The following is a 112,190-nucleotide window of genomic DNA, read 5'->3' as shown; positions in this document are numbered from 1 at the left end:
ATTCCAATAGTATGAGACTTTATATTACTTGCAGGCTAAAAAATTTAATCTGCCAATTATTAGAAAAGCTGGTAAAAGGCATGAAACCTTTGAGACAAAGATGAAGGACTTTACTACTCATGGCACATCAAGTCACACAAACATCACCAGGTACACTTAATCTCCTGGACACCAGTTCTCATGTGGGTGGGCCTGTATAGATACTTAAATATGCCATGGTTGTATTGTAGGGGTGGTTGTGTTGTTGTGGGTCATTTATAATAGGAAGTAAGTATGTCTGTCCCTTGTTCTGTAGGGAAATGTTATCTCTACCTTCCGAGATTTTTGCTATGCAAAATCCCCAAGAAGATAATATGGAACAGAGTCAACTAGTGTTTCTACTTGAAAGATGCACAGAAATGCAAGAAACCAATGGAGAATTGTTTCCAAAGACTAGGTTAGATGACCAGCATTTGTGAAAACTGATTTGCTAACAGCAGGGACTCAACCTGAGTGTGATGCTGGTGGTATCCTCAACAGACCAGTTCTGCAGCACAATGGCCAGCACTGGCCCTGGCTGCGATTCTTCAAACATGATTACTGGACTCACCTGGAGTTTGTTGGCTCCAGCCCATATTTTCTGGTTGGTTTCTTTCACTCACAATTATTAACCCTGATTAATACACTAAAAAAAAGTGATAACTTATTACTGGAGAATGCCTATACACACCTATTTCTTGTCCTTTACTTTGGTTATTTAATTTGGCCTCCTAGATGTTGGGCAAATCATCTGCCTCCCGCTTACCAAAGCCAAAAGTAAAATCACTCCAGGTTCAATCCTAAAGAAAAAGGTTCTTTATCACCCAGAAAGCTACTTTGATTATGTTCTGTTTTATATTTCATGTTAATTAAATATCATGTTGTATTCCCTCATAATTTAAATAATCACAATCAGAGTGGGAAGAGGGCTTACATATCATTTTCTCATTATTGCTCCATTTAAAAAATGGAGACAATCTCACATGGCATGTAGGATACTATTTTTACTATTTCTCTTTAAAACATCGTATTTGTTATATTTATAAAAAGCAAAAATATAATACAAAGCAATTTTCAGATATTACATGTTTTCAACATATTCTTCACTTTCATAAGGATAGTGTGCTGGGGCCGGCACTGTAACACAGAGGGTTAACGCCCTGACCTAAAGCACTGGCATCCCATATGGGTGCTGGTTCTAGTCCTGGCTGCTCCTCTTCCAATCTAGCTCTCTGCTGTGGCCTGGGAAAGCAGTGGAAGATGGCCCAGTCCTTGGACCCCTGCACCCACATGGGAGACCTAGAAGAATCTCCTGGCTCCAGACTTCAGATCTGCCAACGCTGGCCACTGCAGCCATCTGGGGAGTGAACCAGCAGATGAAAGACCTCTCTCTTTCTCTCTCTGCATCTCTGTAACTCTTTCAAATAAATAAATAAATCTTTTTTTAAAAAAAAGAATAGATGTTAAAGATGTGGGAAAATGTTCACCAGACATTAAGAGGAAAAATTAGCTTATTAGAGGATATGTATATTCAAATTCTAATTTGGAAAAATAAACGCATGAGTGATTTATTGAACACTGTGTGTGTGTGTGTGTGTGTGAGTCCCAAATACAGCACAATTTATTACTTGTACTCCTCATGCTGTATGTTAAATCTTAAGTCTTGTTCACCATATGTGTTTACTAGCTTGTATCTAGGATCTTCATTTTAGAAATATTTTAGTTTTATAATAAATGTTCAGTTATTTGTCTTCCAAGACTGGTTGGGTAATTGGTTAAATGGTATCTGGAGGTAAAAGAAGAGGAATGGGACACCACTTAGGCTATCACCAGGTCTTTGGAGGGCCTAGTCATGCTTTCCCAAATTGTTTACTGTCCTCTATGTTGCCTATACCTCCCTCCCCTGCCTTAGGAAAAGGATATGTAACTTCTAGATCTTACTGGTTTTTGGAGTACTCACTTTTTGTTCTTGTGATGCCCCTGTGCACATAATAAATGTGTACACTTTTTCTCCTGTTAATCTGCTATCCTAAATTTATTTCATAGAGTTGGTTATTGACGCATTAGAGCATAGAGGGAAATTTACTTCATCTACAGTCTCTTTAAGGCCCTCTGCTCTCCATAGCATCTTGGACACAGTGGTCTGTGTTCAAAATGGGCCTTGTAGAAAGATTAATGCTGGCCTGTTAGTTACACTGGTGTGTTAGTAAGAGAGCACATGTATTTCTCTTATAACTTAAAGATTTGCAATTATAGAAGTAACAGATGTTCATTGCAAACTATTAAAAAATTTAAAATAACACCATTAGAAAAATAATGAAAACAGGACAAAGCAAACACAACGTATTATATCATCCCTTATCAGCCAAGAGTTTATGGAATTTAAATCATTCTCTAGGCAATGAGATGATGCTGGAGTAAGTTATTTACATTGCAATAGCTTCCTTGGGCTAAATCAATATAGATTTTAATCAGGCTATTATCAGGTTTTAATGAAATATCTGCTGATAGATGTGTTTTGTCTCTTTTGTCTAGCCTGTACTGCAAAGATCTCTTTTCAGTTCTGACTTCAGGACTGAAGGGGTAACCCAATGCTGAGGAGTGAAGGACACCACTGTCTGGGACCATAACCTTGGATGTCTGCATGCTAAATGGCCTGTAAATCATACACAGACTTTGATTCCCCCACTATCACTTCCTCCTCTCCATACACAACTTCTTACTACTGTATGAGTGAATGAGTTTATGGGCAACTCAAGGATGTTTCTTTCCATCTCAGCCTTTACTATTATTTGATACTTGATGCTGATTATTTATTGGGTATTCATAGGGTGCTGGTCACTATGCAAAGCACTCTGGTATCCAGGTCAGTGAACATTCACAAACTCTCCATGATGTAGTATTGGTATTCCTATTGTACTGTTGAAGAAACAAAAATTCAAAGAAATTAATCTAATAGCTCAAAGTTCATGCAATTGTAAAGTGGCGGAAGTAAGATTTGAACCCAGGTCTGTCTGACTTCAAAGTTTCTCCTCTTACGCAATAAATAAAAAGCCTTGCTTTCTGCCAAAATGGCTCATATTCAGGGTCCTAAGAACCTAAGTATAAAGGAAAATTTCAAAGATCCTGTCAAATATCATCCACTGAAAGGTTCTACCCAGGAACATAAAATTTAATTTCCATGGGATCAGTTATGGCTGCTTGGTTGAGTGCAGATGTCTATTGAATTTTTGTGTAAGCAATTTGGTAGACAGCTTCTGGTTCTCAGAAGTGTCTTTAACTTATGGGATTTCAAGTAAAAGAACTTCATTTTGGAATTTATACCACCTGAATATCTTTGACTCTGACTTGTGTTTTTAACCCCTTCCTTTTTCAACTGAATGCTAAGAAGCAAGGATGCGTGTGTGTGTGTATACAATCACAGTTGTCAGTTCCCTTCTTAGACTTGGAAAGCAGCACAAGGAAATAAGAAGCTTCTTGTCTGAAGAGGTAATTCCTAGTCTCTTTTCCCCTTGTACAGAATCTGGATGGCATGAAAACAGATCATTGGAAATAAGTTTAGAAAGCTATATTGATTTACATAGTAAAGAAGCAAGACAGAAAAAGGACAAGAAAACAAACAAAACATGTAGGGGCTGTATTGAAGAGACACTGGTAAAACTTGGGGTAGGGGAAAAACAAAACAAACATCTTGAGGCAACTGCCATTTATAAGATACCAAAAATAAGAACGAACGTTTTCAATATTCCATAAACACTTTCTTCAACATTTTTATATGAAAACAAACATTTCTATTATAGTTTGGATGCTGAATGAATATTTCCTTCAATGCAAAGTAGGCTGAGACAATTATAAGGTAGCAAGACATGACTCATGCCTGGTCTTTCTTCTAAAACGAATCCTCCTGCCTGAATTCCTGATCTCTTCCTGTCCTTCCTGGTTCAAGATCTTACTCTCTTCATTATCTCTATCCACATTTCAGAGCCTCCAATCTCCCTTTTTCTACCAGGCCCATCCCTCTGCTTCTCAGCCTGGAGGAAGAGGTTATCAGGGCCTCATGTGCCTCTCACTGCCAATCTAGGTCTCACCTTCCTTCAGGAGAACTATTTCTTTCCCAACAATCACTCTTCAACTCCCTGGAACTTGTCTGCTAGGCCCACTCCTCTTCTGAGAACGTGCATGCCAAGCCCAGGGAACTGTAAATGGCAACTCTGAATTACCTTTTTTCAGACTTTGTTCTTGCAGCATGTGGCTCTGTTCATCGTTCCCTCTTCTTGAGCTTCTCTCCTCCCAGAGTTCAGAGCTCCAGCTCTCATCGTGGCTGCAGTTTGCTCCCCTATAAAATGGGAAGATAATAATATCATCTGTTTTGCAGGGTTGTGTGGGCTCAATGAGCGGATGCAAGCAGATCACTAAGCTCAGGGCCTACATATGTAAGGGCCAGTAAGTCTGCAGCTATCATCAGTACTACCCACCTGCACTTGTGCCTGCCTCACCCCTAAGATCATCCTTCCATGGACCCTCTTTCTTCTACTGTACAGCATAGGTAGACATTTGCTCAAGTTCAGTCCTGGGTCCCCAAGCACTGTCCTTGAGGCTTTTATTTTCAGGACCAGCAGGCATCTTCATTGTATTCTTCTGCATTCATTTCAAATATATCACCATCTCACTATCCAACCTACACCATTGCTTGATATTATTGTATTATTTTCATTTTTAGCAACAACTGAACCACTCCCTCTGTAGTCAAGAAGGTTCAAAAACCTCCATGTATTGGTTCCTGTCCTAGACATGGTGCTAGACACTGTATGGATGTGGTTTGATTTAAACTTCTGAGTTCTATCGCATTTACTCACCAGGAAATGGAAGCTTAAAGAAATTTACTAACCTACCTTTGAGCTACAATTCTTCCAACCCAACGTATGCACTTTTTGTACCTATCCACTTAGTCAGCTTTCACAAGTCCACTTATTCCTTTATCATATGTGACAGATGCCCATTTGCTGCTATGTGGCATTTGAGCTGCACTATAATTCTAATCTGTATTGTCATGTGTTTTATGGATTTGCAGTCTTCTGCCTTCCATTTATTTTTTGCACCAATTCTATAAACACACTCCTTTATCTTCTGGACCAATTTCCATCTTTCTTATCTCACAGTTGTTATGGGAACTAACTGACATCATGCCTGGAAAAGTAATGTGCCATCAGTAAAGGTAAAACCTAATTAAACTAACCACTGGTAAGTTAATGAAGTTTCCAGATAACAATGGAAAAGACACAAGACTAGACTGCAGAACAGTGACTGCTGTGACCTGGGTAAGTATTTGACAGCAAACCAAACTGGCACCATATTGAGTCTAGCTCTTCCTCTTAGAAGGAAGTTGACCACCTGTCAGTCTCACTGATGCCATAATCTAGTCATTAAGTCTAAATGATATCACCAGCCTTTCTAATAAGGTGGGAGAGCCCACAAGATGCCTAACTGGCTATTCCTAAAGAACAGTAAAAGAATATTGCAACGTAATGTCCCACCCCCAGTTCTCTGATGATGTATAAAAGTATAAATCCTTGCTTCTCCAACTGTTCTGTGTGGAAGAAATAGGATAAGCTTTGCTACAACTAAGCCTGAACCACTCATCCCCCTGGTCTTAAATCCTATATTTAAGTTGCTTTAAGAAACTTTTATTCACCTATCTTCTTTTTTGTATATTTATTGGAGGGAAGGAGGGAGAGAGAGACAAAGAGAGAAAGAGAGAGAGAGAGAAATGCTTTCATCTACTAGTTCATTCCCCAAATGCCTACAATGGTACACTGTCCCCTGGCTGGAACCAAAGCTGGGAGCTGGAAACTCAATCCAAGATTTCCCGTGGGAGTAACAGGGACTTGTGTACTTAAGGCATCATCACTGCCTCCCAGGGTCTGCATTAATAGGAAGCTGGAGTCAGGAGCAGGAGTTGGGTATCAACCCAGGCAACACTGAACATCATTCTCCTCTTTCATTTTTCATGGAGTTTCCTTTATTTTTGAGTCTCAGAATTCCTTTTCATTTGGGCAGCATTACATGATCCACACCACCAACACTATGCTTGACAGCAAGTCACCATCATTTTCAAGATCTCAGGTTGCTTTCCTGTACAGTAAGGGAGCTGAACTAGACTTATATCTCTAGTAATTTTTGACCTTAAAACTTGAAGATTCTGCTTGTTTAAATGCACCTTATTTTGCACTTCAAGAAATGGTAAAGATTTTTCTGATAAACAAATATAAAGTCAGGTAAAGACAATCTCTATAACCTCTTAAGAGCTTTCCCTTCTCTTTTGGGATGGGAGCTGTTTTTCTTTGTGTTTACTCAAGTCCCTGAAACATGAGTAATATATTATGATAGATAAATTATGATAGTAGAATCTGACAATGCATCAAGGAAACAGAACAAATCACTGAATAAAATGAGAGATTCATGATTGTTATCCCTTGGAGTATGAAGAATCCTACCTTCTAAGAGACGGGTATGAAATTATGGGGTTTCATTCAAGGTCTATTTCGCACCTACTTGTAAGTGGAAAAAATGTTGCTATGGACTGAACTGCATCCTCCCACCCCTACTCCCAACCCCACCCCTAAATTCATAGGTGGAAGCTCTAACTCCCCAAATGACTGTATTTGGAGCTAAGACTTTTAGAAGTTAATTAAGGGTAAATGAGGTCTTACAGGTGAGGCCTTAATTCAGTAAGATTGGTAGCCACCCCTCCCCCCTTCCCTCCATGTAAGAACATAGTGAGAAATCAGCAGTCTACAATCCAGGAAGAGAACCCTCACCAGAAAGGGTTGAATCAGCCAGAACTTTCATCTTGCATGTCTCAGATTCCATAACTGGGAAATAAATTTATGTTGTTTAAACCACGTGGTCTATGGCATTTTCTTTCTTTCTTTTTTTTTTTTAAGGGCAGCCTGAATAAACTAAGACATAAGTGGTACCAACATTAGAAGCTAAAGTGTCAAGTCCAGTGACATTTTAAAAAGCAGGGGCCGGCACTGTTATTCGGCAGTTTAAGCTGTTGTTTAAGACACCAACATTCATCTTGAAGTCCCGACTGCTCTGCTTCTGATCTAGCTCCCTGACTGTACAACCTGGGAAGACAGCAGCGGAGGGCCCAAGGAGTTGGACCCCTGCCACCCATGTGGGAGACTGGGATGGAGTTGCTGGCTCCTGCCTTCAGCATGGTCCAGACCTGGCTGCTGCGGCCATTTGAGGAGTACAGCAGATGGAAGATCTCTCTTTCACTCTCTCTCTCTCTCTCTCTCTCTGCCTCTCCCTCCTCCACCCCCACTCTGTCACTTCACTTTTCAAATAAATAAATCTTTTATTAAAAAAACCACTAACCCTGAGAAAAGAGGCCTAAGAAGTTGAAATACTTGAGACCAAATAGCTCAGTTGGTGGTGAAACCAGGGCTAGAAGCTTAAGCAATGCTTAAGCATCTCCAAAAGAAAAGCCAGCTAGGAAAAGCCAATTTCCAACTCCCCATTCTCCCATTCTGCAGTCACTCCTCTCTCAACCAAGCTTCAGAAAAGTGCCTGGGGGCTGGCGCTGTGGCACAATAGGTTAATCCTCCACCTGCAGCGAGGGCATCCCATATGGACAAGGGTTCTAGTCTCAGCTGCTCCTCTTCCAATCTAGCTCTCTGATATGGCCTGAGAAAGCAGTAGAAGATGGCCCAAGTCCTTGGGCCCTTGCACCCACGTGGGAGACCAGGAAGAAGCACCTGGCTCCTGGCTTTGGATGGTCACAGCTCTGGCTGTTGCAGCCATCTGGGGACTGAACCAACGGAAGGGATGTGGGGCATGAGCGTGGCCATGGCATGGCCAGGCCAGGCCCGGGGGCTCCGCATGCGCAGCTGCTCCAGGGTGCCCCCGCCCGAGCTGCGCGGAACGAAGCCACGCGGAGCCAAGTAAGATGGCGCCCAGAGGAAGTAAGATGGGCGGAATCCAAAGTTGTTTACCACTAAAACTAACTGGCTGCGCAACATCAGGGGAGGTAACAAAACTAGTAACAAGTGTATAGACATAGGGCTAGTCCTATAGAAATCCCCCCATAAGGTGATTTTTTAAGTGATTGGTTGGTCCTTAGCCCTGCCCCAATGACTCTGCAGTTTTGTGTTATAAAAGGTACTATTATGCAAAAGGTAAATGAGTCCTTGCTAGACTTGGCTCCCCGCTGCGTCTGATTGTCTCCGGGACCAGGAGGCTGGGGAAACGGGCATGCGGCGCGCACTTACCTTTCCTCGGACCCAGTCCATCCTTGTACGGGTGGACTAAGACCCAACAAAGGGAGACCCTTTTCTCTGTCTCTCACTGTCTATAACTCTACTTCTCAAATAAATAAATAAAAATCTTAGAAAAGAAAAAGAAATGTGCCTGATCCTTTTGTGGTTCACCAATGTGAAGACTTGGCTTGCATACCTTTGTGTGAGATGTGTGTTCCTCCCACCTTGTATGACCTCTGCACTGTACACCCATTTGATGTGAGAAAAAAGGCAGGCAGGAAAGTGTCTATGTTCCACAAAGCAGCAGCAGCAGCATCCATAAAATGTTTGCAAATTAACAGAAACTGTCCTGCCAACTGAAATAGCTTTTGGTATTAGATCAGAGTTCAAATCTTAGCTCCTTCCACTTTCTAGGCAGGTAATTGGAGACAAATTACTTCTCTGAATCTCACTCATGGAATAAACAATGCCTTTTCAATATAGGGCTGTCAGTGGAAAGAACGGGGCCATCAAAGTAGGAGGTACCTTTCTCTGAAGGGAGGAGAGAACTTCCATTTTGACTATGGCCCTGTCGGAATAGGATCGAAGTTGTCAAACCCTAAAGGCTTCCATAGCCTCCGCAACTCATGGCTAGAGCCTAGGGAGATTACTGACGCCATAAACAAGAGTGTTAAATTGTTAAAGCAACATCAGGAGTCACTGTGTACTTATGTCCCATGTGAGATCTGTCCCTAATAGGTTGTCCAAGGTGAAGTAATGATATAGCTAGTACTGAAACAGTATTTTTACACTTTGTGGTTATGTGTGGGTGCAAACTGATGAAATCTTTACTTAGTATATACTGAAGCGATCTTCTGTATATAAAGATAATTGAAAATGAAAAAAAAAAAAAACCCTTGGTGTTAAATTGGAAATTACATAGAAAAGTAATCAATCTTTTTAAAAAAATATCATGTAGGATCTCTGTCATTAATATGATGTACACTGTTATTTAATGCTATAACTAGTACTCCAACAGTATTTTTTCACTTTGTGTTGCTATGTAAGGGCAAACTGTTGAAATCTTTATATATGCTAAACTGATTTTCTGTATATAAAGAGAATTGAAAATGAATCTTGATGGGAATGGAAGGGGAGAGCGAGTGGGAAAGGGGAGGGTTGCGGGTGGGGGGGAAGTTGGGGGGAAGCCTTTGTAATTCATAAGCTGTACTTTGGAAATTTATATTCATTAAATAAAAAAAATATATAGGGCTGTGACAGATAAAGCAAGATTGCACGGATTGAGTGCCCGCCCAGTGTCAGGACTGGAGGGAAAATACTGCGTGTGATCAGAGTAACATCCAGGGGATACCATCATGCGTTGTTATTTCCCAAGTATATGGAAAAGATGCAGAACCGAGGTGTTTCTCGGGGTACACACCTAGTTAAGAAAATAAATCTCAGAATGGAGGTTCTATGTGAGGTATAAACGGAATTTTCACCCAACCTCTATGCAGTGCCAGTTTCACGGCCAAATCCAGCTGCATCACATGGCTTGTCGGTCCCGAGGTGCGGGTGAACTGGGTGGCTGGAGCAAAGGGGAAGTGCTGGTGGTCTCAGGCTGGGGAGAAGGCGAGCAGGGTTTCGGTGGTAAGTCGCACCCAACTGTTTCACTTCGTCCTAGGCCATCCGCAGGGACCTGCCGCCACCTTCGAGCTTCCAGGGCAGCCTGCAGGGGGCCGTCGCCGCGGAGGAGGGGGCGGAGGCAGAGGCGGAGGCGGCACCCTGGGGCCGGGGAGGCCGGGACCAGCGCACAGACAATTCCGTTTTCCTGAGGCGGCTGCAGCACGGACGGCTGCCGCGGGCGCGGGGTGGGCCGGCCTGCGCGTGGGTTTGGAGGGAGCTGTCTGCTCCGGCACTGGAGCGTCCGGCCGCGGAGGGAGGAAGAGGAGGACTACCGGGAGGAGGTAGAGGCGGAGGAGAGCCACGCACCGAGCTCGCGCGAGCAGGACTGGCCCCTTTCACAGACCGCCGCGGAGAGGGGGAGGAGGCTCCGCCGAGGCCAGCGAGCGGGCGCCTCTCCTCGCCGGGTGCCGGTTCCATCCCGGGGCAGTGCCTTCCAGCAAACGCTGCAGCGGCCAGACGGATGCCAGGGCCACACGGCCGGCGCGCGGGTAGCCGCCGTCCCACGCGGGCTCCGGGCGCCCGGGGCTGCTGGTGAGTCGGCGCGTGCGTGCGTCCTGGGGAGCGCGCGCCGGCCGCGTGTGCCGGGGGCCCGCGGGCGGGGTCGGGTCCCGGGCTTGCCGGGTGGGGGTTGTTGCGCTTCGCGGCCCGCTGGCCTCCTCCTGAGCCCGCGCTGCCTGTGCGCCCCCGTGGCCGGCCCCGAGGGTCCTGCTTCACCTCTCGCGGAAGGCGGGAAGCCGCGGCTCCTGGTGGCGACGGGGACTCGGACCGTGACCTGTACGTGGGTGCGCGTGAGTTCCTGGCTCGCGCTAGGGTCGCAGCCTGGGCGATGAGGGCGACCTTCGGAGACCACCGCACTGTCTGGCGGTGCGTGGGGTGGAGGCGGGAGGGGCGGGGCTGGAAAACTGTTTTCTTTTTAACCCCTGCGAGGCGTGTCCCGGTGATACTACTTTTATACGGGTAACAAGCCCTTTTCCCTCACCCTGACTGTGGGAGCCTGCCTCCAAAGTCCCCGTTAAAATGCACAAAGAAATGGCATGTCACCGAAATTCTCCAGAACTCTCTCAAACAACCCACGCGGCCACTAGTCAAACGCCTAAGGTGCGTAAATGACTCAGAAGACAAAACTGAGCTAGAGTCCTGGAAAAAAAAAATCTCAGGTGTTGGGGGGTGGGGGCGGGGTGGCCTGCGTCCCGGAAATGCGTGTTGGGTGGGAAATACAGCTAAGGTCTTTCAGTTAGTCCCCGGAGCGCGCTGCTTTCCAAACGTGCTAATCGCTGAGAAGGAAATCAAGTCTTAGGTAGTAAACGTTTCCAAAACTATAATGGCTGTCACTAGGCCCTTCAAGGTCAGTAAACACAGATTTGTTCCAGCAGATAAATTACACCTGTGTGGTTGATTTCTTGTTGCAGTGTTTGCGAGGTGGTTTTCCGTGGTGGTTTTACCCAGAAATCAAGCCATTCTGGTGTGGACCATCCTCTCACCTACCTCCCCCCCACCCCCCCGCAACTGTTTCCATTGGCAATCTTACGTTTTCAGCACGAGTGCTACATTGAACTTGTAAAATATATCCCGCAGCTGGATTATAGTGGACATTTTGTAGCTCCACTATAAATACCAGTGTTTATTTTTAACACAAGTTGATGTCTGAGCAAGGCTCTCCTTGTTTACCGTTTGCTCCGGGAGCATCTTCATGCAAAGGCATGCCATGTTATTAGAATCAGCCTGGAAAATGAATTGGTTGCTTACTTTTTTGTTCGGGCACACATACTGCAAGTTGGCTGCTTTGGAATTTGTTTTTGAGTGGATGTTGGCTGTACTTATCTGCTGGTTCTTGGTAATTTTTTTTTTTTATTTGACAGGTAGAGTTATAGACAGTGAGAGAGAGACAGACAGAAAGGTCTTCCTTCCGTTGGTTCACTCCCCTAATGGCTGCTAGGGCCGGTGCTGCACCGATCCGAAGGCAGGAGCCAGGTACTTCCTCCTGGTCTCCCATGCGGGTGCAGGGACCCAAGCACTTGGGCCATCCTCCATTGCACTCCCTGGCCACAGCGGAGAGCTGGCCTGGAAGAGGAGCAACCGGGACAGAATCCGGTGCCCCGGTGCCCCGACCGGGACTAGAACCCCCGGGGTGCCGGCAACGCAGGCAGAGGATTAGCCTAGTGAGCCACGGCGCTGGCCTGGTTCTTGGTAATTTTAAGCAGCAGCTTATTAAAGCCTTTCACAAAGGAAGTGCCACTTAAATTGTACTGCAGAGACGCTAAGTCCTTTACCCTTATCTTAATCTTCAAGGTCAGTTTCTTGCCTACTTTTGCCCTGGTTCCTAGGGTTCTTATTGCCTGGGCTCTTGGAGGGAGTAGTGAGAGGGCCTGTTTCCTGGGGCTGTCCTCAGCAAGGACATTTGCTCCTGGAGGGGCCGGCATCTCAGGTTGGTTCCTGAGACAGGCTGATACAGTGCTTCCTTAGAGTTGCCTCTTCTGCTTTTCAGGACAGAGGACATGAAAACTACCTCGGTTTCCTCAGATCCCTACCTGCGGGACTCTTAGACCTATTTACAGCAACAGTCAGGGGGAGATTGCATTTTACACAGAAGAGAAGTCTGATAATTCATATCAGAGGCAGAAGAAATGTGAGAGGGAGTCATGGAGATGCTTCCCAGGAGGTGCCCAGTGCTTTCCTGGCAGAATTAAACATTTTCATTAATCTGAACTTGTGATTCTTTCTAACATTAGCATTATTTTTCTTGACCCTATAAGATTTACGGGTGTCTTTATTGGAACTACGAGAAATGGTTCATGGTTTTCCCTGAAAATATTAGAGCCGATTTCCTATCCCTTTGGGCTAATAGATTGCAGCTATTCATTAAGTATTTGTTAAACGAGTTACAAATTCTAGAATGTCTTCCAACCTAACTACATCAGCTGTTTCGGTATTAATTTTTTTTTAGTTATGACTTTGTATGAATTACCAAGCATTGTATCTAATTGAAGCCCAGTAGATGTATTCAGCTAAGAAGACCAACTTCAACTGACAGAACAATGATGATCTCTCTACAACAAAACAGAAAACACTGCCCTGGTACCCATTGACTTGCAGATTCCAGCCATGTGAACCTGTGAACTGTGCAGTTAGATGTGTGAGTTTACATTCAGAAGTCCTGAGTGGGCATCAGAATGTTCAACTCAGGAATAATCTGGATGGAGCTGCATCTGGATGTGGCTTTTGTCAAATTATTTGCATTTCAAAGCAAATCAGCTGGACTTCTAGTACAATCCTGCAACTTCTCTTGCTGAGTGGAGAGTCCAGCAAGGCAGCTGGCAGGTTGCTCAGTCTTCAAAGCACATATTGTTTGATTCTCTTTCAAATTTTAAATGAAATCCATGTTATTTTTGTCCAGTGATGGAGCTGGCTTAGAGACCTTAATTCAGAGTGCTGGTTACTTAGTAACTTGTGCTTATTAAAAGCAGTCCCTTGACATAAGCACCTGTGTTTCGCTTTGTTCTAGTTAACCTTTCAAGGTACTCTTTTGGAAATGGGTGTATTGTTTGGTCTGGAATATTAAGGGTGTTAGTCTTCCTTTTTTTTGTTTTAGTTTTGACTTTCCATCTCAATCATTAACAGTTCTTGTGATTCAGGATCTAAATTCAGGGTGAAAGATTAGAGAGCTAACTGAAATATACCTAGATAGTAACATTGCATTGTTTAAGAATAATGTAGATGTTCTCTTTGATATTCTTCCCTTTATGTCTTTCCTGTGTGGCTTTCACAGGAAAAAACAACTAAACTCAAACTTACTTTCTCCTGCTACACACTGAAAACATGGGCAAAGTGTCTGTGAATCAGGATGCCGACAACACCCTCCTTGGGTTCAATTAATTTGCTTGAGTGGCACATGGAACTCAAGGAAACAGTTTTCCTGGTTTACTATTAAGGATATACAAAGGAGATGGTTGGAGAGTTGCACAGGGCTAGGTATGGAGGAAGGTGTAGAGCTTCCATGCCCTCACTGGGCTTGCCACCTTCCAGGAACCTCCAGTTGTCGAGCTTTTGGGAAGTGCTCTAGACCCCGTCCTTTGGGGTTTTATGGCACTTAATCGCAGATCTAATACAGATAGACTGGTTGGTCTGTCTGTCCCAGTTCTTCAGAATTCCTTGCTTACTGGTACTGGACAGCGCTTCTCCTAAAATAAGTCTTATCCTGCCTACTGGCTTCGACAGTCTGCCCCAGACCTGGCTATTGTGGCCATTTGGGTAGTGAACCAGCACATGGAAGATAACTGTCCCTCTCTCTCCTTCTCCCTGTTTCTCTGTCACTCTGCCTTTTAAACAAACCAGTTTTAAAATAAATGATAGTTTTATTATCTATCATCATACAGATTAGGTCACAGAATTCCTGTGTGGCCTACCCCAGGATAGAAAAGTGGGGGAGATTAGAGCTTCTGTTACTTGCTTTAGAGAGGGAGTTACAAGATAGGAACCATGGTTGAAAACCAGAATACATGGATCATAGTTGTTGTTGTTTTTTTTTTCCAAACATTTACTTATTCATTTGAAAGTCAGAGCCACAGAGAGGTAGAATTAGAGTCAGAGTCAGAGCCAGAGCCAGAGTCAGAGAGAGAGGTCTTCCATCTGCTGGTTCACTCCCCAAATGGCAGCAATGGCCAGGGCTGAGCCAGGCCAAGCCAGGAGCTTCCTCCAGGTCTCCCACGTGGGTTCAGGGGCCGAAAGACTTAGGCCATCTTCTGCTACTTTCCCAGGTGATTTGCAGGCGGCTGGATCAGAAGTGGAGCAGCCAGGACTTCAGTCAGTATACAGATGGGATGCCAGCACTGCAAACGATGACTTTACCCACTATGTCACAGTGCCGACCCCTGGATTATAGTATTCTACCCTCTCTAATCAAGCTTCTTTCATTGTAAATAAGAATTAATTGAAATTCTCAAATATTTTCTTTTTTAAGAAAATTTACTTATTTGAAAGACAGAGGGAGAGAAATAGAAACATACAGACAGCTCCTATCCTAGAGCAGCTAGACCCCAGGTCAGGCCAAAGCCATTGCTGAGAATTCAGTCTGGGTCTCTCACATGGGTGGCAGGGACCCAACTGCTTGAGTAACCATCTGCTGCTTCCCAGGGTGTGCATTAGCAGGAAGCTGGAATTGGGAGTGGAGCTGGGACTTGAAACCAGGCACTCTGATATTGGATGTGGACATCTCAGGTGTTATCTTAACAGCTACACTAAACACCTGCCCTTATTATTTTTTTTTTCTACTGGGCCATGTCCAAAACTAAATACATAAAATAAAAAGCCACTTATCACCATTCTGAAGTAACACAAACACTGTTACTCTCCGCATAATGAAATGACATTCATAGCAAGTGTTTATTTGAACACTTGAATGAGAGTTAAAGGCATATTCTTCCATGTCGTATTAAAGCTCTTGAAAGCTGAGGGGTGGACTTTTATTTGATGTGCTAGCCAATTGTAGGTTCCTGGTAAGGAAGTACGTGTTGAAAGTATCCTTTTGAAAGCACACTTTGGCCGTTGGGTGGGGAACAGATGAGGAGAAGGAGGAGGTGGAGGTGATAATCTTATCAGGTGGTGACAGCCTGACAAACACTTCTGAGACCGAGGAGGGAAATGCCAGGCAGTCAGACCCCAGGATTTTATGTGGGTGAGGAGGACAGTGCAGCACAAGTGTGGTCATGGACATATTACCAACACATGCAGACATCTCCAGTCGATCACAGCATGCCGTCCTGCTGAGCTCTGGAATAACCACAGAACCTTGCAGACATTTGACAGATACTTGTCAATGAATGTTAGTTGTTAAATGTGCCGTATGCTAGCCACTGTACTCAGTTTTAAATTGTTATATCAAGACTGATGGCGTGGTTGGTTGGGAGCATGGTTTCTTTCTGCTGCTTATTAATTGTGTGTCCTTGGGCAAGTCACTTCTCTGAGCATGTTTCCTCATCTTTCAATTAGGCTGTTAGTTTAAGGCCTTGGGAAGGGTTAAATGAATAATAGGAATAAATAGAAAGCACTCGGAAAAGTCTATGTCAGTAGGTGTTTGATGTGTGTTTGTTGCTATTAATTCATAAAACAACCTTAACGAAGTAGGTACCATTTGGCATTAAGTTGAGATTAAAAATTGAGGTACAAAGAGGTTAGGTAAGTTGCTCAGCGTCAAGACTGATAGAGCTGGGAGTCAGACCCAGATGGCCTGACTCCAGTGCCTGCTTTCCTAACCTGTGTGTATCCTTCTCTCCTTCACTACATGCCAGGTGTGGAGGTGCTGATTGGAGTTAGAGATGTGTGAACTGGTCCTCATGCAGCTTCAAGACTCCAGTCATCTCCAATGCAGATTTGCCATTTCCAGTATAGAATTAGCACCCACGGGGCTAGTGCGCCACACCGCACTAGGTTAATCGTTCGTCTGTGGCGCCGGCATCCCATATGGGCACCAGGTTCCAGTCCCGGCTGCTCCTCTTCTAGTCCAGCTCTCCGCTGTGGCCCAGGAAGGCAGTGGAGGATGGCCCAAGTGCTTGGGCCCTGCATCCACATGGGAGACCAGGAGGAAGCACCTGGCTCCTGGCTTCGGATTGGCGCAGCTCCGGCTGTAGCGACCACTTGGGGAGTGAACCAATGGAAGGAAGACCTTTCTCTCTCTCTCTCTCTCACTGTCTAACTCTGCCTGTCAATAAATAAGATCTTAAAAAAAAGAAAAGAATTAGCACCCAGGTTATTGCACAAAATTTTTGCTCTTTTCCTGTGGTGTTCTGGTATTTTATAAATAATGTTTGACATTAAGCTCTTTTTAAAAAAAAATAATTTATTTACATATTTGAAAGAGTTACAGACAGACAGAGATCTTCCATGTGCTGTTTCATTCCCCACATGAACACAATTGCTAGGGCTGGGCCAAGCTGAAGCCAGAAGCCAGGAGCTTCATTTTTCTCAGGCTGTTAACAAGGAGCTGGATAGGAAGTAAAGTAGCTGGGACTCTCTCTGGTGCTCATATGGGATGCTGGTGTCACAGGTGGCAGCTTTACCTGCTACACCACAACGCCAGCCCTGACTTTAAGTTCAAATTATTTTCACATATTCTTTAAAATGGATTATTATGATTTTATTTTTTGCCCAACTCAATTGAGATATAGAACACATACATCTCTTATACAGTAATTCTTTGTTGGAGGTCAAGGGGAGGTTATGCCTCAGTAAGATAATGTATCAGATTCTGGGACAGGTATCAGGATTCCAAAAAATTACTATGTCATCCACCTCTCTCCATGGTCTTTGAGTCACATATATCTGCTATGTGTGAGATATCGTGGTGGGATGATTACATTCCTAACCACTTTTTATTCGTGGTGTTCAGAGTATTTTCTAGATAATGGCAAGGTAAGTTTTAGCTGTTCTTTGACCTGTTGAAGTAATTATATCTAATTATAAGTGACCAGATTTTAAATATAGGTGGAAAAACTGTTGTGGCAATGAAGAATAGAAAATTCCTCCAGATTTTTAGGCTAGAATCTGCCATCACTGACTTCAAATTGTCTGCATTACTGCATTAATTCTTATAGTTCTTTGTTCTCATAACTTTTAAAGAACCTATAAGCAGTATTTTTTTTCTAAGTAGTTGAAAGTTTTTCTTAGTCTTCTATAAAGTTCATGGATAAACCGTGAATTATGTAGTTTAAGAAAATTTTTAAATCTGATCTTAAAAAATATATTCTTTGATTTACCCTTTTGTGTCAATTATGCATTTCTTAATTTCACTGAAGTTCAATTCACTTGAAAGAAGCTATTTTTAGGGGCAGGTGTTTAGTCTAGAGGTTGACACCCACAGTCCATGTGGTAGTATCTGGGTTTAATTTCTGGCTTCAGCTCCCAACTCATCTTCCTGCTAGTGCAGACCCCGCAAGGCAGGTGATGGCCCAAGAAATTGAGTTCTTGCCATCCACGTGTGAGACCTGAATTGAGTTTCTGGTTAAGGTTTCTGCACTCACCCAGACAAAGCCGCTGCAAGTATGTGGGGAGTGACCCAGTAGATGGCGGGGGGAGGCAGCAATAGGGGGCTCTCTTGCTCTCTCTCATAAATAAATTTCTAATTTTTTAAAAAGAATCTTTATAAATTTCATGATTTAAACCTTTGTTAAGGGTGATAAAATTTAGGTTTGATAGAGTTGTCATTTTGTTCTGTTTTTAACTTTTTTCTATACTTGTTTCTCAATGGCATTCCAGTAAGTGAACCAACCACTCAGCAAAAGTTCATACAGGAAGTAACTGGTAAAGGATTTGTCACCAATTATTAATTTTGATTGTTATACTTGATGATTTTTATGGGTGAATTTGGAAACAGGTCACTGATGACTCATTTTTAACCCTTTGTCACTCCAGGTGGCTTGAAAAAGTACCTTCCTATTTTGTATTTGCCTGTGGTTCAGAGAGAAGTCCCCATGTGGGTTTCCTGTGAGAGTGCTACATTTATTTAAAAGTCAGTGGTTGGGCCAACAGTGCACCTTAAATTAAAAGCAGAAGGAAAACTGCAGTCAGTATGGTGATTGTGTCTAAATTCAGCTCATCTAAAGACCTTGTGATTTCATTTCTCCTGTCTGGAAACGCGCATGCCACAGAAGTCTATGCTGCAGTCTTCCAGTGGATTCTCTCTAGCCCTTTTTTCTACTCTTTTTTTGTCCTTGAAATGTTGATTTATAAATCGTTCCACAAGATAAGTTCTCTTTAACAGTAGGAGGAAATGAACATAGTACGTGGATTGTATTAGAAAAGGGAAGGCCTGGAATAAACCCTTCTTAGATTAGAGTTTCTGTTTAACACAGTAGAGAAACTGTTACAGAATTCATACAGCACTTAAGCAAAAGAAGTAAACAAAATTAAAATAACTTGGAATCACTGGCAGGTATGGAACTTTGTTTTTCCAATTAACAACAATTTCAGGAAATTAAAATACAGATATGAAAATAAAAGTAACTAACCATTATGTTTTCATGGTATATACTGTCACTCTCTCTCTCTCTGTTTTTTTTTTTTTTTTTAAGATTTATTTATTTATTTGAAAAGGCAGAGTTACAGAGGGAGAGAGAGAAGAGAAGCAGAGAGAGAGATCTTCCATTCACTGGTTCACTCCCCAGTTGACTGCAATGGCCGGAGCTGAGCCTATCTGAAGCCTGGAGCTTCTTCTGGGTCTCCCACATGGGTGCAGGGGCCCAATCACTTGGGTCGTTTTCCACTGCTCTCCCAGGAGCATTAACAGGAAGCTGGATCCAAAGTGGAACAGCCGGGACCTGATTTGGGGCCCACATGGGATGTCGGCACCGCGGAAGGCGGTTTAACCTGCTGCACCACAGGACTGGCCCTGTCACTTTTCTTTTTTCAAGTATATTGTTGAAAGATCTACAAAGGTAACTTGGGCAGTAATTCTCAAATTAGGCTCAAAGAAATAAAATATGTTCTCCATCCCACCCCATAGATTAGTATTCAGAAAGCTTGTGTTGAGCCTGGAAGCCTTATTATTATTTTTAAAAATATTTATTTATTTATTTATTTATTTATTTATTTTTTAGACAGGCAGAGTTAGACAATGAGAGAGAGACAGAGACAGAGAGAAAGGCCTTCCTTTTTCATTGGTTCATCCCCCAAATGGCCGCCACGGCCAGCCCGCTGTGCTGATCCGAAGTCAGGAGCCAGGTGCTTCCTCCTGGTCTCCCATGCGGGTGCAGGGCCCAAGGACTTGGGTCATCCTCTATTGCCTTCCCGGGCTACAGCAGAGGGCTGCACTGGAAGAGGAGCAACTGGGACAGAATCCGGCACCTCAACGGGGACTAGAACCCGGGGTGCCAGCGCCGCAGGCGGAGGATTAGCCAAGTGAGCTGTGGCACTGGCAAAAATATTTATTTATTTGAAAGACAGAGACACAGAGAGAGAAGGAGGGAGGGAGAGAGACAGGGAGGGAGGGGGAGAGAGAAAAAAGTGAAAGATCTTTCACTTTGCTGGTTCACTTCTCAAATGGCCTCAATGGCCAGAGCTAGGTCAGGCCAAAGCCAGGAGCTAGGAGCGTTTTCCAGGTTTCCCACATGGGTACAGGGGCCCCAGACTTAGTCCATCCTCTGCTGCTTTCCCAGGCATTTTATCAGGGAGATGGATCAGAAGTGGAGCAGCCAGGATGTGAACCAGCACGCTTATGGGATGCCAGCGCTGCAGGGTAGAAACCTGGGGGCCAAGGGTTTATGTGGTAGGTTTGCCTGCTCTGTATGCAGTCAGTAAGTTGGTCTTTCCTGGAGCTGCATGTTATGGTGTGTAACGCTAAGGCTACCCAGCTCAGCCATCGACCAGATCAGCCCTTCTGGATTTAGAAAGCTCTTGAATAAGTGTTACAATTACCACTACCATGTAATACTGTGAGGTGAGCAGGGCACAGTTACTCTCACTTAAACCATAGAATTAGTAGAGTAATTTATCAGAATTCACATGTGTAGAAATTGGTAGGCCTGGAATTCGAATAAATAATAATCTACTCAAAGCTTCTAGGTCTAAGAAAAGGTATAATTTGCCTGATTATAAAGTGATGCAGGGGCCGGCGCTGTGGCTCACTTGGTTAATCCTCCACCTGCAGCGCCGGCATCCCATATGGGCACCGGGTTCTAGTCCCAGTTGCTCCTCTGCTGTGGCCCGAGAAGGCAGTGGAGGATGGCCCAGGTCCTTGGGCCCTGCACCCGCATGGGAGACCAGGAGGAAGCACCTGGCTCCTGGATTTAGATTGGCGCAGCTCCGGCCGTGGCAGCCATTTGGGGGATGAACCAATGGAAGGAAGATCTTTCTGTCTTTCTCTCTCTCACTGTCTATAACTCTACCTGTCAAATAAATAAATAAAAATCTTTAAAAAAAATAAAGTGATGCAAACTGGGGTAGGCATTGTGGAGTGGGATAAGCTGCCCCTTGGGAAGCCCACATTTCATGTCAGAGGACCAGTTTGAATCCTGGCTCCTCCACTTCTGATTCCAGCTTCCTGCTAACGCATTTTGGGAAGCAGCAGATCACAACTGAAGTGCTTAGGCCCCTGCCGCCCCCGTGGGAGACCCAGCTTGAATGCTAGGCTCTTGACTTTAACCTGATCCAGCTATGGCTGTTGTGGACATTTGGGAAATGATCCAATGGACAGAAGATGGATCTCTCTCTCTCTCTCTCATTAGCAGGAAAGTGGATTGGAAGTGGAGTAGCTGGGACTCTGAACTGGCACTTAGATATGGGATGTGGGTGTCCCAAGAGAAAACTTGACCTACTGTGCCACAGTGCCCACTGCTTTTTAATTAAATTCTGCTTTTTAATTACTAGTGAATTTAAAGTTTTTACATTAGCTCTTTTATATTTCTCTTATGATTTGTTTCATGGAATTTGTCCACTTTTATTTGATTTGTTATCTATTATTGTTCTGCAAATGCTTTAAAGATAATGGATGCCATCATTAATGTATTTCCTCCCTCCCTTTTTTTCTTTTACTTGCTGAAAATATTTTGAAGGGTACTATTGGAACATTAAACTTTGTCATTTTAAAATAACTTCAGACTTCCAAAAGATGGTGGGTACAGTACAGCAGGTTCCTCTACATCCTTTACCCAGATTCCCCAGTGTTAGCAACATAATCATAGTAGTTGTCAAAATCAGGAAATTAGGCCGGCGCCGCGGCTCACTAGGCTAATCCTCCGCCTTGCGGCGCCGGCACAGTGGGTTTTAGTCCCGGTCAGGGCACCGATCCTGTCCCGGTTGCCCCTCTTCCAGGCCAGCTCTCTGCTGTGGCTAGGGAGTGCAGTGGAGGATGGCCCAAGTGCTTGGGCCCTGCACCCCATGGGAGACCAGGAGGAAGCACCTGGCTCCTGCCATCGGATCAGCGCGGTGCGCCTGCTGCAGCGCGCTACCGCGGCGGCCATTGGAGGGTGAACCAACGGCAAAAGGAAGACCTTTCTCTCTGTCTCTCTCTCACTGTCCACTCTGCCTGTCAAAAAAAAAAAAAAATCAGGAAATTAATGTTGATACAGTACTATTGTATCATCTACAATCTTTTTTAAAAAAGATTTATTTATTTATTTGAAAGAGTTACACAGAGAGAGAAGGAGAGGCAGAGAGAGAGAGGTCTTCTGTCTGCTAGTTCATTCCCCCCCATGGCCACTGATCTGAAGCCAGGAGCCAGGAGTTTCTTTCGGGTCTCCCATGTGGGTGCAGGGGCTCAAGGGCTTGGGCCATCTTCTACTGCTTTTCCAGGCCATAGTGGAGAGCTGGATCAGAAGTGGAGCAGCTGGGTCTCCAACTGGTGCTCATATGGGATGCCAGCACTGCAGGTGTCGGCTTAACCCGCTACACCACAGTGCCAGCTCCTCTTCTACAACCTTAACAAAAGTCTCTGGTCAAGGATCCCATCCAGGGTCACAATTATGTTTCCTTGTGTCACTTGCATGTCTGTTAGTGTGTACCGTTTCCTCAGTCTTTCTGTCTTATGGTCTTGACTCTTTTTGGGAACACTGGCTGGGTATTTTATACAAAAATCTCATGACTTGCATTTGTCCGATGCTTCTTCATGAATGTATAATAAAGGGTGTGACCTAGTCTAGTGATGGTAAAAAATACCTTATCTGAAGAACAGATGCTTAAGCCAACATTGGCAACCTGGGTAGGAAGTAAAGTGTGAGCTGAGGGTGAGGGTCATTCACACCGACTTTTCACACTGCATCTCTGCAGCTGGGAAGACGCCAGTAGGTGCAAGAGATGGTGTGAAAGGAGGCAGCAGCATCAGATCCAGACCTGTGGAGGCTGTTAGGGATATACAGTAGACCCCTGCCCCTTTCCACTGTTTCAACCTGTGGGGTTTCAGTTACCTGTGGTCTACAAGAAGGAAGAGCTCAGTCCAGCAAGGTACTTCGAGAGAGAGACAGAGAGCATTCACGTTACTTTTATTACAGTACATGTTTATAATTGCTCTAGTTTATTTAGTTATTGTTGTTAATATCTTCTTGTGCCTAATTTATAAGTTAAACTTTATCAAAGGTATGCATGGTGGGGGCGGGGGGGGGACACAGCATCCATAGAATCTGGTGCTATCCAAGGTTTCAGGAATCCTACTTGGGGGTAGGGTTGTGACGTAATGAGAACTGCTATATATTACTAACAATACTGGAAAGCCATTACAGTGATTTAAGCAAAGAAATAATAGGATCTGAATCAGAATTTTAAAAGTCACCAACCTTTTCTAAAAGTCACCAACCTTTTCTACGTAGAGTTAATAAAAGAGGGGCAAGATTGAAACAAATAGACCAACAGAAGGCTGTTCCTGCAGTACAGACAGAAAAGAGCGGCTTCCTGAAATGATGGTGAGAAGATGGAGATGTGAGGAATTCTGGAGAATGAGTCCTAATCTGTAGGTGTAAGTGGTGAGATGGAATTGAGTTGAAAGAGGGGCAAATTCAGGATTCTGCTAGGGTTTATGTAGTTGATTGAATGTTGGTACCACTCATAAAAATGGAAGACATTTCTTTCCCTTCTGCCGGTGAACTCCGAAGTGTCACCGTCTCCACCTCCCTCAGGTGCTGATGCTTGTGACATCTTTGCTTACTCCATGCTCTCATATCTCAGTGTGTCCACATAGATCTTACTTTGTATGACTTCTCAGAATCTCCCCTAGTGTCCATCTATTCTTCTCTGTTTCCTTTGGTCCTCATCGGATCAAATCTGGGCTAACTCATTCTACAGTTGCACACCCGCTTCCTCTCTGGGCTGCCAGCTTCTCTCCGCTCTTACTTTTTTCCGTCTCTGCCACACTGTTTCAGTTTAATAAATGTGTACTAAACGCCCCGTTTATGAAGATCACTTTTTTGGTCGGAGTTGAAAATTAAGTTGGAAGTTAAACATATTTAAAGAAACTTGGATGTCAATTCCCAATTTTAATTGGAAGCAGAAGGGAAAAAGGTCATTTTGCTTAGTTGTTAAAAAAAAGACTTTATCCTTTTCTCCTTGCATAAGAATAAATTACCTGAAGATTAAAGATATTTATCCAAAAATTCTTGACCATAAAATACGAGAAGGAAAGAGTAGTAGACATATTTAAAATTTTTTATGGTCAGTAAGTTTGGAGATATTTTAACAAATGTTGAGCGACATAGATACAGTAAAAAAAGAAAACTATTGGATAGGTTAATTTTTTTCATTTTTATGTAAAAAGAAAACAATTTTAATAAAGAATTTGAGCTAAATATGTGTAGAAAGAATGATGGAAATAGGAAAATCACTGTTTTTAAACAATAAAAATAGTTTTAGGCAAAAATCATCTTTGGTTGCTAAAATTAGTAGCCAGTGATATGTTTGCATAGTCTCAAAATAACTCCCTTCACGGTGTTTTTTAATTCCAAAAGGAGAAATGTTATCTTCTCAGGGGAGGAATCTGACAGGCCTACCTTAAACAAATGAGAAAGTTAATGTCACCAGTAGTTGGAAGAATCAGTGATGTGTGTGTCTCCTGATGCATGGGACAATGGCACACTATCACTTATAAGGTATTTTGCCAAAAACAAACTTGTAAAACTTCCATTGTTCCCTGTACAAGTATTTCATCTTTGTAGCAGTTACCACTATTTTCTTTTAGAAATTTTCTTAAATTTTTAATTATTATTTATTTTTTTATTTATATTTGAAAGGCAAAGAGAGACATAATCAGAGATACAGAGACAGGCAGAGAGATATATTCCATCTATCAGTTTACTCTCCAAATGCCTTTAGTAGTCAGGGTTGGGCCAGGCTGAAGCCACGAGCCTGGAATTCAATGGGGGTCTTCCACTTGGGTGTCAAGGACTCAAGTATGTGGGCCATCGTATGTTGTCTCTCAGGGTGTGCGGGGACTGGAACACAGACACTCCAGTGTGGGGTGTGGGCATCCCGAGTGGCATCTTAACTGCATTGTCAAGTGTGCACTCCACAGTTTCCATAAATTAAATAATTATGGAGATAATTGTTTGATATCTTTACGTTATTCTTCCCTAATACTTCCTATGAGAAAAATGTGGAGTTTTTAACCTCAGTATTCCTGCCTTGTTCCCATTGTATCACCAGATCCTAGCACAAAATAATATTAAATAATAGTGAGTAAATAAATGTATTGGAAGCTAGAAATATTTGTGAGAAATATGTATTTAGCATTGGAACGTACTGAACAAGAAATCACAGTTGGATATCCTAGAGGAAACAGATGGAGGACATTAGAAGGTCCAATGCTAAAGCTCAAACTAAGCTGACGTCATGAAAATAGTGTGTCCTGTGGAAGATATGTCAAGAGAAATGACAGGAAATTAGCATTTGAGAAGCAGAGTGATGGTGAAGGAAAAAAAGGGAAATACCTCTATTAATAGAGGTCCAAGCAAGAATTGTTCTAAAGTAGATAATATTTAGCAGAAAAAGACCATACATGGAGGGAGCTATTTGCAATTGTATTAGAGGAATTTTATTTGATGCAGTGGGTCTCAAGTTTTACTCTAAATTTTTATTATTTTAATTTTTAAATGTATTTATTTATATGAAAGGCAGACACATGCATATAGAGAAGAAAGAGGGAGACTACTCCCATCCTCTGGCTCAGTCCTCAGATGCCCACAATATCAGGGGCTGGGCCAGGCCAAACCAGGAGCTAGGAAGACAGTCTGCTAATGCACATGTGGGCGGCAGGGAACTGAGTATGTGATCTGTCACCCCTGCCTCCCATATGTGCATTGGCAGGAAGCTGAAATCTGAAACCATACTGGGACTCAAATCCAGGCGCTATGCTATGGGATGCTGGCATCCCATGCAGTGTCTTTTTTTAAAAATTTTAAGTTATATAAGTTTCATATATTTCATATATACAGATTTAGGAACATAGTGACCCTCCCTCCCACTCTTCTTCCCACTCCATCTCACATTCCCACTGTTAATTTTTACAAGGATCTATTTTCAGTATACTTAAATGATTGTGTAGTTAACCCTACTCGAAGTAAAAAAGTTCAACAAGTAATATGAAGAGGAGAAAAAAAAAAAAAAAAACACTGTTCCTCAATGGAAAAGACAAGAGCTATAGACAGACAGTCATCAAATCTCAAAATGTCTATTTCACTCCAATACATTACATTTCAGGTACTCAATTAGTTACCTCGGATCAGGAAAAACAAGATATCTGTTTTGGGAACTGGTTTATTTCACTAAGTATAATGTCTTCCAGTTGCATCCAACTTGTGAAAAACAAGCAGTGTCGGACGGCGCCACGGCTCACTAGGCTAATCCTCCGCCTGCGGTGCCGGCACACCAGGTTCTAGTCCTGGTCGGAATGCCAGATTCTGTCCCGGTTGCTCCTCTTCCAGTCCAGCTCTCTGCTGTGGCCCGAGAGGGCAGTGGAGGATGGCCCAAGTGCTTGGGCCCTGCACCCGCTTGGGAGACCAGGAGGAAGCACCTGGCTCCTGGCTTCGGATCGGTGCAGGCCGCTGGCAGTAGTGGCCATTTGGGGGGTGAACCAACAGAAGGAAGACCTTTCTCTCTGTCTCTCTCACTATCTAACTCTGCCTGTCAAAAACAAACAAACATACAAGCAGTGTCTTCATCATTGCACCAAATGCCCATTCTTGTCCTCAAATTTTTGTTTTTGTTGTTCTTAAAATTTATTTATTTATTTGAAAGACAAAGTTAGAGAGAGAGAGGGCGAGACAGAGAGATCTTCCATCTGCTGGTTTATTCCCCCAAATGGCCTCAATGGCCAGAGCTGGGTCAGACCAAAGCCAGGAGCCAGGAGCTTCTTCCAGGGGCCAAGTACCTAGGCCATCTTCTGTTGCTTTCCCCAGGCACTTTAGTGGGGAGCTGGATGGAAATTGAGCAGCCAGGACTCAAATTGGTGCCCGTTTGGCATGTTGGTGCCACTAGTGGCAGTGTTACCTGCTATGCCACAGCATCAGTAGCCGGGTCTCATGTTTTGATATGCATGAAGCTACCCTGGACTGGGTTGATGAAACACAGAGACACTTGGGATATCCTTCACAGAAATTGTGACTCAGTGAAGTCTAAAAATAGGTGTTTTTGTAGTTAGAATCCCCGTCTTCAACCAAAAATTGTAGTGTAGGTGGTCAAGGAACTATGGTCAGGGGAAACTTAAGTCAAATTTAGGGGGTATAGCTACAGGGAAGGAAGGAGTGATGGGCAGACAGGCAGAGCTGATGGCCTGCTTTCTAACAACTTTGCCAGAATAATGGTGCTTCAATAGTTTTAAAAACAAATTACCAGGGAACGTTGTGGAGGACACTGCCATTTTTGGTTTTGTCTACTACAGTGAAGAGATTGTCCCTAGTAAGACCAAATACATGAGTGCGCCAACTCACTGGCACATGTTCAGCAGTTAATATTCTTGTAACTACGGAACATTGGAGAAACAATGAATGACAGTTGTTTCAGGATTGCCATCTTTTGCTTTTACATAATCCTGCAGGACCAGATCCATTTGTTGAAGTACTATCTGTAGGAAATTTATGAAAATTAAATAAAATCGACTAATCCTGACCAACAGCTGACCCCTTTTCTGAGCTTCAGACAAGTGCCAGGCAGGAGATATGATGTGATATTGAAATGTGTTTGTGACTTATTATACTCCATTGAATTAAGCATCCTTCAGATAATATTTTCTTAAAAGCAATTTGCAATAAAAAAGAAGTATATTAAAATGTACAATAAAGTTTAGTGTCTTATGAGTGGCTTATCTTGAGACTGTATAATTTCTAAAAACTTTTAGTATTTTAATTGCAGAAGAGCAAAACTAACATGCCTATATGGATTTATGATGAAAAAACACCTGTGCACGAAATAAATTTCTCGACACCTCAAATTAACTTATTAAATGTTTTATAATGCATATTAATCAAATCATCCCATTAAAAAGTCCTAAATTAGTACATTTATGATTATGTGAAAAGCCTATTGAATGACACAAAATTCAGAATTTATAATAAAACCCAGAAAACTTTGAATTAAACTATTTTAGTAGAATAATTATGCTTTTAAAATTCTTTTTTAAATTTTTAGTTTTATTTTATTTGTAACAGTGAAAGAGAGACAGATATTTTCCCTCAATTGTTCAGTTATCAAATGCCACAACATCCAGGAATGGGCCAGGTTGCAGCTAGCAACCCAGAAGTCCATCCAGGTCTCCCATGTGGATGACAAGGACCTAAGTATTTGAACCATCATCTACTGCTTCCCAGGATGTGTGTTAGCAGGAAACTGGATAGGGAATTGAACCAGGCACTCTGAAATGGGATGCGGGGGTCCCAAGTGATGATGGAACTACTGCACCAAATGCCATGCATTTGAATTTCCTAACTGTATTTACCAGGTGGTCAGTACACAGACACTACATCGTTCTGCCCAGGAAAAAAAGTAAAGGGAATGCCCTTTTATTTCTTTGGCAGGCAGAAGATTATGAACCAAATATTTGCAATAGTGAATTGAAATCTTCATTCGGGCAGTAGATCTGTCATCTTGTCCATGGCCAGTGTTTGGTTGGACTTTTCATTGAATTTTGCTGGTAACTACTGAAAGCTAATTGCCAATATGACTGTGTGTGACTTAGAGAGTCTGAGCTCTGATTCACGAGTACCATTTTTTGAGTCCCTGGTCTGTCATTTGCTCTACCTTTCCTAGGTGTTAGTTTTCCCATCTGTAGAGTGCTTTTTGACACCAGGCATTGTGCTATAAGTGTTGCAGGGAGTGTTCAGTTTGCCTTCTCACACCCCTGGTTGTTAATTACTATTATCAATCCCTTAGCAATTTGAGAAGCTGTGAGTCTGTAGTTAGTGCTTAGTGGAGTCAGAATTTGAGCCCAGGTGTGGTGTGTCTAATCTGTAAGCTCAACTTCTGAAATCATGTGTATTAATGCATTATTTCAGCTACCTAGGAGGAAAGCTTTCTGTTAATGGTACCTATTATGATGATGATGACAGCTCTTTTGCTGTATTTTCTACATTACAGGTGACACATAATCCTGCAGTAGTACCTCACCCACCCAGAACTCAGCTGTTTCTAGAAGACAGAGGAGAAAAAAATGAATAAAAATGCTTTTTGAAGAGCAAAATTAGAAATCATGTACATATTCACTGTAATCAACATGTGGTTCACTCAGAGGTGGTCTGCTCAGCTCTGCTCCTCATCTTTACTTTGATTTTTTCAAATAAAAAGGTGATTTTATCAGTGAGTCTAAAATAGATTAAAACAGGGGGAAAGACTATGGTCAAGAAGTTTAGTAGGGGCCCGGTGCTATGGCTCACTTGGTTCATCTTCCGCCCGCGGCGCCAGCATCCCATATAGGCGCCGGGTTCTAGTCCCGGTTGCTCCTCTTCCAGTCCAGCTCTCTGCTGTGGCCCGGGAGGGCAGTGGAGGGTGGCCCAAGTGCTTTGGCCCTGCACCCGCATGGGAGACCAGGAGGAAACACCTGTCTCCTGGCTTCGGATAACACAGCGCCGGCCTTAGCAGCCATTTGTGGGGTGAACCAACGGAAGGAAGACCTTTCTCTCTGTCTCTTCTCTCTCACTGTCTGTAACTCTACCTGCTTAAAAAAATAAATAAATAAAAGTTTAGTAAAGAAGTTACTGTTTTCTGATTTTCTAAATCTAGGACATATTAAAAAGAGCAAATTAGAAATGAAAGGGAGCATTGCTGTGGACAGGTATATGGAAAAGACTGTGAATTTCCAAGAAAAAGTTAAAAGGGGCTGGAACTGTGGTATAGCGGGGTAAATCACAGCTTACAACACCGATGTCCCATGTCAAAGTGCCGGTTGGAATCCTGGCTGCACCACTTTCGATTTAGCTCCCTGCTAGTGTGCCTCAGAGGCAGTGAAAAGTGACCCAAATACTTAAGTCTGTGCCATCCATGCGACCTACTTTAAAGGAATTTAAAACATGCATCAGGAATGGTTTATTTACCAATCTTTCCTATAGCAGCAACATTCTTGCTAATGGATCTAACCTAAACTACTCTGCTTTGGTGTGTTTATTTATTTATTCTTTTAAAAGATTTATTTATTTACTTGAAAGTCAGAGTTATACAGAGAAAGAAGGAGAGGCAAAGAGAGAGAGAGAGGTCTTCCATCTGCTGGTTTACTCCCCAATTGGCCGCAACGGTCGGAGCTGTGCCAATCCAAAGCCTAGAGCCAGGAGCTTCTTCCAGGTCTCCCAAGTGGGTGCAAGGGCCCAAGGACTTGGGGCATCTTCCACTGCTTTCCTGGGCCACTAGCAGGGAGCTGGATTGGAAGTGGAGCAGCCAGGATGTGAACTGGCAACCATATGGGATGCCTGCTTAGTAGGCTTCACCTGCTAAGCCATAACACCAGCCTCTGATGTTGTGTTTTTTTTTTTCCATTGTTGTTCATTTCATTGCATTTTTTATATTTTCCTAGAGACTTCCTGTTGGATCTTTGGGTTATTTAGAAGTGTTACTGCATTTTCAGGTCTTGGAAATTTTTAAAAAATTGTATTTTTTAAACTGTGAATTGGTGAATCATTATACAATTTTCATTTTTATTTTAACAATATTTTAGTACAGATAAGTAACATCTGGACCACAGTATGTTTCTGAGTTGTAAGTATTACACATGAGTGTAAAAAACACACACACAAAGTAATCTTTGGTTTTAATGTCTGAACTTTTAACACCTTTCAAAATGGGCCTAGCAAATTTTCTCCTAAAGCAGGTACAGATCTGTAGGAGTGTGACTCAAGAGATCCTTCTTTGTGCCTCTGCATTTAAGGTGTGGGAATGACCCTTTACCTCCCTTTATCTAAACCAGTTTGGGCCACTGTAGCCCAGCCTAGGTTACAATATTTTTCTTTGTGCATCTCCAACTAAGTAAGTTGCAATGTGTTTTTCCTGGGAAAATGAACTCTAACCCAGTGGAAGAAAGAAAGGCTGCTGGTTTGGCCAATTAGAAATGAGACTCCCAGAGGTGGTGAGAGGTGTTCCTGCCTCTCTCACCTGATGGACCACAACCTGCTTATCTTGCTTGTTGCAGCACTCAGGTCAAAAGAACAGGGAAGAAATGGCACATCTGGGTGAAGGTCTCACTGGCCCTTTGCTTTATATCGAGACTAAGGAAACTCCTCATTGTCTGGTAGTCTCCATTGTGTGCTCTGGAAAATATTGCTTTATGTAAGAAAGTGGGTTTTGTACTGAGTCTAGCCACTAAAATCAACTATTAAAAAAAAAACACATGAAAGGCAATTAAGGCTGAAAAAAAAAAAACACAGAATAAGCATTGTTCTGGGTCAGATATTTTCCTTTGTTCATTCTTGCCATTATTTGCTGCTATTTTTAGAAAGATTTATTTATATATTTGAAAGGCAGAGAGAGAGAGAGAGAGAAATATCAATCTTCCACCTGCTGGTTCACTCCCCAAATGGTCACAACAGCCAGAACTGCCAGGGAGAAGCAGGAGCCAGGAACTCCACCTGGGTCTCCCACATGGGTGGCAGGGGCTCAAGTACCTGAGCCATCAGTTGCCTCCTGTGTGCCTTGGCAGGAAGCTGAAGCAGGGAGATGAAACTTTCATACACTTGGGAGCTGTGAAATGTCAGTTTGAAAAGTGTCCCCCAACCTGGCCACTCATGGGTGAGACCTCATGTTTCCTGTGTCCCCTCTGCACACATCAGCTGCTCAGTTGGAGCGACGTGTTAGTTGCACTTCTGGAATAGGGATTGGCTTCTCTGTCCTCCTTTTGAATTTACATGGTTCTGGCGTGCTAGTTCCCTATGGCCCTGTGTTTCTAGCTAAACAGGGAGCAGACAGTTTCCTGCTGCTCATTTTTAAAAAGAGAGGCTCTCCTACGCACTGGTTTACATTCCAGATACCCTCAATGGCTGGGATTGGGCTGAAGTCATAGCTGAAGCTGGCAGCTGGGCACCTGATGCAGGTCTTCTTCACACGAGGCAGGGACCCAATTACTTAAGCTGTCACCTCTCAGGTCCCAGATTAGCAGGGAGCTGGAATCAGGAACCAGAGCTGAGGATCAAACTTGGATTCTCCTATGTGAGATACAGACATCCTAACCAGTAGGCTAAACTCCTGTTCCCTCTGCTCTTATTTAAAAAGGTCAATTTAAGGAGAAAAACAGCTGCATAATTGGAGGCTTACAGTAAGGAAGAGTTAGGAATAAAAACAGGAACTCTGAAGCAAAAAAAGAGCTCCCAAGAGGGATCGTAAGGGTTAAATGCACCACAAGACTGTAGTTCAGATGTTATCAAGTCACAAGAATGTGGGCTCTGCTGGGGTGGAGGATGGGAGCAGCCAGAGATTCCATCAGGCATTCCTGAGGAGTGTTCCAATTAGTTGCAAGGTGCTCTGAGAGCCATGAAGTGGATCTGCACTAAGCCTCATCGTGGGTGAGGAAAGGGAACCTCCCAGGGGCTCAGGAGCTTTCCTGAGTAAGCAGGTGATGGAGCTGAAGATTCACACCCAGGTTTGTCTGGCTCCAAAAGCTGTGTCTGCACCTGGGCTCTGTGGCACACTGGACCTCTGCTTTGAAAATGGAAATTAAGTTTTATTCTTGCGTGACACTGAATACTTGCAATCTGCCTTTGGCATTCTCTTGGTGTCCTCCTTCAGCATGTTTCTGGTCCTCCAAATTGTGATGTGTATTTGATTCTTAAGCACTAGAAGTCAGTTTCACCCTGACTTCCCCAGTTGGTTGCTGAAGAGTGAAGAATTAGAAAAGATAGACTGCCAGCTTTGTGCCAGCTCTGTTGGGCACTTAATACCGCATGGATTACTTCCTTCTCTGAAGTACATTTGCTTATAATCATGGCACTTAAATTGTTTGCCTTTCCCCTGTTTGAAAAGGGAGACCATAATGAAAATGACTTTGTTTTCTCATCAGAGACCAAGTATTCTGTTTGCTTGATCTGTGCTGGAACAGATACGCTCATAAGTGTTCCAGGGATGGGGCCTGGGCCCAGTGGTGCTGTATCTTTTTTTTTTTTTTTTTTAAGAGGCGTTGAAAATCAAACTTTTTAATGAAATATAACATTTGAAAATATATATTTATTTTATTTACTTAGAGAGAATGAATAGCCCATTGATTCACTCCCCAAATGCCTGCAATAGTTGAAACTGGACTGTGCTGAAGGCAGGAGCCAAGAACTCAGTCAGGTCTTCCATGTGGATGGCAGGGACCTAAGTACTTGAACCTTCACCTGCTGTCTTCCAGGGTGCATATTAACAAGAAACTGGAATTGGGAGCAGAGCCTGGACTCGAACCCAGGCACGTTGGTGTAGGATATGAGCATCCCAAGCAGCATTTAACTAGTGCTCCAAATGCCTACCCCTGAAATACCTCAATTTTTAAATGATACTTAATTCAAATATCAACATCTGGCCCAACCAGATGTTGCCTTTGGAACAATCACATCTGCTAGTCTGAGAGATGCTGTAGTACTGTGAAGAAGTCTGATATGCCTGGATGTTAGGTTGGACAGGATTTAGGTGAGCTGGGGGCAGGAAAGGAGGAAGATGTGCACTCATATTTCTGCTACTTCTTGTACCTGTGACCAAAGTATAGAGGCAGGGCAAACACGGTGCTGAGGCCGGGAAAAGGGAACGGGATAGTGTTGGCCGAAGTTGTCTGTCGGAAGTGGTGAGTCATCTTTTCTGATGAGACTTGCTGTCTGTGTCAGGATACTGGGCCAGCTGCCCAAAAAAGACACAGTAGTCATCAAGACAGAAAGTCCTCATGGTCTGAGTGCAAGCAAACCGGGGTGTTCCTATTTCTTCTTGCTTTGCCATGGCACATCGTCATGACTCAAGAAAAGTCTCCTGGCAGAAGGAGAAAGGGTGGGTGGAGAAGGCCATGGCCCTTCCTCTGGAGGTGGGATCCAGACCTTGTTTCCATCACTTTTGCTCATCCCCGTTGGCAGAACTGGGTGCTGCAGTCTCACTCCAAGAAAGTCTGGAAAATGTAGGTTTTTACAGCGGTGACTGTGTATCAACTAAAAATCATATACAGAAAGAATGGGGATTGTATGATTACATATTATTTAGCAGTGTGCTAATTTTGTATTTGTGAGTCTCAGATTCTATGAGGTAAAGTACCCACTTATTGTGGGTACAGTTTAAATTTTCTGATTATTTTAGCAAGACCCTAGTAGCACGAATGGAAGGGGATACTTACTATTATTTTGTTCCTCTTTATTTACTGTTATTTTGTTACCTTCTTTATTCCTGGTTAGATTAACATAGCATGGTGAGTGTCTGTTTCATTTGTTTACATGGTTGATCTAGAGTAGCAGCTTTCAAACTTTTTGGCCTGAGGACCCCTTTGCGCTCTGTAAAATTACTAAAGACACTAAAGACTTTGCTTCTGTGAGTTATATCTATTGCATTAAAATTAAAATGCACATTTAGAGTATTTAAGTATTCCAAGTTAAATACTATTCAGTTATAAAGATTGATGCTAAGAAAACATAATGTTTTAAACCATATTATAAAATCCTGTTGGCCTCCCAGATCCCCTGACAGGCTCTTCATGGCTCTGGAACACACGTGAGAGCCACTGATCCAGAGAGCATATTTGTCCGTGTTGACTTTGTTAATTGTTTCCCTGCAGCTCTAAGTACTAGGGCTTATAACAGAGAGGATCATGGCCATCCAGTAATTACTGGCACAAAAAACAAATTGAGTGGCCAACACGTGAGCTTCTTTCATCTTAGGTTTCAGAGGGGTTGGATTCTAATACTGAATCATAAATAAACGTAAATGTGGGAGGTAGAAGTGATCATTTTCATCTATAGTAATTTAATAAGTTATGATGTTGATGGTGTATTGAATTAAATAAACATCAGATATAAAAGCTCATTATATATAATGTATATGATACATATTTAATATATAAAAGCTCATTATAATTTGCTAATTTGCTTTTGTGCACAGTTACCATTGATTTTTGGCCACCCAGCTGGGAATCTACCTTTATTCACTTGGCACATGCCTTTGCTCCTCATAGAAGCGCGAGGTGCTAGACGTGGTGTTTGCGTTTTCAGACACCTTTGCTGCCAGGCCCAGGCTGCAGCATGTGACTTGGGCTCTACCACATAGATACGTCTGTCTCATACTGTGAAATAGAAAGCAAGGACAGGCAGAAATATTGGCTGCTGCACACAGTCATGGGGCAGCAACTGCAGAGTTGGTAAGCATTGCTGGAGTTGGTGGTGGAAGCTGCATTCTCCCCTTTTATCAGTGACATAAACAGCTGTGGCATTTTCTCCAGACCAATGCTACTGTGCGGCAATATTCATGCATTTGCAGCCTCCAAGCCTAATTTTTCTAGCCCTTGAAATGTGTGATCTTTCCTTTATCTTTCTATGAAATCAAGGCTCGGTGCTGTTGCCTGCAACTAAGAGTTCTGCGTGGTACATTCTCAAATGTGTTTTTTCTCAAAGTTTTGTTTGGAAACCTCATGTATCAAGATCATCTGGGGGGCCAGGGCTGTGGCGTAGTTGGTAAAGCCGCCGCCTGCAGTGCCAGCATCCCATATGGGCTCCAGTTCAAGTCCTGGTCACTCCACTTCTGATCCAGCTCTCTGCTATGGCCTGGGAAAGCAGTGGAAGATGGCCCAAGTCCTTGGGCCCCTGCACCCATGTGGGAGACCCAGAGGAAGCTCCTGGCTCCTGGCTTTGGATCTGTGCAGCTCCGGCCATTGCAGCCAATTGGGGAGTGAATCGGCCTCTCCTCTCTGCCTCTTCTCTCTCTATGTAACTCTGACTTTAAAATAAATAAATAAATAAATCTTTAAAAAAAAAAAAAAAGATCATCTGGGTCATATTCTAACAGAGCCTGTAAGTGGTCTTAAAACAGATGGACTAGAGAATGTGGGTGTTTGGTGCAGCTGTCAGGTTGCCACTAAGGACACCTACATCCCATATCAGGGTGCCTGCTTCAAGTCTCCACTCTGCTTATGATCTTGCTTCCTGCTAATATGCACCTTGGGAAGGAGAAGATGATGGCTCAGATTCTTGGGTTCCTGCAACCTACTTGGGAGACCCAGATTGAGTTCTGGTCTTCTGGCTTTGGCCTGGCCCAACCTAAGGTGTTGGAGGCATTTGGAAAATGGACCAGAGCTGGAAGATCTCTCTCTGACTCTACCTTTCAAATAAAATGAAAATAAATAAATAACAATTGAAAACAAAACCATATGGACTGAGATCCTTGTGGTGAGTCTTAGGAATCTGTGTTGTAAACAGATCTCAGACTTAAGTGTTTTTAGGTACAGTACAATTTAAGAACAATTGCCCTCATGTTTTCAAATTGTTAAATTATTTGCTTTCTGTTTAGGCATCTGAGTAACCCTTACAAGAAATAATTCCACTTTTTTACAAAGCCTTAGTCAAATATGTCCTTATCTCCTTAACCTACATTCTGCATATGCTTTTATTCTGTCTCTAACTCCTTAAAAGTCTTTTTTCCCCTGATTTATTTATTCTCACTCAGCAGTCGTAATTCCTTGGTTGGGATTGCTTCCATTCAGTGGTACTTGAGTTTGTCACCCAGGTTCTAAGCTGCACTGTCACTGTGACTCTCTCCAGGTTGCTTCTTGGGCAGTTTTGTAACCTGCAGACTTAGAGTTCACTGTTCACCCCAGAGATCACTGGTGATAATGAAGGGAAAGACTGGGTCATGCAGGGTGATTCTCCTTGGTGGGCTTCTTATCCATGGATCCAGGCTAGAAAATTGTGGGGGAGGCTGAGTGGTGGACTTCTGAAATGTATAGAATCACAAATGCTAAATTTAAGAGAACATAGTTTTACCCCCATGTTTCCTAAATGAGGAGCTGAGGAGAAGATACAAGTCCAGGGTGAAATAAATTTAGAAGAAATGTTGATGCAGAAATTGACCTAAACAACTTAAAAAGGAAGGAAGTTTAACATTTATTGTTAATATTTTACCTTGAGTATGTTCATTTAACATATTTGTGCATCAGTATCCTCAACTACAAAATGAAGATTTTAGTGATAGCTAATGTGTAGTGACTATTTTCTAGGAACTGTTCTAAGAACCTTATATGCTAAATCATTTAATCCTTAGCGTGGCCATATGACATACCACTCCCACTTTTCAGATACATAGAATCTAACCTGCAGTCATGCTGCTGGCATTGTCCATTGCTGCTTTACAAACGTGCATGAACTCAATAGCATGACAATTATATATCTGTTACTTGTCATTCTGCGGTTCAGGGGTGTGGGCAGATTTCAATGAACTCCTCACAGTTTCACAAGAGAACAATTGGAGTGTCGATATGGCACAGGGGCTCATCTGAGGCTCCGAGTCCTCTTTCAAACTCATATGATTATTAGAAGAGTTAATTTCCTTGAGGCTGTGGAGGAGTTGTGAAAGCTGAGTCCTCAAGGCCAAAAAGACGGTGTCCCCATCTCACTTGATTAGGCACCAGGGTAATAGCTTAACATCGACAGATTAGGGTCCTTGATATAATTTCACTATCCCTTCATCTTTGCTCTTGGATGTGACATAATCCTGGTAGTAATATCCCCATCACATTTGCCTGGTTCTATTAGTTAGAAGCCAACTGCAAGTCTCAGCTGTACTCAAGGGAAGGGGATTACACAGTTCTGTGGATACCGAGTTTGAAGCATGAATCATGGAACCATCATAGAATGCTGCCAACCACGGGTCACAGGCAGAGTTTAAACCCAGCCCTGCTCCAGGTTAAGAGTCTGTGCCCCAGTATTCACATGCTAACCACCAGGACCTTCTTTCTCCCCTTGAAGAAAGCAAATGTACTTTATGGTTTTGCACAGAGTTCTAAGTAAGATAACACTATTGGGGTGACAGTCAAATATTAATTCCTTTCACATCCACCTTTAAAGGTTAGCTTCAAAAAATCATGACCTCCTGCAGATTTGTATTTTCAGGAAGAGATTTCCAACAATTCTAAATACTTGGGTTGTGTAAGTGATTAGAGTTCATTCATGTTTGTTTCTGAGGCAAAAATAACCCTGGGACTTGGGTTTGAGACTTGGGTTCCCGGAAAGATAACCTGAGCTTTGCTTTCTGTCTTTGAAACAGATGAAGTGATTGAGAAGAAAGAGTGAACATCTTCATTTTGTAAACAGGACAACATGGACCAGCCATTTACTGTGAATTCTCTGGTAGGTTGCACCACTGATATTTTGCATTTGGTTGGAAAGCCAAGAAGGAAGAACAGAAACAGACCAACTGTGGAATGAGTCACACACATTGTAGAAGTTTAGCACTTTCTCATAGTTTTCCATCCACCCATATGGTCGTCTCCCTTGAAGATGTGACTGAGGAAGCCATCTTTGCAAACCTGAAAAATATGTTTCTCAAAAACATGTGACATTTAAAAAAAAGTGACATTTTAATTTGGCCAGATTCCAGAAGTACAGACCTTTGAAAAGGCACCTGAGGGAAGATTTAAAGTTGATTTCATAAACTTAACAGATACTTAAACATCTTTGTGCCCCAGCTTTTTTTTTTTTTTTTTTTTTTTTTTTTTTTTTTTGACAGGCAGAGTGGACAGTGAGAGAGACAGAGAGAGAGAAAGGTCTTCCTTTTTGCCATTGGTTCACCCTCCAATGGCCGCCGCAGCTGGCGTGCTGCGGCCGGCGCACCACGCTGATCTGATGGCAGGAGCCAGGTGCTTCTCCTGGTGTCCCATGGAGTGCAGGGCCCAAGCACTTGGGCCATCCTCCACTGCCTTCCCGGGCCACAGCAGAGAGCTGGCCTGGAAGAGGGGCAACCGGGATAGAATCCAGCGCCCTGACCGGGACTAGAACCAGGTGTGCCGGCGCCGCAAGGCGGAGGATTAGCCTGTTGAGCCACGGCGCCAGCCTATGCCCCAGCTTCTTTACAGATGAAAAGTGGTGGCTTACCTTGTGTGGTAATAACCGAGGAAGACATTTTGTATTTAACACCTCTATATTGCTTTGGGATCCTTATGTAAATGGTCTCATTTGTGAAACTGATTCCAGGCTGGCGCCGGGGCTCAATAGGCTAATCCCCTGCTTGTGGCGCCAGCACACTGGGTTCTAGTCCTGGTCGGGGCGCCAGATTCTGTCCTGGTTGCCCCTCTTCCAGTCCAGCTCTCTGCTGTGGCCTGGGAGTGCAGTGGAGGATGGCCCAGGTCCTTGGGTCCTGCACCCGCATGGGAGACCAGGAGAAGCACCTGGCTCCTGGCTTTGGATCAGTGTGGTGCGCCGGTCGCAGCGGCCATTGGAGAGTGAACCATTAAGACCTTTCTCTCTCTCTCTCTCTCTCTCTCTCTCTCTCTCTCTCTCTCTCTCCCCACTCTGCCTGTCAAAAAAAAAAAACCGATTCTTTTCACTTTTCACTTTTACCCTCATTGGCCAATACAATGTACACTTTCTTTAGCAAGATCTTTAAAAAAGACTTGTTGGAGAGGAAATAACAGGGGACTTCGATCACGTGGGCTTCTTCTGCATCCTATATCATTCTGTAATTGTGAATGCAGGCATAATGCTTAATCTCTAAGGCTTTAATCTTGTATTTGCCTTATGGCAGTTGAAGATAGTAATTTTCTTGCTCCCCGCCTAGTAGCGGTAGCTTGATAATGGAAGCTGTCATTCCCTTCCTGCACACGACCTGCACTAGCACACTCCCAGCAACCCTGTCAGAGCAGGCCTGAGTGGAACAGTGCACTGAACACCCTCTATGTACAAAGCCCAGCACTTGGACATAGAGAAAGAGAGGGCCTGGCTCTTGAGCTGAAATAGGTTGTGACCTAATTTCACTCAACCAAGAAATTGCTGTGTAGAAGCTCAGTTGTTTTCAGTGTATGTTTGAGAAGTAGAGATTTGGAGGAAGTTTTCCAATTCCTGACCCCGTGTTCTCATTCTGCTGTGGGGCCTTAAAGAATGTCCCATTTCCACCTCTGATGGACTCGCCCTCATGGGGTTTCTTAGGTGCTATTTCCAGAATGTTATATGAGTATAGTTAAAGTTGTATTGCATGTGTTGCTGCAGAAATGAACACCAAGGCTTTTTCATCTGAATAATTTGTACATTCATCCAAGAAATTCACATGCAAATGAAATGTAGATTGATGAAGACTTTAGGTTATTTCCTAGCTTATCTCAGTTTTCGATTTGGAAAGGACTCAGTAAAAGAAAAATCAATCTTATTTTTTCTTCGGGGAAAGATGATCATCTAGTTATAGACTTGTTGCTGTGTTCTCTCTTTCACTTCTTTTGTTTGGTGCATTTAATGACTGCTGTTGCCATCACAGGTAACATGCTACATACTGGGGAACGCAAAGGAATAGAGAAGGATTTCTTTGGAAATCTCAAGGAGTTCCTAAGAAGTTTGAGACACTTGGATTGCAATAATTAGGACCCAAGTGGACTATCCATAATAAAATATGGACAGACTACTTTTGTACTTATAGGAGACTGGAGGTACCTTAGGAAAATGTTCTGGTTTCCATGGAATTTTTTTTACCATCTTCTAGTGTGACTGAGGCAGTTGTCTGTAGTTGAGTAATAATATTTTCTTTTAGTGTTATTGGTCTACAGTGAGTGTGCTTACGGAAAATGGGATGGATTGCTGAAGTGTTTGAGATGTTTTAATTGGAAAATACTGTGAATACTCAAGCCTGGGGCTCAGAGTTCACAAGCACTGATTCTTGACTCTGACCTCGGAAATCAGAAAGTCTTTCAGGGACTTAGAAAAGCAGTGTGATGGGGTACAGATAGGGGAAAGTGTGCTTTAATCACTTAGGAAGAGCCTGAGTATTGCTGCTGTTGTCAGTCACACCTCTCTTTCAGCATTGGACCAAGTGAGGCCAGATCAAAGGTACAGGTGAGGATCAAAATCAAGTGTGCCCTTTACTCCTGGTGACTTGAACCAGGAATTTCTGTCCTCCAGAGTATATGGGAGGCTGAAAAAAGTCTTCTTATCTCTTCTGCTGTCCTCTGACCTATCTTAGCCACTAGTTTCAAAATGAACAGCAGGTGACCTTCAGGGAAAGGAAGTCCAGGCCCCAAGAGCTTCTTTAAGGAGGGGAAAAATGGGAAGGAGGACTCACCCATATGGCTTCTGGCCAGGTCAAAGGAGTTGCAGCAGGTGCAAGAGGCGTGGCCTGCCTCTGTCTTAATGGAAGCTTGACAAATGAGTTTATGGCTCTCTAGTTATATAATAACCTTTAGGAGCCAAAGTCCTTTCAGATCTCTGGGTTTCTATAGGCTGTCTATCAAAGTTGACCAGATGGCATTGGAAAAATTTCAAGTATCTAATTCCCTGCACCCTGCCCCTGAAGGTTGGTTCAGTAATTTATGGTCAAACTAAGGCCGTGTCCTCCTTGATTTCTTTTGTGGTTTTCTACAGACCTCAGTCAAATGTTCTGCCTCCATTGTAGACAGATTTGGGTCCTGTCATTATCTGCCTGCAGAGGGCTTAGCAAGCGAAGTTTGCTCTAGTCTTGGGGCATCAGAAATGGCAGTGGTCTAAAGCTTCCCAAACTGGAGCGTGCGTAAGTAGCTCAGGAACAGCAGTTAAAACATCAATTCTCAGCTCCCCTCCTGAGATTCTGAGTCTGTAGACGTGAAGCAAGGCCAGTGAGGGTTTGGAGTTTTTAAGAAACTCGCCGTTGCTGCTGATGGTCCTGGTGCAGGGACCATACTTTGAGACTTAATGACCTAAACCTAGTGTCAGTGAACCATAAACCCGTAGATAAACTCATTTGCTTGGGACACAGCGAGAAATATTTTTCCATATTTTTTATGGCTGCTTTTAACCCTGGTAGAGCTAAATTCAAGTTGTGCCACAGACCCTAAAATATTTGCTATCTGGCCCTTAATAGATAAAATTTTCTGGCTCTTCTTGTCTTTCTGAAGCACTGACTTTTAATTGAATAATTGTCCTGAATAAATATATATTCTATGCTTTTCTAAATGTGTACAGATACTTCTTTTTGTTAATAAAATTCATTTGTATTAATATCACTTCTGTTAATGATATGTCACCATTTTCTCAGTCAAGCACCAATTATAGCATAATCACTATGAAGTGCAAATATCTAAGCACTTTTTATTTAAAAATATGGGAAGATGTTTGGATGCTTGAAAGGACTTCTCCAGAGCTTATTGGTGGGTTTTGTTTTCACTCAATGGAGATGCAGTGAGGCACTGAAAAGTTCTTACTGGATATATACCGAAGCAGAGTTGAATCCTTACAGAAACATTCAATCCAAGCTAGCTCTTGGAAACCCTTCGTATTGGAATGACATGAGCTATGCCATGGCAGGAATCTATCCAGGGGCCTGCTTTACATGACCCAGCATGGAAACATCCACAGAGTCATGGAGTCAAATGTATTTTACCTAAAAGGATCGTGAACTTTCACAAAATTCTACCCCAAAATCTAAAAACAGCTGCATGAGGACGGCTTGGGAAACTTAAGTTTTCTCTGGGCTACTTCCATTCCTAGAGCTTCCAATGCTGGTGTCTTTTGGTGTGGAGACCACATATTTAAGCAAAAAGACTTTACTCCGCCTTCAACTCTTTATGGAAAGATTTCCTTAGGTATTGACACCAGACTTTTATACAGAAAAATACATCCATTATGTCAGTCATATTCTTCTTATAATCAGATATTTACATTTTGCTTTGCAGAAGAAGCTAGCTGCTATGCCTGATCACACAGATGTTTCCCTGAGCCCAGAGGAGCGAGTGCGTGCCCTAAGCAAGCTCGGTTGCAACATCACCATCAGTGAAGACATCACTCCACGCCGCTACTTCAGATCAGGAGTGGAGATGGAGAGAATGGCGTCTGTGTATTTGGAAGAAGGAAACTTGGAAAATGCCTTTGTTCTTTATAATAAATTTATAACGTATGTCTTTTTTGTTGTTTTGGAGACCTTTGAGATGAGAAAAGTTAGAAAATGTTTATTTTGCTGTGGTCATTTATTGGGAATTTTTAATGTGCAGATGAATTTTACCGTTTCCTAAACCATTAGAAGTCCAGGTTTTTAAATTACTGACTAATGTGCCCAAAGGCATCCTGAGACCATCTGTGAGGCTGACGGATGGGATGAGGTGCAGAGATGTCAGATCACTCTCCACAGGCCAGCGCAGCAACATGCATGTCTTGCTCTTCACAAGTCGAATTCTCTTTTGCATGCCCGTTGCGTAGGAGTGCAAGTTTCCTGAGAGCGGGAGCCGTATTGCAGCTCCCTTGTAGCATCTGGATAATGCTGCAATTGGATTTGGTTGTTAGAGACCAATTAGGGAACAGAGGTAATCTCTTACCCAGGTTCATACAGTACTTTTTTCAAAAGACAGTTTATTTGGCTGTGTAAGAATACTAAGTGAAAAGAGCTTTCAGAATAATGAGTGGGGCCAGCATTGTGGCACAGTGGATGAAACTGCCACCCTGTGACACTGGCATTCCATATGAGTGCCAGTGTGAGTCCTGGGTGCTCTGCTTGCCATCCAGCTCCCTGTTAACGTTCCTGGGAGTGAAACAGTGGATGGAAGATCTCTGTCTCTCTCTGTCTCTCCCTCTCTCACTCTTTCCCCCAAACTCTGTTTTTCAAATACATAAGAAAATCTTTTTTTAAAACTGTGGAATGATAGGGATTACATCATTGTAACCATGTAGAAATAACACAGTGCCCATGAGCTATGTGTTTGTAACATATCTTGGTTTAAGAGTTAACAGAAATGGAATTTGGACTTGCTGTAACAATTTGGCAAATTTCTGACTGGAAGGCTCTCCTGTTGCCAATAATTATTTAATCTAAACCAAACCTTTTATTTCCTTGATTTAAAGTCACAGGTTGATTAACTGCTAATTTAAAAATGTATTTCTTTAAAAATAAAAATTGTATGTATTTATGACATACAACACAATTTTGATATATGTATTCACTATGGAATAACGAAAGCTAATTAGCACACTCATCACTTCATGTGCTTTTCTTTTTTGTAATGAGATACTTAAGTTAATTCAGCTATTTTCAAGGGCACACTGCATTGTAACTATAATTGCAGTGTTATACACTGAATCTCCTGAACTTGGCCCTTCTGTCTGCCTGGAGTTGTGATTCTTTTGACCAACATCTCCCACTTCCAAGTCACCCTCCCAGCCTCTGGTACCCACCTTTCCACTCTGACCCTGTGAGTTCAGCTTTCTTAGATTCCACATATAAAAGAGATCATGTAGTATTTGTCTTTCTGTGCTCGGCTTATTTCATTTCTAATTTCACTAGTTTAGTTGGTTGCTTACGCTGACAACATTTGGGTTAAATCTGCATTCTATGATTCTACCAAGGACAAAATTAAAAGTGGTTTACTGAGTATACAAATTTCCAAGTTGATTAAAATGGTTAGCAACCTTTTACCTTCCTTGGAAAATTGCTTGTTTTTTTGTTTTGTTTCTAGAAAGTTAAGCAATAAATATGAAATTGGAGATTAAGTAGTACTCATTGATAGCCAAGATTTAAAAAAAAAAAAAGTTTTGTTTCTGAACTACAAGTTAGCAATTGATAATATACGCATTTCTTTTTTACCTTTTGCTCAAGCTATGCACAGATCCTCTGGAATCCCCTGTGTGATGAAGGGGTTGTCATTTCTCTTAATTACAAATTTTCAGTTAGAAGTTTTTGATGGATGGTGTTTGTGGAGTGGTGCTGCGAATTCATTCGTGGTTATTTGAGCCTTTTGCAATGGTGAGAGAGTTCACATCAGTCTTTTTCAGTTCTTTGATGAGTCGTCTCTGTTATCGTGTTATAGCAGCACATGTTAAGTAAGGTAATGGTTTTTTTCTGAGTGGGTTAAGCACATAGGGCCTGAGAAAGACCAGTGACTTGGTTTGTTTAGGAAATATCCTGACCTTAACCTTGCTAGCTTCAGTACTTAGGTTTGCAGAGCTTAACTGTGTTTTAGTGCCAAAATAATACTTCTTGTGTCAACTTTCAGTGAGAAGGCTGATAAAGATTATGTTAAATAATGCATTATTGAACATGTCTTTGTTGAAAATGATAGTCATTGTTATTTTAGAAACTATCATTGAGTGCTTGCTGTCAAATAATGCTAAAGATATGTTATGTTTTGTTTTGTTTTCTTTCTATAGCTTGTTTGTAGAAAAGCTTCCTAGCCACCGAGATTACCAGCAATGTGCAGTCCCGGAAAAGCAGGATATTATGAAGGTATTGTGGGGTTGAATTCCTGCTGTGGGATCCAATGCTTCCTAAGTACATATTATTGATTCACCCTTCTTCCCTTTTGCCCCTAGTTCTTCCTCTTGAGAGTTTGAGTACAAGAAACTCATTCCATTAGCCACAGTGTTTCAATTTCTTCTTAGATATGGAGTGATCATTACTGAGCCAGTATGGGGTGTCTAATTGATGCTGGGGGTGTGGGCGTTGGGGAAGAAAGCTGTTAGGAATGTGCTCAGCCACCTTGGTGTGCTGGGGAGTCAGTCTATGATTCCTTCCAGAGGTGAACGGAATGACTGTATGTTTCTCTGCACTTGCTGGAGGTGGACACTTTGGTTTTGATTTCTCCTTACAGCCCCTGCCGCTCTATAACTATTGAGAATCGGTGTTGATTGTTAAGGCAGCCGCAGAGTTCTAGCTATCTACTCTATCTGTTAGAGTATTGGGTTTATAGATAAGGTGTTGAGGGGGTGATCTGCCTGGAATGCTTTCCAGGAAAAAGAGCGATTGTTGTGATACATTTATTTCGTCAGCATTTGTTGGATAGTCTCCGACATCTCTAGCTGAGAATATGTCCCTTTAAACAAATGTTTTAAAATGCTTCCATTCATTTGACTTAAGTAGTTCCAGTTGATTTTGCATGAAGGAAGATGAAACAGCATCTACAAAGCAGATCAGAGCATGAGATTTTAAAGAATGTTTGAAAAGTATTTTATACTATGGTGAAATAGAAGCTCTCTTACCAGTCCTGCCAGACCCAAGGCTGCCTGAAAGTAAAACTCAAGATTTTCTCACCTTGGTTATCTACATTTTTAAAATGTCTATGTCCACTTAGTTGAAGCAGCACCCATTATTATGTCTTTGTATGGCATTTTCCCTCAATTCTCTTGTTCATTCAACTTCAGAGAGTTCTGTCCTGACTGCCAGTGAGACTCTTTTACTATAATTTAGAGCATTTCTTATTTTTAGCATAGGAGAAAAATTTTCTAAAGCATATGGCTTTCCCACGTTTATTCTTGTTGAACGAATGGATGGAATGAATAAATGAATGAATGACAGGATTAAGATGATAGAAGTTGTGGTGGAAGACACAGGCTAGAGGCAGGTTACATGGGTTCTGGTCCTCAGGTGTATGCTCAGGTGTATGCTGCTAGCAAGGCTCTCAGGCTCTGAATAGGCTTTTGTGTTCTCACCTCTGAAGAGGATGGTGGTAGTTGGACTAAAGTTTCCCGATTTTCCTGCCATTAAGAATCCCTGGGGGAGTTTTTTGAGAGCTGGGTCCCCTGACTCATTGTCTGCAGATGTGGGACTAGGTCTGAGAATCTGCACTTTTATAAGAAGGACCTTGACTGCTGTTCACAGCCTGGCGTTTTAGGAATCCTTTCCCACTGTATACCCTCTAATATTCCTTCTCACTCTAGGGCTGCATTGTTCGTGTCCCACATAGTGTGCAATTACAAACCTAACACCCAAAGGTGGGGGACCTGTCCAGACACAATGCTTAACTCATCAGTGCAGTCAACATGGGTCCTACAAAAGGGATTTTATTTTTCCTTCTCTACTGAAAAGTTGTAATTTTGAGCCCTTGAGAAGAGGGAGGTTTGCTTTCTGCCATCATCTTTGGTTACTCATGACTTGATTTCTAATATGCATACCAGCTGTTTTTCTTTCTCAGCTGATGATCTGAAAGAGTATACTGAAAATCCCACTAATCAATCTGTACATATATATTTTTAAAAGAAACTGAAGGAGATTGCATTCCCAAGGACAGATGAATTGAAAAAGGACCTTTTAAAGAAATATAATGTAGAATATCAAGAATATTTGCAAAGCAAAGTAAGTTCAATTGATATACCTATTTCATGACTGTTTTCTGTGCAAATATTTTTTGAATTTCATTTTTATGAGTTTCTCAAATGTCTATGCATTTAAATTAAAAATTAAAGATGCAGTGATATGAAACGAATAAAAAATTCATGTTGATATCCAGGTTAAGTATTTGCAACAAAGATGTGGTATTTTTATTTCCCTATAACATCCAATAAAGCAGTGTGTTAGAAAATAGACTTCCTATAGGGATTTAAATAGAACTTTTTGAACAATTCATGCTCATGTAACCTTGAGCCAGATGGTTGCTCTTTGCCAGATGAATGGAGACAGTAGGAGGTAGAGGGAACACTGAATGATTTCTGATGTAGGCTTTGAAAATGTGAATTTGCCTCTTTTTTAAAACAAAGATTTACTTTTTATGTTTTTAAAGATTTTATTTATTTATTTGAAAGTCAGAGCCACAGATGGGGAGAGGGGAGTGAATCAGTAAATAGAAGACTTCTGTCTCTGCCTCTGTGTCTCTGTAACTCTGCCTTTCAAATAATAAATAAATAAATATTTTAAAACAATTTTTAAAAAAGAATAAGATGATAATGATGTCTAAGAGACAGTAAGGCATTGAAAGAAGAAATTGATCTGTGGAATACTCAAGTCAAAATGTGAATTCTTCATTTTACATCATCACTATAAATGTTGTTTTGTGCTTATTTTCTTCATTTATTTGATTTGAAGTTTCCGTTTTCACTGACTTTTATTTATGTTCGATGTCATGAGCTCTAAAAATGGTCATAGAGCTTCTTGATTTTCTTTGGGCATAGCTGGAAGAGTGCTTTGAGTGTTGTTTTCTACTGGGTGGTAGAAGGAATATAAAAATCAAAGTTTTCTCCCAAATGTACATATTAATGGGCTGATCTGAAATGGGAGTGATAAAAATGGTCTTGGAGGCTAAGGTAAAGTTAGGGAGAAAAAAACCTACTCAGGTTTCCCTTCCACTGCTCTCTCCCCCTTCTGGATCTCTCTGGGATTACAGCCTCAGCAGCTGCCCCACGCTGTGTCTTTGCTGATCTTCGAGGTCCACAGTAGCATCCTCTGTAGAGAGCTCCGTGGCAGCCACAATGCCTGGGAGAGAGGAGCAGAGGTGCCTGAAAGCCTTGCTGCAGACAGCACCAGCGTTGTAGGAAGTTGTTGCAGGACCTGAGAGCCCACTGCAGACCTGTGAAGTCAGAATTTGCAACTGCTAACTGGACCCCGGGTGATTCCTGTGTTTGCGAAAGTGCTGCTGCAAACTGTGTCACCTACACCACCCCACCTTTCAGTAGCAATCTTTGGGGAGCTTAGGAAAACTTTGTATCCACTGTCCTCATAATACCTGGATATCCTGTTAGGACTGGGAAGCTTGGGAGTGACTAGTTAGGGGATGGCTGGTCAGGAAAGAGATGGTTGGAACACGTTTGGAGAACCATTTCTTGGTGATTTCCCCTTCTCCATCAAGTTCCAATAGTCTGAGTTCTAGAGTCAAAATACAAAAGGTTCTAGGAAAGCACTGTCCAATAGAAATTCCCATCACGATAGAATGTTCCACGTGGCCCTTTCCAATATAGTAGCCATTGCTACATGTAAGTACTGGTTGAGGAATTGAACATCTGATTTTATTTAATTTTAATTCATTTAAATGTAAACAGCCACATGTGGCTACTGTATTGGACAGTGTAGTGGGCAGGTGAGCTAGTTCAATCCATGTGGTCTGGTCAGCCACTCTGACTGTGATTTTCCAACATTTAAAAATGCAGGAGGGGCCGGCGCCGTGGCTTAACAGGCTAATCCTCTGCCTTGTGGCGCCGGCACACCGGGTTCTAGTCCCAGTTGGGGCACCGGATTCTATTCCAGTTGCCCCTCTTCCAGTCCAGCTCTCTGCTATGACCCGGGAAGGCAGTGGAGGATGGTCTAAGTGCTTGGACCCTGCACCCTCATGGGAAACCAGGAGAAGCACCTGGCTCCTGGCTTCGGATCAGCGCGGTGCGCCGGCCGCAGCGGCCATTGGAGGGTGAACCAACAGAAAAGGAAGACCTTTCTCTCTGTCTCTCTCACTATCCACTCTGCCTGTCAAAAAAAAAAAGAAATGCAGGAAGAATGGAGGGAACCTGATTGCCCTGTCTTTCTCTGGTTTAACATGGGGAACTTGGAACTGCTGTCTTAATCAGATGAAGGGGTTTTTTGCTGCAGTGTTGCGTATTTTCCATGCTGTTTGATGAGTGTTCCTGTGGGCGTATTGCAGTATCTGTCTGTCTGTCTGCTGGAAGATTGAAAGTGTCTGATCCCAGTTTGACATTTTTGCCTTGGAAACTAACCTTTTCTTCTGGCAATCACATTTTTTAGAACAAATACAAAGCTGAAATTCTCAAAAAACTGGAGCATCAGAGATTGATAGAGGCGGAGAGGAAGCGGATTGCTCAGATGCGCCAGCAGCAGCTGGAATCGGAGCAGTTTCTGTTTTTTGAAGATCAGCTCAAGAAGCAAGAGTTAGCCCGGGGTCAGATGCGAAGCCAGGAGAGCCCGGCGCTGTCAGAGCAGATTGATGGGAGTGCTTTGTCCTGCTTTTCCACGCACCAGAACAATTCCTTGCTGAATGTATTTGCAGATCAGCCGAATAAAAGCGATGCAACCAGTATTGCCAGCCACTCTCCTCCAGTGAACCGGGCCTTAAAGCCAGCTGCTACTCTAAGTGCCGTGCAGAGTAAGTGATGGCATGAGCCCCTGCAAGACTCTGTGGCCCGTATTTCTGTAGCATCACAGAAGCTCTCCTCATTCCATTGTTAACTGTTGAAGACCCCTGCCTTACATGGTGTGAACCACAGAGCAAGCCTTCCTGGACTCTGGCTATAACTGTAAATGAAGGCACCCCAGAAGGTTTATTTTGGGGAAATTTTTTTCAGAATACATGGAAAAAACATATTTTGAAAACCTGTACTTTTATGTCAATTTTCTGCACAGAATAAGCCCAACATTTCTTGTTTGATTTGAAAGGCAGGAAAGAGACAGAGAGAGAGAGAAAGATTTTTCCATCTTCTGGCTCCCTTTCCAAATGCCCAGAACAGCCAGAACTGGACCAGGCCCAAGCTGGGAGCCCAAAACTCAGTCCAGGGTTCTCATGTGGGAGGCAGAGATCCAAGTATTCCATCCATCATCTGCTGCCTCCTAGGCTGCACATTAGCAGGACACTGAATTGGAAGTGGAGTAGTTGAGACTTGAGCCAGGCACTGTGCCATAAGATGCTGGCATCCCAAGTGGTGACTTCACTACTCTACCTAGTGTCCATCCCAACTCATACTTTTAATTGCATTTTTTCATGAACATTTTGAATCGCTTCATACAACCTTAACATTCAGGAAGTATGATTTGTCTCTGCTAGAGCAGAGACCCTATAATAAATAGAACTGTATTTTGTCATTCAACAGAGATTTTGAATGAGAAGATTGCCAAGCAACTTTACTTTCCTCTTCTTACATGTATTTTAACCAAGAAGCACCTAGATCTTAAAGGTGAATACTTACCCTGGAGCTGAGAGATGTTGAGAAAATTGTTCAGACCCTTGCCCAGCAATAAAAGGTTTATGCTCAGTGTAGTTAGCATTATCTTGGACTGAGAGAATCTTATACACTAGTTATGCTCCTTAGTGTTGTTGCTGGATTAGTGCTGCTAAGTTTCTTAGATCAAAAAGGGGTTTATTCCTGCCAGACACTGTCAGATGGAATTTGTGTTCTCATTTATTTTAAAACAGTTACATTGAGTAGCCATTTTATAAGTTACTTCTTATTTTCAAAAACTTTTGTGCTTTCATATGCTGGTCACTGACTTTCATAATGATAAAAGTAACAATGGTAGAATCAATAAAGAATACCCTGTGTTTTCCTGGATATGAAATGCATTCTGTAAGCCTGTATATTTAAGAGTATATTTGCTTCATGACAAAAGAAAGCATACACACACATGTAAATAGTTGATGCAAGGTACAAACATAAGCATGCTTGCATTTTCTAATTTCTTTATGAAATAATTGTGCAAAAATATATTTTTGAAAAATTATTTATTAAGTTCATTTGAGCGGAAAAGAAAAGAGAGCTCTGATGGGCTGGATCATTCCCTAAATGCCTGCAGTAGCCATGCTTGAGCCAGACCAAAGCCAGGAGTCAGGAATTCATTCCAGGTCTCACATGTGGATGACAGAGACCCAAGTACTTAAGCCTTCACCTGCTGCCTCCCAGGGTGTGCATTAGCAGGAAGCTGGAATTGGAAGCCAGAGCCGGTGCTTGAACCCAGGCACCCTGATACAGGACACAGGTGTCCTAACTGCTACATCAGACTCCCACTCCACAAAATGTATTTTTATCCTCTTTATGATTTCATGTTAAGAATCTATATCTAACTGCAATTGCCTGCTGAAAACAGTTTTTATAGAGAGGCTATAAAGTTTATTTTCTTAGTGTCTTCTCCTTTCTCTGTTTCTTAGATTTAGTCGTTGAAGGGCTGCGATGTGTAGTTTTATCAAGAGATCTTTGCCATAAATTTCTGCAGCTGGCAGAATCCAATACCATGCGAGGCATAGAAACCTGTGGCATCCTCTGTGGAAAGCTGGTATGGGCCTTTTCATCTGTCTTAAGAGCATTAGCTTTCTTGTGATAGACCAAGTGGAAGAAAAGCATGCTGAGAGTTACAAATATCCTGAAATTAATTTTACATAGATTAATAAAATTACGGTCACGATGAACAAAATTATTCCTCTGAAAGGGATTTGCAAAATTTCAAGGACATTATAAAAATTTGTTTTAAAGAGTCAACCAAACAATAGATTAAATCTTTGTTTAGAAAAATTAGGTAAATTACAGATCTTCTTTTTAAATCCCTCTGCTTTGCTAAATCAAGTGCTGTTGTAATTGTTAGTTTCACAGACATTCCTATAACTAACTTCCTGCCTATTTTTACCTGTGACAAGTATCATCTTACCATCCTTTTTCAGATATCCCATGCAATAAAACTAGGGTTTTGTTGTTTTCTTTAGGGTAAAGCAATATCTCAGTAAACTAAAATCTATAAGCATGGATCACGGTTAATTATGGAAGATTATATCAGAAGTATCTTATGAAAGATAGAGCTCAAAGGCAGAAGATTCATGCAATTTCCTCCCTGAAGCAGATGAATGTGTTTCTTTGGAGGTGACCTCTCAAGGTCTTTTTTGGATATCTGTTTTTCAGAGTCCAGGCACATTTTCAGTCCTCAACATGTAGCTTGAATAATATGTTTTATTCATTACACCTGCTGTTGTATTCCAGCATTTCATCACCATCTCCCCTTCGAGAGAGAGGAAGCTACTGGTGACAGGTGTAGGAGAATGGTTCCCCCTTCAGTCACCTTCGATGCCCCACAGGAGTCAGTGTGCTGTTGACGCTTCTTCCCCCACCTCATAGGGCTAATTTAGTCTGATCCCATTGTTCATCGGACAAGCATTCACTGAGCATGCGTGGGCACTGTGCTGGGTGTTGGCATTCCGTCACCTGCAACAGCCCTAGTCCTGCTTACCTGGAGCTTGTCTTTACCAGAACCAGACAGGTTAATTGTAAGTTTAACTGAGTGCTTTCACTGGAAGTACAAGGTATCATGGGAGTGTGTAACTGGGAAGCCTAACCAAGTCTGAGGGTGGGGGCTAGAAGGGGCCAGAAGTTCCCTGAGAACTGGTGTTTAAGTTAGGCCTGAAGAACACATAAAGCAGCCATGAAAGAAAGAGGAGGCTGGAAGGAAGAGTTGCCCTCAAGGCGTAAGGAGCAGTGCTCTGTTTGTAGGAAGTCCCTGGGGCTGGAGAGAGGATGGTGTGGGGCAGGGTGGGCAAGGCGAGCCTGTCCTGGGGAAAGACTGCTTCACCATAACAAACCCCTCACTGAAGATCACTTTACAATCCTCTTCCCTTCACTTCTTATCTTTTATGTCAGTGGAGTCATTTGATTTTCCTTTCTCTATCTGGTTGCAGACACTAAACATTATCTGCATTGTGGAAGAGCCTAGTGAATTCTCATATTAGAAGAAAGTTAATTAAGAGTTGAAGTGAAATTAAATATAATTAATAAAAACGAGATCATCAACCTCCACAACCCTTACAGATGCCCTTCTGTAGCACCACACAATTTTTTTTAAAAAGTTTTATTTATTTATTTATTTATTTGAGAGGCAGAGTTATAGGCAGAGAAAGGGAGAGACAGAGATCTTCGATCCACTAGTTCACTCCCCAGATGGCTGCAATGGCCAGAGCTGGGACATTCCAAAGCCAGGAGCCAGGAGCTTCTTCCAGGTCTCCCACGCGGGTGTAGGGGCCCAAGCACTTGGGCTGTCTTCTGCTGCTTTCCCAGGCCATTTGCAGGGAGCTGGATCGGAAGTGGAGCAGCAAGGACAAACTGGCACCTATATGGGATGCCAGTTCCACAGGCGAAGGCTTAACCTACTATGCCACATCGCCCGCCTCACCACAGAATTATTTAATGACTCTCTCCCCTTCCCAAGCAATGACTGCTGTTTCGTTTGCCTCTTTTCCATTATAGATCTAATATGTCATGGCATTATTTGTTAACTAAATTTCCATCTCTCCCCCTACAGATTCTATTTTTATGATTGGGTTTCTTTTGCAGGATAGGTTTCAAGCTCCAAACGATTGATTCTCAAACATTTGATAAATAATACCTTTTTATATTTGAGACATTAGTGTTGAATAAAATGATATTGAACAGTGATGGGTGTGTGGGGGGGGCTAGGGAGTGATGATGATGAGTGTGGTTGGGCTACTGTCAGTCTTGTAGTAAAACACTGAACTTCATTTTTTCCCCCTGTTGTATGTTTGCTGTTCTTTCTGCTGTTTGTTTTTAGACACATAATGAATTTACGATTACTCATGTAATTGTGCCAAAGCAGTCTGCAGGGCCAGACTATTGCGACATGGAGAATGTCGAAGAATTATTCAGTGTTCAGGATCAGTACGACCTTCTCACTCTGGGATGGATCCATGTACGTTTGACCTTTTGGGTTTCAGGTGATTTTTGTACATGTTCTTTTTTCCTCTTTGAAGAAATTTAGCTTACTTTAAATAATTTCTTGTTTTTAACTTTTTCAAGTGTCCTAAGTGTAATCACATTAAAGCATTTACTTCAATGTTAGGCAGTGTCTAAATCTGACAGATTTGAGTTTGTAGAGGCATATCTTATGCTTTCTTAGTACCATCCAAAGCTAAGAGAAACATTTGAAAATTGTGTGGATGATTTTACATAGTCTGCTGGAGGCTTGGACAGATGTTACTGATTTTACTACATTAAGGTCCTCTTTCCCTTTACTGTAAGTCTAATTAAGATTTTTAAAGAAATTTCTGAAGATGTTTCTTTCTTAAAACTTTATTTATTTGAAAGGCAAAGTGACAGAGAGAGGGAGAGAGATGGAAAGACAGAAATTGAGAGAGATTTCCTATCTTCTGGTTCACTCCCCAAATATCTTCAACAACCAGGTCTGGAGCAGGCCAAAGCCAGGAGCCAGGAACTCCATCCTGGTTTCTCACCTGGATGGCAGGAGCTGGTGTACTTGTACTTGGGCCACCTTCTGCTGCATTCCCAGGCACATTAGAAGGAAGCTGATCACACACAGAGCAACTGGAACTTGCACCAGCACTTGGATATGGGATGCTAGTATCACAAGTGGCAGCTTCACCAGCTGCATCACAGTGCTGCCCATGAAGATGTTTCTTTTAAACAGCTGTCTGTGTATACAAATAGCATACATAACCTGCTTCACCCCTGAAGGCCAAAGATTATACATATATCATTGCATAAAAGGTAGCAATGTAGGGGAATGGGATAGCACTACAAAGAGTTGGTTCTGGCTGGTGCTGTGGTGCAACGGGTTAAAGCCCTGGCCTGAAGCGCCAGCATCCCATATGGGCTAGTTCTAGTCCTGGCTGCTCTTCTTCCGATCCAGCTCTCTGCTATGGCCTGGGATAGCAGTGGGAGATGGCCCAAGTCCTTGGGCCCCTGCACCCATGTGGGATACCTGGAGGAAGCTCCTGGCTCCTGGCTTTGGGTTGGCGCAGCTCCGGCCATTATGGCCATCTGAGGAGTGAACCAGTGGATGGAAGACCTCTCTCTGTCTCTGCCTCTCTCTGTAACTCCATCTTTCAAATAAAAAAAAAAAAAAAAAAAAGAGTTGGTCCCAACAACCCATCACAGGGGCAGAAAAGGGCTTACAAGTCAGACACCAGTTTACCTCTCGGCTAGGCCAAGAATTTGCTGTAGGAACATTAGCAAGATTTAAAATTGAGCTGAACATCAACTTTATCATCTAGGAAGTGAGAACTGTAATAGGAGACTTCTTATGATAGTGAATGTTAAATGAGATAGGTCCAAATTCCTTAACCCATTTTTCTAGAGACTTGGGAAAGTTGCAGCTTTGTTGTTAGTGATGAAGGTCTACTTTTCCTATAATTGTAGTAAAGAATGGAAATGCATTTCTTACTCTTCTGGAGTTGGTAAGTCAAAGATGCCAGCAATGGGATTGGCATCCAGTAAGGGTTGCTCTCTGCTTCCAAAATGGTGCTGTGTTGCTGTGTTTTACCTGGCAGAAGGCAGAGAGGCAAGAGGGCACCCCCTTTAACCTTGAGCTCTTTTATAAGGGTACTAATCCCATTCATGGGGTGGAGCTCTCACAGTTTAATTACCACTGAAAGGCCATACCTCTAAATACTGTAACATTGTGGATCATACATCAACATGAATTTTGGAGGGAACACTGTCACGCCATAGCAAATATTGATGTCATCCCACATGGGATGCAGGCCAGGATTTTCAGGGCAAATGCTGGGGACTCTGGGAGCCCCTAGAGAATGATAAATGCTTAATAGAGAAGCATTGGATAGAGGCAGAGTGCACACACACACGCACACACGCATGCACACGCATGCACACACACAGCATTTGGTATCATGTAATTTAAGAGTATTGTGCCCTTGGGATTCCTAACCTTGTTTCCAGGTTCCCTCACTGAGTGAGGCTAATGAATGTCTTCCCTCCTTTCAGGGTTTGTGAGCAATAAACAGGATAACAAGTGTGAAAGCCCTTTGAAAAGTATAAACTGCCTCTCAAATGCAAAAAATTATTTACATGTATAATGAAGTTTTCTGAACTATTGATATGAATATTTGCTTTACCTAACAGTAAATAATATGCCTTACAGTATGTTTCAAAATTGCTGTATGTTAAAGGCATTATTTAGCTTAACATGGAACCTGTAACAAGAATATATGTTTTAAAAAGATTTACTTTATTTTTTTGAAAGGTAGAATTAGAGAGAGAGGGAGAGAAAGAGAGGCAAATATCTTCCATCAGCTGGTTCATTCTCTAAATGGCTGCGATAGCCCTAGGGTAGGCCAGGCCGAAGCCAGAAGCCTGAAACTCCATCTGGGTCTCCCACATGGTTGGCAGGGACCTAAGGACATGGGCCATCTTGCACTGCTTTCCCAGGCACAATAGCAAGGAACTGGATCAGAAGTGGAGCAACTGGGACTCAAACTGGCACCTATATGGGATGCTGGTGTTGCAGGTAGCAGCTTATTCTGCCACAATACCGGCCCCACAAGAATATCTTTTAAAGCAAAACAAATTATATCAAAGATGTAGTAACATAAACTAAGAATGACAGCCCCGGAAATTACACAGCTGCTTGATAAGTCAGTGTTACTTTATCTTATAGAACATTTCCCAAGTTAGAAACTAGTTTTCCTTAATGACCTTCTGTATGTAAAATGCATGAAATAATTTATTTAAATAATGATTTTGACATAATTATAGAATCCCAGGACTTGCTTTCTGCTGAGTTTACTTCACTGTATAAAATTGTTATGATTCAATTAAAATAAAACAAACTTACCACTTCAATGGTTATAATGAGTTTTGGAGGTGATTTTTTTATTGAGCATAATAATAGCCACAATTCCAGAGCTACTTCTTTTAGACGTGAGTTAGTCATAGGGAAAAAGATCTGAATCAGAATCAGGGAGACCTGGGTTTGAATTTAAGCTTCTTGGTGTGACTTGCTGTATGAGCTTCAGCAAATGACTTACTCTCCTTCCTGCCTACTTCCATTTTCTCATCTGTAGAATGAGGATGTGATACCTCCAAGGTCATCTTGTTGTTGTGAGACTTCAAGGATAAAATTCACATAAAGTGGTTTAGTGCAGTGTCTGATCCATTATTCAGTTGCAGTCAGTGGTATCTAACGTTGTTGTCGTCGTCGTCATCATCATCATTGTTATTTCCAGAGTGAGGAGTGCCAGAAAGCTATCCTCCTCAGAATGGAAGTGATTTCTCCTCGTAGAAATGCAGGGCTCAGATCATGCAGTGTGCATTCAGTCTGCAGTAAATTGACAGCAGAGGGATTTGTCTATTTGACGACCTGCTTGCTGCCTCCGCAGTACTGTGTTTCCTTTGAAAACGTACGTTCTCAGCAAGACATGGAAAGCTCTGTTTTACTAAGAGTGTATATTCTGTGAGAGATAACAAGCTGTCAGACACTTCTACTTGCACCCCTACTAAAGATTTGGGCTTTCAAAGTTAGGTTAATTTCCATTCTTCTGTTGATGTAAGTTTTTATAGACGAAGAGTTATTTTTTCATAGCAGAACATATGTTTTTCTGTAAGTAATCAGCTAATGTTGGCTTTGTTCTGTTAAAGGAACTAGAAACCAGTTTTAAAATCTTGCATTTCTCCAACAACCACAACTGTGTGTAAAGGCATTTTCCTGTTATGCCTTTTAGTTAATAATGATAACAGTAAAATAACAACAGCAAGAAAAACAGCTAATGACTGATTCCTTAGGTGCTGTTCTGAGAATTTTGCATGAATTGTCCCATTTAATCTTCTTAACAATCCCAAGAAGAAGATGATAATTATGCCTGTTTTACAAACAATGAAATGGGCAAGAAAATGTTAAATAATTTCAGTGTCACATAACTAGTGAGTAATGGAGCTGAGATCCAGACTGTAACAATGATCTTTGTTTCATGGTTAAAACAGCCACATTCCTATTTAAGGTTTAATGTGAATTTTTAATTCACTATGTATGCATGCAGTTTTCATGTTCAATTTGAACTTCTAGTTTACCTCTCCTAAACAAGTTTGTATGTAGCCAGAAACTTGAAAGATTTCTTTTCATTGATAATCTCCCCAATCCTGCTCAGCATGTGATCATTTAGTTACTGTGCAAGATGAGTTCCACACACCTTCAACAACTCAAGAGACTCGTTTTTTCCCATTTATGATGAATGACAGTCCACAGAAGGGTACGCAATGACATGATGTATTTAGTGAGAACCTGATTTTCCTGCCCAAGGTTTTGTATGTGGGTATCTCCATTCCAGGTTTCAAATCAGACCTCTGCTCCTTATCAGCTATCTGACCATGCATCCTTGGATGTAAAGCTGAGATCATAAACTTAGTATCACATAGGTGAATTGTAATGATTAAATGAACATCTGTTTAAAGTCTGTGGCAAATCAGTTTCCGGTTCTTTATTTTGTAACAAGAAGAAAGTACATTGAAACTCCTAGGAACCTCTTCTCAAGTCATAGTTATTCCAAAGACATAAATGGAAATGCATAAAGGGAAGGAATATGACAGCAAAATATTTTTTTTTGACAGGCAGAGTGGACAGTGAGAGAGAGAGAGACAGAGAAAAAGGTCTTCCTTTTTGCCGTTGGTTCACCCTCCAATGGCCGCCGCGGTAGGCACGCTGCGGCCGGCGCACCGCGCTGATCCGATGGCAGGAGCCAGGTGCCTATCCTGGTCTCCCATGGGATGCAGGGCCCAAGGACTTGGGCCATCCTCCACTGCACTCCCTGGCCACAGCAGAGAGCTGGCCTGGAAGAGGGGCAACCGGGACAGGATCGGTGCCCCGACCGGGACTAGAACCAGGTGTGCCGGCGCCGCAAGGCGGAGGATTAGCCTAGTGAGCCGCGGCGCCGGCAGCAAAATATTTTTTAAAATTATTATTTAACCATGATAAGTGATGGTAAAAGAAGAAGAAGAAAAAAAAAAACACAAATAGGCGTTTGTCTTAAATGAACTGTGTCCTTGGCTAAATCTCAGCTACCCTAGTAAGAGTGTGCGCTTTTCTCTCTGTAGACACATCCCACCCAAACTGCATTCTTATCCAGCGTTGATCTTCACACTCACTGCTCCTATCAGCTCATGTTGCCAGAGGCTATTGCCATCGTATGTTCACCAAAGCATAATGAGTAAGTGTAGCTGTTGGTGGTGGTGGTTGGGGGAGGGTGGTCCAAGGAAGGCTTCATGAGCCTTGCAGGGTTCATGAGTGCCCATCCATATACTGTGTTGTGGCACTTGGGTCAGCAGGCACAGGATGTCCTTGAGAAAAGGAGAGGGGTGGTGGCCAGCGGCCATATACCTTCATGCTTTGAGCAGGATTCTTGACCACTGTGATCCCCAGCATCCTCCTCCTTGACATCTGCCCATCTTGGGTTGATGTGAACATTAAGTTAGATAGTATAAGTGCTTAGCTTGGGGCCTGGCACCACAGCAAGCACTCGGTAAACATTTGCAGTTGCTATAAACAGTATTAACATTATTGGAAAAATTAGAAATAGCTGTCCTATGTCATTTCCCCTGGGGGGTCTCAACACCTCCTCTGTGGTCTGTCAATGATAGCTCAGCTGCCTCCTTCCTATTATGGTCCTGCAGGTACTTGGAGACAAGATGATGCTTCCTTTTGGGTTTCTGTCTTCCAGACCTGTCATCAAAAGATTGGTTTTTTAATAAAAATCAATGTGAGGCCCTAGTTTATGAATTCTTGATCCCATTTGAGGAATGTGTACACTGGGAAGCCCAGGTGACCCTTAATTTCTCCACCTTCTTTCTCCCTGCAATGCAGCACTGGCATCTTCAGGCTCACCAATGCTGGTATGCTTGAGGTTTCTGCTTGTAAAAAGAAGGGCTTTCATCCACACACCAAGGACCCCAGGCTGTTCAGTGTGAGTAGATACTTATTTTTCACTGCCTCCCTCCCTTTTATAGGAGGAGCAGTCTGACATGGGGTTTTACTCTCAGGAAATTAATGACTCTTTGTGAGTAGTATCTGAATTCTTCTCACTAGTATTTTACTTCAAAGGAAATGTGAGTATTTCTGTAGTAAAGTTGATTATGCATAAATTTACCTTTCTCCTTACATATTTATATGATACTGAAGTTTTCTGCAGAGCCCAAAGAAGCAAATAATTATTAGAGAAAATGATAATGAATATCTCATGAATTCTTTGTGCTTGATGTAGTAGAATTAATTTTTTATAAAGATTCAGTAAAAACTGAAATCATATTTTTGATTAGTTTTGATAGCCCAAATTTAACCACATTTTTGAAAATATTTATTTATTTGAAAGAGTTACACAGAGAGAGTATATATGTGTGCTCTTCCATCCACTGGTTCACCTCCTAAATAGCTACAATGCCTGGGGCAGAGCCAAGCCAAAGCCAGGATCCTGGAACTCCATCCAGATCTCCCATATGGTTGGCAGGCACCCAAGCACTTGGTTATCTTCTGCTTTCTTTTCAGAAGGATTAGCAGGAAGCTAGCTGAGAAGTGGAGCAGCCAGAAGAACCATCACTCATATGGGGTGCTGGCATTGCAGGCAGTGACTTAAACCATTGAGTCACAATGCTGGCCCCTAACTATACTTTTTCTAACTGTTTGCTTGGAGGTTCTGTGGCTTTAACATTAATATTTTGAAGTTAGAATTTATTTAAAATGGGAGTTACCTGGAAACCTCAGTAAGTATTCTCTTGTTGAAAATGAATAAAGGGGGTCGGCGCTGTGGTACAGTGGGTTAAAGTACCACGTGGGTGCTGGTTCAAGTCCTGGCCACTCCATTTCCGATCCAGTGCTCTGCTATGGCCTGGGAAAGCAATAGGAGATGGCCCAAGTCCTTGGGCCCCTGCACCCATGTGGGAGACCTGGAAGAAGCTCCTGGCTCCTGGCTTCAGATCAGCTCAGCTCCAGCAGTTGTGGCCATTTCGGAGTGAAGCAGTGGATGAAAGATTCTCTCTCTCTGGCTCTATCTCTCTGTGTAACTCTGTCTTTCAAATAAATAAAATAAATCTAAAAAAAAAAAAAAAGAAAAGAAAATGAATAAAGGTGACTGCACTTGCTCTGGTTAGAAATCTGTTTAAAATTAGAAAAAATATATAATAGGAAATCTACACTCCCTCCCTAAAGAGAATCATATTTAAACTATTATGTAAAACCATTTTTTTTCTTTCCTAGATATGCAAACATGTGCTGGTAAAGGACATCAAAATAATTGTGTTGGATCTGAGGTGATGTGTTCTGAACATAAGCACCATCAACACCTTACTTCTGCCCCATGGACATATGGTTGCTGGATTTTCTTAAGATGTTTCCAGAAATGACTGCTATTTTATATTTATACATTTTAGATCAGAAAGTTTGATATTTATTGCTCTTGCATATTTTGATGTTTTCTTTTGGGCTTTCTCTGTCTCAAGAGAGGTCACATGGTATAAAATCAGTACCTATCAGTGTGCCCAAATCCTACAACCTGATAATAAATTGTGCTGCAAACAATATATATCTGATACAGAAGTCTCTGCATATGGTCTAGGAGCTTCAGATGTTTCACGGTATTTTTGTTCATTCATGTAAAATGTATTTCCAAGCAAGAAACTCTGAATACTGGTAATCTGATGTTCTTACTACAGCCTTTCCCTGTGTGAGAAGGTAAGCAGTTTCCTGTGTGAGAGGAGGGAGTGACTGCGATGGGTGGAGTCCATCCTGTGCTTTCAGTGTTGACAAACCCCAGGCTGGGTGTATCATAGAGATTCATAGGAACAGCAGGGTTTGACTCAGGGATCAGGTGTCAGAGGGCCTGGAGCAGCAGATGAGTCACGAAAACTAGAAACAGAGATAATTGAGAGAGGAATAAAACAAGGCTCAATTTTCAAAAAGAACTGCCAGTTGATAAGTCACACTAGGTAATACATTTCAACTTATGGAAGAACAGTCTTCTGGGAAGAAAAGGTTTTTTAAAATGAAAGTTATATATTTTGATAATGTTGCTTTATGATTATAATGTAATAAATGTTATAATATTTTTATAGTTAATTATTTCTTTTCCTTTTATTTAAAAGGCAGAGAGACATACAGAGATCCTCCATCTGCTGGTTCAATCCTCAAATGCCTGCATCAGCTGAGACTGAACCATGCTGAAGTCAGGAGCCTGGAGCTCCATTGCAGCATCTCTTGGGGGTGGCAGAGACTCGGTTAGTTGAGCCGTCACCTGCTGTCTCCAAAGTGTGCACGTTAGCAGGAGGCTGAATCAGAAGCAGAGCCAGGACTTAAATCAGGCACTCCAATATGGGATGCAGGTGTCCCAAATGAAGACTTAACTGCACACCAAATGCCCAGTGCTATTTTTATATTTAAAGGAATTCATAAAAACTATATTCCTGAATTTGTTTGAATAATCAAAGAAAAGCCAGAGAAATGGAAAACATGAAGAAATCCAGGAGAGGGAACACAATTTAGGAAGGAAGTTTATTATCCTCTAATGGTGTGTCAGTGTGGCTTGTCAGAACTCAGAGTAGGGGTAGGACGAACAGAGAATGAGAGAAAAACAGAGAAGGACCCCAGAGAAGGGCAAGTAGGCTAAGAGTCTTGCAGACTGGCCTTATTGAAAGTTTTCTTTTGAAGTAAATGCCTTGGCACTATCCAGGCCATGAGACCTTCTAAACCCAAATGGAAATACTTAGAGTTTCCCTCTTCATCAAGCAGAATTGTTTACCAATCTATGTCAGGTAAACAAGAGTTGAGAGTGAAAAACCAAAGGTATTTGCTCAGATTAGTCATTGGGTGGTTCTGGATGTCCCAGTGGAATGAATGGTGAATCCATATTCCCAAGTCTGAAGACAACATTCAAAATTTCCTCTCTGTATTTTTCTAGGAGATAATGTGTTTACAAGTGGCTCCAAAAATGAGTTCTGTTCTCTTCCCATGTAAAGGCCAATGAACAAAGAGAGAAAAACAAACAACTGGAAGATACCTGCTCTGTTCCTGTGGGAAATTTAGTGACTTTACCTACAGAAATGATTTGTGAACTAAGTGATTTAGAAAACTCCTTTCAGCAATAAAATTTCAGCACTGATTTCCAGGGCAATGCATTATTTTGTATTTTTTTAGTTTAAAACATTATTTGTTGAAGTAAAATTCACATAGTGTAAAGTTAATCATTTTAAAATTAAGAATTTATGAGGCCAGTGTTGTAGTACAGCAGGTTAAACAACCACTTGGGATTCCAGCACTCTGTATTGGAGTGCTTGTTCAAATTGTGGCTTCTGATCCACGTTCCTGCTAATTGTGCCTTGGGTGATGAGGGCCAAAGTTCTTGGGCCCCTGCCACCCACTGAAGAGACTAAGATGTGGTTTCTAGCTCCAGGCTTCAGCCCGACACAGAGCTGGCTGCTGCAATCATTTGGGAAATGAACAAGAGGTTGGAAGATCCCTTTCTGTTGCTCTGCCTTTCAAATACAATAAATCTTTACAAAATAAATAAAATGGACAGTTTAGTGGCATGTAGTAAGTCCACAGTGTTGTTGGAAACACAACTTCTATCTAGCTCTGAAACATGTCCATCACTGCAGAGGAAAATCCTTTACTCATTAAGCGCTTTCTCCCTGTTCCGCTCTTCTCTCTGCTCCCAGCCCTGGACAACCATGACTCTGCATTCTATCATTATGGATTTATCTATCTATAGTATCCTAGATATTTCATGTAAATGGAATCACACAATATGTGACCCATGTTGTCTGGTATCTTTCTCTTAGCATAGGTTTTGAAGGTTCCCCCAAGTTGTAGTGTGTGTCAGTCCTGTATTCTTTTTTATGGCTAATGTCCCTTTGCATGTTGATATCACATTGTGCTTGTCCATTTGTCAGCTGGTGGACATTTGGGCATAAATAGGAGTGCTATAAACTTACATAAACATGTAGTCATTTTAGTACTTGTTTTCAAGTCTTTTGAATGTAAACCTAGAAATGGAATTACAGGGCCATATGGTAACTCTGTATTTAACATTTTGCAGGATCTCCTGTTTTCTGTAGCAGCTGAACCATTTTAAGTTCCTGCCTGCCAAGTACAAAGGTTCCAATTGTTCCACAACCTTATCAATACTTCTTTTTTTTTTTTTTAAAGATTTATTTGTTTGAAAGAGTTACACAGAGAGAGGAGAGGCAGAGATGGTTCACACCCCAGATGGCCACAACAGCCAGAGCTGCACTGATCCGAAGCCAGGAGCTTCTTCTGGGTCTCCCACGCGGGTGCAGGGGCCCAAGGACCTGGGCCATCCTCCACTGCACTCTCGGGCCACAGCAGAGAGCTGGGTTGAAAGAGGAACAGCTGGGACTAGGACCAGTGCCCATATGGGATGCCGGTGCTTCAGGCCAGGGCGTTAACCCGCTGCGCCACAGTGCCGGCCCCACCAATACTTCTTTTCTACTTATTTTACTGTAGCCGTCCTAGTAGACGTGAGATCATGCTTTGACAGAACATCACATGATAAGCTTAATTCTTTCAAAGTGGAATTTTAATCCTGAAATAGAGGTGATGATGATGAAGATGTATCTGAGGCATCCAGAGCTTGCTCACTTTTATCAGGCTCACTGTTTCAGGGTACTCGGCGCAGACCTTTATCAAGTTCACTGCCATCAGGTTTAGGAGAATTGGATGTCATCAAGGACAGTCCCTTTCGGAGGATGGGATTAGAAATGTATGAAAGAGAACACCCAGTGAAAGCCACGAGAACACATTTTAAACTACGACTGTGTGTTCCAGTAGACTCAGTGCACTCACACTTGTGCATTCACGAGAGAGAAGACAACACTGGAGCATCCGTCTGAAATCTCAGGCTTTTATTTTTTTGAGATCAAGGGCTGATTATTATTTTAAGGATAGAATTTACCTGCCTAAAGTACTTTTGTCTGAGTAGGTGATATCATTTTGTAAAGGTAGCCTGAAATGAAGTGATTTTAGGACAGTTTTTTTAGGGAGCTATCGCCTGTGTAGGTATAGCTAAAGAAGGGGAAGAAACCACTGATGTGTGAAGAGATGGAGGAATAAGTTCATAATTAAAGACATTTGTGGAAGGAAATAAACAGAAACCAGGTCAAAGAATATATCTCTTGGTTTGATGTGTCTACAGTAACTCATGTTTTTCTCCAAAGAGGGTAAATCTGCCTTAAGAATACCTGAACCTCTAACAAGTTGTCATTAACTACACTATGTAGTAGTCTGCTTCATCCCCAGTTCTCAGTGTAGTGGATTCCTGTCAGCCCTTCTGTGAGGGAACATTGGAATAGCTTTAGCTACCATGAATAGATTAGAGTGAGAGCTGGTGGTGTTCATTCTTTTCCCTGACATGGAATGAAGAATTTAACCTAAAGAGCCAAGTGCTTGAGAGTGACAAATTAATCAGACATTTCACTCACAATTTCTTTCATTGCTTGCAATTGGCGTCTCATTTCAAGACAGAGCCAGTGTTGCAAATCCTATCCTGGAAAATTGTTCTGCTCCAGTCATACTTGTCAGGACTATGAGATGTGTAGTCTGATTCTGTGGGGTTCTCTTTCTGGTTGCATGCAGAGTGCAGCACTTTCTGGACTTCTGCCCAAACAACTCCCTTGTACATGCCAATTTCCATGCCCCACTTCAGGCCTCCTAATCCTTCTCCCCACCCCTTCTTAATGCTTAGTTTTCCAACCTCTTCTTCAGCACTAGAGTTTCCCAAGCGAGGCCTCTCTTGAGCCCCTGGCTCAGGTTAGAAGAGCGTCCCCACATAGTTCTCCTGAAATCCTTACAGTGCTTCCTATTGGCTTGATGTCTGCTTCCCCCCTGGAGGGTAAGCTCCGTCCGGACAGAACCTTGCCTTCTCTCCTTTACATCCTCCACACCTCTCTGTTCTAGCTCATAGCACTCTCCAATCATTGCTAAACTGATCCGGCTCACCGAGAAACAACCATTACAAGAACATCTGGTTATCATACTCTGATGCAGAACCATGTCTCAGGCTGTCCTGTTCCTTCTTTTGTGTCGCATCTTTCGCATAAGCTCAGCTACAGCAGTGGCTTCTGGGCAGACCGAGTGTATTGGCCCAGACAGCCTCCTTCCTCTGCCATCAGAAATTCAGGCTGTTCTGAGTTGAAAATTCTACTAAGGAGAATTTTTAGGCTGCACAAATGGTGCTGCAGTGGCAACAGAGACCCACTTCTAAGGCTTCTTCCCACGATGTAATCACAGCAAAGGCCACATGATGTAAACTAATGCTATTAGAAACTTGTGTCCTTTTCTAGAGTTTCAAATGCCTGTTATGGGAAAATCAGTGGTCATAACAGAGGGATGGTCCCACCCATTGAGAGCCTGGTTTGCTCTTGCTAGGGGAGAGAAGAGGATCAAGAAGGCCACCAGCTCACAGGTTGTGACTGTCCCTGTGAATCTCATCAAGGGGACTCTGCCACCTGTGGAAAGCCCAGCCCTCAGTCATGAGAACCAGGAGAAGCACCAGAGCTCCACGGCTGAAGGGAGGGCATTCACGCACTGCAGCTGCTGGCTCACGGGGACTGAGATTGCACCAACGCACATGCACTGGTTTTCCTGATTCTTGCCACTGGATTTGCCTGTGTTCACCAGAGGCCTGGCCAAGCTCCCACTCCTTTACTGGCGAGCCTGTGCCCCCGGATGGTAAATGTGAAGCCCACCAGCACGACGAACCTGTTTTACCTCAAGTAAACCCTGTAGTGATGACGGCAGTGGCCAGTGATTTTTGTCTAATTATGGAAGCGATCTTTTCCCAAGAATGTGTCCGCTAATCTATGACTTTAACTCTACTGGGTATGGAATGGCTTTCCCTAGTTAGCTTAACATGAGTTTTCAGTTGGAAAATTTCCTTAGTCACATTACAGTGGCTTTCCAATTTTCATGTGCACAAGCAATCACTGGGGAAATCTGTTTTAAACTCAAGTTCCTGGCCTCAGCTCCAGAGGTTCTAGCTCCGTAGGCACTGTATGTGACCATCCATCTGCCATGTACAGTTAGTCCTCTGTGAAGTTGAACTGTGTGACGCATTCCTCAAGAAATACTGGCCTCATAGCTGAGACCGAGAATAAGCATGTGGAACCAGGTTCAAGTAGTAGCAAGCTCATGCCACTGTTGCCAGTACCATGGCATTGGGTGGGACTCCTTAACCACAAAGAGCTGCAGTGACATGTTAAGAGGCAGTAACCACACCAAATCCACGGGGTGACTGTAGGATAAGAGGTCTGAACACTGAGCTTGGTGCAAGACCTGCTTGTGGCAGGCACCCAGGACAAGTCAGCTCTTCTTACCGGCAGTAGCCATCCCAATCAGCTATAAGACCAGAGAAGACCAGGGAAGCTTGGGTTTCCTAGACCAAACAGGCACTAAATCCTGGGCACCAGGGCTCTACGGTGCAGTGTTGCCAAAGGCAGAGTCCCCTCCTGCTTCAGGCTGACCTGTGGCTGCTGACCCTACTTGGACATTCACAAACCAGAGGACAAGTGGCTCCCAGCTGAGGAGTCACTGCGCATGCTCCACTACCAGGGCAGAAAAGTGCCCTGACACTGAGGCATGTTTTTATATCTTTGTACCTCCCAGGCCAAATGGTAAGGGATAATTCAAGCTGGTATCCCCTGTGTGGTTGTGTTTCTAGAACAACCTCAGCCTCCTCATGAGCTTGTGGTAGATTCCCCACACAGAACAAAGGAGAGAGTTGACGCCGGTGGTCCTTGGAAAGCATGGCTCACCCTCCCAGCCTGTCTGGTGTGAACATCTCCCTCGTGTCCCTTCCGGAGGGACAGACTGCTCAGAAGAGAAGAAACAGATGGCCCAGGTGTGGAGAGAGATTTTGCAGCAGTGTTTCTCAGTGTGCGTTTTTTAAAAAAAGAGCTTAAAACTATAGCTTTACAAATAGGTTATATAAAAGTCATACTTTATATATTAGAAATCACACAAATGTATGTACATAATGGTGTGAGTTCAGTATAAAAGGTATGACTTATAGTTGTTTCTGTATATATACGCACACACTTAAACATCATTATATATGTGTGTGTGTATATATATATATATGTACATATACATATATATAGTACCAATCAGGCCACCAATGCTGGGGTTATGAATGTCAAAACTGATATGTTTTAATCCTTATTTGTTTATTTTTTTAAATCTCCCCATATGGTCTCAAACTCTTTCCCCTTGAAGTGCTGAAATGGTGCTTCCCAAGTTAATGTGACTGCCTGAGAAACATAGCCCTCTGACAGTGTCCTACCTCCGCTGGGCCACTAGAGGGAGCCATTCTGTAGCAAGTGAAGTCAACCTAATAGACGTGGTCAGCTGCGCGTTGGACAGAGGCAAATGCTGGAAGTTACTGGTAGCATATTTCAGATTTATTAAAAAATACATAGGTAATGAGTCAGAGCTTTGGATAGGCATGGCTTGGAAAGGAATTGAAGGCATTATTCCACAAAACATTCACAGTTGTGGGCTAGAAACAGAGCAGGGAAGTGACTTAGAAGCATTTGCGGTGGACAATGGAGGGCCCGGCTTCATCGTACTCCTGTTTGCTGATCCACATCTGCTGAAAGGTGGACAGAGAGGCCAGGATGGAGCCGCCGATCCAGACGGAGTATTTGCGCTCTGGAGGGGCAATTATCTGTTGGTCGGGATGAGAAAGAAAAGCTGTTAGTGCAGCAGGACAGCTCCTGGGTGTTCTACCATGGTGCAGGTTCTGTAGACAGTAGAGACACAGCTGTTAGATGACCAGGGGCTGTAAAGAGGCCATGGATTTGGAGACCCTTCAGGGAGCACGTTTGTTTTGCTGGCTTTCTTCATGCGATCTATTCCACGCCATCTATAACTCCTCTACCACATGATGTTCACACGCTCTGTTACACTGAGGGACTCAGGGTTTCCTGCTGGGATGAACACTGCCTTGGGGGGAGTTTCCATTTAGCTGTCCGGGCTGGGCTGACCCAGTACACAGGCCTGACATAGCAGGGCATGCTCATGTGTCTACAGTACATAAATGGTTTTGTCACAAAGAGCGGTGAGTTGGTTCAGGAGTCTTTATCTGTAGGAACTCACAAAATAACTAGAGCTGAACAATTCCAAATTCCACTGCATACTTGACTTCTTGGGTAGAAGTGGATACTTTGGCGAGCAGACAGTGCTTCTGAAATTGTGGTTAGAGGATTTAATTTCTGTTTATGCCTCAAACTCTGCATTTGTGATTAAAATGCAAATAGCTGACATTTGCTGAGAATGTATTGTGTTGTAAGCACTAAACAGAGCATGGTATATGTATTTTCATTTAATTTTTGGAATCACCCTGAAGGGTAAATATTAAATTACCAGCATATTCCATATAGGAAAATGGAGACTGAGAGAGGTGTAAGAAGAAACTGGTCACACTGGTTATGTCAGTTTCAGACCCAATATTCAAACCTGGGCTCTCCCATGTGTTCTGTTTTGTTTTAGAATTACCTTATTATTTTGGGGTAATTTTAGATTTCCAGACAAGTTGCAAAGGTAGTACAGGGAGTTGCCATAGGCTCCTCATCCAGTTTCATTTTCCACTAATGTAATTGTCCCAAGTTTTTAACAGATCTTTATACTCTCTCACCACCTGGGGCCTAAAGTCTCATGTTCTTCCTGTATTCAGGAAACCAAGTTTGTAGAACTGGGAACTGCCCAACTCTAGCTACAGGCTCTCTCTTGCATTTCCTCAACTAGGCTGACTCTAGTGAGCCGGGCAGCTGGCTGCATGCCTTCCTTCCCAGGTGTGAGAAAGAGAGGGTAAGAGTTGATCAGCTGTACATCAGAGAAACACAAGCGATTCAGAAAACAATCTCTCTCCTCTCTTCCTGAGTTACTTTAGGCCTGTTGTGGAGAAACATGCTTCATTATAGCACACCCTTTCCAAAAGAGAGATAGGTGTGCAAACAACAGAGAACTTGTTTGACGGCAACTCCTGTGTCTCATTGTACTTGAACTGCCGTTTCTGCTTCCTGTGACTTGAGTCAAAGGGTCCCAACATGGCCTTCTGATTTCACGGAGTGATAATAGTCTTTGAGAAGACATCAGCCATGTGTAAATTTATCTCCAAAGAATAATCTCCATTCAATCTCTGAGTTCCCTTGCTTGGGATCTAAAACCTCACACAAAATAGGCTCCCTGGGTGGTTCAGAGACTGAGCGTGATTCTCCTGGAGTCAATTTGTGCTTTTGAGCACCTACATCAAACGGTGTGCTGGACAGAGCGATGAAGATAGAATCGAATTCTGGCCCACTGATACATGACCATGCTTAGTAGCTGAAGAACAGTACAAGCCTCTGGAGCTACAAGATTTCAACTGCTTCAAAATTAAGTCTGGATCATCTGCATTTAAAAAAAAATGAGATACACTATTTTCATGTTGAGGGAAAACAAAAAGTGCATTCTTCAGAGATATGGACTCTGTTGACTCTGATAGACAAAGATAAGTATAGACCAAATTTTATATAGAATAATCCAGTGCCTCTCATGAACTGAATTGACTTATATCCCATAAAGAATGGAACATGTATACTTTTATCCACTGCCTAGTCTTAGACCCCATGAGCACATGTGACTAAGCTATGGCCTCCAACGTATGACCTTCATACATGGTTATAGGGCTGCCACTGATGGTGGTGCAGCCCTGGGATCTGTCTCTGAATAGTACCTTGATCTTCATGGTGCTGGGAGCTAGGGCCGTGATTTCCTTCTGCATACGGTCAGCAATGCCAGGGTACATGGTGGTGCCCCCTGAGAGCACATTGTTAGCATAGAGGTCCTTCCTGATGTCGATGTCACACTTCATGATGCTGTTGTAGGTGGTTTCATGGATACCAGCAGATTCCATCCCTGAAAAAGAGACAGGCTGGGGTGTTTGGTTGACGGACATGGAAGCCCTGACTTGAGCAACTGGGTAATCTCATGCTGGGACAAGGCCTGGCAGCCCTAATAGCCTGAGAGCCACCTACTCTGAGACCAGAAGGGCCTTGTCAGGTTCCATGTCTTTCAGCCTCCCCTTTAGAGAGTGAGGCCTGCTGCAGCGTCTCCAGGTGGGGCTACAGAGTGGTGTCACTGATACTTTAATAGACCCGCTCCTATGTGTGGTTCAGATAAGGGGCAAAGCCTTCAGATTTTCTGCAGAAGATCCTTGGCTGAGCCAGCGTCGCAGGCGTTCAGAATGCTCCCGCCTTTCTGTGTCTGCTACCTTGCATTTCTTGTTGAATCAAAATGGTGCTGAATCATCAAAAAAGAGTTTCTTCCTATTTAAACAGACTCCTTTCTTTCAATATTGATAAGATTTCATTTTGTCTGAAGTTTTTGTTAAGTTTTGACGTGGGTCTTCTGGGAAAAAACTCTAGGGTATGCTTCATCTTTTTCACAGATGAAAAATAGTAGTAGTTAATACTTAATTATTAATTACTACCTATATCTAATTGTTCTTAACTGCTTATTTTTGCCAGGCACTGGGCTAAGTTCTGTATATATGTCTCATGAATTCTTATGGCCATCCTAAGACATAGGTCGTGTTACAATCTTTGTTTTATACATTGAGAGTTGATAGTTGGTGAGGTTAAATGTCTTTCCCAAGACCATGAAGGCGGAACTAAGACTCAAATCCAGTCTCTCTCCCTCTGTCCCAGTAGAACCTGCCTCTTTAAACAACTATGCACACCCATCTCCTGAATTCAGTGCAAATATAGGAACAGGCTCACTGTTGGTCCTCTTCCACTTTTCTCTCCCCCTTCCATTCCCAAGCTCTCAGTACATAGCACACTCTCCTCATCCATTCAAGTGAGTCTATTGTGTGCTAAGCACAGATAATATTTAATTCTTTCATTGCGCACAAATAATATTTTTACCTTGACTGCAACATACTGCTTTCCTAGAAACAAAATACCTTTCCTAGCCTCTTGAAGTTTTCTCACCTTGGAAATGTGACACTGTTTTCACTTTTAGAAATATTTTTGGTCTTAGGGCTTCTGGTGGCCAAAGGCTGGCTAGATACAAGAGGACAGGGTGGAGAAAGGATCATGGTTGCCTACCGATGAAGGAGGGCTGGAACAGTGTCTCTGGGCAGCGGAAGCGCTCGTTCCCGATGGTGATCACCTGCCCGTCAGGCAGCTCATAGCTTTTCTCGAGGGAGGAGGAGGATGCAGCAGTGGCCATCTCATTTTCAAAGTCCAGAGCGACATAGCACAATTTCTCTTTGATGTCCCGGACAATCTCACGCTCAGCTGTCAACCAGATATAAAAATGGAGGAAAATGGTCATGTTTGTGCAGGTGGTCAATACCCACCTACCCTACTATAGTCTCTCCCTCAATTCATGTCCCTTCAAAAAAAAAAAAAAGAGTCAATATTCTGCATTCCAAAATCTACAACAGTCATGACCCTGTGGGTCCACCAGGGGGCCATCTCTGCTCATAGTAGGTACCTTACATACTGTAGGCCCTTAGTAAACATTTTCTGGAAAATGTATAGCAGAAATAAAATGAGCAAGTTGGAGAAAGCTCAGCTATGGAAGTCTTCCAGGATAAAACTTGTTGGCTCCCTGTGTAATTGTTTCATTGCAGTTACGTTGGAATTCCAGCTGACCAGGAGGTCTTATGCTACATCAATTCCTTAAAGGCTCCACAGTCTTTAAAAAAGCTTCTAAGATCCATGTTGCCTGGCTCAGGTAGAGTCTAAATCAAACTTGTGGTAAACCTGTCACATTTCTGAAAGAGGAAGTTCTGGCTCAGGACCAGCTTAGTCTGGAAGTCTCCAGTTCGCAAATGGAAGGACATATGGAACAGGTTGGAAGGAAGGTACTTTCACATGTCTGAACTCTGCAGTTCTAAGCTGTTGGTTACTTCTGAGCCCCCTGGGAACCTTTAGGAAGTGTTTGGGATTCTTTGTAGGTAGCAGAAGAAGAATGGAATTAATTCAACTCCACACCTCAAAAGGAGTCTTTTAAATCATCAAGGCTCAAAACGAGTCTATTGGTGACAGGGGTGCAAGCAGCTGGAGCCAAAGGGACTAATGACATCCAGTATTTCTGGTAAAGTCTCAGGCTGCCGTCTTGTGGGTCAAGATTGGGTAGCATTGGCTTAGAATCTGAAGACACATGTGCCATTGCCTGATGGGTTGGTATTAATAAAAACTAACATGTATTGAAAACCTGTTCTGTGCTGTGTAATAACATTTGCACTGTCTCATTTAATACTCATAACGATCATGTGAAATAGGATCCCATTATTGTCCTAGTTTGACAAAGAGGTTATGGTTTAGCAAGGCTCATGGACTTATCCAAGGTCAACAGCCTAGTGAGTGGAAGAGTTGGGACCCAAGTCCTATCTAGGTCTCTCTGAAGACTGCCAAACACCACTCAATACTGCATTCAGTCTCTACACAATCTCTTTTCTATTTGTTCATGGAGAGGATTAAACAAAGGTTAACTGTTAACAACTCTGACCAGCCCATGACACTGGATGACTGTAACCATCCTCTCTGAGGAAGCAGTATCAGCACGTTGTAATATCAAGAGAAAAGGTGTCCTTTGATCTATGCATTAGAGTCAAGCCCTGCCATTTGCCAGGCTCTGTCCCACCACCTCGTTGGAGAGTCACTATGGTCCTCTAAGTTATTTTAAACAGCACGTTGTCTCTTCCTTTGAGCTCCTGGAGGCCTCACCAGTAGTCACGAAGGAATAGCCACGCTCAGTGAGGATCTTCATGAGGTAGTCAGTGAGATCTCGGCCTGCCAGGTCCAGACGCATGATGGCATGGGGCAGGGCATAGCCCTCATAGATGGGCACGTTGTGGGTGACACCATCTCCAGAGTCCAGCACAATGCCTGGGGGATAATCGGACATGATAATGTCACCACTGCAGCTGAAATGTAATCACTTGGGGATCCAGAAGCTGTGGGGGAGGTGAAGCCTCTTTTTTGAAAGGAGGACAGAGAGTATTTGATAGGAGAGCTGAGGTGGGACAGGGCTGAAAAAGGGAAGGACAGAAAGAGGGAGACAATAGAGAAAATCCAGCTAGAAATATGAGGTCTAGGGCTTCTTTCGAAAGGCAAAAAATCTCTTAGGGCTGGAATCAACCCTGTCAATTACAACTTGTCCCCTGTCCATCACAACCCACATGCTCACAACTATCTACTCCCATAAGGGTGGTGGATTCATTAGCCAAGACTCCCCATTCCTACAACCACCTACCAGTTGTACGTCCAGAGGCATAGAGGGACAGCACCGCCTGAATAGCCACGTACATGGCTGGGACATTGAAAGTCTCAAACATGATCTGCAAAGCAATCCAAAGACCTAAGTTAGTGATGTTTCCAGTCCTGCAAAGAAATGTTCAAATGAGGGCTTTGTTGATGGATGCAGATGGACCTGCCAGTCCTAGACAGAGGAGACCAAGGTAGAGAAGAGCCACAGCAACCCTGGTCACTTGAAGAGCAGAGAAGAAAGCATGAATGGATAGACCATCACATGGGTGACCTGATGGGATGCAGAGGGGACAAGGTAGTGTGCACACAAGACCTGGCCAGAGGTAAAGAGAATCCAGCTTCTGGCTCTGGCTCTGACCCTGACTTGAATGGGAACTGGGAGAAGTGCCCAAGCTAAGAGTTGGCTACTGTGGGCTTCATTCCAGGCCTCTTTCAACTGTCAGTGGTGAAGAGTGTCGGGCCAGATGGGCTCTCAGACTCTGCCTAGGTAGACAGTCCAGGACTTAACTATATCAAAGCCAACAACAAAAGAAAGGGCCCCATCGTATTCATATATATTCATATTCATATAGTATTCATATAACTTAGGATTATCCTAGGCCAAAAGCTCAGGCTCTGCCAGTCCTAGCTTTGTGACCTTGGAAAAATCACTTAATGTATCTCAGCCTTGAGTTCTTCATTTATGTAGTCAGAATGACAACAGCTAATGCTTCATATTATTAGGATTTAAGGAGGCAACACATGTAAAATGCTCAACCTAGTGCTTGGCCACAGTAAATGTGTTATTTATTTATTAGCTGCTTGAAACCAGAAACTATCTCTGACTGGTGGACTGGACAGTCTAGAAGGTCACAAGTTTCAGACATGTAACAGTAATGACATTAATAACAATTATTTGTTGAATGTTTATCGTATCAAGTACCATGATAGACATTTATCATTTTGAAACATTAATATTCAAGCAATCCTTTGACAAATAATGGTACTAATGTTATTCCCAACTTCCAGAGAAGGAAACAGATTCTGAGAAGTTAAGTGGGCTCTTTGATAACTGATCAGTGATGGTTTTCACTGATTTCTCTTGTTTTCAAATCCAGATCTGACTTCAGAACCAAAATTCCCACTGTATGTTAGAATGCATTTTTAAATGACTTCCTAATTTTTTTTAACCTCAATTAAATCTTTTCAATTTCCTGTTGCTCTTGGAGGAAAAAGGGTTGGTTCCTGCAGCCAGGATGTGAGAATCATAAGATGTTCCTGTCCTTTGGGATCCCCAAGTTCCTGGAATGTGCTGGGTCTGCAGCTGGACCACTGGTCGGGGTTTTGTCTCTGCTGTCCTACAAAGGCCCTTTCTAACAGGACTTCACCCAAACTCAAAAGTGCTGGATGCTGAGGTGACTAGTTACCTGGGTCATTTTCTCCCGGTTGGCTTTGGGGTTCAGCGGTGCCTCAGTCAACAGGGTTGGATGTTCTTCAGGGGCAACGCGGAGCTCATTGTAGAAGGAGTGGTGCCAGATCTAGCGAGCAGGGAGACAGAGTAGAAACACAATGCTGTGATGCCCTGGGCACTGCTAATGGGACCAAAACAAACCAAATGAAACCAGCACCAAATGGAATGCTATGAATGTTATAGGTTCTCATTATGGGTCCACAATTTTACATAGACTGACGTCCAACGAGGGTGAGTACCTTACTCAAGGAGTAAGTCATTGAGTAAGAGCTCAGAACAGGTCTGTAAGTAAGATGCTGTCGTGGTGAAGGCCATAAGCTCAAATCTGGGGACAAGCTTCAGCTGAGATACACTTTCTGGTTGTGTGAACGTTCGCAAGTTTTTAACCCTTCTCAGCTCCAATCTCACCATTAATAAGATTAGGATGAAAATAATCAGCACGTACCTCACTGAGTCTTTGTGTGAATTAAATACGGTGACCCCTAGAGTCACTTTTCAGTCCAGTGCCTGGCCCAGGGCAAGATTATTATTATTCAACGATATCTTCCTTACCTTCTCCTTCCATCTTAGCTAACAATTTATGGGAAAATAATTTAGTTTGGTTAAAAAAAGAAGAAGAAAAGTGTAAATGAATGCATAGCTGAGGGAATGAATGAAGCTGGCCTGAAAACCTAATCACCATGCTTAATGATTCTGGAGAAACTCCCCTTTGCAGTATAGATGGAGAAGAACAGGTTTCTTTGCCTCTTGTCTCCACCCCCTGCTGTCCTCCTGGACTGGGAGACACCAGATTCTGTGGTCAAGGCCAGCCCCTCAGCCTTTGAGCATTTTCAAGGAAGCCCATGCCTTTATGTAGTGTGTTTGTGTGAATGTACTTGGGACATTAGTACATTTACTTTACGGTTTAGCAACCACTTTAACCCACTGGTGCCAAAAAGAACATGCCATTGTAGAAAAGGCTAAGTGAATTAATCTTTAGGTGCAAAACATTTTCCATCAGCATCAGTAAGCTTAGATTAACCAAGAATTTAAACAAAGTGAAAGAAAACAGCAAGAACAAAAGCAAAACAAAACAAAACAATCAATTTCTGGCAGGAGCTTATAAATGAACAAAAGACTGATCAAGTTTAAAGACTATCTTGTTCCAGTTTTTATGGTTTCGAATTTGTGGTTTCTAGAAAGGAAATGAGACTCCTGGTAGTTCTGCTCCTTTGATGGAATGAAGTGGAAAAAGGGAGTGCTAACAATGGTGGGCTGAGAACCCTGAACCTGACTTCATGATTCCTGGGCAAACAGTGAGGATGGGTGGGAGCTGCTCCTAAACACCTTTGCCCTCATCCCACCGACTGACTGGATGTTCATCTGGATAAACACACACTCTTTCCAGCGAGAAAAAGTGTAAATAGCAGGGTGTTCAAGAAATCTTTCCACTCATATTGCAATATGTGGTTACTCTGAAATATCGTGTTCAAAACCACAACACTCTTCCTCTTCTTTCTCTTTCTTCCTCCCTTTCTCCCCCTCCCCTTCTCTCTAGAAGATACTTTGAATTTAAATACTCAGAATAGGGATTTTTTTTTCATTCCAATAATGTTTCTCTCTCTCTCTTTTTAAAGACTTATTTATTTATTTGAAAGAGTTACACAGAGAAAGGAGAGGCAGAGAGAAAGAGAAAGAGAGAGAGAGAGAGAGAGAGAGAGAGAGAGAGAGAGATCTTCCATCTGCTGGTTCACTCCCTAACTGGCTGCAATGGCCATAGCTGCAAAGATCTGAAGCCAGGAGCCAAGAGCTTCCTCCAGGTCTCCCACATGGGAGCAGGGGCCCAAGGACTTGGGCATCTTCCACTGCTTTCCCAGGTCACAGCAGAGAGCTGGACTGGAAGTGGAGCAGCCAGAACTCGAACCGGTGTCCATATGGGATGCCGGTGCCACAGGCGGCGGCTTTACCTGCTACACGACAGCGCCAGCCCACCAATAATGTCTCTTTAGGAGCACACATTCTAGATACTGTCAGTTCTGTGGAGTAAATCTCAAACAGTATTTTCCTACTAAAATTAACACGATCTCAGCACAAAATGCAATTGGAACATATCCAGAATGTTAGACTAAACTAATCTCTAGAGAGACAGAGTCTTAAGCATTATTCTAGCAATGTTGTATCTATCATTTAGTTATTTATTTTCATTTTATTTGAAAGGGAGACACACACACAGAAAGAGAGAGAGAGAATCTTCCATCCTACTAATCATTCCCCAAGTTTCTGTAACAGCCAAGACTGGGCCAGGTTAAAGCCAAGAGCCAGGAGGTCAACTGAGGTCTCCAACATAGATGACAGGGACAGAAGTGCTTGAGCCATCATCTGCTGCCTCCCAGTGACATTAACAGGAAACTGAATCAGAAATGGAAGTGAGAGCAACCAGGCACTGATATGGAACGCAGGCATTCCAAGTAGTGACTTAGTCACTGCACCAAATGCCCACCCAGAGTTTTTCTTTTAAACTAGTGAGTGGGGCTAGTAAGTGAATTAAGCTGCCACCTCCTACTGCTGCATCCCATATTGGATTGCCTGTTTGAATCCTGGCAGTGCTGCTTCCCAAACAGTATCCTGCTAATGCGACTGGGAAAGGAGCAGAAGAGTGCCCAAGCACCCATGGGGATACCAGGATGGAGTTTCTGGCTCCTGGCTTCAGCCTGGCCCAGTCCTGGCTATTGCAGCCTCTTGAGGAGTGAACCAGTACACAAAAGATCTCCTTCTTAGTTTTTTTCCTCTGTGTCTGTCGCTCTCTCTTTCAAATAAATAAATCTTTTGAAAAATAAATAAGTAAACTGATAAGTACATGTGTGTGGTGGGGTGGTGGTGCATGTAGTGAGATTATACATAAATGAAAGGCCAGATGTGATTCTAATTTATTTTGCTGCATTTAAACAGCTTTATGTTACTTCCTCATTATTCCTTCTTTTCTCTGATCACCAATATTTTAATGCTTAATGGCAAACAGCAAAATCTCTAGATTTAACTACTCATTAACTCTTTCATGAAGATCTGGGAGATAAAATGCAACACATTTAAAAATATTGATTTAAATACTTTTCAGTTACCATTGTGGTTCATTATGTCAACAGACATTTAGGAATATACCAAATTCACAATGTGGCAATCCCCTGTTATATGGTGAAAACCAAAAATTGTTATGTTTGAAGTTCAGAGTGACTTAATGGAAAGCTTTCAAGAATGAGTTGTTAGGGGCCGGCACTGTGGCACAGGTTAATCTTCTGCCTGAGGTGCTGGCATCCCATATGGGCGCTGGTTCGAGACCCGGCTGCTCCACTTCCGATCCAGCTCTCTGCTATGGCCTGGGAAGCAGTGGAAGATGGTCCAAGATGGTCCCTGACCCACATGGGAGACTTGGAAGAAGCTCTTGGCTCCTGGCTTTGGATTGGCTCAGCTCTGGCCGTTGCTGCCAAATGGGGAGTGAACCAATGGATGGAAAACCTTTCTCTCTGTCTGCAACTCTACCTCTCAAATAAATAAATAAAATCTTTAAAAAAAAAAAAAAGAATGAGTTGGTTAAGGTCATTCCCAGCACTTCCTCTGCTCTTAAGCTGTACTGCACAAGCCTCAGATGGAAGTGAAACGAGGGTTATCTTCTGGCCTGCTGCTCACCCAGTGCTTGTCTTGGGGGAGTTGACATGGGCAACAGACTATTAGTTCTGACCATAGGGAAAGGGCTATATCGCATCGACAGGACTATAATCCCTCAAATTAGTTTACAAGCACTAGTAGGCACAGAACCCTTTTTAAATAAGTATTTCATGATTTTTTTTGTTTTCCAGAGAGTAAAAATAAATAACAATAACAAATAAAAGTGCAATTATGCAATGTGAATTATTTTCCCCAGCCATGGTGCATCAGGGGCCATAGGAATTGAGTTACGTGTCCAGAAGATTGACCTTGCAGTAAACATCCTGGTACCTTTTCCATGTCGTCCCAGTTGGTGATGATGCCATGTTCGATCGGGTACTTCAAGGTCAGGATTCCTCTTTTGCTCTGTGCTTCATCACCCACGTAGCTGTCTTTTTGTCCCATTCCCACCATCACCCCCTAAAAGGGTTCAACATAATCTGAGTCAGTCTCTCCTAAAACTTGTGAATTGATTATACCAAGCCCCAAAGGATGAAATCATTGAGCTAGAAAGTTCCTCTTTTGGTACCAGCAACAATATAATGGGTCTTGTTTTGAATAGGCTCTTAAGCAATGTGTCTTTAGTCGACGGGAAACAGACCTAAATCAGCCTCCAAATAACGGGATATGCTATGGGCAGGGCAGATTTCCACTGTGTCATCTTCTCTGTTCTTCAGTGAACTCTGTTAGGACATCACCAGAGCAAGGTGCCTGGCACATATGTAGCACTCAATAATGTTTGTTGAAAGAAGCTAGAACATGTTACAGATTAGTTAAAGGACATTTTGCCTCTTGTAAATCCTTGAAATTGTACTTTTAATGTTGTCACATACTCAACAAGTATGTGAATACTGTTTTACATATTGAATGTATAAACAGCCATTTGACACTTTATTTCTAATGCATAAATTCATACCAATTACCACTAAGACACTGTCTCCATTAGCTGTATTTTAAAAATACTAAAGTGAACTTGAAAAGGGACTTCTCACCACTAGATTTAAACTGCACTGCAGTGACTGCTTTATAATTGCAAAACAGTCATGACTATTATAGATCCAGTAAATATTTGTTTATGTAAAAATCCTCCATTGCACATAGTTCAACAAGGAGCCAGACAGACTTCATTCACAGAAGTTTTATTCTCATGAATTTATGCCAAGCTGAGACTTGAAACATCAGATAGACTCACTGAGCAAAGATATATTCCTGAGGTGAAAGAGAACTTCTGAGATGAAATTGCCGTTTCTACCATTTGTTTATACCGCTATGTAAAATCATCACGGGTCATCCAGATTTATTTTGTTGACAGCTAACATTATGTGAAATTATCCTTGTTATCAATGCTTGCTTTCAGCTAACATCAAGTTCTATGAGTGAACTTTTATTTTAGTTTCTTTCCAAAGAGTGGCTGTGGTATACATCGGATAACTTGTAAGTATTTATGATAATGATGATGATGACAATGAGGATATTAGACAAATAAGACACTGGAAAAAGGCACAGAATTTATAACTGATAGACACCCACCAGATAATCTGTCTTCATTATATGTGAAATTGGCATTGACCCCTGGACATCAATCATCATGGGTATATTTTTAACAAGTCTTTAAATTTCTGGTGTAGTCCCAATCAGAACTTTGCTCACCTGGTGCCTGGGACGTCCCACAATGGATGGGAAAACAGCTCTGGGAGCATCGTCTCCGGCAAAGCCAGCCTTGCAGAGCCCAGAGCCATTGTCACACACAAGGGCGGTGCTGTCCTCTTCTTCACACATAGCTGGAGCTGCTTCACGGGATCCTGCAGGGGACAGAGAGAAAACAGCCCAGCTGCAAGGGAGCACTTGCGGCACTTCAAAGCACCACTCCCGTTCCCAGTGGGGTTTGGAGCCTCCCCTCTGTTCCCCAAGCTTCCCTCTCCTTATCTAACACAGCATTTATCTCAAGGCTTTGAAGTGCTGAAATTCTGACTTTATAGAACCAGCCCTTAGCACAGTATCATATGGTCTGGGGAACACATTAAATGTGGACCAACTGAGTGAATGAATGAATAAACCGTAGAACACAGATGTGAGTCACAGTCCAGCCCTTCACAGAAACACGTTGCCAAACATATATTAAAGAAGTATCAGCCCAGACTCATTCTTCTAGGTATGCAATACCTTTTCAAAATTGTTTCAACAAGGTAAGCTTAACCCTCCACTAAATAAATTTTGAGGACTGGACAACATAGGAAAGTTTAGAAATATTAAAATATTTAATGTAAATGTTTAAAGAAAAAACTATTCTGGATACTGAATACTTTTATTTTATCCTCATAGAAACATTAAAATGAATCAAGACTTCCTAAGAAGGTGCTTTAAATTTTGGTGACACAGTTATTCTCCATTAACAGAAGTCACTAGTAAGTTAAAATCCAGTAAGGAAGGAAGGGATGGTAAGTGAAGAACAGTACATCATGTAGTAGAATACTTTGCTACCATTAAGAAAGGTAAGTAAAACGATAAGCTAACACTATGTTCTTATGTAAGAATAATAGACAAGAGAAAGCACTGTTGTGCTTTCCCAAGAAAAATGAATTTTCGTGCATTAAAATTCATTATTTTTACAAGATGTTGATTGGGGTTATTTTGAAGCGGCAGATTTTGCAGGTATTTTTCAGTTATCTTCCCTGGGTTCTGCCATATTTTCTAAATTTTCTGAATTGAGCATGTGTTCTTTGGTTATATAATAATATTTTAAATAACTCATACTTAAGCTTGGAAACTTTGACAAAATTTGAAAGGCTAGAGAAGTACTGACTTACAAATTTGGAAAGGCCAATTAGAAGACATTTCCATCCAGTGCTTTCATTTTTACAAATGAAAAGCACCCAGGGGAAGTGATTTGTTCAAAGGCACACAGAGCATTGGAGGAAGTGCTCTGACCAGAGATCAGGTGCCCCTCAGCTGTCCCTTGACTTCCAACCCAGGACTCCTTCCATTCTTCCAGGAAGAATTAAGCGTAAACATCTGTAAAGAAAAGGACACCTAGAATTCTTGGCCTGGCTTTGAGATATCAGCAGGAATTGAAGTTGAGGAAGATTCTTATTTTGAATCCAGATCTAATTATAACAAACAGTTCTCTTTTTTCCATTTAAGAAATTTCATTTTATTTTATTTTATATATACATAAGGGAACAAATATCATGCATTTCATATATAGTTTTAAGAGCGTGATACTTCCCACCATACCCTCCTCTCCTCTTTCTTTTCTTGCTTTTCTTTTAATTTTTACAATGAAATACATTCAATTTTCTTTATAAGCATAAGCTTAACCATCCACTAAATAAAGAATTCAGCAAGTTGTAGTTAGAAAACCATTAGGCTTAGTGGAAAAAAATTCTTCTGGGAAGTAGGAAAAGACAAACGTCATTAGACTTGGAGTTCTGTCAGACTGTTCTCAGAAAAGCAGGGCTGCACCTTTCCATACGCCTAGGATGTCTACAGCAGTGCTCGCTGCAAAGAATGTGCACCTGAGTGGAGATGATATATTTTAAAATCAAGACATGTACCATTATCTCCAAAGGATAAGCAAGGAAACCATGGCTCGGGGAATTGAAGTGACTTATTCAAGATCCCCTGAAGTGGCAAAAATCAGGCACTGGAGATTACAGAGCACTGTGATTATGAGCTGGGACTCTAGAGCCGGAGTGCCTGGATTAGAAGCCAGGTCAACACTTGGCAGCAATGGGATGCAGTCAGTCACTTCACATCTTTAAATCACAATTTCCTTAACTATAAAACAGTAATAATATCAGAATTCTTATGGACAACATAATTCCAATCTTATACACGTTATAATTTCTAAATAAAATTTAGTTTGCTATCATTATCTGATGACTATCATTGTCTAGATTTTTTTTTTCTAATGTTTGCCTTCTTTTAACATTGCCCCCAGGATTAGAATGAAAATCTTGTTGGTTCCACAAGTAAGAACAGAAAATGGGACTTAGAGTGGCTTGCCCTTTCCTCTCTCACACTGAATTAGGTTTGGCTTCTTTTCTAGAAGATGAAGATGTTTTAGGAGATAGAACTAGAAGGCTGGCAGAAAAGGGTAGCAGGAAGAGTCAGGGTATTGTGAGAGGCAGCCTGCCACAGGGCTCTGCAGGTCCTGTGGATGTGCTGGGCATGGCCTCCAAACCATGAGTAGGGGCTGAAGACAGGATAAGATTTATGCAATGAGGGAGTCTCTGAAAAAGGGAAGGAGTGGCCACCATGAATAAGGATATACCCCCGATATCCTTGGGGGTCAGCGGTGGTTTGGAGGCAATATTTGAGTATACACAGAAAAAGTAGATGACACTTAGCATCAGCAAGAATGCAGAAGAAAAACTAAATTCAATCAATACATTTGTATTTGGCAAAAAAAAAAAAAAAAAAAAAAGCCCAGGAAGAATTTCATAATCTCTAAGAGGAGCACTGCTGTGAGAAAGGAGTCTTTGTATTCCTGGAGAGAGCTGACTCGGTGGCTTGGACTCTTATCTAACCTGAATGAGCAGCTCGGTTTGGCGCAGAGCATTTCCTAATTAGGTAAAACATGCACAAATGGCTGCTTTTGGAACTGCACCCGGGTCAGGGGGTTTGCTCCAACTAGCGTGCATCTTGTGCCAAAAATGAGTAGTTCGTGGGAGGGGAGGGGAGGGGGAAGAACATTACAGTTCCCAGCTCGTTGGACTTGAAATGCGAACCATATTTAGTCATGAATCACAAAATGGAAAGAAAATCTCAGCATGAAAACTCCAGTCCCAGTGAAGTTGCCAAGACCCGATTGACAGAGACGCCGCGCTCAGGGTGGCAGGGCGGACTCTACAGTCACGCTGGCCTCCCCAGGCTGCAGGGAATGTCAGGCTAAGGGAAATGCAAACCAGACATCCGTTTGGCTGAGACACAAACAGCTGTCAGATACAAGCTCTGCTCCCTCCTTCTTCCTTTGCAAAGATTCAAGTTAGTGGCTTGTGGTGTGCTGTGCTGCAAATGATCAGTGATGCAGATCCTAGCATATAAGCTCACAGATACACTCAGGAGAGAGCAATTCCCAACCAAAGATAGCACCGACTACAGCCAGGGGAACTCAGAAGCACATATACACCATTTCAGTCAGAATCAGACCAGGCAGCCATCCTCTCTTCACTTCTAAAATCCACTTCCAATCACCTTCATTACAGCAAAAAGAGAGCTCCAGTGAAAAATGCCCACTGCCAATCTGAACCACAAGTTCCACAGTTTCCGATGCCTAGATAGAAATAAATGCATGACTTACTGCCAACAGCTAGACTTCATCCCTAGGATGTGCTGCGAGACCTGGACTGCTGGTTTAGTATCAACAGATTTTGCAGGCAACGTGCAGCAGTGCAAGCTCATTCGACCTTTCACTCCACCTCCTCCACCACACCAAGCTGGTATTGGCCTTGACTTTAATATTAGAGCATTAGAGCTAAAAGCTACAATCATTTTAGTAGTACACGCTTCATTCAGAAATATCAGAGCACACGAGCCCAGCCAAATCCCTGCAGATGATATCTGATTACACTGGGTAATAAAGAGCGCTGGACTCTCAAAGTCACATCCCTGGGCTTGCGCCACTTACCCTGACGGTGCTGGGCTGGGCTTCTCCACTCTGGGTGGGTGGTGTTCAGGGCAGCTGAACACTCAAGGGTTATATAGCTCCTTGGTCTGCTCCCCTCCCACTTGCTTCCCAAACAAGGAACCAAGACAGACTGGAGCCCGTAGTTCAGTCTAACACAACCATATAGGGACCTCAGCACAAAACTCTCTAATCTGGGTGGCCAGAGGCCTGGGTCTCTTCCACCACATTCCAGGGCTCGGCTCATGAAATGGGAGGCCGTTCAGCTGCCTGTGGGAGATAAACACCCCAAGCCTTCAGAACAGCTGCTGAAACACCCAGAGACCCTAGGCCAGCGTGATGGGATGGATGCGATCAGGATTTATGCATTCCACAGGAGATCCCAGCCTGCCATCAAGCTGACTTTTCAGGCCTCTTGTGAATATGCAGTAAATTGGGGTTGCCTCAGTCTAGCAGGGACTTTTAAGATCTCTCCTACAAAGGTGACTTGCAATAAAGAAAGCTATCATCTCCATCATGCATAGATATATAGAAGCAGTGATCTTATGTTTGTCACACTGTGTTTATAAACCCAGTCCAGGAGTGCTGCTAATGGAAACAGGATTTGAAGTATGGTGACAAGGTTGACAGGCCCATGTTTCACAAACAGGAACTTGGAAGTCAGCACCACCGTAGCCACTTTCTTTGGTACATTAGGTATGTCGACTGAGTTTTCACTGAGCACTTTTGCAGCATGGTTATGGACCATCCTTTGATCAGAGACACTACCCAAGCAACTTGTCACAGAAATGACTGAGAGACAAAAGACAGTGTTCAAAGGAAGCCTCTCTAGTTCTCATCTCTGCTCACTAAGCCACTTGACAGAGCACAGAAAGAACAGGAGGCCCCATCATTTCTCAGACAGAAGCTCCCATCCTCAAGTATCAATAGAGAACTTCAATGATTTTGCATTTGTCCATCCCCTTCCTTCCAACCAAAGTGCTAAGTAAATTCATGATAGAAATATCCTGATGAGTATTTCTGCACTGCTGACTGGTGAGAACAATGTCTTAGAGCTCTGCCTCGCTTTCACTTATGTTACTGTATCTGATCTGTGTGACTCATGACATACACACACATGCATGCATAGTTATCTTGGAAGAATTGCATCTTTGATTATTAGAGAACTTTAAATAGCTTAACACTAAATCATAAACAGGGTCTATCTGTATTGTTCAGGATTTTATCAACTGTGTCTAGTTTTTCTTAAATGTGCTATTTTAAAAAGATTTATTTATTTGAAAGGCACAGTGACAGACAGAAGGAGAAGGAAGGAGGGAGAAAGAGAGAGAGAGAGATCTTCTCATTCCTCAAATGGCTGTAATGGCCAAGATCATGCCAGGCTGAGGCCAGGAGCTAGGGTTGCAAGGATCCAAGTACTTGGTCCATCATTGTTGTCTTCCTAGGCACATTAGCAGGCAGCTGGATTGCAAGCAGAAAAGCAGGAATGGTGGTGCGAAAAGCAGTGGCTTAACCTGCTGTGCAACAACCAACATTGACCCTCTGTGTCTAGTTTTTACAAGCCAGAAAACATAACTGTTTGAATGTCCAAATAAGAAGACAACACTGCACAACAGAAAGGTAGGCATTAAGGGGTTATGTAAATCACCAATTCATATTTTCTTTATCGGGGGTAAATTTGACTAGAAGAAGGATCTCTCTTCCTCCTGTTTAGGTCTCAAGCAGTGTCTACTTTTTAGACTTGCAAAATGAGTGTTCCTTTAAATACCAGAGAAGAGTTTTGGCATTCACCTTCATAACTCATAAATCATTTCTTCTTTGACTATAGTGGAGTACATCCATAACCTGGATAGTAATCAGACTATGAGTCCTTAATTTTTTATATTATTTATATGACATTAACCAGGGAGGACCTGCAACCCCAAATGAACTTCTGAGCAAGTGGTTAAATAGTCTCATTGTCTGAGTTCAAGATTTATATTTTCACATCCTATCCAAGTCTCCTCAGTGAGAGAAAGCAGCACTAGATGAGTATGTGTTTGTGTACAAAGAAATCTCCTTTCTAGTGGCCAGATAACTCTTGGAGCTTAAAGCCAAGGAGTTATGGAACAATTAGAAGAATGGTAGCATCTAGTCACCTGGTTTAAGTTGGGGAATGCTATAAAATAAATGCCAAACTATAGACACAGATTCCAGAAGCATCTCAACAAACATCACACAGCACATCTCACAAACATCACATTATCCAATGATGATCTGTTGCTAATTCCCTGAGAACTGGGACAACTGTAATTGTTTTTGGAGCCCAGTCCAGAGCTGAATAAGCAGTGTATGCTCAATAACTGCCTAAGGATTTCTTTATTACTGTCTATCCCCAGTACCCTGTAGATTCAAATTAGGCCATCTAAATACCAGCAAGTATTCATAAAATAGAGATGTCTCATAAAGAAAACTTTTTTTTTGCTGTTAGTGGAAAAAAACTTCTCTGTGGACTAATCAGATTCACTAGTTGTTTTATTCAGCTTCTCATGCAAGAAGATACTTGGCATACTAAGCTGAGAGGAACAATGTGAAATATGACGAGGGACTGAAATGACAACTGGGCCTTTTCTTGTGGAAAGAAGCACTACTTCTGCAGCAATACACAATTGCTGAATTCAGAGCTCAAGTTTGGGATCTTCCACTTCTTGGTGCAGTGTCCTCTCTGTGCCTTACATTTACTGTATGAAAATCAGAATTAATAATTCATGCCTTTTCACAAGATGGGAATATGAAGTTAGTAAAGTGAGAAGCACCTACAACACTGCCTGGCCCATAGGGGGCACTATGTAATTATTAGCTCTCCTTTTTTAAAAAAAATTATTTATTTGAAAAGTCAGAATTACAGAGAGAGGGACACACACACACACACATACATCTTCTATCTGCTTGTTCATTCCCCTAGATGGCCACAATGGCCAGCGCTGGGCCAGGAACCAAGAGCCTCATCCAGGTCTCCCATGTGGGTGGTAGGAGCCCAAACACTTGGACCACTTCCACTCCTTTTTCCAGGTCATTAGTAGGGAGGTGGATCAGAAGTGGAGCAGCTGGTATGTATGGGTTGCTAGCATTGCAGGCTGTGGCATTACCCACTACATCACAACGCCAGCCCCATTATTAGCTACTTTTATCATCAAGGGTTCTGTAAGAAAGTGTTGGATCTAAATCTGAGAAAGACACTTTTTCAGACAAATGAAGTGCCAAGGTGAACTCCTAGTCAGAAAAACGTGATACCCTGTCTGTGTTCCTATTGCTGTTATAGTTAGTTATGACAAACTCTGTGGCTTCCAACAACGCAATTTATTCTTTTATAGTTCTTGAGTCCAGAAATCCAAAACATTCTTGCTGGGTTAATATCAGTGTGGCTGCTCTCATCTAGAAGCTCTGGAGCAGGGACTGTGCTGCTTACTATTCTATTCTCAAGGCCATTCACATTCCTTGGCTCATGGCCCCCTCCTCTATCTGCGGCATCATCAATGTAACACCTGCAAACTTTCTGATGCTAACCCTCTTGCCTCCCTCTCAGAAAGACCTTGGGGTTACATTGGGCATTGATGGATAATTCAGGATAGTCCATGATAATCTTCCAGGTTTTTTTTTTTTTTAACTTAATTTCATTTTCAAAGTCATTTGTGTGTGTGAGTATGTGTGTCTAAGGGAACGTATTCACTAGTTTTGGAAATCAGTATGCAGGCACTTTGGGGTGGCCATATTTTTTAAAAGATTTTATTTATTTATTTGACAGGCAGAGTTACAGACAGAGAGTCAGAGAGAAAGGCCTTCCCTCCACTGGTTCACTCCCCAAATGGTCGCAACAGCCGGAGCTGCACCGATTGGAAGCCAGGAGCCAGGAGCCTCCTCCTGGTCTCCCACGTGGGTGCAGGGGCCCAAGAATCTGGGCCTTCCTCCACTGCCTTCCCAGGCCACAGCAGAGAGCTGGACTGGAAGAGGAGCAACTGGGATTAGAACCGGTGCCCACATGGGATGCCGGCACCCTAGGCGCTGGAGGGTGGCCATTATTTTACCTACCAAATACCCCCTTCCCATCACACACACACACACACACACACAAATGTGTTTCCTATTCCATTTCAATGCACTTGTGATAGTTTTTTCATATCAAAAATGTATTTCTACCAGTGGTGTTCACATTAGATATATTAGCTAACATTTGATGGACACTGTCTTAGTTTGTTCTGACTAAATATTCAAGACTGCGTAATTTATAAAGAGTGGACACTGGTTCCAGGGAAGTCTATCGTTGAGGTGCTGGCATCTAGTGGGGGCTTTCTTGCTCATTCCCACAGGGCAGAAGCAGAAGGGTGAACCTGCTTCCAAAAGCCCTTTTCATAGCAGCATTAATCCATTCATGAGAGAGAAACCCTCATGGCCTACACATCTGTCATCAAGCCACACCTCCAACACTGTTGCACTGCTGATTCAGTTTCCAACACATCAATTTTGAGGGACATAGTAAGAATGTAACAGACACTTAAGAGATAGTGCAGGCTGGTGCCGCGGCTCACTAGGCTAATCCTCCACCTGCGGCGCTGGTACTCCGGGTTCTAGTCCTGGTTGGGGCGCCGGTTCTGTCCCAGTTGCTCCTCTTCCAGTCCAGCTCTCTGCTGTGGCCCAGGAAGGCAGTGGAGGATAGCCCAAGTGCTTGGGCCCTGCACCTGCATGGGAGACCAGGAGGAAGCACCTGGCTCCTGCATTCGGATCGGTGCAGCACACCGGCCGTAGCAGCCATTTGGGGGGTGAACCAACAGAGGGAAGACCTTCCTCTCTGTCTCTCTCTCTCTCGCTCACTCTGCCTGTCAAAAAAAAAAAGCTAGTGTACAAATTTTTTCTAAGGAAGGGATCAAAAAACATTATGATCCTACAAAGACCAACTAAGAAAGCAAAGTAAGCTTGTACTATTCCATTATACTTTTCAGAGTCTCTAAACAAGTATGTGCTTAAAAGATTCAGAGATCAACTCTCAGTGCTTTATTTTATTTGTTTGTAGAAAAACAGAATGGCTTTCAAATTGCAGGATAGCACCTGTTAGATCTGAGGTGAAAACCAGTTTTTAATATTCTCTTTATCACCAAAAGATCACTTAGAAATTTGGTATAACCATGAACAACAGAAAATTTTAAAAACTGAGTTAAATTTCTACAGAAGGATGATAGCTACTATCCCCTTGTTAACAGTTCCCACATTCCGCCTGCTTCTCCTTCCTTATCTCCTGTCCTACTCAGACTGGTAAGTTCCAATATTATGCCAGTAATACTGAACAATGGATTTTCTCATTAACAAAGCCAGACCAGCTCTTGTTCAGGACCTTTGCGTGTGCTGTTTCTCTGCCTGAAACAATATTCTCACATTCATTCCTGTCTTTCCCCAACTTCATCTCTTCTGACATGCTCTATTCAAATTCCTCAGCTCAGCTTAGATGTCATCTCCCCCTAGGAACCTTCCTCAGTCTGCTTCCACCTCCCACTCTGGCCTTTTCTGTCTATCCAAAACACTCTCCGCTCTCCTTCCTCATAACATTAACTATGTTATTCTATAAAAATATCTCTCATTTCCATGCTGATTATGCTTGAGGGCAAAACCTAATTTGACTTCATCTTTACATGCCTAGAGCCTGGAATACTCAGTAAACATTCCTTGAGCTGAACTGACTCAAGGATAGAAAATTTTTAACAACTGTTTTTTTAAACAATAAAGGTCAAAAGTACTCTGAAGAGAGGGAATAATGACATTACCAACTAATACTTACCAGGCAAATAAGACATTTGTACTATACACATGAGCTCATTCAGTCATCACAGTTTCTTTATAAGGGATACTATTATTTCCATGGATAGGTGGGAAATGGAAACGTAAGTAAGCTAACCATCTTGCCAAAGACCTCATAAGTAGTAAGTGGTAATACAGGCATTCAAACCCAGACCAATCTAATACCAGAGATTGAATTTTAACATATAAATAGAGGTGTGGGCAGTGGCCAGGGTGTCAGGCTCCACCGAAATAATAGGGAGCAAAGTTTAAACCATCAGACAAAAGCAACTGACTGTACTATTCAACATCCATGCCATTTGCTTTCCATTGCTATAACAACGGCTGGGTACTTTGTAAATAAGAGATTGATATATCTTACAGTTTGGGAGAAGGAAAGTCTAAGACTGAGGAGTCCCACTGTCTCCATCGCTGATGAGGGCTCCCTAGCTACATCACATCATGGTGGAAGGCAACATGGGAAGAATGCATGTGACACAGAGAGATCACATGGTTAGACAGGAAGCCAGAGAGCAAGGAAGAGACATTCTTGCTCTTTTAAAATCATCCTCTCATGAGGAACTAACTTATCTAGTTTCACTAGAACTGTGTGAATCCCTTTGGAGGGCAGTGCCCCTCATGACCTCCCACTAGGCTACACTTCTTAAAACTTCTACTGTTTCTAACATAATCACACTGGGGATCAAGTTTACAAAATATGAGCCTTTGGTGGACAAACTTAAAGAACATCCAAACCATAGCCCTGGCTCATGAAATCCTGGGCCCCATGGACAATTCTGGCTCCAGCTTAGCCCAAGTAAGCCCAACATCAGCTCCTGTAGACTCAACTGCCCTAGATTCTTACTGGTTGAAGGCCTCTTTCATAAAATACCTTATTTCTCTAGCATGACAATGATCCTGGTTTGCCCACAGCTGGGGAGTTTCCCTATACACAGACTTTCAGTGCTTTAGAAAGTCCCAAGAAACCCAGGACAAGTTGGTTTATTCTAATTATCAGTGGTTGCAAGGGCCCATTCCGTATATTTCTTGTAGGGAATCTTTAAGGATGTTTTCTTGGAGATCACAAACATACCTTTTACATCGATGACATTGACAACACTCACTAACAGAACTTTCTGCAAAATGGCAATGTATAATATCAGCACTTTCCCATACAATAGCCACTAGCCTTATGTGAGTAGTGGTCACTGAAATCTCTTATGTAATTTAATATTAATTAAATTTCACTTTGAATAGCCACATATGGTTGGTGACAACCATGTTGGATAGATGGCATAGGTACAATGTTTGAAACTTGCCTGTAATTAAAATCTCCTAAAGAGTTTTAAAAGTCTTAATGCTCAGGCCACACTCTTAGAAATTAAATCAAAACATCTGTAAGCATTGAAGACAAGTATATAATGTGTAGCCAAGGAGGAAAAACCTTCAGATTAGAACAGGATTCTCAAAGCATTGTCTATAAATTGCATAAGGAAAAACAAGGGACTAAGTTAATAATATACATATCCCATAACCCTCCCCATTAAACACACCTCCTGAATTATAATCCCTGGGAACATCTTAGGGTCCATTTTTTAAAATAACTGTTTCATTTGAAAATGTATTCAAATTTACAGAAAAGTTAGGAAGATAGTACAGAGTTTTCACATGCTTAAATTCAGTTTCCCCTATTGTTAACATGTTTTTAAAAAGGAGATTTATTTATTTGAAAGACAGTTACAGAGAGAAGGGGAGAAACATGGAGAGATCTTCTATCCACTGGTTCACTCCCCCAGATGGCTGTAAAGGCCAATGCTGGGCCAGGCTGAAACCAGGAACTTGGAACTTCATCCATTCTCCCATGTGGGTGGCAGGGGCCCAACTACTTAGGCTTTCTTTCACTGTCTTCTGAAGGCACATTAGCAGAGAACCAGATCAGAAGTGCAACAGCTGGATTCAAATTGATGCTCATTTGGGATGCTCCTGTCACAGATGATGGTTTAACCTGCTGTGCCACCATACTAGCCCCATAATTAATATCTTATGCTATGCTAGTGTGGTACATGTGTTACAAGTAATGAACTAATACTGATACATTGTTATTAACTGAAGCCCATGCTTTGTTAGAATTTCCTTAGTTTTTATTGTTTTTATTCCAGGATACCACATTATATCTATGTCTTCTTAGGCTCCTCTTGGCCATGGCAGTTTCTCAGACTTTCCTAACTTCTAACTACTTTGACAGTTTTGAGAATTTGTCAAGTATTTTGGAAAAAATTCATGAATTTGGATTTTTTGGTGCTTTTCTCATGACTAGACTGTGGTTTTATATTTTAGTGAGGAGGAACTTTGAGGCGAAGTGCCATCCTCATCACTTCATATCAAAGATACAGGCTATCTGTCAAGATGACTTAATCACCCAGCTTATGTTTGTCAGGTTTCTCTACTGTCACACTACTCTTCCCTCAACTGTATACTCAAGTATACTCCTGCAGACTGTACTATTTGGGTGAAGTCACTCTGCACAGCCCATACGTAACAGAATGGAGAGTCACATTCCTCCTCCTTAAAGACAGAATATCTACATAAATTATTTAGAATTTAATCTATTTTTGATAGGATCTTCAACGATTCTTATACAAAAATTTGGGGCTCCTTCCATCTTAACTCTTATTCTCTAAGTGTAGATAACACTTTCAGTGGGTGGATTTGTAGGACTTATCTGGAGACTGATAGCTACTTATTTAGTCTGGAAACCAAGTCATAGATTCTCTGGACAGACAGAAAATAAATATAGAATAGTTGATACTGCCACCACAGAAGGTTTTGGAGCTGGAACCCAGCTACTAGAGGAGAAAAGGGCCACACCAAAAAGGACACATATGTGTGTGTGTGTGTGTGTATATATATATATATATATATATATATATATATGACTTTCCTCCAAAGGAGGAAAGTGGAGAAATCAGCCGAAGAAGAGAATGTATCAGCTAAGAAATGGCTTGTGGTAAAGTAAAGGGTACTGGATATGTATGGCTATGTGAAGAGCCATCATGGCCCAAAGGCATCATAGCATTTTAGAGCTATGATATCATTATTAATAGCAACAGTGAACATTACTAAGCAGTTAGCATACATCATATATTTGTTTAGCATTTTGCATCAGCTATGTTTTTTTAACACACCCATTTAGAAAGTTTAGCATTTGAACTGATGAGGATGTAGAGAAAGAAGAACTCTTACACCCTGTTGGTGGGAATGCAAATTAGTATAGCCACTATAGAAAACAGTATGGAGATTTCTTCCATAATAAAGCTTCCATATGGTTCAGCATAGATTTCCATATGGTTCTGCAATTCCAATACTGGATATATATGCAAAATATATGAAGTAATTGCATAGAAGAGATACCTGCTTCACTGTATTTATTGACTCACTGCTAACAATAGCCAACATGTGAAATCAACCAAGGTGTTCACCATTGGATCAACAGATAAAGGAAATGTGTATCTACCCACAATGGAACATTATTCAGCCATGAAAAAGAATGAATTCCTGTTATTTACAGTAAAATGAATGAAATTGGAGGGCATAATGATTTATTTATTTATTTGAAAGTCAGTTACACAGAGAGAGGAGAGGAGAGAGAGAGAGGTCCTCCACCTGCTGGTTCACTCCCCAATTGGCTGCAATGGCTGGAGCTGCACCGATCCGAAGCCAGGAGCCATGAGCCTCTTCCAGGTCCCCCATGTGGATGCAGGGGCCCAAGGACCTGGGCCATCTTCCACTGCTTTCCCAGGTCATAGCATAGAGCTGGATCGGAAGTGGAACAGTCGGGTCTCGAACCGGCGCCCTTATGGGATGCCGGCGCTTCAGGCCAGGGCGTTAGTCCATTGCACCACAGCGCCGGCCCCACAGGGCATAATGTTAAATGAAATAAGCCAGACATAGAAAGACAAATATTACATATTTTCCCCAATTTGTAGAAGCTAAAAAGAAAAAACCCTCAATTTAAACAAACAAACAAAAAAAAAATGGTGACTACTAGAGAAGGGATGAAAAGATAGGAGGAGTTTGGATAATGAGTACCAAATCAGAGTTATAGTTAGAAAGAATATGCTCTAAGTGTTACACAGCATAGTTGGGGGGACTACAGTTCATAGAAACCTAGTATACATTGTATGAACTAATAGAAGAAAGACGCTCCAAGCCTCTAAATAAAGGAAAATGTTGGTTACTTTGTTTTGATCAGTACACACTGTGACATAAATCTGTACAATTATTATTATTTTTTTAAAACTTTTATTTAATGAATATAAATTTCCAAAGTACAGCTTATGGATTACAATGGCTTCCCCTCCCCCCATAACTTCCCTCCCACCCATAACCCTCCCCTTTCCCACTCCCTCTCCCCTTCCACTCACATCAAGATTCATTTTCAATTCTCTTTATATACAGAAGATCAGTTTAGTATATATTAAGTAAAGATTTCAACAGTTTGCCTCCACATAGCAACACAAAGTGAAAAATACTGATTGAGTACTAGTTATAGCATTAAACCACAATGTACAGCACATTAAGGACAGAGATCCTACATGATATTTTTTAAAAATTAATTAATTTTCTATGCAATGTCCAATTTAAAACCAAATTTTTTTTTCGTTTTCAATTATCTTTTTATACAGAAGATTGATTCAGTATATACTAAGTAAAGATTTCATCAGTTTGCACCCACACAGAAACACAAAGTGTAAAAATACTGTTTCAGTACTAGTTATAGCATTACTTCACATTGGACAACACATTAAGGACAGATCCCACATGGGGTGTAAGTACACAGTGACTCCTGTTGTTGACTTAACAATTTGACACTCTTGTTTATGGCGTCAGTAATCTCCCTAGGCTCTAGTCATGAGTTGCCAAGGCTATGGAAGCCTTTTGGGTCCGCCGACTTCAATCTTATTCTGAAAGGGTCATAGTCAAAGTTGAAAGTTCTCTCCTCGCTTCAGAGAAAGGTACCTCCTTTGATGGCCCCCTTCTTTCCACTGGGATCTCACTCGCAGAGATCTTTCATTTAGGTTTTTTTTTTTTTTTTTTTTTTCCAGAGTGTCTTGGCTTTCCATGCCTAAATACTCTCATGGGCTCTTCAGCCAGATCCGAATGCCTTAAGGGCTGATTCTGAGGCCAGAGTGCTATTTAGGACATCTGCCATTCTATGAGTCTGCTGTGTATCCCACTTCCCACGTTGGATCGTTCTCTCCCTTTTTGATTCTATCAGTTAGTATTAGCAGACACTAGTCTTATTTGTGTGATCCCTTTGACTCTTAGACCTATCAGAGCCATTAATTGTGAGCTGAAATTGATCACTTGGACTAGTGAGATGGCATTGGTACATGTCACCTTGATGGGATTGAATTGGAATCCCCTGGCACGTTTCTAACTCCACCATTTGGGGCAAGTCTGGCTCAATAGGCTAATCCTCTGCCTTGTGGCGCCGGCACACCGGGTTCTAGTCCCGTTTGGGGCACTGGATTCTGTCCCGGTTGCCCCTCTTCCAGGCCAGCTCTCTGCTGTGGCCCAGGAGTGCAGTGGAGGATGGTCCAAATGCTTGGGCCCTGCACCCCATGGGAGACCAGGAGAAGCACCTGGCTCCTGCCTTCGGATCAGCGTGGTGCCCGGCCGCAGCACACTGGCCGTGGTGGCCATTAGAGGGTGAACCAACAGTAAAGGAAGACCTTTCTCTCTGTCTCTCTCTCTCTCACTGTCCACTCTGCCTGTCAAAAATAAAAAAATAAATAATAAAAAAAGAAATATGCAATCTGGCTCATTTACATCTACATGTTAGAAGAAAATGTACCATAAGCAAGGATATAGTATCCACAGATGAAGAGAAAGATCCCTCATGTGGGAACCTTGCTCTGACTGTGTCACAAAGAAGCTCTTTTGATATGGGACAATTTCTTCACATTTCTGGGTCTCTATTGCTTATCCTAATTGGAAGTCTTTGGAGTAACTGAACTCCCAGTTTGTTCTTGTAGTTCTAACATGTTATGTGGTCTTCCCTTTGTCCTTATCCTCAACATGCTTGCTAAATCTCAGTGAGAAAGCGCCAGGCATTACTTTCAGTGAAATCACAGGCCTGAGGTGCACATCAGCATACCCTAACCTCAAAAAGTGAGAGTTATCATGGCTTCTCTGATTTGCCTTTTTACCTGGAAATTTATTTACACATGCACAACCTATACGTGGCATTTTTGCTGTGTATCACTCATTGATGTTTCAAATTCTACAATTAGTTTTCCAAATCCAAAGGCCAACAGGGGAAGACTTACCTGGAAATAACAAATGGTACTTTCAATCAACAGAGGACAGAAGCTGCCTCTAACAGGGTCAACCCTTATTTAGCTCTGTTCATTGACAGGCTAGTTCAGAGAGGATAGTTCCACTTCCTAAGAGAAGGTACAAGTAATGATTTTACGTAAAAGCCCCTCCTTTTATAATGATGGCAATTAATTTACTTTTTTTAAAAAAGAGAAATGGGCTAATTCAATCTTTTCTGCGAGTCTTCATTTTGTGAATTCTGATTTATAAACAATGAATCAAATCCCAGCTCAGTGCTTGCTAACACTTCATCCTGCAGTATTTCAGTGGACAGTTAATTTAAAAAGGAAGGAAAGAAGTATGAAATGCTATCATAGGTTGGTTAAAAAAAAAAACAGATAAGGGAGTAGTTTCTGTTAAGGATTTTCTGGTAGGCATCTCGCCTGCTTTGTTGTTAGCCTTTTAGATGTGGTTTTGAACTTTCATTTAGGAAGGAAGTAGTAATAAAAGATCTCGGATTATTGTCTTTGATGATAATACCACAGTTGGCATTACTTCCTGAGTGTGTGAACATAAGAGTGTCACAGATAAGGAGAGATGATGGTTCAACCAGCAAGTGATCACCATGATGTAGAATAAGTTTCTTAAGGAAATCTAGGAAAATTTCCAGGATGCCATTTTTTTTTTTTTTAAGAATGGGATTTGGAACAAAATGTTTGATTATGTCTGAAGTAGCCTGGATTTATTTCCAAAGGTTCTCCAAGTTTCTAGTGCCTAACATGTGCCCACATATAGTACTTACTGTTTCGATAATAAGATGAATGAAGCAGTTTTTTACCCTCAGGGGGTAAGGCATCAAATAGCAAGTCTGACTAACTAGGAGAGGTATGATTAGAATCTAATGAGAATTTTTAAGTTATTAAACTTTCTCTAATTTTATACAGAAGTCTTTGCCCCCCCTTCTCCTAAAAGCCACTTTGGGAAGTGAACAATGCCTGCCTCATTGCTCTAATCTTCTGGACCTGTAGATCAAACCAACAGAAGATTCTTTTGGATCACCCTAGTGTTGGCAAATCTCTGTCATTCTCATAGAAGGCTGGTAAAGAAGATGAATGGGCAAGCTTGGGTATTACCATTTTTGGTTAAAAAAAAAAGAGGCAGATTCTGGAGTAATCAGACTGATACTGCTCTCTTTCCCTCTGTGTAGCGAAAAGAATTAAACTACTAGGAGTGCATTAGCATTTAAAGGAGGCTTGCCTCCACTCCCTTGCTATTTTCACTCCAAGTTTCACAAACATTTTTAGTGTCCTCGGTTTTCCCTTTCCCCACAGCACAGGAATTTATATGGATTAGCCTCTAAGCCCTCATGTGTTCTGTTTCCAGAGCCTGGGATGCTTTCTCTCTTCTTGTTCTGCTACATCATGTTCCCCTCTCATTTCAAAAGCCAACTCAAAATCGAGCTACAGCAAACCTCAGATGAACTTTTCTAGTTGGAGAGTATGTTGATCATGACAGCAGTTCCCTCAGCACCACTGCTTTTTGTGAGCTTTTGTATTTTCTCACATTTGCCCCACACTCACCATTATTAGGTTGCAAACTTTCAGAGGCAGCCAGTAGGCTGGTTTTACCTTGAGGGCACCGTGTCCTTCCACATCTAGTAGGAACTCAGGAATGCAGTTAAGTAACTTCCTAATTTTCCCAACCTTAAAAGAGCTGCAGTGACCATCTCAGACATTGTTATTTTCAGAAAGTTTTCCTAATTTATTTTAAGAAAAGAACAGATGCATAAGATAAGGGAAGTTATCTGGCTCTAGGCTTTCTTTAGCACATTTCAGGATCATTACAACATGAAAGCTTTGCTCCATTTTCAGAGTGTGTCTGCCTTTCTCTCCTCGCTTCAGGTGGTCAAGCGTATTAGGCGCCATTGTACATCAATAAACAAAACCCAACACAGAGAACAGAGACCCTCCGGTAGACAGCCTGGACCACAGTCTGGGAGGTCTGGTCGTTAGGTGAGGTATCTTGCATCTCTTGCACATCTGCAAGGCCCAGGCTTCCCCAGGGATTGCTGCCTGAAAGAGCACCTCACTGAGGGACCCACGGACTCATCGCAAGAGTCTTCGTTTCATTATATACTGCTGGTTTGGGATGATTCTCACTGTTGACCAATTGTTAGTCACTATTATGGGTGGTCTTTGGGAGAGCCTAACAAAAATTGATTTCCCTTCAGTACTGATATTCAATGCATTACCCACCCAATGCAGTTTTTGAAAACAGTGAGTTAGAGCAGAGTTTCCTAAAATGTGGCTTAAACTTAAGGAACCACAGTCATGCAAATCACTAGGGCAGTGTGTACAAATGTATATTCCTGGGGCTTTCCTGAGCCAGACTCTAGTAGATTGTCTGAAGAGCTGAGTTTACACAAGAGCTACCCAGAAGCCCTGGGACAGCAGCAGGAAGGTAATGTGACCTGGAATTTTCAAAAGCACAAAAAATTACCAGGGGGTACAATTCCTCATGGTAGTTATCACAATCGTTTCTCCTTAGGTTATGGGATCCCACTGTCAACCTAGAAAGCGAGTTGAGGCACACTAAATGTGAGAATGAGAGTTTATTTGTGCGAAAGTGAGGAGGGCTACCCCAAAACTACTGTGTTGGCCCAGAACAGATGCTCTCAAAAGACTTCTGAGCAGCTGGAGTGTAGAGTCTAAAGACAACAACAAAAAAGGAGGAAGAGGCGGGCTGACCACAAATTACTTGTTATAATCATATTGGTGAGCAAGAAGAGCACAAGCTGCTGATGGGCTATTGCTTACTTCATGTTGTACCTTCCAGTTGAAATAGCGGTAAGTGTGTTTTACTGGAGTTATGTAAGGAATGATACACTTTACTTGTTTATTATTCATGTGGCATCAGCTAATGGGTAAGGATTAACCAATACTTTAGGGTCCTATACTTTAGTGTAGAGAATTAACCAATACTTTTAGGGTCTTATGTGAATAGGATCCCATAATCTCATTTTCCACAGGGATAGTGATTTATCATGAGCCTTGATCGCGTCTGATTTTAAATTCTTCTCTTAACAGGTATATGTCCTCAGAGAGTAGCATGCATAATAGATACGTAGCTAGGCAAGGGAATAGGACAGGACCAGGGGACTGTGTTTATTTTAGGATCTGCTGCTAACTGTGTGGTTGTGAACAGTTTGTTAAATTCTCTGGTTTTGTCATCTATAAGTGTGTGGATCTATATACTTTGATGTCTGTTCTACCTCTAACCATCTCAGATTGAAATATGGAATTTGAAAATAGAAAGCACAAACTCACCTATTTACCTATGGCATCTGTGACTTAAAAGGCTAAAGAGGCTGATAGTTTCTTGAAAGGAAAGTGTGACTCAGAAACAGTGGCTAGAATTCCGTCCCTAGAGCCTTATCACCTACTGACTTTCTGTGTGCCTTGAGCAAATCACCTGCATCCCAGTTTTCTCATCTGCAAGAGAGCAATGACACCTGCTAGCAACCACTTTGCGGAGTTCCTAAGCAGGTCAAAGACATAACCAGCCCCGTTGTTTTGAAAACTATAAAGTGTCAGTCCTTGGGACATATTTTCAATTGTTACCTAAATCTGAGTTAATTCAGATGAGTAGCAGGTGTGAGGTGGTGCTTAAATGCTTATTGTCCAGCGTGATATGAAAAACATTGGAAAGTTAGGGTTCCACTAGAAGATCCTGAGGCTTGAGAGAGAGCTCATAAAGAGCAAAGTGGTCTGACCAGCACTGAGAGGGCAGGCTGCATGCCAAGATTGGCCTGGGAGTTTATACAACACTTATTTTAGCATCAGATGTACTTTAGTCCCCAGAAAAGAAAGTGAACAGAAAGGGCCCTGTGAGATATCTTTGGACACTTGAAGAATTTTAGAAGCTGCAAGTTGGAATTCAAGGCATTCATTTCCTTTTCCAACAAAACTAAGACCCTATAGGGTAATTTCTCACTGAAGAGCTCCCAGTACTTAAAAATTTAGATGGAATTTGAGAGTTGAAACAAAACAAAAGTCTTATTATCTATGATGAATATATCACAATAAGGGCAAGAGATTTGACTTTGGAATTATGTTGGATTCAAATACCAGCTTTTTAAGCAAATTATTTTGAATATCTGGGCAAATTACCCTTCATCTCATCTCCTTGGTTCTCTCATCTATAAAACTGGAATGATGCAACATCTACTTCATGTGGTGGTTGTGGGTACAGTTGAGAATGGAGCGAAATTTTGAGTTTTTATAACTTTAAATATTATGTCCTTAAGAACTGTTCCACTCTCACATGCATCTTATGACAATCCACATTGCTTAAACCCAAAATGCTAAATGCAGTACAACCTGGCAATCTTCAATTTTTGACAAAAACAGGCATAGTAGCTATTGTTTCTTAAAATTTCAAAGATGATTTATAAACCTACAAAGGAAAATATTTGTTTCATGGTTTTCTTACTATTTCATAAGCTGTGTCTTGTCCAGGCCAATAAAAGGAAAACAGAATGAATATGCACGTTATTCCAACCAGTTCAGAAGCAACGGGTGGTTCATACACCTGAGCCAATTTAAATTTAAAGTTAGTCAAAACTAAATTTAAAACAAGGAAGATAGTTGATCAGGCTGCCATTTTATTTTCCTTCTAGGAACACTTGTTGGAACCAATATAAATTTAAATTTTCCTACCAATGATATCACTAGAGTTTGTCAGTATGATCACCATACTACAAGCTTCTTTTTTATCCAGAATCAAACAACCATGGTGCCCAAATAATATTAAAAAATCCTTGGAGTTTTCTAGTTGTGAGTGTAAGGTATGTCATGGTCTTAACATTTCTTCAGAAGTAAACTATTTGATTTGGTAATTTTTGGTGTTTATAACTATTTGTGTATAACTTGTATTTCTACAAATTTAACTTGTATTTAAGTTCCTGAGAACTGAATTTTGGTGCAGGCATCCTCATTTATCCATTTTATTTTACTAACCAGCATCTTTACTTCCGTGTTTGAGTTACTCCATCTATGTATTTATGAATGTTCTTATTTTTGCAACAAGTATATATAACATAGGCAACTTCCTCCAGGGACAGGAAAACCTACTACCTAGGAAAATCTACTTGTAGAGTTTTTGGTCACCTTGGGTTTAAAACTCATAATGGAACAACTGAAATTGTATTTGTTTTCTGGAATCCATGACAACAAGAACTTTATCCAAAAACCAGCTGTGAATGCCGGTAACACAGGCACTCCACTGACCTGAAAGAACGCAGGCACAGTCTGGTTTCTGAACACACATTTGCTGGTAGAGTACTTTTTTGGTAGAGAGGAACAGAAAATTCTGGCTTCCTTAGAGAACTGGATGCAGGCAACCCCTCCTCCAAAAGTAGTCAAAATACCACTCCAGAGAACCTTGACTTATAAGGAAGGCAATTTCTAAATCACAGAGAGGCTTTTCCTGCTTAATTCTCAGTGGCTGCCCTGGAATGAGGCTCTGCTAAAAATGTTCCAGGCAACTGTTGATTTAGGCATTTCTGTCCTCTTTTCTAGTAAAATAATGTGTGCATGAGAAAGAGGCTGTGGGTTCTTTGTAGTTCACTCATCTCTTTGTAAAGCATATGTGGAGGGACAATTTCCCAGACTTTCAAAAGGAAAAGTTTGTCTGATAGAACTTTGTGTGGCTTTGTTTTTTGGGTAAGACATTATATTATTAGATTTTTCCCCCCAAGACTACAGAGAGATGGAAAATGTATCTTCAGTAGACAATCTCTCAAAGTCAAAAGAAGCATTCCAGAAAACATAAAGCATGAAGGGTTTGGACAGCAATCGTCTGTGTTGCATTGGAACTTCTCTCCCCTAATGAATAGTACTGAAGATAAACACTTTTGTAAGTAAGATCTTGAATTAAGAATGTTAACAATAAGTGATGGGAGAAGGGGAACTTGAGATTTGTTACTTTCATAGGGTAACTCAGGTTTTTCTAATACGCTGTTCATCTTACCACTTTTCCCATTTCTCAAAGAAAAAAGTCTCCAGCGTCAATGTTTCATCTTAAGTAAAAAGTTCCGTGGAAGAAATCAGTAATTCAACATTCTGTCATATCTTAGGCATCAGCTCTGCCTGAATCCATGCTTGTATGACTGAGCAATCCCTCTGCCTTTGATGTCTCTACCAGAAAGAGCCTGTAAATTTAACAACACACATATCCAGCATGGCATATTCTCGGTTGTGTAAAAGAATTCCAGAGCTGTAGGCTCTATCTGTTGTGAGGGCTTTTCTTAACAGACTTTACTTTTCAGAGCAGTCTTATGTTCACAGCATCATGACCACTTCTTGGCTTGTTTACTCCTATCAGATTTTTCAGATCTCTGGTATGATCAGTTTTTGCAGGAAGGCTGGCGCCCAAACCACCGTATCACCAGGCCAACTTGATCTTTTTGTGTGGCTGAACAGCACAAGTTACTACAATAGTACTACTATAGCTGAATAGTACAAACTACTCTCATAGGAATTTGTAACAATAATGTGATGATTTCATTAACATCTACCTTCCACACAGGGCTAAGGCAGGAATGCAATTGTTTACAGTTGTATCCTGGTGTCCATCACAGTGTCTGGAGTATTTCAGATGTCTAGTAAATATTCCTCACATGAATCTTGTCAGATTGCAAGCTCTACCTGGACCTTCATGATGAATGAATGAATGAATGCACATCTCTTAATTTTTCATAAAGTAGGCATTTTTTGAAAAATATGCTAATGGTAGGACTCAGCTGTTATTGCACTAATAACTATAAAAAATGAATTCAGATGAGATTTCAGAGACAGAACAATATTCCCAATATTCAGACATTCCATAAATCCCTTATGTTCTTGTATAAATTCAGGAAATGATGCCCAAGCAAGGGTTTAATGTTGTATACCTGGAATAAGAACCTTCCTGTTCTTTCTTAACACAGAAGCAAAGTTACCACCCTGTTCCAGTTGTCTCTTTAAAAAGCATCTATCCAATCTCAGCCTCCTATTGCACCCCTCAAGAAACACCCAGAAATCACATGATTGTCCTCTCCACTCAGATCCCTTTGAATGCAGCAAATTGTTGAGTTTTTTCCTGAGCTGGAGAAGGTACACATTTTTCTTTTTCTCAATTCTCCTAAAGTTCAAAACTTCAGCTATGTAAAGGGTATCTCATCTCTAGGACTGTGGAGTAATAGTCAAAGAAGAGACCTGATGAAATAAATACAGCTAAGGACAAATACAAACACAGAATGAGCAAACCACAAGAAAAAGGTCTGTGAAGGCTGTTAATGGGATACAGTCATTTGATTTGTTCTCAATCTTTGCCAATACGGCCAAATTAAATTCAAATTAGGATATGAGTGTTTGGATGAGTACCTTTATTTTTTTTAACTTTTAATTAATGAATATAAATTTCCAATGTACAGCTTATGGATTACAATGGCTTCCCCCTCCCATAACTTCCCTCCCACCAGCAACCCTCCCCCTCTCTCGCTCCCTTTCCCCTTCTATTCACATCAAGATTCATTTTCAATTCTCTTTATATACAGAAAATCAATTTAGTATAAATTAAGTAAAGATTTCAACAGTTTGCACCCACATAGAAACACAAAGTGAAACATACTGTTGGAGTACTAGTTATAGCATTAAATCACAATGAACAGCACATTAAGGACAGAGATCCCACATGAGGAGCAAGTGCACAGTGATTCCTGTTGTTGACCCAACAAATTGACACTCTAGTTTATGGCACCCTAGGCTCTCGTCATGAGTTGCCAAGGCTATGGAAGCCTTCCAAGTTCGCCGACTCTGCTCATATTTAGACAAGGTCATAAAAGACAGGGTGAGGATAGTAACCAATGATCTTAAGAGTGGCATTAACCAGGTCTGAAAAATTATACAGCATTAAGTGGGGAAGAGGACCATCAGTACACACAGATTGGGAGTAAAGCCATTGGTGGTAGAGTAGAGGTTATGATTACAAAGGAATGAGGCACAAGTGTGCTAGACAGGGTCTAGAACAGCGGACAGAGTCATTATTAGAGGAGTTAAGAAAGGTGCTGTCTAAGCTACAATTAAATTTTCTGATTGAGAGGCAAATAGAACCTGACAGAAGGGGCTTGATAATAATCTGTTGGGCTTTAGGCCATGTTAGATATTTAAGAGATGTTTCCAAATATATGATTCTTAAAATTTATAGAAGGCATTGGACCTTCTGGTAAATGTTTTCTTAAGTTGTTATCTAATGGTTGAAACGGTTTGCTAAGTATTCATGTGATATTGCTATTGTCAGCAAGCGATCTAGGACTTGCTCCCTCATTTCTCTATTCTAAGCCCAACTTGTTCTTTCATTTCTCTATTCTCTTCAAGGTAGGAAACTAATTCTATTATGAAGGAATCTGTAGGAAGCACAATTTAATCTTTAGACCTTATAAAAGAGATGGCTAACATTTTTCTGTAATAGCATAGCCAAAATAAGAGCTTAAATTATAATCTCATAGCTAGATTTACTTCGCCATCAGCGAAGTAAACAGTAAGTAGAAAAAAACTCCCTTTCAGACCAAAGGGAAAGAAAGTTTTTAAGTGAGAATATAATTTTCCTCATGGGCATTGTCTACCTTAGAAAATCTACTACAGAACAATGCCTGTGACTATAGACTTGTAGTTCAGGCCACCAAAGATTAGAGATGGGACTTGGGCACTCCCTTGACTTGCATCCTCTGGTCTGCTTTAACACAAACCAGGAGGAAAAGAAAGCTAGGCATCAGAAGCAATGGGTGGCAGGCCTATTAATGGCTGATCTGTACAGTGATCTGCCCTCAAGGAGACCCAACAGGCCAGTCCACTGCAGTGGCTTTCAATGTGGTAAGCCTGGGCTTCAGCAGAAGTCAGCTTGTGAAGAGCTCTGGCAGCTCTGCCAAGAGTTGGATCACTGGAAATGGACCTGCCCTGGAGTCGAAGGATGCCCAGGTCAGAGCCACAGATCTTATTGGCTCTAAGCTGAAAAGCCCTTCACTCAGCCCAACTTCCAAAGTGACCACTGCAGCTGAGGGGATGGTCAAGTAGGGTCAGCAACATTGCAGGCAGAACTGTAAATTTCTTGTTAGAGATGCCCCCTGACTTTACCTGGCCAGCTCTCCTCCCAGGCCAGCCAAGTAATGAAAGTCAACAGAGTGCCTTCCCCTAGGAGGTTCACACCTCCCTTAGGATGCACCCCATGTGAAGAGATAGATAGGTCTGGGCCTCTTAACTTACAAGGCCTAAAGCCCAACAGATTATTATCAAGCCCCTTCTGGATAAGTATCTTAAGAATAACTGTACGGTACAGTTCCTCAAACCTCCCCCCTTTTGTTTTTGATAATGAGTTAAGTCCAAATATTATCATTTGACTCACTCTTTTCTTAATTGACTTGGGTCTCAGCTTTTTTCTTGTTGGTTTACCAAAAGTATAAATTGCAATGCTAAGGACTTGAAAGAGTTCTTTTGATGTTATTGTTACAACTAATATGATGTTTATGAAAGTATGACAAATTAGAGTAAAAAAATGTAGCAGCTTCAGAAATTTGTGTGATATCCCTTTTCTTTCCTTTTCTGCAATTTTTTTCCCTAGAAAGCTCCCAAGAGTAGTGTTCAGGGAGTGGTGCTCTGATGGTAAGTGGACACATAGGTCTATAGCTTCCCTACAGTTTATTTAAGACAGGTTTCTAGTTTCTAGGGAACGAAAGGGCTGTTTTCCAGTAGGACTACTTATTAGTCATTTTAAATGAAATGAAACAAAATCCTTGGTAGCTACAAGAACAGAGGAGTTTAAATTCAACTGTTGCCTGGTTTTCAGGCAGCAAGATTATAAGAGGTTGGCTTCTCTTATTTGCAATACTGGGTTGCTGTAACAAAAGGAGTTTTGGGAGCATGGAGCATAAGGAAACAACCATTGATTTTTAATCCATTAACATTTAATGCAATATTTGATATGGTTGTACATTTTATGGGATATTTCTGCTTCTTGTCTTTTGTTCTTACTGTTTTTCTCTTTTTCCTCTCCTGCCTTCTTTTTTATCCTTTTTTATTATTAATTAAAATCTGAAAAACAAAAATTGTGAGGTAGTACTACAATGAGCTCCATATATCCCTCACCCTATTTCCCCTATTTAACATCACATATTAGTGTATTTGTCACAATTAATGAACCTCACCCAACTTCACCTATTTTTTAAATCTTAACTCTATTTTTTATCCCTTTCAGCCTTACTAGCCTCTAGTAATCCTACCCTCTTTTATATTATTTGAATGTTTTGTAAATTCCATTTCAATTTACCTGTTAGCTTTTTAGCTCTGCTAGCATTGTTTTAAAGGAGTTACTTTAGGAATTACAACATAAATCCTTAAAAATTCATTGTCCACTTACAGTTGATTTTGTATCAGACTTTACCAGGGTATTAATCCATTTACCTCCTATTCATCATGTTATAATGTACATTAGAAACCCTATACAATAGTGTGATGTTTTTGTTTGTACTCACTACATTTTTTCTAGGATATTCTATGTGCTATCAGAAAACATTTACCTTTTGATTTATCTCTTATCGGTGTTTCCAGTGTCTATTTAACTGAGACTCCTAAAGACAATTTTATAGCACTCTACATTTCTCAGATGGCAGACACAAAGATTGTGTTTGTGAGGGCCCAGCTATTGACAAAAACCACTTCAGAATAATATTAAAGCAAAACTGAACCTATATGGAGTTTGCGGTTTTATTTTAAAAACTAACCTTGTAAGCTATTAGTCGTTCCAAAAATAATTTTGACTTCTAAGTTTTTCTATTTTCATTTTGCCTGGGCCTTCACTCCCAATCATTCCTCCTTTTCTCTGGGTGAACTGTAGAGTCAGAAATTCCTTGTTGGGATAATTTCTGGCCAAGCTTTGGAGATGGGGCCCATGAAGACTGACCCTGGAGATTCCTGCTATGAACCTAATAAACTTCCATCCTTAGCAACCTCTAGGTTATCATCACCATCTGAGCAGCTTTAACAGAGACAGAAAATGTCATGTCATAGGTGAAAAGGCCACTAGGCAGTTTGCTGGGCAAGAATTGTGAAATGAATTCACAATGAAGAAATCACTTTCTTATGAGAAATTGCCTCTTCCTTCCTCTTTCTAAAGAAAAACATAATTTTTTTTCATTCCCACGATTGGTGTATCAGGTACTCATGGATGTGAAGCACTGTGCCCTGTCACCTAGGTCCTGTTGGAGATGCACTGTTGGGCTTCCCCAAACTACTTATACCACAAAAGCCTCTTTTGCAGGGGCCATTATTTCTTCACGTTCAAAGGGCTTAAACTGAACTCACTTCAAGTGGCCCTTATTAATTTATGGGCATGTGAATAACATCGGCACTCTACTGAACCAAAGCCTTTTCCCAAAACTCAACCAGCAGGGGCAGGCATTGTTGCCCCATAGGTTAAGCCACTGCTTGGGATGCCTGCATCCCATATCAGGGTGCCAGTTGAAGTCCTGGTTTACATTGCTTTCAATTCAGCTCCCTGCCAATGTACATGAGAGGCAGAGGATGATGGCTCAAGTCACTGAGTTCCTTTCACCAATGTGGGAGACTCAAAAACAGTGTCAGGCTCCAAGCTTCATTCTGGCCCAGCTATGGCTAATACAACCACTTGAGTAGTCAACCAGAAGATGGGAGGTTCTCTCTCTCTGCTTTCAGGAAAAAAATCACCTGGAAAACTAGTTTTTGACTGGCCTAATATAAATATTTGCCAGGATGTTTTTAACAAAACCTTTCAGAAACTCAAATTCTTAAAAGTCAAAGCCGGAACTAATACCACTGACCCATGGATAGAAGCCGACTAAGGTGATATTGTATCTGGCTTAACTCTGGTAAAGAAATCTGCCTCTCGAGACCTTCTTGGTTTAAGAAATAGCAAATAGAAAAATGTTCTGGGCATTTTTCCCAAAATAGATGTCCAGAGAGTTTTCTCTTTAAATCAGGTACTATATAATATTAAAAATGAGATTGAAGCTAATATCCTACTCAGTTTGAAAATATGGAAAAAGCAATTGTTGTATCATGCAGTTTATTAAATGTTGGCCACCTTTTTAAAATGAATTCCCCTGGCAGCCAGATAGATCATTTAATGGTTATCGAATAATAAACATGTTTCTGTGAATTCCACCTGATCATTGACCTTGGCATAGCTCACTTAGGACTTTGGTAAAATATATCTCATTCTTTCTAATTACCAAACATGTTTTTTTGGAACCTGACTAATGCTGTAATGCGGAATCTGCCCATCCCCCTTTTAAATAATATTCTCAGTGATTGACAGGAGCAGAGGGAGGGAGAGCCTTCTGGAATAAACAGCAGAAGGGACAGTGGTCAGCAATCTGGAACTCATTTTTGGGAACTGGCTGAGCTGGGTTCAAATTGCGACCAGCCAGGTGCTGGCTTTGGATTCTGGATAATTTACTTCATACTCTAAAACTGTATCTTTAAAGTGAAGAAGAGAATAAGATTATTTTCAAAATTAAGTAAAAAGATAGGGCCAGTGCTGTGGCTTAACAGGCTAATCCTTCGCCTTGCAGCGCCGGCACACCGGGTTCTAGTCCCTGTTGGGGGCCGGATTCTATCCTGGTTGCCCCTCTTTCAGGCCAGCTCTCTGCTATGGCCCGGGAAGGCAGTGGAGGATGGCCCAAGTGCTTGGGCCCTGCACCCACATGGGAGACCAGGAGAAGCACCTGGCTCCTGCCTTCGGATCAGCACGATGCACTGGCCGCAGTGGCCATTGGAGAGTGAACCAATGGCAAAAAGGAAGACCTTTCTCTCTGTCTCTCTCACTATCCACTCTGCCTGTCAAAAAAAAAAAAAAAAAAGTAAAAAGATGTAAAGTGTTTGGTGCAATGTGTGGCACGTGATCAGTGCTCCATACATTTAACTATTACTACAGGAATTAGCACAATAGTATCACTTGAAATTACCAACTGAAATGAAAGTGAAACCAGTGTGTTAAGTCACTGATTTAAAAGAAAACTCAAGCAAGATCAAATAATGATACTGCCTCCGTATTTTCTAGATCTTTGAACATTGAGTTTTTAAGGTTTATGAGGGAAAGATTGCTTAATTTATCAAAAGGAAGGTGGTAAACCAGAAGCAAAAGAAGTGAGGTATTAGCTCTGTGGAGAGAACAGCGTCGAGAATGACAATCCTGTGATTATTTCTTTGGAAACTGAAAGTACTAAAAATGTTTGTTTTTGCTTGTTGTAGACTAAACATGACAAAAAATTTCCTATCATTCTTGCTTTCCCTGGTCTCTGCTTGGTCCAGAATCTCAGGTAGGAAAGGACAGAGTATAGGAAGGGTAGTGGAGAGAGAGAGAGAGAGAGAGAGAGAGAGACGAAAGGAACTGTTAGAAAACCAATCAGTGCATTCTGGGCTGTGAAACGTGGCCCAGATTATTTGACCCAACCCTGCTAAGTTCCATGAGGTGTTTGCTTTTGATTTTTTCATTGCTGTAGCTCCAGGACAGAAAACAGTGTCTAGCATGTAATGGGCTTTCAAGAAATGTTCTGGAATAAAAGCAAGGCCATGAGGGTATGAGGATACTTCACGAAGTTCATGGGGAAAAAATGGAATTAAAAAAATAAACTTGGTTTTATGTAAAAAATTTGAAATTCATGAATAGTTTCTTCATAATATCCAATTTTAAAATTATTTTGCCTATTTTCATTTTGTTTGAAAGGTAGAGAGACACAGAGAGAGCCAGAGACAGAGAATTCCCATCTGCTGGTTCACTCTTCAACTGCCCCCAAATACTCAGGGCTGGACTAGGGTGCAGCCAAGATTCCAACAGTCAGTCCTAGTCTCTCATTTGGATGTCAGGGACCTAAGTACCAGAGCTATCACCTGCTACCATTCCCAGGGTGTCCAAGAGCAGAAAGTTGGATTGGAACTGGAACCAGAACTCTAAACAGGCACTGCAATACAGGGTATGGGCATCCCAAGGAGCATCGCAATGGCTATGCCAAACAGGTGCCCATAACACTAAATTGTTCATTAACTTTTTGGGTTGAAAGAGCCTTGGTAAGGTTTTGGCACCCATAGCTTTTGAGGCTCACTCTCTTGGATCTCTTCTTATCTATTAGACTGAGAGAGCATTTTAGTATAATACTGGTAGATTGTACTAATATCACAGTGCTATATCACAGTACTACACAGCTTTAGTTCATTGAGCTTAATTTAACAATCAATATCTGTGGCAGAGGCCTCATCTGGTTCTTCTTCATTAGATTCACAAATTAGTTGTCATCAAAATCTGAGTTCCTCTTCAAGGTTGAGGCCAGAGGCCAGACACTGAATTTTATGTCCCCTCCAGATGACAACTCTATCACAGACTGTTGTTCTAAATTATAGCAATTTTATTATGTGTAATAGGTGATATATTATTAATACATCAATAAATAATATTATCAAAAATACCAGAGTGAAGGAGGGGGTGATATTTAATCTCAAATAAAGGGGTTGATGAGGCCAATATATTGGGTCCTTAAAAGAAAAGATCTATGTTATTTATTTAAAAGGCAGAATGACAGAGAGAGAGAGAGAGAGAGAGAGAGAGAGAGGGAGAGAGCGCTCTTCCACCTCCTGGTTCACACCCCAGATGGCTGGAATGGTCAGAGTTGGACCAGGCTAAAGCCTGGAGCCTGGAGTTCTATCAGGGTCTCCTATGTGGGTAGCAGGGGCACAAATATTTGGGCCATTTTCTGCTACTTTCCCTGCAGGGAGCTA

General features: G+C 42.0%; 2 protein-coding genes and 1 non-coding gene across 6 annotated transcripts; 2 read left to right on the top strand and 1 right to left on the bottom strand.

The window, feature by feature from the left end:
* The first annotated feature begins 8,436 nt into the window (after positions 1–8,436).
* LOC133776449 (small nucleolar RNA U13) lies at positions 8,437–8,541 on the top strand. Its single transcript, XR_009868395.1, has one exon. It is a non-coding gene; the product is annotated as a small nucleolar RNA U13 (small nucleolar RNA).
* Positions 8,542–10,091: 1,550 nt separating this feature from the next.
* Positions 10,092–63,289, top strand: STAMBPL1 (STAM binding protein like 1). Of its 4 annotated transcripts, XR_009868337.1 has the most exons (12): positions 10,092–10,478; positions 38,085–38,167; positions 42,667–42,884; positions 45,128–45,203; positions 46,953–47,048; positions 49,419–49,776; positions 51,550–51,674; positions 53,949–54,086; positions 59,240–59,352; positions 60,006–60,105; positions 61,392–62,407; positions 63,088–63,289. XR_009868337.1 is itself a non-coding variant. In XM_062214783.1 (11 exons), the coding sequence occupies exons 2-11, from the start codon at positions 38,138–38,140 to the stop codon at positions 61,446–61,448; spliced, it is 1,311 nt and encodes a 436-aa protein (XP_062070767.1). In that variant the 5' UTR covers positions 10,092–10,478; positions 38,085–38,137; the 3' UTR covers positions 61,449–63,289. The 4 variants fall into 4 exon arrangements, 3 of the variants coding, with proteins under 3 accessions (XP_062070767.1, XP_062070769.1, XP_062070768.1); XM_062214783.1 differs by having other exon boundaries at positions 61,392–63,289; XM_062214784.1 differs by lacking the exon at positions 10,092–10,478 and adding an exon at positions 29,176–29,192 and having other exon boundaries at positions 61,392–63,289.
* A 5,291-nt stretch (positions 63,290–68,580) lies between these two features.
* ACTA2 (actin alpha 2, smooth muscle) lies at positions 68,581–85,329 on the bottom strand. Its single transcript, XM_062215017.1, has 9 exons — positions 85,225–85,329; positions 81,246–81,397; positions 79,887–80,015; positions 75,871–75,981; positions 74,451–74,535; positions 73,922–74,083; positions 72,293–72,484; positions 70,918–71,099; positions 68,581–68,868 (listed from the first exon to the last, which is right to left on the bottom strand). The coding sequence occupies exons 2-9, from the start codon at positions 81,372–81,374 to the stop codon at positions 68,725–68,727; spliced, it is 1,134 nt and encodes a 377-aa protein (XP_062071001.1). The 5' UTR covers positions 81,375–81,397; positions 85,225–85,329; the 3' UTR covers positions 68,581–68,724.
* Positions 85,330–112,190: the final 26,861 nt, after the last annotated feature.

Source organism: Lepus europaeus, chromosome 17, assembly GCF_033115175.1.
Source record: "Lepus europaeus isolate LE1 chromosome 17, mLepTim1.pri, whole genome shotgun sequence".
NCBI lineage: Eukaryota > Metazoa > Chordata > Mammalia > Lagomorpha > Leporidae > Lepus > Lepus europaeus.
Note: the sequence above shows the minus strand (reverse complement) of the source record. Positions and strands in the feature narration are given on the sequence as shown.

Coding starts and splice junctions, on each gene's coding strand:
- STAMBPL1 (XM_062214783.1), top strand. CDS start 38,138: ATGGACCAGCCATTTACTGTGAATTCTCTG. Junction 38,168..42,666: donor CATTTACTGTGAATTCTCTG/GTAGGTTGCACC, acceptor TTTGCTTTGCAG/AAGAAGCTAGCTGCTATGCC. Junction 47,049..49,418: donor AAGAATATTTGCAAAGCAAA/GTAAGTTCAATT, acceptor CACATTTTTTAG/AACAAATACAAAGCTGAAAT.
- ACTA2 (XM_062215017.1), bottom strand. CDS start 81,374: ATGTGTGAAGAAGAGGACAGCACCGCCCTTGTGTGTGACAATGGCTCT. Junction 74,536..75,870: donor ACCGGGAGAAAATGACCCAG/GTAACTAGTCAC, acceptor ATTGCTTTGCAG/ATCATGTTTGAGACTTTCAA. Junction 71,100..72,292: donor GTTCCAGCCCTCCTTCATCG/GTAGGCAACCAT, acceptor TCTCTTTTTCAG/GGATGGAATCTGCTGGTATC.